Source organism: Scyliorhinus torazame, chromosome 5 (assembly GCF_047496885.1).
Source record: "Scyliorhinus torazame isolate Kashiwa2021f chromosome 5, sScyTor2.1, whole genome shotgun sequence".
In the NCBI taxonomy this organism is placed as follows: Eukaryota; Metazoa; Chordata; class Chondrichthyes; order Carcharhiniformes; family Scyliorhinidae; genus Scyliorhinus; species Scyliorhinus torazame.
In genome coordinates, this window is record NC_092711.1 from 191,456,928 (window position 1) to 191,562,292 (window position 105,365).

Genomic DNA, 105,365 nt, shown 5'->3' on the forward strand with positions numbered 1-105,365 from the left:
TTCAATTGCAATACAGAGCCTCTTTAAAGTTTGTTTTGTCCAAACAAATACAGATTCCTGAGTTGAATTCAATACAAATCAAAGCTCTAATGGTTCTTCTAATTGAATACAGAATGCAGAAAGTTGAAAATAAAATCAAAATAGCTGTTCAAAGCGACAGGGCGGAGAAGTAGCTTTAGAGATTAAAGTAAGTGATTCTAGAATGAATTATTCAAACCGGCACATAAACTTAAAAGGTGACTACTGTCATTAATGTCTCTCCCCTTTCTAGCTGTGATTGGGTTTTTTCAAAGTTAATTCAATTCGATATCTATTTGTCCAACAAATTTTTAACGTGAGGTAATTTGCAATATGCCTTTCTTATGAATCTTATCGGTTGACTTCCGGGTGCGGCTATGCAGAGCTAGGTCGCATATTCGGCAGCTCCCGCTTGGAACGGTCTTTTGGGCTCTTTTACAGGGCCCCCACGGCATTTGTTTGACATTTCCCGGTGTGGGAAGAAGACTGCAGCATACCCCTGACGGTGTCCCCCAGGAATGTTGTGTCTTTTGGCTGCCAGACCCGGCAGAAACAGTGAAGGATTTGGCTTGGTCTGCAGCAATAGGCAGAGGCCTCTTCCAGCATGCAGGCGGGGGAAGGGCAAGCTTAAAGCTGCAATCTGACTTGATTCTATCAAAGGTGAATTCTAGCAGCAGAGGGAACAACTGTGAAAGGATCTACCAAGGCCATTGAAGAGGCGGGGACGAGGCCTCTGGTGGCGGCCATGGAGGAGTAGGTCGCGCATTCGGCAGCTCCCGCCTGGAACCGACTCTCAGACCTTTTTCAGGAGTTTCCGTAGACTTTTTGGGGCAGACTGGTGAAGCAAACACTGCCAACTTCTATGAAACGGACCAGAAGTGTAACGGCCAAAGGAGCGGCACTGGAGCAACGGGAGAAGCGAGGGAAAGAAAACAAAATGGCAGCGGCCAGGGACAAAGGGGAGCTGCAGGAGTTCATCAAGCGCTGCTTCGAGGAGCAGCGCGAGGAGATGCGCAAAGAGATGTTGGCGCCTATGCTTTCGGCAATTGAAGGACTTGGGATCACGCAGAAGGCCCACGAAGCTAAGATCCAGGAGGTACAGACAAGATTCAGTCAGAACGAGGATGAGCTCGTGGGCCTGGCAGTGAGAGTGGAGCAGAACGAGGCGCTACACAAGAGGTGGGCGGGAAGACTTGAAGACCTGGAGAACAGGTCGAGGAGAAAGAATCTGCGAATTCTGGGTCTCCCTGAGGGAGTGGAGGGGGCTGATGCCGGGGCATACGCGAGCACGATGCTCGAGACGATGATGGGCACGAAGGCCCCTTCGAGGCTGCTGGAGTTGGACGGGGCACATCGGGTGCTGGCGAAGAAGGTCCTAAGTTCTTTTGACATGTTACACCAATCTGATACCAATTGTGTGTTTTTTTTGAATCCTTTGCCGCACCAACTTCTGTGGAATCGATCCATCATCTGTTGAGGGACTAGATGTCCCCATGATTGGATCTGTTGTGCCAGGAATGGCATCAGTGCCTGTGGTGCCACTGGTTTATCAGTCTGAACTTATCTCCAGATATCATCATCATACTCCTCAATACCTGAATCTAGCCATGACATTTTTTCTTGTGTAGAGTTATGTTGCATTTCACGTTGTTCTTGTAATAACTTGGTCACTCCTAATTTGTAGATGTGTCTTGGTGGTGCTGAAGGATGCCACTTAGAGGCAGCTTTCTTTGCTGCTTAGTCTGCAAAGGTATTGCCGTTAGCTTCCATAGCATCTTCTTGAGTATGAGCCTTACATTTGAGAATTGATAGTTCTTTTGGTAAAGCCATTGCTTCCAGAAGGTCTTGTACTTCTTTCCCATTTCGTATCGGTGTCCCTGCTGTGGTAAGGAATCCAATTTTCTTCCATAAATGACCAAAATCGTGGGCTACTCCAAAACCGTATCTGGATTCCGTGTAGATGTTTCGAGCATTGAACAGAACAGGCCCTTCGGCCCTCAATGTTGTGCCGAGCATTGTCCGAAACCAAGATCAAGCTATCCCACTGCCTGTCATTCTGGTGTGCTCCATGTGCCTATCCAATAACCGCTTGAAAGTTCCTAAAGTGCCTGACTCTACTATCACAGCAGGCAGTCCATTCCACACCCTAACCACTCTCTGAGTAAAGAACCTACCTCGGACATCCCTCCTATACCTCCCACCCTGAACCTTATAGTTATGCCCCCTTGTAACAGCTACATCTATCCGAGAAAATAGTCTCTGAACGCCCACTCTATCTATCCCCCTCATCATCTTATAAACCTCTATTAAGTCGCCTCTCATCCTCCTCCGCTCCAAAGAGAAAAGCCCTAGCTCTCTCAACCTTTCCTCATAAGACCTATCCTGCAAACCCGGCAGCATCCTGGTAAATGTACTTTGCACCCTTTCCAATGCTTCCATATCCTTCCTATTGTGAGGTGACCAGAACTGCACACAATACTCCAAATGTGGTCTCACCAGGGTCATGTATAGTTGCAGCATAACCCCGTGGCTCTTAAACTCAAGCCCCTGTTAATAAACGCTAACACACTTTAGGCCTTCTTCACGGCTCTATCCACTTGAGTGGCAACCTTCAGTGATCTGTGGACATGAGCCCCAAGATCTCTCAGTTCCTCCACATTCCTCAGAACCCTGCCATTGACCCTGTAATCCGCATTCAAATTTTTTCTACCAAAATGAATCACCTCGCACTTATCAGGGTTAAACTCCATCTGCCATTTTTCGGCCCAGCTCTGCATCCTATCAATGTCTCTTTGCAGCCTACAACAGCCCTCCACCTCATCCACTACTCCACCAATCTTAGTGTCATCAGCAAATTTACTGACCCACCATTCAGCCCCCTCCTCCAAGTCATTGATAACAATCACAAATAGCAGAGGACCCAGCACTGATCCCTGTGGTACACCGCTGGTAGCTGGTCTCCAGTCTGAAAATTTTCCATCCACCACCACCCTCTGTCTTCTATGTGATAGCCGGTTACTTATTTAATTGGCCAAATTTCCCTCTATCCCACACCCCCTTACTTTCTTCATAAGCCGACCAGGGGAACCTTATCAAACACCTTACTAAAATCCATATATACGACATCAACTGCTCTACCTTCACCTGCACACTTAGTTACCTCCTCAAAAAATTCAATCAAATTTGTGAGGCAAGACTTACCCTTCACGAATCCGTGTTGACTATCCTGGATTAAGTTGCATCTTTCCAAATGGTCATAAATCCTATCCTTCAGGACCTTTTCCATTAACTTACCGACCGCCGAAGTAAGACTAACCGACCTATAATTACCAGGGTCATTACTATTCCCTTTCTTGAACAGAGGAAAAACATTCACCACTCTCCAGTCCTCTGGCACTATCCCCGTGGACAGTGAGGACCCAAAGATCAAAGCCAAAGGCTCTGCAATCTCATCCTTTGCCTCCCAAAGAATCCTTGGACATATCCCATCTGGCCCAGGGGACTTGTCGACCCTAATGTTTTTCAAAATTGCTAATACATCCTTCCTCAGAACATCTACCTCCTCCAGCCTACCCGCCTCTATCACACTCTCATCCTCAAAAACATGGCCCCTCTGCTTGGTGAACACTGAAGAAAAGTATTCATTCAACGCCTCTCCTATTTCTTCTGACTCCATGCACAAGTTCCCACTACTGTCCTTGACCGGCCCTAACCTCACCCTGGTCATTCTTTTATTTCTCATATAAGAGTAAAAAGCCTTGGGGTTTTCTTTGATCCGACCCACCAGGGACTTCTCATGCCCCCTGCTAGCTCTCCTGAGCCCTTTTTTTTAGCTCATTCCTTGCTACCTTGTAACCCTCAAGCGACCCAACTGAACCTTGTTTTCTCATCCTTACGTATTCTTCCTTTTTCCTCTTGACAAGACATTCAACCTCTTTTGTGAACCATGGTTCCCTCACACGGCCATTTCCTCCCTGCCTGACAGGGACATACCTAGCAAGGACACAGTATTTGTTCCTTGAACAAGCTCCACTTTTCATTTGTGCCTTTCCCTGACAGTTTCTGTTCCCATCTTATGCTCCCAAATTCTTGCCTAATCGCATCATAATTACCCTTCCCCCAATTATAAACCTTGCCCTGCCGTATGGTTCTATCCCTCTCCATTGCAATAGTGAAAGATGCTGAATTGTGGTCACTTATCTCCAAAGTGCTCTCCCACAAACAAATCTAACACTTGGCCCGGTTCATTACCCAGTACCAAATCCAATGTGGTTCCCCCTCTTGTCGGCCTATCCACATATAGTGTCAGGAAACCTTCCTGCACACACTGTACAAAAACTGCCCCATCCGAACTGTTCGACCTATAAAGGTTCTAATCAATATTTGGAAAGTTAAAGTCACCCATGACAACTACCCTGAGACCTCCACACCTATCCATAATCTGTTTTGCAATTTCTTCCTCCACATCTCTATTACTGTTTGGGGGCCTATAGAAAACTCCTAACAACGTGACCGCTCCTTTCCTATTTCTAACTTCGGCCCATATTACCTCCATAGGCAGATCCCCTTCGAACTGCCTTTCTGCAGCCGTAAAACTATCCTTGATTAACAATGCTACTCCTCCATCGCTTTTACCACCTTCCCTACTCTTACTGAAACATCTATACCCCGGAACTTCCAACAACCATTCCTGTCCCTGTTCGAAACATGTCTCCGTAATGCCCACAACATCATAGTCCCAAGTACCAATCCACGCTCCAAGTTCACCTACCTTATTCCGGATGCTCCTTGCATTGAAGTAGACACACTTCAACCCACCTTTCTGTCTGCCGGTACACTCCTGCGACCTTGATAACCTCTTCAGTACCTCACTACTCTCAACAGTGCCTCACTACTCTCAACACTGGCTTCTGGACTACAGCTCATTTTCCCATCCCCCTGACAAATTAGTTTAAACCGCCCCGAAGAGCCGTAGCAAGTTTCCCTCCCAGGATATTGGTGCTCCTCTGGTTCAGGTGCAAACTGTCCTGCCTGTACAGGTCCTACCTTCCCCAGAATGTGCTCCAATTATCCACGTAACTGAAACCCTCCTACTCCATCCCTGCAGCCACGTGTTTATCTGCACTCTCTCCCTGTTCCTCACCTCGCTAGCTCGTGGCACCGGCAACAAACCAGAGATGACAACATGGTTTGTCCCGGCTCTCAGCTTCCACCCTAGCTCCCTAAATTCCTGTTTTAAATCCCCGTCCCTTCTCTTACCTATGTCGTTGGTACCGATGTGTACCACGAATTGTGACTGTTCCCCCTCCCCCTTAAAGATTCTGAAAATGCGGTCCGAGACGTCACGGACCCTGGCACCCGGGAGGCAACAAACCATCCGTGAGTCTCTTTCGTTGCCACAGAATTACTGATTGATCTTTTGCGACATGACATGCTTCTTTTAGAGCCTTCAGTTCGGCTTTTGAACTGATGTTCCTTGGGGCAAACTTCCTTCCGCCATTACTTCACAGAGGCTGGTGACTGCCCATCCAACTTTTCTGACACCTTTATCAATAAAGGAGGACCGTCTGTAAATAGAATCAAAGCTGGGTTCTGTAGTGGTTCTTCTACCAGGCGTCCTCTTCCATTTCTTTTGTTACTTCCACACAGTCATGTCCTTCGTCCTCTCCCCCCCTTTTGCACTTCAGGAAGTGGGAGCAAAGTTGACGGATTGACTGGACTTGCTCAGTGGAAGTAAAGATTAGCTGCTTCCAACACAGCTGTCCATCTGGTCTATCTTGCTGATGTGACTTGTGATACTCTGTTTGTGGAAAGTAGGGAATGGACTGCAAGGGGACATTTAATAGTCAACTGCTGGTCTAAGACAAGGCCTGCTGTAGTCATTACAGCTCGACAGGTTGCTTCCATGGCTCTGAGGCAGCTGCCTCATGCCAGTGCTACTGTGGTGGTATGTATTAGGGGTAATACGGTACACCACGTGTCGACAGGCTATTGGTGGAGGGATGCCAGGTCCTGATAGGATCTGCCACCTACTGGACTCCACCCAGAAATGCCGGTATAAGAACCCAGCTTTTCCCTCCATTTCCCTCAGCAGCTGCATTCTGTAACCACGCTGCTGGGGATAAAGTTCTGCTTAATAAAGCCTTCAATTGACATTATCTCAACCTGCCTCGCGTCATATTGACGGTGCTACAATTTATTAAGCAGAATTTAAATTGAAGAAAACGACGTGGGAACATGGAGCTCCGAATCACCCCGGAGTGCCTGCGCATCGCACCCCAAGCAGCTAACCCGGCCTCAAAGATGCAGGTCCTCTATTCCAGGGTGAGTCCTGACGTCTACTCCCTTATCGAGGACGAGGACGGTTTCACCGGTGCCATCACCGCGCTGAAGGATATCTACATCCGGCCCGCCAACCAGGTTTTTGCTCGCTACCAGCTCGCCACACGACGGCAATTTCCGGGGGAATCGCTGGACGAGTTTTATAACGCCCTGCAGATCCTGGGTCGAAGCTGCAACTGTCCGGCGGTAACAGCGAATGAACACACAGAGCTCCTGGTCCGCGATGCGTATGTGGCAGGTTTGGCCTCTTCCCAGATCCACCAGAGGCTTCTGGAGAAAGAATCTCTGGGACTTACAGAAGCTCGGGCCCTGGCGGCATCCCTCGATGTGGCCTTGCGTAACGCCCGCGCCTACGCCCACGACCTCACTACAGCCCCTTGGGCTCCGTGGACCCCCGCTGTGGTCGACTCTCCGACACCACCCCCCACCCCCGCAAACTTGCGCGGCCAAAACACCAGACCAACCGGGGGGGGGGGGCCCCACTGCTATTTTTGCGGCCAGCCGAAACACCCTCGGCATTGCTGCCCGGCCCGCGCGGCTACCTGCAAAAGCTGCAGGAAGAAGGGCCACTACGCGATGGTGTGAAAGTCCCGCGGGGTCGCCGCTATCTCCGGGGAAGAAACGGGACCACAGACCCAGCACACCCCCCAGCGATCCACGTGTGACCAACGGACGCCGCCATTTTGGACCCTGGACGCCACGAGGGAGAGATGGGCGCCGCCATTTTGTCCACCCCCGACCCCGCTCGATCCGTGGACGCCGCCATCTTGGCTGAAGGACCCCGACACAGACGGCCACATACTGCCTGATTACGATGCTCAACTTCAACAACCACTTCTGGCTTCGACGACCCTCGACCAGTCGCGACCCCGGACGCTCCAGACTGCAACCACTACAGTCCTAGTGAGTGGCTACGAGACGCCGTGTCTTATCGACTCTGGGAGCACAGAGAGCTTCATTCATCCGGACACGGTAAGGCGCTGTTCCCTCGTAATTCGGCCAAGCACCCAGAAAATTTTCCTGGCGGCGGGATCCCACTCCGTTCAGATCATGGGGTTCTGCATCACTAACCTAACGGTGCAGGGGAGGGAGTTCCGAAATTACCGGCTGTATGTCCTCCCCCATCTCTGTGCGCCCACACTCCTAGGGTTGGACTTCCAATGCAACCTCCAGAGTTTAACATTTAAATTTGGCGGCCCTATACCCCCACTGACTGTCTGCGGCCTCGCGACCTTCAAGGTTGAACCGCCTTCCTTGTTTGCGAACCTCACCCCGGATTGCAAACCCGTCGCCACAAGGAGCAGACGGTACAGCGCCCAGGACCGAGCATTTATCCAGTCCTACGTCCAGAGGCTGCTGAAGGAAGCCATCATCCAGGCTAGCAACAGTCCCTGGAGAGCCCAGGTGGTAGTCGTTAAGACAGGGGAGAAACAGAGGATGGTCATCGACTATAGTCAGACCATCAACAGGTACACTCAGCTAGATACGTACCCTCTCCCCCGCATATCCAACATGGTTGGTCAATCGGATTGCACAGTACAAGGTCTTTTCCACCGTGGACCTCTAGTCCGCCTACCAGCAGCTCCCCATCCGTCCCAGTGACCGCAACTATACTGCCTTCGAAGCAGACGGGCGGTTATACCACTTTTTAAGGGTTCCATTCGGCGTCACGAACGGAGTCTCGGTCTTCCAACGAGAGATGGACCGAATGGTTGACCAGAACGGTTTACGGGCCACGTTCCCGTATCTCGACAATGTCACCATCTGCGGCCACGACCAGCAGGACCACGACGCCAACCTCCAAAAATTCCTCCAGACCGCTCACGCCCTGAACCTCACTTACAACAAAGAAAAATGCGTGTTCCGCACCGATCGTCTAGCCATCCTGGGCTACGTAGTGCGTAATGGAGTGATATGCCCCGACCCTGAACGCATGCGCCACCTCATGGAGTTCCCTCTCCCCCACTGTGCCAAATCCCTGAAACGTTGCCTGGGCTTTTCTTATTACGCCCAGTGGGTTCCACAATATGCCGACAAGGCCCGTGCACTAATCCAATCCACTACTTTTCCCCTGTCGACAGAGGCATGCCAGGCCTTTAGCCGCATCAAAGCGGATATCGCAAAGGCCACGATGCGCGCCATCGACGAGTCCCTCCCCTTCCAGGTCGAGAGCGACGCATCGGATGTAGCTCTGGCGGCCACCCTCAACCAAGCAGGCAGACCCGTGGCCTTCTTCTCCCGAACCCTCCACGCTTCAGAAATCCGCCACTCCTCAGTGGGAAAGGAGGCACAAGCAATAGTGGAAGCTGTGCGACACTGGAGGCATTACCTGGCCGGTAGGAGATTTACTCTCCTCACTGACCAACGGTCGGTTGCCTTCATGTTCGATAATGCACAGCGGAGCAAGATCAAGAACGACAAGATCTTGCGGTGGAGGATCGAACTCTCCACCTTCAATTATGAGATCTTGTACCGTCCCGGAAAGCTGAACGAGCCATCCGATGCCCTATCTCGCGGCACATGTGCCAATGTACAAGTGGACCGTCTACAAGCCCTCCACGAGGACCTCTGCCACCCGGGGGTCACTCGTTTCTACCACTTCCTTAAGGCCCGCAACCTCCCTTACTCCGCCGAGGACGTCCGAACAGTCACCAGAAACTGCCAGATCTGCGCTGAGTGCAAACCGCACATTTTCAGGCCAGATAGAGCGCACCTGGTTAAGGCCTCTCGACACTTTGAACGCCTCAGTTTGGATTTCAAAGGCCCCCTTCCCTCCACCGATCGCAACGCGTACTTCCTGAACGTCATTTTTTTAAAAAAATTAAATATTTTATTGAAAATATTTGGTCAACCAACACAGTACATTGTGCATCCTTTACACAATATTATAACAACACAAATAACAATGACCTATTTTATAAACAAAAATGAATAAATAATAAATAACAAAAATGAAAACTAGCCCTAATTGGCAACTGCCTTGTCACAAGTAACACTCTCCAAAAATATAATTTAACAGTCCAATATATAATTATCTGTAGCAACGACCTATACATACTATACAGTATATATTAACACCCCTGAGAGTCCTTCTGGTTCTCTCTCCCCCCCCCCCCCCCCCCCCCCCCCCCCCCCCCCCCCCCCCCGATCCTGGGCTGCTGCTGCTGCCATCTTTTTCCCATTCCGTCTATCTTTCTGCGAGGTATTCGACGAACGGTTGCCACCGCCTGGTGAACCCTTGAGCCGACCCCCTTAGGACGAACTTAATCCGCTCTAGCTTTATAAACCCCGCCATGTCATTTATCCAGGTCTCCACCCCCGGGGGCTTGGCTTCTTTCCACATTAGCAATATCCTGCTCCGGGCTACTAGGGACGCAAAGGCCAAAACATCGGCCTCTCTCGCCTCCTGCACTCCCGGCTCTTGTGCAACCCCAAATATAGCCAACCCCCAGCTTGGTTCGACCCGGACTCCTACTACTTTTGAAAGCACCTTTGTCACCCCCATCCAAAACCCCTGTAGTGCCGGGCATGACCAAAACATATGGGTATGATTCGCTGGGCTTCTCGAGCACCTCGCACACCTATCCTCCACCCCAAAACATTTACTGAGCCGTGCTCCAGTCATATGTGCCCTGTGTAATACCTTAAACTGAATCAGGCTTAGCCTGGCACACGAGGACGACGAGTTTACCCTGCTTAGGGCATCTGCCCACAGCCCCTCCTCGATCTCCTCCCCCAGCTCTTCTTCCCATTTCCCTTTTAGTTCATCTACCATAGTCTCCCCTTCGTCCCTCATTTCCCTATATATATCTGACACCTTACCATCCCCCACCCATGTCTTTGAGATCACTCTGTCCTGCACCTCTTGTGTCGGGAGCTGCGGGAATTCCCTCACCTGTTGCCTCGCAAAAGCCCTCAGTTGCATATACCTGAATGCATTCCCTTGGGGCAACCCATATTTCTCGGTCAGCGCTCCCAGACTCGCAAACTTCCCATCCACAAACAGATCTTTCAGTTGCGTTATTCCTGCTCTTTGCCACATTCCATATCCCCCATCCATTCCCCCCGGGGCAAACCTATGGTTGTTTCTTATCGGGGACCCCCCCAAGGCTCCAGTCTTTCCCCTATGCCGTCTCCACTGTCCCCAAATCTTCAGTGAAGCCACCACCACCGGGCTTGTGGTGTAGTTCCTCGGTGAGAACGGCAATGGGCTGTCACCATAGCCTGTAGGCTAGTCCCCCTACAGGACACCCTCTCTAATCTCTTCCACGCCGCTCCCTCCTCCTCTCCCATCCACTTACTCACCATTGAAATATTAGCGGCCCAATAATACTCACTTAGGCTCGGTAGTGCCAGCCCCCCCCTATCCCTGCTACGCTGTAAGAATCCCTTCCTCACTCTCGGGGTCTTCCCGGCCCACACAAAACCCATGATGCTCTTTTCAATCCTTTCAAAAAAAGCCTTCGTGATCACCACCGGGAGGCACTGAAACACAAAGAGGAATCTCGGGAGGACCACCATCTTAACCGCCTGCACCCTCCCTGCCATTAACAGGGATACCATATCCCATCTCTTGAAATCCTCCTCCATCTGTTCCACCAACCGCGTTAAATTTAACCTATGCAATGTGCCCCAATTCCTCGCTATCTGGATCCCCAGGTAACGAAAGTCCCTTGTTACCTTCCTCAACGGTAGGTCCTCTATTTCTCTACTCTGCTCCCCTGGATGCACCACAAACAACTCACTTTTCCCCATGTTCAATTTATACCCTGAAAAATCCCCAAACTCCCCAAGTATCCGCATTATTTCTGGCATCCCCTCCGCCGGGTCCGCCACGTATAGTAGCAAATCGTCCGCATACAAAGATACCCGGTGCTCTTCTCCTCCCCTAAGTACTCCCCTCCACTTCTTGGAACCCCTCGACGCTATCGCCAGGGGCTCAATCGCCAGTGCAAACAATAATGGGGACAGAGGGCATCCCTGCCTTGTCCCTCTATGGAGCCGAAAATATGCAGATCCCCGTCCATTCGTGACCACGCTCGCCACTGGGGCCCTATACAACAGCTGCACCCATCTAACATACCCCTCTCCAAAACCAAATCTCCTCAGCACCTCCCACAAATAATCCCACTCCACTCTATCAAATGCTTTCTCGGCATCCATCGCCACTACTATCTCCGTTTCTCCCTCTGGTGGGGCCATCATCATTACCCCTAACAACCTCCGTATATTCGTGTTCAGCTGTCTCCCCTTCACAAACCCAGTTTGGTCCTCGTGGACCACCCCCGGGACACATTCCTCTATTCTCATTGCCATTACCTTGGCCAGGACCTTGGCATCTACATTTAGGAGGGAAATAGGTCTATAGGACCCGCATTGTAGCGGGTCCTTTTCCTTCTTTAAGAGAAGCGATATCGTTGCTTCAGACATAGTCGGGGGCAGTTGTCCCCTTTCCTTTGCCTCATTAAAGGTCCTCGTCAGTACCGGGGCGAGCAAGTCCACATATTTTCTATAGAATTCGACTGGGAATCCATCCGGTCCCGGGGCCTTTCCCGCCTGCATGCTCCTAATTCCTTTCACCACTTCTTCTACCTCGATCTGTGCTCCCAGTCCCACCCTTTCCTGCTCTTCCACCTTGGGAAATTCCAGCCGATCCAAGAAGCCCATCATTCTCTCCCTCCCATCCGGGGGTTGAGCTTCATATAATTTTTTATAAAATGTCTTGAACACTCCATTCACTCTCTCCGCTCCCCGCTCCATCTCTCCTTCCTCATCCCTCACTCCCCCTATTTCCCTCGCTGCTCCCCTTTTCCTCAATTGGTGTGCCAGCAACCTGCTCGCCTTCTCCCCATATTCGTACTTTTCACCCTGTGCCTTCCTCCATTGTGCCTCTGCAGTGCCTGTAGTCAGCAAGTCAAATTCTACATGTAGCCTTTGCCTTTCCCTGTACAGTCCCTCCTCCGGTGCTTCCGCATATTGTCTGTCCACCCTCAAAAGTTCTTGCAGCAACCGCTCCCGTTCCTTACTCTCCTGCTTCCCTTTATGTGCCCTTATTGATATCAGCTCCCCTCTAACCACCGCCTTCAACGCCTCCCAGACCACTCCCACCTGGACCTCCCCATTATCATTGAGTTCCAAGTACTTTTCAATGCACCCCCTCACCCTTAGACACACACCCTCATCTGCCATTAGTCCCATGTCCATTCTCCAGGGTGGGCGCCCTCCTGTTTCCTCCCCTATCTCCAAGTCCACCCAGTGTGGAGCGTGATCCGATATGGCTATAGCCGTATACTCCGTTCCCCTCACCTTCGGGATCAATGCCCTACCCAGCACAAAAAAGTCTATTCGCGAGTAGACTTTATGGACATAGGAGAAAAACGAGAACTCCTTACTCCTAGGTCTGCTAAATCTCCACGGGTCTACACCTCCCATCTGCTCAATAAAATCTTTAAGTACCTTGGCTGCTGCCGGCCTCCTTCCAGTCCTGGACTTCGACCTATCCAGCCCTGGTTCCAACACCGTATTAAAATCTCCCCCCATTATCAGCTTTCCCATCTCTAGGTCCGGAATGCGTCCTAGCAACCGCCTCATAAAATTGGCATCATCCCAGTTCGGGGCATATACGTTTACCAAAACCACCGTCTCCCCCTGTAGTTTGCCACTCACCATCACGTATCTGCCCCCGTTATCCGCCACTATAGTCTTTGCCTCGAACATTACCCGCTTCCCCACTAATATAGCCACCCCCCTGTTTTTCGCATCTAGCCCCGAATGGAACACCTGCCCCACCCATCCTTTGCGTAGCCTAACCTGGTCTATCAGTTTCAGGTGCGTTTCCTGTAACATAACCACATCTGCCTTAAGTTTCTTAAGGTGTGCGAGTACCCGTGCCCTCTTTATCGGCCCGTTCAGCCCTCTCACGTTCCACGTGATCAGCCGAGTTGGGGGGCTTCCTACCCCCCCCCCTTGTCGATTAACCATCACCTTTTTCCAGCTCCTCACCCGGTTCCCACGCAGCTGTATCTCCCCCAGGCGGTGCCCCCCCCGCCCATCCTCTCCCATACCAGCTCCCCCCTCTCCCCAGCAGCAGCAACCCAGTAATTCCCCCCTCCCACCCCCCCCGCTAGATCCCCCGCTAGCGTAATTACTCCCCCCATGTTGCTCCCAGAAGTCAGCAAACTCTGGCTGACCTCGGCTTCCCCCCGTGACCTCGGCTCGCACCGTGCGACGCCCCCTCCTTCCTGCTTCTCTATTCCCGCCATGATTATCATAGCGCGGGAACCAAGCCCGCGCTTCTCCCTTGGCCCCGCCCCCAATGGCCAACGCCCCATCTCCTCCACCTCCCCTCCTCCCCCCATCACCACCTGTGGGAGAGAGAAAAGTTACCACATCGCAGGATTAGTACATAAAACCCCTCTTTGCCCCCCACATTCGCCCCACCACTTTGTTCGAACGTTCTTTTTAATAACCCGCTCATTCCAGTTTTTCTTCCACAATAAAAGTCCACGCTTCATCCGCCGTCTCAAAGTAGTGGTGCCTCCCTTGATATGTGACCCACAGTCTTGCCGGTTGCAGCATTCCAAATTTTATCTTCTTTTTATGAAGCACCGCCTTGGCCCGATTAAAGCTCACCCTCCTTCTCGCCACCTCCGCACTCCAGTCTTGATAAACGCGGATCACCGCGTTCTCCCATTTACTGCTCCGAGTTTTCTTCGCCCATCTAAGGACCATTTCTCTATCCTTAAAACGGAGGAATCTCACCACTATGGCTCTGGGAATTTCTCCTGCTCTCGGTCCTCGCGCCATCACTCGGTATGCTCCCTCCACCTCCAACGGACCCGCCGGGGCCTCCGCTCCCATTAACGAGTGCAGCATCGTGCTCACATATGCCCCGACGTCCGCTCCCTCCACACCTTCAGGAAGACCAAGAATCCTCAGGTTGTTCCTCCTTGCGTTGTTTTCCAGTGCCTCCAACCTTTCCACACCTCGTTTCTGATGTGCCTCCTGCGTCTCCGTCTTCACCACCAGGCCCTGTATATCGTCCTCATTCTCGGCTGCCTTTGCCTTCACGACCCGAAGCTCCCGCTCCTGGGTCTTTTGTTCCTCCTTTAGCCCTTCGATCGCCTGTAGTATCGGGGCCAACAGCTCTTTCTTCATTTCCTTTTTGATCTCTTCCACACAGCATTTCAAGAACTCTTGTTGTTCAGGGCCCCATGTTAAACTGCCACCTTCCGACGCCATCTTGGTTTTTGCTTGCCTTCCTTGCCGCTGTTCTAAAGGATCCACTGCAATCTGGCCACTCTCTCCTCCTTTTTCCATCCGTATCCAGGGGGGATTCCCTTCTGGTTTACCGCACAGTGTTTTTAGCCGTCAAAATTGCCGTTGGGGCTCCTATCAAGAGCCCAAAAGTCCGTTTCACAGGGAGCTGCCGAAACGTGCGACTCAGCTGGTCATCGCCGCACCCGGAACTTCCTGAACGTCATTGACGAATACTCCCGTTTCCCTTTCGCCATCCCCTGCCCCGACATGACAGTGTCCACGGTCATTAAAGCCCTCGGTACCATTTTTACACTGTTCGATTTCCCCGACTATATCCATAGCGACAGGGGGTCCTCCTTTATGAGTGACGAACTGCGTCAATTCCTGCTCAGCAAGGGCATAGCCTCGAGCAGAACGACCAGTTACAACCCCCGGGGGAACGGGCAGGTAGAAAGGGAGAATGGAACGGTCTGGAAGGCCGTCCTGCTGGCCCTCCGGTCTAGGAGTCTCCCAATTTCCCGCTGGCAGGAAGTCCTCCCGGATGCCCTTCACTCTATCCGGTCCCTGCTGTGCACCACCACGAATCAAACGCCTCACGAGCACCTCCTCCTCTTTCCTAGGAAGTCCTCCTCTGGAACGCCACTTCCGACCTGGCTAGCAGCTCCGGGACCCATTCTGCTCCGGAAACATGTGCGGGCGTACAAGTCAGATCCGTTGGTGGAACGGGTGTATCTCCTTCACGCCAACCCGCAATACGCCTATGTGGAGTACCCCGATGGCCGACAGGACACGGTCTCCCTGCGAGACCTGGCGCCCGCCGGAGCTACCCACACCCCCCCAACGCCAATCGCCACTTCCTCACTTCCGCCGGTTCATCCCGCAGCCACCCACTTCCCAGGGGGGTTTGGTTCTCCTCCCAGACCCGCCCAGGAGTAAGGACACAGGGGACAGCGCTACGCTCCCAGAGTCGACGGGATTCGAGTCAGCGCCATCACCACCACGCCCGAGACGATCGGAAGGACGACCAGGGCGCCCTTCCGGCTCATCGAATCACTTTAACTCTCAATGTTTTCAGTTATTGTGTCTTGTTATAGTTATGGCATCATGCCGACCCTGTTTGGCCCGTTGGCCCAGTTTTCAGTTATTGTGTCTTGTTATAGTTATGGCATCATGCTGACCATGTTTGGCCCGTTGGCCCAGTTGAAGCGATAATCTTGTGTTTTGTTCAAAGTTACAGCACAGTACCGACTCTGTAAACCCCGACCACCATGCGAACCACCATCCCGCCGGGTTCTTTTTCAACAAGGGGTGAATGTGGTGGTATGTATTAGGGGTAATACGGTACACCATGTGTCGACAGGCTATTGGTGGAGGGATGCCAGGTCCTGATAGGATATGCCACCTACTGGACTCCACCCAGAAATGCCGGTATAAGAATCCAGCTTTTCCCTCCATTTCCCTCAGCAGTTGCATTCTGTAACCACGCTGCTGGGGATAAAGATTTGCTTAATAAAGCCTTCAATTGACATTACCTCAACCTGCCTCGTGTCATATTGACGGTGCTACAGCTACATTGTCGAGTTTGCCAGAATAATATCCTAACTTAACTGGTCACCATGTTCTTGGGCTAGTACTGCTGTCATGTAGCCATCTTTCTCATGAACAAACATAGTGAAAGGCCTTCCATTGTGTGGAATGCCAAGTGCAGGTGCTGTGCACAAAGCACATTTCAGGTTCAAGAATGACTCTTTCTGTTCCAATATGAGTTTAACTGAGTCTTTTGGTTTCAGGTTGCCTTTTAGATCATTTCATGGTTGAGCCAGCTGAGTAAAGGAATAAATCCAATTTCTATTAAAATTGCAAAGTCCCAAAAATGACCTCACCTCCTGGACAGTTGTAGGTTCTTTGGCGTCTCTTATTGCTGCTGTCCTGTCGTGGGTAAGCTTTATTTTACCTTTGGAGATTGTCTGACCAAAGTAAATAACTTCATTTTGGGAAATTTGTGCTTTGGCAAGGCTTGCTTTGTGTCCATTGTGACAAAGGTGGTCTAAGAGGGAAGATAAGTCTTTTTCATGCTCATCCTCATTAATGGAGGCTAGCAGAACATCATCCACATATTGGATAATGGTGGAGGGCATATCAGATAGTTCCCTCAGGTGGTCCTGTAAAGCCATGTGAAAAACAGTAGGGCTATTGTGAAATCCTTGTGGAAGTCTGGTCCATGTGTACTGTCGTTGGTTAACTGTGAAAGCAAACCATGGTTGCCCTTCCTTAGCCAGTGGGACTGACCAAAAGCCATTTGCCATGTCTGTAACTGAAAACCATTTAAGGTCTGGTGTTAAGGCATTACAGATTGTAGAAGGATCGGCTACCAATGGAGCTTTTCTGTCAATGCACTCATTGGCTTTCCGATAATCAACAATCAGGCACCATGTGCCATTAGCCTTTTTGACAGGTCACACTGGACTGTTTGATGAACTGTGAATTTTAATTAAAATTCCTCTTTCTTCCAATTGCTGTACTACAGGCAGAATTCCCTCAATTGAGGAGGCATTAATGGGATATTGTAAGGTACATGGTGGTGGCACTCCAGTGAAGGATGCTGGTGCCATTTTCAAGAGGCCACAGTCATTTTTGTACACCAGCTCGCATCCAGATTTTGCAAATCATCCCCCAGGGCTCTGAGGACGTTTGTGGAGAGCCGTTGGCTATCTCTGGCACAAACCATTACTGACAAAATCTGAACACCATCCATGGGGTGCACGCTGAAAATGCCTTTTAACCGGTCTATCTCATTCCACATGGCTAAGCCCGTCTTCGTTGGATGTGGGAGGGCTTTAGACCATCTGTCCACCTTATTAGAGTCAGCTGAAGTATGTACCCAGCGTCCTGTGTATCGAGATCTGTAGGTAGACACATTATCAGCATCTCGCGTTTCCGATGTTTCCACTTTAACCCTTTTAGTTCGTAAAGGTGCTAGTTTAGGGATGTGCTGTGTCATAGCAGAGCTGGCTTCAGGAATGTCATTTCCATGGCAACCAGAAGATTAAGGGTCATTCTCAGCACTGTCCTCATCAGAGCTGAAAGGCTCCCTTTGTTCTTGACCACGTGGCGTGAAAGCAAGCTTTGGGACGTGAATAGATTGCTCGCAATGTATTTGTATTGCAGCTGCTTTTAATTTTTAAAGGTGTTTGATTGTTTGTCAATGACCTGTAAATGATTTCCAGGTGGGAGATAGAACATAGAACATAGAAAATACAGCACAAAACAGGCCCTTCGGCCCACGATGTTGTGCCGAACCTTTGTCCTAGATTAATCATAGATTATCATTGAATTTACAGTGCCGAAGGAGGCCATTCGGCCCATTGAGTCTGCACCGGCTCTTGGAAAGAGCACCCTACCCAAAGTCAACACCTCCACCCAACACCAAGGGCAATTTTGGACACTAAGGGCAATTTATCAGGGCCAATCCACCGAACCTGCACATCTTTGGACTGTGGGAGGAAACCGGAGCACCCGGAGGAAACCCACGCAGACACGGGGAGGATGTGCAGACTCCGCACAGACAGTGACCCAAGCCGGAATCCAACGTGGGACCCTGGAGCTGTGAAGCAATTGTGCGATCCACAATGCTACCGTGCTGCCCTTAAGATCAAATAAATCTACACTATATCATTTTACCATAATCCATGTACCTATCCAATAGCTGCTTGAAGGTCCCTAATGTTTCCGACTCAACTACTTCCACAGGCAGTGCATTCCATGCCCCCACTACTCTCTGGGTAAAGAACCTACCTCTGACATCCCCCCTATATCTTCCACCATTCACCTTAAATTTATGTCCCCTTGTAATGGTTTGTTCCACCCGGGGAAAACGTCTCTGACTGTCTACTCTATCTATTCCCCTGATCATCTTATAAACCTCTATCAAGTCGCCCCTCATTCTTCTCCGTTCTAATGAGAAAAGGCCTAGCACCCTCAACCTTTCCTCGTAAGACCTACTCTCCATTCCAGGCAACATCCTGGTAAATCTCCTTTGCACCTTTTCCAAAGCTTCCACATCCTTCCTAAAATGAGGCGACCAGAACTGTACACAGTACTCCAAATGTGGCCTTACCAAAGTTTTGTACAGCTGCATCATCACCTCACGGCTCTTAAATTCAATCCCTCTGTTAATGAACGCTAGCACACCATAGGCCTTCTTCACAGCTCTATCCACTTGAGTGGCAACTTTCAAAGATGTATGAACATAGACCCCAAGATCTCTCTGCTCCTCCACATTGCCAAGAACTCTACCGTTAACCCTGTATTCCGCATTCATATTTGTCCTTCCAAAATGGACAACCTCACACTTTTCAGGGTTAAACTCTATCTGCCACTTCTCAGCCCAGCTCTGCATCCTATCTATGTCTCTTTGCAGCCGACAACAGCCCTCCTCACTATCCACAACTCCACCAATCTTCGTATCGTCTGCAAATTTACTGACCCACCCTTCAACTCCCTCATCCAAGTCATTAATGAAAATCACAAACAGCAGAGGACCCAGAACTGATCCCTGCGGTACGTCACTGGTAACTGGGATCCAGGCTGAATATTTGCCATCCACCACCACTCTCTGACTTCTATCGGTTAGCCAGTTCGTTATCCAACTGGCCAAATTTCCCACTATCCCATGCCTCCTTACTTTCTGCAGAAGCCTACCATGGGGAACCTGATCAAATGCCTTACGAAAATCCATGTACCCACTACATCCACTGCTTTACCTTCATCCACATGCTTGGTCACCTCCTCAAAGAATTCAATAAGACTTGTAAAGCAAGACCTACCCCTCACAAATCCGTGCTGACTATCCCTAATCAAGCAGTGTCTTTCCAGTTGCTTAGAAATCCTATCCTTCAGTACCCTTTCCATGACTTTGCCTACCACCGAAGTAAGACTAACTGGCCTGTAATTCCCAGGGTTATCCCTAGTCCCTTTTTTGAACAGGGGCACGACATTCGCCACTCTCCAATCCCCTGGTACCACCCCTGTTGACAGTGAGGACGAAAAGATCATTGCCAACGGCTCTGCAATTTCATCTCTTGCTTCCCATAGAATCCTTGGATATATCCCGTCAGGCCCGGGGGACTTGTCTATCCTCAAGTTTTTCAAAATGCCCAACACATCTTCCTTCCTAACAAGTATTTCCTCGAGCTTACCAGTCTGTTTTGCACTGTCCTCTCCAACAATATGGCCCCTCTCATTTGTAAATACAGAAGAAAAGTACTCGTTCAAGACCTCTCCTATCTCTTCAGACTCAATACATGATCTCCCGCTACTGTCCTCGATCTAGTCTTGATCTACTACCCTCGCTCTAGTCATTCTCATATTTATCACCTATGTGTAAAAGGCCTTGGGGTTTTCCTTGATCCTACCCGCCAAAGATTGTTCATGCCCTCTCTTAGCTCTCCTAATCCCTTTCTTCAGTTCCCTCCTGGCTATCTTGTATCCCTCCAACGCCCTGTCTGAACCTTGTTTCCTCAGCCTTACATAAGTCTCCTTTTTCCTCTTAACAAGACATTCAACCTCTCATGTCAGCCATGGTTGCCTCACTCGACCATCTCTTCCCTGCCTGACAGGGACACACATATCAAGGACACGTAGTACCTGTTCCTTGAACAAGTTCCACATTTCAATTGTGTCCTTCCCTGATAGCCTATGTTCCCAACTTATGCACTTCAATTCTTGTCTGACAACATCGTATTTACTCTTCCCCCAATTGTAAACCTTGCCCTGTTGCATGCACCTATCCCTCTCCATTACTAGAGTGAAAGTCACAGAATTGTGGTCACTATCTCCAAAATGCTCCCCACTAACAAATCTATCACTTGCCCTGGTTCATTACCAAGTACTAAATCCAATATTGCCCCTCCTCTGGTCGGACAATCTACATACTGTGTGGGAAAAGCTTCCTGGACACACTGCACAAACACCATCCCATCCAAACTATTTGATCTAAAGAGTTTCCACTCAATGTTTGGAAAGTTAAAGTCACCCATGACTACTATCCTGTGACTTCTGCACCTTTCCAAAATCTGTTTCCCAATCTGTTCCTCCACATCTCTGCTACTATTGGGGGGCCTATAGAAAACTCCTAACAAGGTGACTGCTCCTTTCCTATTTCTGACTTCAACCCATACTACCTCAGTAGGCTGATACTCCTCAAACTGCTGTTATACTATCTCTAATTAACAATGCCACCCCCCCACCCCACCTCTTTTACCACCCTCCCTAATCTTATTGAAACATCTATAACCAGGGACCTCCAACAACCATTTCTGCCCTCTTCTATCCAAGTTTCCGTGATGGCCACCACATCATAGTCCCAAGTACCGATCCATGCCTTAAGTTCACCCACCTTATTCCTGATGCTTCTTGCGTTGAAGTATACACACTTCAACCCATCTCCATGCCTGCAAGTACTCTCCTTTGTCAGTGTTCCCTTCCCCACTGCCTCATTACACGCTTTGGCGTCCTGAATATCTGCTACCTTAGTTGCTGGACTACAAATCCGGTTCCCATTCCCCTGCCAAATTAGTTTACACCCTCCCGAAGAGTACTAGAAAACCTCCCTTCCAGGAAATTGGTGCCCCTCTGGTTCAGATGCAACCCGTCCTGCGTGTACAGGTCCCACCTTCCCCAGAGTGCGCTCCAATTATCCAAATACCTGAAGCCCTCCCTCCTACACCATTCCCTGCAGCCACGTGTTCAGCTGCACTCTCTCCCTATTCCTAGCCTCGCTATCACGTGGTATGTTCCAAGTTAGAAATTCTAGTGTCCAGAATGCCCTTATCTTTTAAGAGTTGTGCATTTTGTGTTTGGAGGCTGCTATTTTTGGAGAGCAGCTCATTGTTTTGTACTGTTAAAAGTTGGACTGTGGACTTTGAATCAGAAAATAACTTTTGAATTTCAGTGATTTCGAATTTTAAGTTTGAATTTTTCCTTCTCTGCATTGGAATTAATGTTTAGAAGCGCTTGGTTGTCACTGTTAATGTCCTCAAGCTGTTTATTTTGAGTCTGAATCTCAGCATTAATGGTTTGGAGGTCAGACACTACTTTGCAGTACCGCATTAGTGACCTGAAGGTCGTTATTTTTCTGTTTGAGGTTCGCAAGTTGTTTTTGGAGCTCACAGTTTTGATGGTGCAGATAAGATCGGTAGTGATCTGGACACTGGAGTTTATAATTTGAGTCTTGTAAAAGCGTAGAAGCTGTTTGAAGCTAATTTTTAACGGCCGTAACAGTGTCCTCATGGGTCCTTAGTTCAGCTGCGGACCTAATCTTACGCAATTCTCGCCAAACGACAAGTGACCATCTGATACAATTAGTTTTCCTTAAACTGGCGATCTTTGGCCTAATGGTTTTAACATCTTCAAAGGACCATTGACCTTGAGTAATGTTGCATTTCAACTCAATTTCCGGAATTGCCTATGGCAAATTAAAATGCTTATCTATCTATCTATCTATTTATCAATCTATCTATGTATCTATCTATCTATCTATCTATCTATCTATCTATCTATATATGAATTTCGGCGGGAGCGGAGTGCAGGGGCCTGTCGGGAGGTGAGTATTTGCTTTAAAAACACTTACCTTGCAGGAGCAGCACCTACAATTTCGGCGGGAGCGGAGTGCAGGGGCCTGTCGGGAGGTGAGTATTTGCTTTAAAAACACTTACCTTGCAGGAACAGCCCTTAGAATTTCTGCGGGAGCGGCGTGCAGGGGCCTGTCGGGAGGTGAGTACTTGCTTTAAAAACACTTACCTTGCAGGAGCAGCCCTTAGAATTTCGGCGGGAGCGGAGTGCAGGGGCCTGTCGGGAGGTGAGTATTTGCTTTAAAAACACTTACCTTGCAGGAGCAGCACTTAGAATTCGGCGGGAGCGGAGGCTCCTTCCTTCCGCAAGATCCGTCCCCCATCTTCTTGGGGGGCGGACCTAGAGAGGACGACAACCCGCGCATGCGCAGATGACGCCCGTTATGCGGCGCCGGCCGCGTCATCTATGCGGCGCCGCTTTTACGCGGGCGACAAGGCCTGGCGCGTGTAGATGACGCGGCCCCGATCCTGGCCCATTGTCAGGGCCTGAATCGGCGGGACCGGGGCCGTTCCGCGCCGTCGTGAACCTCGACGGCGTTCATGCCACTTCGGCGTGGGAGTGGAGAATCCCGCCCCCTGTTTTCTGAACAGCAAAGATCCCAGCACTGATCCCTGCGGAACACCACTAGTCACAGCCCTCCAATCAAAAAAGCACCCTTCTATTGCTACTCTCTGCCATCTATGACCTAGCCAGTTCTGTATCCATCTTGCCTGCTCACCTCTGATCCCATGTGACTTCACCTTTTGTGCCAGTCTGCCATGAGGGACCTTGTCAAAATCCTTACTGACGTACATATAGACAACATCCACTGCCCCATCTGCATCAATCATCTTTGTGACCTCCTCGAAAAACTCTATCAAGTTAGTGAGACATGTTCTCTCCTTCACAAAACCATGCTGCCTCTCGCTAATACGATCACTTGCTTCCAAATGGGAGTAGATCCTGTCTCGAAGAGTTCTCTCCAGTAGTTTCCCTACCAGTGACGTAAGGTTCACCGGCCTGTAGTTCCCTGGATTACCCTTGCCCCAAAGATGTGCAGGCTAGGTAGATTGGCCACGCTAAATTGCCCCTTAATTGGAAAAAATGAATTGGGTACTCTAAATCTTTTTTTTTTTTAAATGTTTTAAATGGGTTTGGGCAGGGGGAAATGTTGAGGTATATGCAGGTCCGGAATTTCGCTAAGAAGGAGATACAGAGATTTCCAGTGGCGCTGGCCCCGTACTGTTGGAAGAGGTTGACGACAGGGGGAGTGGAGAGGGGGTGGTGTCTGCGATTAATGGGGCGATTCTGGGAAAAGAGAAGATTAAGAGCAAGTGGGAGGAGGTATTTGAAGAGAGCATGGAGGAGGGGTTGTGGTGAGAGGTGCTCCAGAGGGTTAATGCCTCAACTTTGTGCACAAGATTGGGGCTGATACAACTGAAGGTGATGTATAGGGCGCACCTCACAAAGGCAAGGATGATCCGACTCGTTGAGGGGGTAGAGGATGTTTGTGAGCGTTGTGGCGGGGTTGGGGGTCGTGGTGGGGGGGGGGCATGCAAACCACATTCATATGTTTTGGTCCTGTCCAAAGCTGGAAGGGTATTGGAGGGAGGTTTCAGGGTAATTTCGAAGGTGGTACATGTGAGACTTTACCCGGGCCCTCTGGAGGCCATATTTGGGGTATCAGATCGGCCGGGGTTGAAAGCGGGTGTGGAGGCAGATTTTGTAGCCTTTGACTCGCTGATCGCCTGAAGGAGGTCCTGTTGGGGTGGAGGTCAGTCTGTCCACCCTGTGCCCAGCGTGGCGGGGGGACCTGTTGGAGCTTTTAACACTCGAGTAGGTGAAGTTTGAGTTCATGGAACGGATGGAAGGGTTCTACAATTCATGGGATTTGTTCATTATGCATTTTCAAGAATAGGATGACATCGAACATTTGGGGGTGGGGGGAGGGGGGGGGTGGTGTTTGGACTGTGTATTGCTGCCTTCTTTACTTTGGGGTGAACCACCAGCTGTTTCTTATACCGACCAAATGACCACAGAACCAATATGTTAGCTCAAAAACACAGTTTATTAATAACACAAGACTTGTATCTCTATGCAATAACACTCGCGGCTCCGTACTAAACTACACCTAACAACTAAGATGACCTTTACGTAACTTCGAGTGACCGGCACTGTGTGAGATAAGGCTTTCAAGTTGTTGGGTTCGTCTCAGCTGGGCTCGTACTTCAGGAATGGTCACGGGTCCTTGAACTTGGTTGTTCTGCTGCAGTTGGTCGCACACAGGCCGGTCCCAAAAGAGGCAGATCTCTAGTGCGCCGGGCTTTTTATCCTTCGTCACTTTCGGGCGGTTCTTACTCCAGGTCCAATGGATCGATAGGGTTCTCGATCACCCTCATCGATCTCAGCCAATTAGGGGGTGGATACCTCGATAGCTGCGTGGGTCTTAGCTATCATTGTCCCAGGCACGTAGGCCTTTCCAAATAAGGGAGGGTGACGCCGGTTAGTCTGCTACTGTAGTAACTCCTTGATTCAAACTCTATTGTCCTGGGGGAAATGGTGATCTTAATGGATACAAGTTTCAGCCAAGTCTGGTTTCTTTGCGCACCTGCCTGTGTCCCAAATTGACCACAATTCCCATGGTCCTTTGCAGGTGGCCATTTTACATGGCTACATTCCGTTCTCTTGATCCTAAACGTGAAGCGTGGTGGATCACAGTCTTGATCCTTATCAAGCCTCTTATCAAACCGGCACTGGTCAGTCAGTTCAGGTCCTACTCTACTCTGTCCTAAATTCATTGTACAATTTTACCTAATTAATGAATATTACATACATTCATTAAAACAATTCACTACTAATAGCTATTTCATTCTTAAAATTGGATCCATATGAAACATTTTAACTTAAATTAACATATAAAACAGTTGGTTTCTAACTAAACTTTCTAAACTACACTCATGCTGCTAGTTTTACCTAAAGAACTTATCCATAACACAAAATCTACAAAACTTAAACAGCAGCACCGCATTCTTTCGTCTTATCACATTTCATTGGTACAGAGGTATAAAGCGTCAATTTAGCAGCGGTTATCACAGTTTTTGGAAATTATACATTCTTAGTAGAGTTCTATTGGATTCCTAAGAGGGGGGTTCGAACTGTGTATATATAGGGGGCCAGGAGGCTTTTGCCTTCCATTTATGGAGTTTGAACGTGAGGACTGCACTATAGATTCCTGCAATCAGGAGGAGGGTCTCTACTGTGTATAAGAGTGGGTTCCATTTTGCAATGCCTTCCCACCAGGTGGGGGTTTCGGTCTCTATCTCTAACAGTTGTGTGGTATCCTGACTGGAGGTGATATGTGGGGTGGAGTCGCTCGGGGCTGGCTTAGGTCCTACTCTAATTGTGTGTATTGCCAAGTTACCTTTAGCGGGTGTCCCGCGGCAATTTTGTCAGATTCTTATTGTGTTCCCTGCAATTTTATTTACACATCCAATTTCGGGGCACCCTTCATTTGTAAGTTCCTACCAATCTTCGGTTCCGGTTGTGCTAATGTAATATTCTGATGTGGACCCATTGGGCTTTCTGTAAATTGTCCGTTGGTTATTGCACCCAAATGTGATGCTTCTGTTCTTACACAGCTATATGGTGCCACTCTCACATTCCCTGCATTTGGGGGATGGCACCACAGACCGTCGGGCTGTGGAAAGTCTTGGGTATCTTGTGCTTGGAGTCCGTTAAGTGCGGCAATTGTCCAGGCGGAGATTATGGGGGCTGGGTTCATCCTGCGGTGTCTGGTTTCCGTGTAATCCGAGGGAATCAAGCATAATATGTCAGTATCGTTGGTTAATGTCTGTGTGTTAGTCTCTCTCTCTTAGTTCCAATTTCCCTTTTTGATTGTCACCATGTGTGACTCTCCCATTCTGTTTTTAAAAAAAATTTGGAGAGGTACTAATCCAAGTGTCTCTATTCAAGTGTCTCACAGCTTGTGTGGTCGATGCTCGGTGTGGGCAGATGCTTTCTTCGACTATTCTCCCTCTTTACTAGCAACCAAGGAGGTTGAGGCTGTGCTTAACCAGCCGAATTTCAGGGCGGCCAGTTTTATAGAGTTTCGTCCCAGGGGCTCAAAGGTAGCAACAGTGACCAGTAGCCATTGTGTTTTTAAATGTAAATAGCATTTGGAGGTGACCCGAAGGGGTCTGAAAGAACAGTGGAACAAAGAAGGGTTTAGAGTTGGAGCGTAAAGGGAGGTTCAAGACCTGCCCAAAGCAGTAAAGGGTGTAGTAAACCATTCCAGAGAGCATGATGCGAAACATGGGGTGCGTCTGGGCCGCTGCGGGAGAAGAATGGGTGGGATCCCTGGGTAGGGCAGTGGTTAGTGCCGCTATTGCACTACCCGAGCGTGATTGACTGGTTAATTTTGGGGCCCTCAGGTAGGGCGGGGATTAGTGCCGTGACTCTCTACCTGGGTGACCGGGATGACCAGGAAGAATTTGTAGTCATATTGTGGTGCCTTCAACTGCCATTGGTCAGTAGACTGTGTCTGGCGGTTGAATCAAAGGCGTAATTAGGAATGCATAGCCGTGTGTCGGGCCGACATAGATTAAAACCATGTGTTGGAGTGAAGAGGAGGTTAAAAAAACAAGAAGAAATTTGGACACCTTAATTCTTAGACCGTGTCCGTCATGTCTTACCAACCTGTAGGAAGACATGCTTAACCACTTCCTTACCTTGCAGGTCAGCTGTTCGGGAGAGAGAGGGAGCCGGGACCTTGGAAACAGCGCGGGAGTTTCAAAAAGCGCGGGAGCTGCGAGGCAGAGGGGACAGTTTAAAAGGTCGCGCCGTGGGTGAGGTAAGTACTGCTTAACCACTTCCTTACCTTGCAGGTCAGCTGTTCGGGAGAGAGAGGGAGCCGGGACCTTGGAAACAGCGCGGGAGTTTCAAAAAGCGCGAGAGCTGCGAGGCAGAGGGGACAGTTTAAAAGGTCGCGCCGTGGGTGAGGTAAGTACTGCTTAACCACTTCCTTACCTTGCAGGTCAGCTGTTCGGGAGAGAGAGGGAGCCGGGACCTTGGAAACAGCGCGGGAGTTTCAAAAAGCGCGGGAGCTGCGAGGCAGAGGGGACAGTTTAAAAGGTCGCGCCGTGGGTGAGGTAAGTACTGCTTAACCACTTCCTTACCTTGCAGGTCAGCTGTTCGGGAGAGAGAGGGAGCCGGGACCTTGGAAACAGCGCGGGAGTTTCAAAAAGCGCGGGAGCTGCGAGGCAGAGGGGACAGTTTAAAAGGTCGCGCCGTGGGTGAGGTAAGTACTGCTTAACCACTTCCTTACCTTGCAGGTCAGCTGTTCGGGAGAGAGAGGGAGCCGGGACCTTGGAAACAGCGCGGGAGTTTCAAAACGCGCGAGAGCTGCGAGGCAGAGGGGACAGTTTAAAAGGTCGCGCCGTGGGTGAGGTAAGTACTGCTTAACCACTTCCTTACCTTGCAGGTCAGCTGTTCGGGAGAGAGAGGGAGCCGGGACCTTGGAAACAGCGCGGGAGTTTCAAAAAGCGCGGGAGCTGCGAGGCAGAGGGGACAGTTTAAAAGGTCGTGCCGTGGGTGAGGTAAGTACTGCTTAACCACTTCCTTACCTTGCAGGTCAGCTGTTCGGGAGAGAGAGGGAGCCGGGACCTTGGAAACAGCGCGGGAGTTTCAAAAAGCGCGGGAGCTGCGAGGCAGTGGGGACAGTTTAAAAGGTCGCGCCGTGGGTGAGGTAAGTACTGCTTAACCACTTCCTTACCTTGCAGGTCAGCTGTTCGGGAGAGAGAGGGAGCCGGGACCTTGGAAACAGCGCGGGAGTTTCAAAAAGCGCGGGAGCTGCGAGGCAGAGGGGACAGTTTAAAAGGCCGCGCCGTGGGTGAGGTAAGTACTGCTTAACCACTTCCTTACCTTGCAGGTCAGCTGTTCGGGAGAGAGAGGGAGCCGGGACCTTGGAAACAGCGCGGGAGTTTCAAAAAGCGCGAGAGCTGCGAGGCAGAGGGGACAGTTTAAAAGGTCGCGCCGTGGGTGAGGTAAGTACTGCTTAACCACTTCCTTACCTTGCAGGTCAGCTGTTCGGGAGAGAGAGGGAGCCGGGACCTTGGAAACAGCGCGGGAGTTTCAAAAAGCACGGGAGCTGCGAGGCAGAGGGGACAGTTTAAAAGGTCGTGCCGTGGGTGAGGTAAGTACTGCTTAACCACTTCCTTACCTTGCAGGTCAGCTGTTCGGGAGAGAGAGGGAGCCGGGACCTTGGAAACAGCGCGGGAGTTTCAAAAAGCGCGGGAGCTGCGAGGCAGAGGGGACAGTTTAAAAGGTCGCGCCGTGGGTGAGGTAAGTACTGCTTAACCACTTCCTTACCTTGCAGGTCAGCTGTTCGGGAGAGAGATCAGTTTTGGGAGCAGGCCTATTGGCTGACTGTAAATCAGGAAGGATACAAAGGGTGTGGCTGAAGTGCCTATAGAAACGGAGTGCTGGAAGCAAACAGAGTGTATCTGAGTTTGGGTAAGGCTGAGTGCAGGAAGCAAACAGAGTGTATCTGAGTTTGGGTAAGGCTGAGTGCTGGAAGCAAACAGAGTGTATCTGAGTTTGGGTAAGGCTGAGTTCGGGTAAGAGGGGAGTGACAAGAAAAAAAAAAAATCAAATTAATTAAGTAAATTAATTAACTAGTTAAGGGAATTTGGTGCTCACCTGAAGGAGGTGCAGAGAAGCAGACCTGTGAGGGAGTCTCTGGAGCAATTACATCACAGCCAGCAGGTAAGTGATTGGCTTGTAACTGGTAAGTGATTTCTCTCTCTTTGACTTTCTCTTAGCTGTGTAGTGTAGTTCAAATTTAACTTCAGGTTTAAGTCATGGCAGGAGAGCTCAGACCCGTGTCATGCTCCTCTTGTGAGATGTGGCAAGTCAGGGACCCTTCTGGTGTCCCTGACTCCTTCATCTGCAAGAAGTGTGTCCAACTGCAGCTCCTGTTAGATCGCTTGACGGCTCTGGAGCTGCGTATCGACTCACTTTGGAGCATCCGCGATGCTGAGGAAGTTGTGGATAGCACATTCAGTGAGTTGGTCACACCGCAGATTAAAATTACTGAGGTAGAAAGGGAAAGGGTGACCAACAGACAGTGGAAGAGTAGGAAGGCAGTGCAGGGATCCCCTGCGGTCATCTCCCTCCAAAACAGATTTACCGCTTTGGAAACTGTTGGGGGAGATGGCTCACCAGGGGAAGGTGGCAGCAGCCAGGTTCATGGCACCGTGGCTGGCTCTGCTGCACAGAAGGGCGGGAAAAAGAGTGGCAGAGCTATAGTGATAGGGGATTCAATTGTAAGGGGAATAGACAGGCGTTTCTGCGGACGCAAACGAGAATCCAGGTTGGTATGTTGCCTCCCTGGTGCAAGGGTCAAGGATGTCTCGGAGCGGCTGCAGGGCATTCTGGAGGGGGAGGGTGAACAGCCAGCTGTCGTGGTGCATATAGGCACCAACGATATAGGTAAAAAACGGGATGAGGTCCTACAAGCTGAATTTAGGGAGTTAGGAGTTAAACTAAAAAGTAGGACCTCAAAGGTAGTAATCTCAGGATTGCTACCAGTGCCACGTGATAGTCAGAGTAGGAATGACAGGATAGCTAGGATGAATACGTGGCTTGAGAGATGGTGCAAGAGGGAGGGTTTTAAATTCCTGGGACATTGGGACCGATTCTGGGGGAGGTGGGACCTGTACAAATCGGACGGTCTGCATCTGGGTGGGACCGGAACCAATGTTCTCGGGGGGGTGTTTGCTAGTGCAGTTGGGGAGGGTTTAAACTAATGTGCCAGGGGGATGGGAACCGATGTAGGAAGTCAGAGGGGACAGAAACAAAAGGCAGGAAGGGAGAGTGTGAAAAGCATGACCAGAGAAAGCAGGGCAGAGAGCAAGGAAGGTCTACATTAAACTGCATTTATTTCAATGCAAGGGGCCTGACGGGCAAAGCGGATGAACTCAGGGCATGGACGGGCACATGGGACTGGGATATTATAGCTATGACTGAAACATGGCTAAGGGAGGGGCAGGACTGGCAGCTCAATGTTCCGGGGTACAGATGCTATAGAAAGGATAGAACAGGAGGTAAGAGAGGAGGGGGAGTGGCGTTTTTGATTAGGGAGAACATCACGGCAGTACTTAGAGGGGATATATCCGAGGGTTCGCCCACTGAGTCTATATGGGTGGAACTGAAAAATAAGAAGGGAGAGATCACCTGGGTAGGACTGTACTACAGGCCCCCAAATAGTCAGCGGGAAATTGAGGAGCAAATATGTAAGGAGATTACAGATAGCTGCAAGAATAATAGGGTGGTAGTAGTAGGAGACTTTAACTTTCCCAACATTGACTGGGACAGCCATAGCATTAGGGGCTTGGATGGAGGGAAATTTGTTGAGTGTATTCAGGAGGAATTTCTCATTCAGTATGTGGATGGACCGACTAGAGAGGGGGCAAAACTTGACCTCGTCTTGGGAAATAAGGAAGGGCAAGTGACAGAAGTGCTAGTGAGGGATCACTTTGGGACAAGTGACCATAATTCCATTAGTTTTAAGATAGCTATGGAGAATGATAGGTCTGGCCCAAGAGTTAAAATTCTTAATTGGGGCAAGGCCAATTTTGATGGTATCAGACAGGAACTTGCAGAGGTAGATTGGGGGAGACTATTGGCAGGCAAAGGGACGGCTGGTAAATGGGAGGCTTTTAAAAATGTGTTAACCAGGGTGCAGGGTAAGCACATTCCCTTTAGAGTGAAGGGCAAGGCTGGTAGAAGTAGGGAACCCTGGATGACTCGAGATATTGAGACTGGTCAAAAAGAAGAAGGAGGCATATGACGTACATAAGCAACTGGGATCAAGTAGATCCCTTGAAGAGTATAGAGATTGTCGAAATAGAGTTAAGAGGGAAATCAGGAGGGCAAAAAGGGGACATGAAATTGCTTTGGCAAATAATGCAAGGGAGAATCCAAAGAGATTCTACAGATACATAAAGGGGAAAAGAGTAACTCGGGACAGAGTCGGGCCTCTTAAGGATCAACAAGGACATCTATGTGCAGAGCCACAAGAGTTGGGTGAGTTCCTGAATGAATATTTCTCATCGGTATTCACGGTGGAGAAAGGCATGGATGTTAGGAAACTAAGGGAAATAAATAGTGATGTCTTGAGAAGTGTGCATATTACAGAGGAGGAGGTGCTGGAAGTCTTAAAGCGCATCAAGGTAGATAAATCCCCGGGACCTGATGAAATGTATCCCAGGATGTTGTGGGAGGCTAGGGAGGAAATTGCGGGTCCCCTAACCGAGATATTTGAATCATCGGCAGCCACAGGTGAGGTGCCTGAAGATTGGAGAGTGGCGAATGTTGTGCCCTTGTTTAAGAAGGGCAGCAGGGAAAAGCCTGGGAACTACAGACCGGTGAGCCTAACGTCTGTAGTAGGTAAGTTGCTGGAAGGTATTCTGAGAGACAGGATCTACAAGCATTTAGAGAGGCAAGGACTGATTCGAGGCAGTCAGCATGGCTTTGTGCGTGGATAATCATGTCTCACAAATTTGATTGAGTTTTTTGAGGGAGTGACCAAGAAGGTAGATGAGGGCAGTGCAGTAGACGTTGTCTACATGGACTTTAGCAAAGCCTTTGACAAGGTACCGCATGGTAGGTTGTTGCAGAAGGTTAAAGCTCACGGGATCCAGGGTGAGGTTGCCAATTGGATTCAAAATTGGCTGGACGACAGAAGGCAGAGGGTGGTTGTAGAGGGTTGTTTTTCAAACTGGAGGCCTGTGACCAGTGGTGTGCCTCAGGGATCGGTGCTGGGTCCACTGTTATTTGTGATTTATATTAATGATTTGGATGAGAATTTAGGAGGCATGGTTAGTAAGTTTGCAGATGACACCAAGATTGGTGGCACAGTGGATAGTGAAGAAGGTTATCTAGGATTGCAACGGGATCTTGATCAATTAGGCCAGTGGGCCGACGAATGGCAGATGGAGTTTAATTTAGATAAATGTGAGGTGATGCATTTTGGCAGATCGAATCAGGCCAGGACCTACTCAGTTAATGGTATGGCGTTGGGGAGAGTTATAGAACAAAGAGATCTAGGAGTACAGGTTCATAGCTCCTTGAAGGTGGAGTCGCAGGTGGACAGGGTGGTGAAGAAGGCATTCGGCATGCTTGGTTTCATTGGTGAGAACATTGAATACAGGAGTTGGGACGTCTTGTTGAAGTTGTACAAGACATTGGTACGGCCACACTTGGAATACTGTGTGCAGTTCTGGTCACCCTATTATAGAAAGGATATTATTAAACTAGAAAGAGTGCAGAAAAGATTTACTAGGATGTTGCCGGGACTTGATGGTTCGAGTTATAAGGAGAGGCTGGATAGACTGGGACTTTTTTCCCTGGAGCATAGGAGGCTTAGGGGTGATCTTATAGAGGTCTATAAAATAATGAGGGGCATAGATAAGGTAGATAGTCAACATCTTTTCCCAAAGGTAGGGGAGTCTAAAACTAGAGGGCATAGGTTTAAGGTGAGAGGGGAGAGATTCAGAAGGGCCCAGAGGGGCAATTTCTTCACTCAGAGGGTAGTGAGTGTCTGGAATGGGCTGCCAGAGGTAGTAGTAGAGGCGGGTACAATTGTGTCTTTTAAAAAGCATTTAGATAGTTACATGGGTAAGATGGGTATAGAGGGTGATGGGCCAAGTGCGGGCAACTGGGACTAGCTTAATGGTAAAAACTGGGCGGCATGGACTGGTTGGGCCGAAGGGCCTGTTTCCATGCTGTAAACTTCTATGATTCTATGAATTGTCACGGTGCCAAAATGGAGTATCGGGGTTGTCGTGTGGCGCTATGTAGTCGGGAACTGGTGTACTGGAAGTGGAAGCAACGTTGTCGGGAGCGGGCGTAGGAAGAGTCGTTGGGTGGAGACGGTCGTACAAGGGGTTGAGAAAATCCAAGGCGTTGTTCCGGGGGGCTAGGGTTTTGCAGCTTTAAATTTATTTTTGTTCATTTTTGTGCATTTCCCTTTTAAGTGGGCGTCGTCCTGCTCCTCTGATGTCATGACGCTCGTGACGTCATGCGTAGGACTCGATCGCCCATGCGCACTCCGAGTTTCCTGTATTGTGCACTCTTTTCCGAGTGTCCTGCACTGTGCGCTCTTTTTGCAACTGCGCATGTGCGGCTCCTTTCTCAAGCTGGCTGCCGCTCAGAATTTCCTTCAATCCTGCCTCTGCCTCGTGGTAAGTTTTGGCGCCGTTTTTTCCGATTTTCTTTTCTAGACACTGATTCTGTGTTTGTAAAGACTGACAGTATTGATTTTGCTTTTGTTCATAAGCAAGGCATTTTTGTATAGCAGTTTCTAGAGTTAGATGCTTATTTTGTGATAGTTCTTCCCTCAAATTATTATCAGATAGTCCAGAAATTAATTGATGCATTATCACAGTGTCTCTGAAATCAGCATAATCACAGACATGTGGTATTAACTTGAGATTTGTAATAAAATCAGAGATGGGCCCTCCGTTTCTCTGACAAGAGTTAAATCTTTCCAGCATCTCACTGGACTGACTGTTACAGCGTTTAGCAAATTGTTTGAGTATACCGTCTACTTTGGTGCTGTCTTCACCTTCTAAGTAATTAAAGCAATTATACATTTCTCTAGCTTCATACCCTCCTGTTGAGAGTAGTAGGGCTATTTTTGTTGCTTCAGAGACAGTGCTTAAAATCATTAGCTGTGATAAATATTTGGAACAGCTGTTCAAATATTTTCCAGTTATAACTTAAATTACCGGTTGTTTCCAGCTGCCATGGAGTTCCAACAAGTTCCATCGAATCAGTTAGTCTTCGAGGATCCATTTGCTGCGAAGTGTTCCACAGACGAATATCCGGTTTAAGTTTTTCTTGTCTTGCTGGTGTCTAGCTAGCTTTCTGAAATCACTCGTGGTACCATATGTTATTCTCTAAGTCTGAATAAATATTGTAGACTTCCAGTTAACACAAATACTTTATTCAATGGGTTTGTTCTGTTTCCAGAGCTTAACTAGATATAATACAGTCAACAGGTATGACCAGTGAAGCTACGGTAAACTGCCTATGCTCAGCTGTCTCTGTGCTCCTGCTCACTAGCTCTGTGCTTCTGAAAGAGGCGGGTCCTACCTTGGGCTGGACCCTTTATTCCCGTCTCTGATGCCCTCTGGTGATGCTGTGGCTGTTACATCTGCCTGCAGTCCCTGGTGTATGTGCAGATGTATGTACAGATGTACAGATCACTGCAGGTCTCTATCCCTCACACTCCCTCTCTCTCTCTCTCTCGGTCTCTGTCCCTCGTGCTCTCTCTCTCTCTCTATCGGTCTCTGTCCCTCACGCTCCCTCATTCTCTTTCGGTCTCTGTCCCTCACGCTCCCTCCCTCCCTCTCTCTCGCTTTCAGTCTCTATCCCTCGTACTCTCTCTCTCTCTCTCTCTCTCTTCGCCCTCGGTCTTTGTCCCTTGCGCTCCATCTCTCTCTCTCGGTCTCTGCCTCGCGCTCCCTCTCTCTCTCTCTCTCTATCTCTCGGTCTCTGGCCCTCGTGCTCCCCCCTCTCTCTCTCTCCCCCTCTCTCTCACTCTCACACTGTCACTGTCCCTCACGCTCTCTCTTTCTCTGTCTCTCTCTGTCTCTGTCCCTCTCTCTCTCTTGATCTCTGTCCCTCGCGCTCCCTCACCCTCTCTCTCTCTCTCTCTCTCTCTCAGTCTCTGTCCCTCGCTCTCCCTCTCTCTCTCTCTCCCTCTCTTGGTCTCTGTCCCGCAAGCTGCCTCACTCTCTCGATCGCTGTCCCTCGTTCTCTCTCTCTCTCTCTCTCTCTCTCTCTCTCTCTCTCTCTATCTCCCTCTCTTCTCCCCCCCCCCCCCTCTCTCTCTCTCTCTCTCTCTCTCTCTCTCTCTCTCTCTCTCTCTCTCTCTCTCTCTCCCTCTCTCTCTCCCTCTCTCTCTCTCTCTCTCCCTATCTCGGTCTTGGTCCCTTGCGCTCCCTCACTCTCTCTCTCACCTGATCTCTCCATTGAGCTCCCACTCTCACTCTCTCTTCTTTCACTTTCGCTTTCTCTCTCGCTCTGTCCTTCGTGCACCCTCACTCTCTCTCTCACCTGATCTCACCATCGAGCTCCCTCTCTCTCTTTCACTCTCTCTCGGTCTCTGTCATTCGTGCTCCCCTCTCTCTCTCTCGGTCTCTGTCCACCTCACTCTCTCTCTCTCTCCCTCAATCTCTGTCCCTCTCACTCTCTCTCGGTCTCTGTCCATCGCGCTCTCTCTTTTCTCTCTCGGTCTCTGTCCCTCGCGCTCCCTCTCACCCTCTCTCTCTCGGTCAAGTTCAAATTCCCATCAGCCTGCCTGGAGCTGATTGCGGTTTGGTTTAAAATGTCCAATTCTTAATTTAAAGTATCCAATTCTATCGGGCCTAAAATCCAGGCAATTGTCCATGTTACCACAGTCCCTCGTCTAGATCCAATGAGCGTCAGCATACCGGATCACAAAACTCTAACCAAGCCACTGGATGGCCAAGTATCAGAATCTTGGGTTAACAATCCTACCCCCTAACCCAACATACATCTCCCACAGAAATCACAAATACAATACAAAATGTTTAAAAGTACAATGTTGAAAATAAACAAAGGACAATGGTCAAAAGCAACATCAAAGCAACAAAACAAAAAAAGGTAATACATACACCAAACCACATAGCAGCATGGTAGCGCAGCGGTTAGCACTGAGGACCCAGGTTTGACTCCATGCAGAGTTTGCACATTCTCCCATATATGCGTGGGTCTCACCCTCACAAGCCAAAAAGATGTGCAGAGTAGGTGGATTGGCCATTCTAAATTGTCCCATAATTGGAAAAAAAAGAATTGGGTATTCTAAATATATTTAAAAAAAATAAAATTTCAAAAAACAAATTGTCAATACAAAATCAAACTTTTCATATAAACCAAATACAATGGCTGATAATACAAAATAAATAGCCTTAATACATCCCTTCATCACACTGGATTGTTGTTTCTGCAGCCAGGCGCTGCATAGTTTCTTTCGTCGTCAATTGAAAGTAGATCAGGGCTCTTGCGATAATTCCAGGGCGATAAATGCCACATAGTACACAGTGAGTAGGTAGTTAATTCTCCAATTTCATCAAGGTAGCACCTGTTATTATTCATCAATACCTAATGCCATTTTCCCTTCTTCCCCACCAGACGGTGGCACATGCTCTTACCGCTCTCATTTTTGAATATCATCCCAGAATCTGAGGTGGCCAGCTCGCATTTAATTTTGCGCCTTATGAGGATGCTGAGTTTTATTTGTGGGTTTAATCTGGGTTTAAGCAACCATGTTGATTGGGGTCGATGGGTTGAGTGGTGAGAGTCTCGCAGCTAAAATGACATGTTGAAGACGAGTTCAGTGGTGAGAGTCACACAACTAGAAGCTGTATATATTATGGTACAGCGTATGTGTACGATGAAGAACTATACATTCTGCATACGATGAGAAGAGCAGAGTCCCTTTAGACAGGAATCCAAGTGGGTGAGGTCTGGTTACACTGGCTCCCGGTTGGAGCACCGCACTTGGTGTTAATAATAATAATCTTTATTATTGTCATAAGTAGGCTGACATTAACACTGCAATGAAGTTACTGTGAAAATCCGCTAGTCGCCACACTCCGACGCCTGTTCGGGTACACTGAGGGAGAATTCAGAATGTCCAATTCATCGAACAGCACGTCTTTTGGGACGTGTGGGAGGAAACCCAAGCAGACATGGGGAGAACGTGCAGACACTGCACAGACAGTGACCCAAGCCCGAAATCGAACCCGGGACCCTGGCACTATGAAGCAACAATGCAAACTACTGTGCTACCGCGCCGCCCCCACTGTGCTACCGTGTCGCCAGGGGTTACCAGCGGTTCTGATGGCGGGAGATTTAAAAAGCGCAGGAGCTGCGAGTCAGAGCGGAGATTTTAAAAGATCGCGGCCTAGTTTCGGGAGCCGTTCGGAGGAGGAGGAGCAGTCTCTGTCAGGGAGAGAACCTGAGAACATCTAAGACACTCAGAAGGTAAGAAGGTAAGTAAGTGATTTTTACTCATTTTTACTTTTATACCTTTTTCAAATTGTGTGTGTCGGGGGGAAACTGAAGTGACATCACAGAAAAGCTGTGACCCGAGTGGCTGGTTGGGAATCTACACTAAATTAAAAAAATTAAGCATTGGTAACTAATTAAACATAATTACCTAATTATAATTCAGAGGCGTATCTAAGCCAGAGATCGGAGAGTACTATATTTAGCTTTCGCATTTATATTAGAAATCTACTGCTAGGAAACAGATAGTTAACAGTAACTTTAAATAAAAAATTTTTTTTTTTTTAAAGATTAAAACATTTTTTTAAACTTTTAATTTTAATTAATTGACGCAGTGTCAGTTAGAAGGGTGCAGTGCTCCGACTGTGAGATGTGGCAGGTCCGGGAGGCTTCCAGCGTCCCGGATGGCTTCATCTGCAGAAAGTGCACCCAACTGGAGCTCCTCACAGACCGCATGGTTCGGTTGGAGCAGCAATTGGATGCAGGTGGCGGAAAGCGTCATAGATCGCAGTTATATAAATGTGGTCACACCCAAGGTGCAGGCAGAGAAATGGGTGACCACCAGAAAGGGCAGGCAGTCAGAGCAGGAATCCCCTGTGGTTGTCCCCCTCTCGAACAGGTATACCCCTTAGGCTATCCCCCCCGACAGTATCCAATCAGGGGAAAACAGCAGCAGCCAGAGCAGTGGCTCCACGGCTGGCTCTGATGTTCAGAAGGGTGGGTCAAAGCGCAGAAGAGCAATAGTAATAGGGGACTCTATAGTCAGGGGCACAGATAGGCGCTTCTGTGGACGTGAAAGAGACTCCAGGATGATATGTTGCCTCCCTGGTGCCAGGGTCCAGGATGTCTCCGAACGGGTAGAGGGCATCCTGAAGGGGGAGGGCAAACAGGCAGAGGTTGTTGTACATATTGGTACTAACGACATAGGCAGGAAGGGGCATGAGGTCCTGCAGCAGGAGTTCAGGGAGCTAGGCAGAAAGTTAAAAGATAGGACCTCTAGGGTTGTAATCTCGGGATTACTCCCTGTGCCACGTGCCAGTGAGGCTAGAAATAGGAAGATAGAGCAGCCAAACACGTGGCTAAACGGCTGGTGTAGGAGGGAGGGTTTCCGTTATCTGGACCACTGGGAGCTCTTCCGGGGCAGGTGTGACCTATATAAGAAGGACGGGTTGCATCTAAACTGGAGAGGCATAAATATCCTGGCTGCGAGGTTTGCTAGTGTCTCACGGAAGTGTTTAAACTAGTATGGCAGGGGGGTGGGCACGGGAGCAATAGGTCAGAAGGTGAGAGCATTGAGGGAGAACTAGGGAATAGGGACAGTGGGCCTCTGAGGCAGAGCAGACGGGGAGAAGTTGCTGAACACAGCGGGTCTGGTGGCCTGAAGTGCATATGTTTTAATGCAAGAAGTATTACGGGTAAGGCAGATGAACTTAGAGCTTGGTTTAGTACTTGGAACTATGATGTTGTTGCCATTACAGAGACCTGGTTGAGGGAAGGGCAGGATTGGCAGCTAAACGTTCCAGGATTTAGATGCTTCAGGCGGGATAGAGGGGGATGTAAAAGGGGTGGCGGAGTTGCACTACTGGTTAGGGAGAATATCACAGCTGTACTGCGGGAGGACACCTCAGAGGGCAGTAAGGCTATATGGGTAGAGATCAGGAATAAGAAGTGTGCAGTCACAATGTTGGGGGTTTACTACAGGCCTCCCAACAGCCAGCGGGAGATAGAGGAGCAGATAGGTAGACAGATTTTGGAAAAGAGTAAAAACAACAGGGTTGTGGTGATGGGAGACATCTTCCCCAATATTGACTGGGACTCACTTAGTGCCAGGGGCTTAGACGGGGCGGAGTTTGTAAGGAGCATCCAGGAGGGCTTCTTAAAACAATATGTGGACAGTCCAACTAGGGAAGGGGCGGTACTGGACCTGGTATTGGGGAATGAGCCCGGCCAGGTGGTAGATGTTTCAGTAGGGGAGCATTTTGGGAACAGTGACCACAATTCAGTAAGTTTTAAAGTGCTGGTGGACAAGGATAAGAGTGGTCCTAGGATGAATGTGCTAAATTGGGGGAAGGCCAATTGTAACAATATTAGGCGGGAACTGAAGAACATAGATTGGGGGTGGATGTTTGAGGGCAAATCAACATCTGACATGTGGGAGGCTTTCAAGTGTCAGTTGAAAGGAATTCTGGACCGGCATGTTCCTGTGAGGAAGAAGGATAAATACGGCAATTTTCCGGAACCTTGGATAACGAGAGATATTGTAGGCCTCGTGAAAAAGAGAAAGGAGGCATTTGTCAGGGCTAAAAGGCTGGGAACAGATGAAGCCTGTGTGGAATATAAGGAAAGTAGGAAGGAACTTAAGCAAGGAGTCAAGAGGGCTAGAAGGGGTCACGAAAAGTCATTGGCAAATAGGGTTAAGGAAAATCCCAAGGATTTTTACACGTACACAAGAGGGTAGCCAGGGAAAGGGTTGGCCCACTGAAGGATCGGCAAGGGAATCTATGTGTGGAGCCAGAGGAAATGGGCAAGGTACTAAATGAATACTTTGCATCAGTATTCACCAAAGAGAAGAAATTGGTAGATGTTGAGTCTGGAGAAGGGTGTGTAGATAGCCTGGGTCACATTGAGATCCAAAAAGACGAGGTGTTGGGTGTCTTAAAAAATATTAAGGTAGATAAGTCCCCAGGGCCTGATGTGATCTACCCCAGAATACTGAAGGAGGCTGGAGAGGAAATTGCTGAGGCCTTGACAGAAATCTTTGGATCCTCACTGTCTTCAGGTGATGTCCCGGAGGACTGGAGAATAGCCAATGTTGTTCCTCTGTTTAAGAAGGGTAGCAAGGATAATCCAGGGAACTGCAGGCCGGTGAGCCTTACTTCAGTGGTAGGGAAATTACTGGAGAGAATTCTTCGAGACAGGATCTACCCCCATTTGGAAGCAAATGGACGTATTAGTGAGAGGCAGCATGGTTTTGTGAAGGGGAGGTCGTGTCTCACTGACTTGATAGAGTTTTTCGAGGAGGTCACTAAGATGATTGATGCAGGTAGGGTAGTGGATGTTGTCTATATGGACTTCAGTAAGGCCTTTGACAAGGTCCCTCATGGTAGACTAGTACAAAAGGTGAAGTCACACAGGATCAGGGGTGAGCTGGCAAGGTGGATACAGAACTGGCTAGGTCATAGAAGGCAGAGAGCAGCAATGGAAGGATGCTTTTCTAATTGGAGGGCTGTGACCAGTGGTGTTCCACAGGGATCAGTGCTGGGACCTTTGCTGTTTGTAGTATATATAAATGATTTGGAGGAAAATGTAACTGGTCTGATTAGTAAGTTTGCAGACGACACAATGGTTGGTGGAATTGCAGATAGCGATGAGGACTGTCAGAGGATACAGCAGGATTTAGATTGTTTGGAGACTTGGGCGGAGAGATGGCAGATGGAGTTTAATCCGGACAAATGTGAGGTAATGCATTTTGGAAGGTCTAATGCAGGTCGGGAATATACAGTGAATGGTAGAACCCTCAAGAGTGTTGAAAGTCAAAGAGATCTAGGAGTACAGGTCCACAGGTCACTGAAAGGGGCAACACAGGTGGAGAAGGTAGTCAAGAAGGCATACGGCATACTTGCCTTCATTGGCCGGGGCATTGAGTATAAGAATTGGCAAGTCATGTTGCAGCTGTATAGAACCTTAGTCAGGCCACACTTGGAGTATAGTGTTCAATTCTGGTCGCCACACTACCAGAAGGATGTGGAGGCTTTAGAGAGGGTGCAGAAGAGATTTACCAGAATGTTACCTGGTATGGAGGGCATTAGCTATGAGGAGCGGTTGAATAAACTCGGTTTGTTCTCACTGGAACGAAGGAGGTTGAGGGGCGACCTGATAGACGTCTACAAAATTATGAGGGGCATAGACAGAGTGGATAGTCAGAGGCTTTTCCCCAGGGTACAAGGGTCAATTACTAGGGGGCATACGTTTAAGGTGAGAGGGGCAAGGTTTAGAGTAGATGTACGAGGAAAGTTTTTTACGCAGAGGGTGGTGGGTGCCTGGAACTCGCTACCGGAGGAGGTGGTGGAAGCAGGGACGATAGTGACATTTAAGGGGCATCTTGACAAATACATGAATAGGATGGGAATAGAGGGATACGGACCCAGGAAGTGTAGAAGATTGTAGTTTAGTCGGGCAGTATGGTCGACACGGGCTTGGAGGGCCAAAGGGCCTGTTCCTGTGCTGTACATTTCTTTTTTCTTTGTTAGGTGCCTTCAAGTGCATATGGTTCAAATATGACTTGTTTCTTTTTGAGTGCGTAAGGATGGATTTGTGTGATTGGGATCAAGAGATTGGGGTCTGGGTTCTGGTGGAGGGGCATTCGTGTCTGTAGGGTGGAAGTTGCTTTGGGAGTCAAGTGCCTTCACTTGGTTCACATGGTACCATCTGCTTTCCCTGGATCCACCAGTACACAGGAAATGGAGGGGCTGACTTTATATAGCACCAGGTAGGGTGCTGCATATTTGGAGGATAGGAAGATGCCGGGCTGAAAGACTTGGAGCATTATTTTATGCCCGACCTCCTATTCAATGGGGTTATAGAATCATAGAATTTCCAGTGCAGAAGGAGGCCATTAAGCCCACCGAGTCTGCACCGGCCCTAATTAAGCTCACACCTCCACCCTATCTCCATAACCCAGTAACCCCACCTAACCTTTTTTTGGACACTAAGGGTAATGTATCATGGCAAATCCACCAAACCTGCACATATTTGGACTTTGGAGGAAACCGGAGCACCCGGAGGAAACCCACGCAGACACGGGGAGAACGTGCAGACTCCGCTCAGACAGTGACCCAAGCCGCGAATCGAACCTCGGCCCCTGGAGCTGTGAAGCAACTGTGCTAACCACTATGCTACCATGCTACTCTTCTGTCACCTGACTGTCAAAGTAGGCCTTACTTACTTTGCTGTTCTCTCCTTCTCAATTGCTGCTGCTAGTTGTGGAGCTCGGACATTTTCCAACAGTGTTTTAACTGTGTTTTCATGACCAAGGATTGCGAGCTCAGGTTTGGTGAAGTCCAGCCCGAGTTGGGGTTCAATTCCTCTCATTGGTCGCCGTTCATGGGTATGTGGGGGGTTGAACCCGTTGGAGCTGGAAACAGAGTTCTGCATTATCAGTAGAACATAGGGCAGGACTTTGTTCCAGGTGTGGTTGTTTTGTTGGACGGTTTTGCGGATCATATCTTACTGGATTGAGGATGATATGCAATGTGGAATTTTTGTTCTATTCCAAACAACCTCATTACCTGGACAGTGAAGTGAGTGCCGTCGTCCGAATCTAAACTGCGAGGGAGACCCCACCTCGTGAAGATTTGCTGCACTAGGATTGGTCCAGGTGGAAAGGCTTTGATCCACTTACTAAAGGTGTCTATCACTACATCATGTTCTCGGCACCTCCCGTGCCAGGTGGTAAGAGATTAATGCAATCAATTTGCAAATTAGTCCAGAGGCCTTCTATGGAAAGAATTGGGGGTGGAGGTGGTGGGTGTCTCAGTTCTCTCTGATGAGCATATTTGTCGGGATTGTTTTGGGTACAAACTATATAATTATCAATGTAATGTCGTACGTCATGGTTCATGTCTGGCCACCAATACAATCCCTTGATGTGCTCGCCCGTAGGTCCTGCCCCTTGGTGAACTCGGACATCGTGATTTTGATATATAATTTGGTTTTGTTGGGCGGCACGGTGGCGTAGTGGTTAGCACTGCTCCCTACAGCGCTGAGGACCCGGGTTTGATCCGGGCCCCGGTCACTCTTTGTGTGGAGTTTGCGCGCTCTCCACATGTCTGCGTGGATTTCACCCCCACAAGCAAAGATGTGCGGATTAGCCGCACTAAATTGCCCCTTAATTGGAAAAACAATAATTGGGTACTCTTATTTATTTTGAAAATAAATAAATAATTTGATTTGTTCTCTAGCCGTGACCACATAAAGGCCGTCTTTAAGGACTAGCTCATCCTGTACAGTGAATGAGTCCCACCATTTGTCAAATGAGGTGGAATGTGCACCTCCCTGAATCTGTTTCGGATCCTGGTCATTGATTTGAGCCTGTTTAAAGTTCTTCGACCTTAGTCTAGCTGACGGTCATGGCATTGACCCAGTCAGTACCAGGGATTTGCCATGGTTATCCTTCCTGGGTGCCCTGCTTGGCCAATTGATCCACCCTTATGTTCCCAATTGGGGCAGTCCGATGGTGGGATTTAGTTTGGAAAATTAATTTTCTATAAAGGTGCAGATGGTAACGGTTTCCGTCTGCCGAGATGAAGCCCCTCGCTTCCCATAATGGCAGGAAGTCTGTTAAACTTGTTGCAGACATACATACATGTGAGCTTGTGTGGGGAACTGGTCAGGGTCGCTGACCATGTTAGCTATGGCTGCTAGCTCTGCAGCCTGGGAGGCTTTAAGGCTATTTCCTACAGGAACTTGTCTTCCTGCTCTTCCACGTAAATTTATTTTCTTCTTTGTTCTTGGGATGTAGGTGTTGCTGGCTGGACCAGCATTTGATCTCAATCCCTAATTGCCCTTGAACTGAGTGGCTTGCTGGGCAATTTCATTGGGGGGCAGTTAAGAGTCAACCACATTGCTGTATGGGTCTGGAGTCACATGTAGGCAAGTCCAGGTAAGGACGGCAGATTTCCTTCCCTGAATCAGATGGGTTTTTACGACAATCGATAATGCTCTTTCGTGGTCATCATTAGACTTTTCATTCCAGATTTTTTTATTGAATTCAGATTTCACCATCTGCCATGGTGGGATCCAAACCTGGTACCCAAGACCATAACCTGGGTCTCTGGATTATTACTCCAGTGGCAATACCACTGCGCCACCGCCTCCCCGCACCCTGTTTTCCTCCTCCACCATAGAGAATCCATCAACATATATTTTTAGGGCCTGATTATTTGTTCCCCTGTGTCCTCACCCCTTTTATTTTGGCACGAAAGGCCCCTTGGGGTCATTTATTGCTGTGACCTGACACCCATAATGTTCCTCTTCATAGTTGAAATTGTCTGCTTGGAAGGTGGGGGTTCGTGTACACTTTACCACAATGTCGCAGCCATGGAGCTTTAGGGTCCAGTGCGTTTACAGTTCTGACTAACCGTCCCGTCTTTAACAGTTGCTGTATGGGCATGTACTCGGTGAGGATGATTAATGGGTTAAGGCCAAATATATAATTGAAATGTTGTAGAGCACGGACAACCGCTGGAAGCTGCTGTTCGCAAACTGAGAAACCCTGTTCGACTGGAGTTAGGAGTTGAGAAGCATAGGCTACTGGCCCAAGTCTCCTGTGGCGCTCTTTTAGAAGTACGGCTGCAAGTGTGTTGTCCATGGCCGCTACTTCTAGTGCATAGGGGAGGTCTTGGTAAGTGTACTTGTAGTGTTGGGGCCGTATCAGCTCCGAGACAACTGGTGTTTCTGGTGCTCAGTCCATTCCCACTGGGCATTCTTTTTTAAAACGTCTGAAAGTCGGGCAACTTTGGTGGTGAAACCCTCGGTGAGATTTCGACAGTACCCCATCAAGCCTGGAAAGGAACACAGTGAGTTCATGCTCTTTGGTAGGGGGAGGCATGTTACCAACTCAATCTACTTCCTTTTTATTTCATACTTCCCCTCGGTCACTACTGTCCCCGAGGATGAGACTTCTGATCTCATAATCTGGGCTTTCTTAGGGTTTACTATTAGGCCTAATGTAGTGAGGAGGTTCAGTAGTTCCTTTAGCAGTTTGAAGTGTTCTCCCCTGGTCGCGGTCTGGAGGAGCAGATCGTCCACATGCTGAAAGAAACATTCGGTTTTGAAAATCCTCCCAGGCCCTTTGCAAATATTTGGTGGAATATGGAGGGTGAGTTATGGAAACTCTGCAGCAGGCATGTTCAAGTATAGTGTTGCCCCTGAAATGTGAAAGGAAACTTGGAATGGCAATCCCAACAACTAATTCATTGTTTGAGGACCATTCACGACCGCCGTACTTATCATGTGGCCATTGATGCTCGATCCAGTAGCGAGATTGAATGACAATTGAAGGCTTTATTGGACTAGATGTTTCCCCCAGCAGCGCAGGTACAGAATGCTAGGGAGACACAGACTCTTATACTCCACCTTACTGGGCAGAACCAGCAGGCAGGCTTCACCACTGATCTTCCTGTCTCAGGTACCTCCCACATCAGGCTGACCTTACAGCCTCAAGCTAGGTACCGTAATACCCCTATTACAGACCACCACATTCACCCCCTGTTAAAAAAAGAGTCCGACGGGAGTGGTGGTCTCGCGTCATACAGTGGTAAAGGTTATGGTGATACCCGTCGGCGGTACAGTGTTTTGCCTTATTACATGTCACAACTATTTACAGTAATCATTTTACATGTACATATCAGAATGAAGCAATTAGTCGATCGGGGGTCCTGGTCGTCCTCTGTGATCGTCGCAGTTTCGGCGGTGATGCAGGTGCCGGCTCGGGCATCCGTGACTCCGGGGGCGTGACTTTGGCTTCTTCGGTAGGTTCATCACCCCTGGGTGGGACCAGTGGAAGAACCGATCCACCTGGAAAGGGGGCAGCCATGGGGTGCGCCAGTGGGAGGGAGGGTGGGGTTGGTGGGGGGGGGTGTGTGGATGGGATCCAGCGAGCGTCAGGTCCCGCAGGGAGACCGTATCCTGCCGGCCGTCGGGGAATGCCACATAGGCGTACTGAGGGTTAGCGTGAAGAGGTGGACCCTCTCTACCAATGGGTCCGACTTGTGCGCCCGAACGTGTTTGCGGAGCAGAATGGGTCCAGGAGCTGCCAGCCAGGTTGGGAGCGAGGTCCCGGAGGAGGACTTCCTAGGGAAGACAAGGAGATGTTCATGAGGTGTTTTGTTTGTCGTGGTACACAGCAGTGATCGGATGGAGTGGAGTGCATCGGGAAGGACCTCCTGCCATCGGGAGACTGGGAGATTCCTGGACCGTACGGTCAGTAGGACGGTCTTCCAGACCATTCCGTTCTCCCTTTCTACCTGCCCGTTTCCCCGGGGGTTATAACTGGTCGTCCTGCTCGCGGCGATGCCCTTGCTGAGCAGGAATTGACGCAGTTCGTCACTCATGAAGTAGGACACCCTATCGCTTTGTATGTAGGTGGGGAAACCGAACAGGGTAAAGATACTGTGGAGGGCTTTTATGATGGTGGCTGCGGTCATGTCGGGGCAGGGGATGGCGAATATGAACCGGGAGTACTCGTCAATCACGTTCAGGAAGTACCTGCTGCGGTCGGTGGAGGAGAGAGGCTCTTTGAAGTCCATACTGAAGCGTTCAAAGGGACGGGAAGCCTTTATCAGGTGCGCTTTCTCTGGCCTGTAGAAGTGCGGCTTGCACTCCGCGCAGATTTGGCAGTTCCTGGTGGCGGTCCTGACCTCCTCGAGGGAGAAGGGCAGGTTGCGGGTCTTGATAAAATGGAAGAATCGAGTGACCCCCGGGTGACAGAGGTCCTCATGGAGGGCCCGGAGTCGGTCCACTTGTGCGTTGGCACATGTGCATCAGGGCATCAGGAGGCTCGTTTAGCTTCCCGGGACGATACAAGATCTCATAGTTGTAGGTGGAGAGCTCGATCCTCCACCGTAAGATCTTATCGTTCTTTATCTTGCCCCGCTGTGCATTATCGAACATGAAAGCTACCGACCGTTGGTCAGTGAGGAGCGTGAATCTCCAGCTGGCCAGGTAATGTCTCCAATGCCGCACAGCTTCTACTATGGCCTGGGCCTCCTTTTCAATGGAGGAATGACGGATTTCTGAAGCATGGCGGGTGCATGAGAAGAAGGCCACGGGTCTGCCCGCTTGGTTGAGGGTGGCCGCCAGAGCTATGTCGGACGCGTCACTCTCGACTCGGAAGGGAAGGGATTAATCGATTGCGTGCATCATGGCCTTTGCAATGTCTGCCTTTATGTGGCTGAAGGCCTGGCGGGCCTCTGCCGACAGAGGAAAACTGAGGATTGGATTAGTGGGCGGGCCTTGTCCGCATAATTGGGACCCACTGGGCATAATATGAAAAAAGTCTCATGGCCTTGGAGCAGTGGGGGAGCGGAAACTCCATGAGGGGGCGCATGCCTTCGGGATCTGGGCCTATGACTCCATCATGCACTACGTAGCCGAGGATGGCTAGACGGTCAGTGCTGAACACGCATTTGTCCTTGTTGTAGGTTAGATTAAGGACTTTTGCGGTATGGAGGAATTTTTGGAGGTTGGTGTCGTGGCCGCAGGTGGTGACGTTGTCGAGGTACGGAAACGTGGCCCGCAAACCGTACCGGTCAACCATTCAGCCCATCTCCCGTTGGAAGACCGAGACTCCATTTGTGACACCGAAGGGAACCCTTAGGAAGTGATAGAGCCGCCCATCTGCTTCGAATGTAGTGTACTTGCGGTCATCCAGGCGAATGGGGAGCTGGTGGTAGGCGGATTTGAGGTCCACCGTGGAAAAGACCTTGTATTGTGCAATCTGATTGACCAAATCAGATGTACGGGGGAGTGGGTAAGCGTCGAGCTGCATATACCTGTTGATGGTCTGACTGTAATCGATGACCATCCTGAGTTTCTCCACGGTCTTTACAACCACTACTTGAGCTCTCCAGGGCCTGCTGCTAGCCTCGATAACACCTTCCTTCAGTAGCCACTGGACTTCCGACCTAATGAAGGTCAGGTCCTGGGCACTGTACCGTTTGCTCCTGGTGGTGACGGGTTTGCAATCCGGGATAAGGTTCGCAAAAAGGGAAGGCGGGTCGACCTTGAGGGAAGCGAGGGTGCAGACAGTGAGGGGGGGTATAGGGCCGCCGAATTGAAAAGTTAAACTCTGGAGGTTACATTGGAAATCTAACCCTAGGAGCGTGGCAGCGCGGAGGTGAGGGAGGACATAGAGGCAGAAATGTTTTAATTTCCTTCCCTGGACTGTGAGGTTCGCTATGCAGAACGCCTTGATCTTTACAGAGTGAGACCCGGAGGCCAGGGAGATTTTTTGGTTAACTGGGAGGAGAACAGCACCTTCCCATGTTGGGGTGTATGAAGCTCTTTGTGCTCCCGGAGTCGACCAGGCAGGATGTTTTGCGCCCGTTGATGAGCACGGTCGCCATCGCGGTTGAGAGCGTTCGGGACCGACCCTGGTCCAGGGTCACCGAGGCGAGTCGTGGTAAAAGTTGAAGATTTTCCTTGGCCGGTGTGTGGTCATCCGAATCGGGGTCCTCAGACTCCAGCCAAGTTGGCGGTGCCCACGGGTCGCACATGGCTGGGGGTGGGCAAGATGGTGGCGCCCATACATCGCACGCGGTCCCTGGGGAACAAGATGGCGACGCCCGGGGCCTGCACATGGCTGGCGAAAATTAAGATGGCGGCGCCCGCAGCCCGCGCATGGCCCGTGGAGAGAGTTGTGATGGCGGCCCCGGTTCGCCCCCGGAGACAGCGGCGACCACCTGGGCCTGGCATACCGCCACGAAATGGCCCTTTGCGCCACAACCTTTGCAAGTGGAGGAGCGGGCCGGGCAGCGCTGCCGGGGGTGCTTGGCTTGCCCGCAAAAATAACAGCAGGCCCCCCCAGGGTTGCCTGGTAGCCGCTCGGCACAAGCTTGTGGGGGATGCATCAGGGTCGGCCGCAGGTGGGTTCCACGCTACCCAAGGGGCTGCCGCGCGGTCGGGGACATAGGCGCGGGCATTTCGGGAGGCTACATCCAGGGAGCTAGCAAGGGCCCATGCCTCCTTGAGGCCTAGTGTCTCTCCAGCAGCCGCTGACGGATTTGGGAGGACAGCATACCTGCAATGAATGCGTCCCGGATTAAAAGTTCTGTGTGGTCGTTGGCTGAAACTTGTGAGCAGTCACAGTTCCTACCCAGTACCAAGAGCACGCGGTAGAATTCATCCAGCGATTCCCCCAGGATTTGTCACCTTGTCGCTAGCAATGTCGAGCGTAAACCTGGTTTACTGGGCGAATGTAGTGTCCTTTCAACAGGGCCATCGCGGCCTCGAAATCGTCCGCACCCTCGATGAGGGTGTAGATCTCTGGGCTCACCCTCGAGTGGAAAACTTGCAGTTTCTGGTCCTTCTTGGGTGCAGTGGTGGCCATCCTGAGGTAGCCTTTGAAGCACGCCAGCCAGTGTTTGAAGGTTGCCGCTGAGTTTGCCGCGTGGGGGCTGAATTGCAAACACTCCAGCTTGATTCAAAGAACAAAGAAAATTACAGCAAAGGAACAGGCCCTTCAGCCCTCCCAGCCTGCGCCGATTCAGATCCTTTATCTAAACCTGTCGCCTATTTTCCAAGGATCTACTTCCCTCTGTTCCCCGCCCGTTCATATATCTGTCTAGATGCATCTTGAATGATGCTATCATGCCAGCCTCTACCACCTCCGCTGGCAAAGCATTCCAGGCACCCACCACCCTCTGCGTAAAAAACTTTCCACGCATATCTCCCTTAAACTTTCCCCCTCTCACCTTGAAATCGTGACCCCTTGTAATTGACTCCCCCACTCTTGGAAAAAGCTTGTTGCTATCCACCCTCTCCAGACCTCTCATAATTTTGTAGACCTCAATCAGGTCTCCCCTCAACCTCCGTCTTTCCAACGAAAACAGTCCTAATCTACTCAACCTTTCTTCATAGCTAGCACCCTCCATACCAGGCAACATCCTGGTGAACCTCCTCTTCACCCTCTCTAAAGCATCCACATCCTTCTGGTAATGTGGCGACCAGAACTGCACGCAGTATTCCAAATGTGGCCTAACCAAAGTCCTATACAACTGTAACATGACCTGCCGACTCTTGTACTCAATACCCCATCCGATGAAGGCAAGCATGCTGTATGCCTTCTTGACCACTCATATCGACCTGCATTGCCACCTTCAGGGTACAATGGACCTGAACTCCCAGAGCTCTCTGTACATCAATTTTCCCCAGGGCTCTTCCATTGACTGTATAGTCCGCTCTTGAATTAGATCTTCCAAAATGCATCACCTCGCATTTGCCTGGATTGAACTCCATCTGCCATTTCTCTGCCCAACTCTCCAATCTATCTATATGTTGCTGTATTCTTTGACTGTCCTCTTCACTATCTGCAATTCCACCAATCTTAGTATCATCTGCAAACTTGCTAATCAGACCACCTATACCTTCGTCCAGATCATTTATGTATATCACAAACAACAGTGGTCCGAGCACAGATCCCTGTAGAACACCACTAGTCACCTTTCTCCATTTTGAGACACTCCCTTCCACCACTACTCTCTGTCTCCTGTTGCCCAGCCAGTTCTTTATCCATCTAGCTAGTACACCCTGAACCCCATACGACTTCACTTTTTCCATCAATCTGCCATGGGAAACTTTATCAAACGCCTTACTGAAGTCCATGTATATGAGATCTACAGCCCTTCCCTCATCAATTAATTTTGTCACTTCCTCAAAGAATTCTATTAGGTTTGTAAGACATGACCCTCCCTGCAGAAAACCATGCTGCCTATCACTGATAAGTATTTTCTTCCAAATGTGAATAGATCCTATCCCTCAGTATCATCTCCAACAGTTTGCCTACCACTGACGTCAAGCTCACATGTCTCTAATTCCCTGGATTATCCCTGCTCCCCTTCTTAAATAAAGGGACAACATTAGCAATTCTCCAGTCCTCCGGGACCTCACCCGTGCTCAAGGATGCTGCAAAGATATCTGTTAAGGCCCCAGCTACTTCGTCCCTCGCTTCCCTCAGTAACCTGGGATAGATCCCATCCAGACCTGGGGACTTGTCCACCTTAATGCCTTTTAGAATACCCAAAGCTTCCCCCTTCCTTATGCCAACTTGACCTAGAGTATTTAAACATCCATCCCTAGCCTCAACATCCATCATGTTCCTCTCCTTGGTGAATACCGATGCAAAGTACTCATTAAGAATCTCACCCATTTCCTCTGACTACACGCATAAATTCCCTCTTTTGTCTTTGAGTGGGCCAATCCTTTCTCTAGTTACCCTCTTGCTCTTTATATACGAATAAAAGGCTTTGGGATTTTCCTTAACCCTGTTAGCCAAAAATATTTCATGACCCCTTTTAGATCTCTTTATTGCGCGTTTGAGATTTGTCCTACTTTCGCGATATACCTCCAAAGTATCATCAGTTTTAAGTCGCCTAGATCTTATGTATGCTTCCTTTTTCATCTTAGCTCGTCTCACAATTCAACCCGTCATCCATGGTTCCCTAATCTTGCCATTTCTATCCCTCATTTTCACAGGGACATGTCAGTCCTACACTCTAATCAACCTTTCCTTAAAAGACTCCCACATTTCAAATGTGGATTTACCCTTAAACAGCTGCTCCCAATCCACATTCCCTAGCTGCTGCCGAATTTTGTTATACTTGGCCTTTCCCCAATTTAGCACTCTTCGGAGCTCCATTCTTTAAAATCTAGTCCATTAAATTGATGCTCAATCAATAACTCCAGAAGCGAGATTGGGTGACAATTGAAGGCTTTATTGGACTAGATGTTTCCCCCAGCAGCGCAGGTACAGAATGCAGCTACTAGGGAGATACAGACTCTTATACTCTGCCTTACTGGGCGGAACCAGTGTGGCGCACAAAGACTCCATGAGACAAATAGAGTGAAGTCGATGAGGCTTTATTAAGCGTGTCTGTTCCCCAGCAGCCCGATAGTAAACTGGCATGCGGGGGAAGGCACCGGCTTCTTATACTTCGCCTTCAGGGCGGAGTATGAGGTCAACGGCCAACCAGGACCCGGGATCTGTCAGCCAATGACATTAGGGCTTCCAGTCCCACATGACCCCCAATACATACTACCACATTCACCCCTTGTCAAAAATGAACCCAGCGGGGTGATGCTTCGTATGGTGGTAAGGGTTTACAGTACTGGTCCTGGGAGGAGAGAACAGTTACATGGTAGTACCGTATTGGACAGTATCGTCCTGTTACAACTATTTACAGAGGATATAGGAAAAACAAAATGTTCATTGGACAGTCCATCTTTGTTTTACATCGACGCCACGAGTCGGTCGGGCGGTCTGGTCGTCCGTGTCGATCGCCTCGGCCCCGGCGGTGGTGGTAGTGCTTGTACCAGCGTTGTCGCCTCCGGGAGCCGCACGGTTTCAGCTGTCGGTGCAAAGGGGAGGGGGACTGATCCTCCTGGGAAGGGGGCGGTCGCGGGGTGCGGCAGTGGCAGGAAGGGGGGCGGTTGGGTTGATGGTGCCGGGGGGGTGTGCGTGGTGCCGGCGGGCGCCAGATCCCGCAGGGAGACCGTGTCCTGTCGGCCGTCGGGGTACTCCACGTAGGCGTACTGGGGGTTTGCGTGGAGGAGGTGAACCCTTTCGACCAACGGGTCCGCCTTATGTGCCCGCACGTGCTTTCGGAGCAGGATGGGTCCTGGGGCCGCCAGCCAGGTTGGCAGCGACGTTCCAGAGGAGGACCTCCTAGGGAAGACAAGGAGACGCTCGTGAGGCGTTTGATTAGTGCTCGTACATAATAACGACCGGATGGAATGGAGAGCGTCCGGGAGGACCTCCTGCCACCGTGAAACTGGGAGATCCGTGGACCGTAGGGCCAGTAGGACGGCCTTCCAGACCGTGCCGTTCTCCCTTTCTACTTGCCCGTTCCCCCGGGGGTTGTAGCTGGTCGTCCTGCTTGAAGCTATACCCTTGCTGAGCAGGAACTGGCGCAGCTCGTCACTCATGAAAGAGGACCCCCTGTCGCTGTGGACGTATGCGGGGTAACCGAACAGTGTGAATATGCTGTTCAGGGCTTTAATGACTGTGGCCGCGGTCATGTCGGAGCAGGGAATGGCAAAAGGGAAGCGGGAGTATTCGTCCACTACATTAAGGAAATACGCGTTGCGGTCGGTGGAGGGGAGGGGCCCTTTGAAATCGAGACTGAGGCGTTCAAAGGGACGGGAAGCCTTAATCAGGTGCGCTCCATCTGGCCTGAAAAAATGCGGTTTGCATTCTGCGCAGATGTGGCAGTCTCTTGTGACTGTACGGACCTCCTCTAAGGAGTATGGGAGATTGCGGGACTTGATGAAGTGGCAAAACCGAGTGACCCCCGGGTGGCAGAGGTCCTCGTGGAGGGCTTGGAGGCGGTCAATTTGTGCGTTGGCACATGTCCCGCGGGATAGGGCATCAGACGGCTCGTTCAGCTTTCCGGGCCGGTACAAGATCTCATAGTTGAAGGTGGAGAGTTCGATCCTCCACCGCAAGATCTTGTCGTTCTTGATCTTGCCCCGCTGTGCATTATCGAACATGAAGGCTACCGACCGTTGGTCAGTGAGGAGAGTGAATCTCCTGCCGGCCAGGTAATGCCTCCAATGTCGCACAGCCTCCACTATGGCTTGGGCTTCCTTTTCCACTGAGGAGTGGCGGATTTCTGAGGCGTGGAGGGTTCGGGAGAAGAAGGCCACGGGTCTGCCCGCTTGGTTAAAGGTAGCCGCGAGAGCTACGTCAGAGGCGTCGCTCTCGACCTGGAAGGGGAGGGACTCGTCGATGGCACGCATCGTGGCCTTTGCGATGTCCGCTTTGATGCGGCTGAAAGCCTGGCAAGCCTCTGTCGACAGCGGGAAAGTCGTGGTCTGTATTAGGGGGCGGGCCTTGTCTGCGTACTGGGGGACCCACTGGGCGTAGTATGAAAAGAACCCCAGGCAGCGTTTCAGGGCTTTTGGGCAGTGCGGGAGGGGAAATTCCATGAGTGCGCGCATACGTTCGGGGTCGGGGCCTATTATCCCATTGCGCACTATGTAGCCCAGAATGGCTAGCCGATCGGTGCTAAAAACGCCCTTGTCCTCGTTGTACGTGAGGTTCAAGGCTTTGGCAGTCTGGAGGAATTTTTGGAGGTTGACGTCGTGGTCCTGCTGATCGTGGCCGCAGATGGTTACATTGTCGAGGTACGGGAACGTGGCCCGTAACCCATGTTGATCAACCATTCGGTCCATTTCCCGTTGGAAGACCGAGATGCCGTTTGTGACGCCAAAAGGGACCCTTAGGAAGTGGTATAATCGCCCGTCTGCCTCGAAGGCTGTGTACTTGCGGTCACTTGGGCGGATGGGGAGCTGATGGTAGGCGGACTTGAGGTCCACGGTGGAGAAGACTTTATACTGGGCAATCCGATTGACCATGTCGGATATGCGGGGGAGAGGGTACGCGTCTAGTTGTGTGTACCTGTTGATGGTCTGGCTATAGTCAATGACCATCCTTTGTTTCTCCCCTGTCTTCACTACTACCACCTGCGCTCTCCAGGGACTATTGCTGGCCTGGATTATGCCCTCCTTTAGTAGCCGCTGGACTTCGGAGCGAATGAAGGTCCGGTCCTGGGCGCTGTACCGTCTGCTCCTAGTGGCGACGGGTTTGCAATCCGGGGTGAGGTTCGCAAACAAGGACGGGGGTTGCACCTTGAGGGTGGCGAGGCCGCAGATAGTGAGTGGGGGTATGGGGCCGCCGAATTTAAACGTAAGGCTCTGTAGGTTACATTGAAAATCTAAGCCCAGCAAGGTGGGGGCACAGAGTTGGGGAAGGACGTTAAGTTTGTAGTTTTTGAATTCCCTCCCCTGTACCGTTAGGGTAACTATGCAGAATCCCTGGATCTGTACGGAGTGGGATCCTGCAGCTAGGCAAATCTTTTGTGCGCTGGGGTAGGTAGTTAAGGAACAGCGTCTTACCGTGTCGGGATGTATAAAACTTTCCGTGCTCCCGGAGTCGACTAGGCATGGCGTCTCGTGGCCGTTAATTAGGACCGTTGTCGTCGTCGTCTGGAGAGTCCGGGGCCGAGCCTGATCGAGTGTAACCGAAGCGAGCCGTGGTTGTAGTAGTGGGGTGGGGTCCGTTGTTGCCGTCCCAGATGGCGTCGGGGATGGATAAAATGGCCACCCCCATACCTCGCCCGTAGCTGAGGGGTCACAAGATGGCGTCGGGGGTGGACAAAATGGCCGCCCCCATGCGTCGTACAGGTCGGGGGCGGTCCAAGATGGCGGGGCCCCTCCTCCCCTCGTGGTGGTCGGGACCCAAAATGGCGGCCTCTGCGGGTCGCACATTGAGTGCTGGGGGGTCTGGGGGGCGCTAGGACCGCGCGGAGTTCCTGCAACGCGAGCGCCCGGGCCGCGGGCGCTAGGACCGCGCGGAGTTCCTTGGCTGCGAGCGCCAGGGCCGCGGGCGCTAGGACCGCGCGGAGCTCCCTCGCTGGGGACCGCGGTGTTCGGGGCCAAGGCCGGCGGGTCAGTACTGCGAGCGCTGGGACCGTGAGGAGGTCCCTCGCCGGGGACGGAGATCGGGGTCCAGGTAAGCTGTATTGCCGGCGGGTCAGGCGTGGGGCGTGGGACGGGGGTGAGGGCACAGGTCGGCGGCGCTGGCGGGTCAGGCGTGGGGCGCGGGACGGGGGCGAGGGCCCAGGTCGGCGGGTCAGGCGTGGGGCGCGGGACGGGGGTGAGGGCCCAGGTCGGCGGCTCCGGCGGGTCAGGCGTGTGGCGCGGGACGGGGGCGAGGGCCCAGGTCGGCGGGTCAGGCGTGGGGCGCGGGACGGGGGCGAGGGCCCAGGTCGGCGGGTCAGTCGTGGGGCCGCGAGCGCTGGCACCGCGCGCAGCTCCCTCGCCGGGGACAGCGGTGGTCGGGGTCAAGGTAGGTGGCGCCGGCGGGTCAGGCGTGGGGCGCGGGACGGGGGTGAGGGTGGCGTTCGGGACGCGAAAAACCCCTTCCTCTCCGTGGAGAGTGTTGGCCGGCACCCAAATCGGGAGTGCCGGCGGCGGGTCGTACATGGGCTGCGGGGAGGGGGGTTGGGGGGCGTAGGCGGCATGCAGGGCTCCCAGTTCTCCCGGGGCCGCGTGGTCGGGACCCAAAATGGCGGCGCCTGGGGGTCGCACATGGCGTGCTGGGGGGGGTTGGGAGGCATAGACTGCCTGTAGGGCTCCCTGTTCTCCCGGGACGGCGGCGACCACGCGGGACCGACACACCACCGCATAGTGGCCCTTTTTCCCGCAGCTTTTGCAGATGGCTGCGCGGGCCGGACAGCGTTGTCGGGGGTGCTTCGCCTGGCCGCAGAAATAACAGCGGGCGCCCCCGGTGCGACTCGGCGTTTGGACTGCGCAAGCCTGTGGGGTGTCCGGGGGGGGGGTAGGGGGTTTGCCGCGGCGGGTACGTACGGGGCCCAATGGCCTGCCGCGCGGTCGGGGCCGTAGGCGCGGGTATTACGCGCAGCTACGTCCAGCGAGGCTGCCAGGGCCCGTGCCTCTGAGAGTCCTAGTGACTCTTTTTCTAGAAGTCTTTGGCGGATTTGGGAGGATTGTATACCTGCAACAAAAGCATCGCGCATTAACATGTCCGTGTGTTCGTTTGCGTTCACCGACGGGCAGCTGCAGGCTCGTCCCAAAATCAGCAGCGCGGCGTAGAACTCGTCCATCGATTCTCCGGGAGCTTGCCGTCTCGTCGCGAGCTGGTAGCGAGCGTAGATTTGGTTAACTGGGCGAACGTAGAGACTTCTCAGTGCTGTGAAGGCCGTCTGGAAATCGCGGGTGTCTTCAATGAGGGTGAAAATCTCCGTGCTCACCCTCGAGTGCAGGACCTGCAGTTTTTGTTCATCTGAGACTCTGCCTGTGGTCGATGTGATGTAGGCCTCAAAGCAAGTCTGCCAGTGTTTGAAGGCTGCTGCCGCATTCACTGCGTGGGGGCTGATCCTCAGGCATTCTGGAATGATCCTGAGCTCCATAGTCCTTTTTAGGCACGCTTAATAAATTGTGGCGCACAAAGACTCCATGAGACAAATAGAGTGAAGTCGATGAGGCTTTATTAAGCGTGTCTGTTCCCCAGCAGCCCGATAGTAAACTGGCATGCGGGGGAAGGCACCGGCTTCTTATACTTCGCCTTCAGGGCGGAGTATGAGGTCAACGGCCAACCAGGACCCGGGATCTGTCAGCCAATGACATTAGGGCTTCCAGTCCCACATGACCCCCAATACATACTACCACAACCAGCAGGCAGGCTTCTCCAATGATATTGCTGTCTCAGGTACCTCCCACACCAATGGTCTTACAGCATCAACCTGGGTACCGTAATACCCCTAATACAGACTACCACAGCCATGTCCCTGCCTTCCCAGGGTTTCCCTTTGTCCAGGGGGCTTCCAAGATGGCCACCATCACCATTTACTCCATGTGGATGTGCCCCTGTCCTCTGGGGTTTCCCTTTTTGTGGGGGGTCCGCCAAGGTGGTCATTCTTGGCGTTGTTGTTTTTGCTGCTGCCTTGTGCAACCTGTTGTAGCCAGCCTTCTACCCGCCGATTCCCTCTCTTGGGTCTGTCTGCTCCTTTTGTCACCCACTCTGTGCCACTGTGGGCTCCCTTTTTATCAAAGAAACTTATTTGTGGTGAATGTGGTCTGGCGTGAAAATTAAAATAGAAAAAGCAGTATGGAGAAGGTAAATTGCAAAACACGCTGTATCCTTTTGGTTTACTGGTTAGTGTTTAACACTTTCACTGCTGTTTTGATTCCAGGTCAGGAAATTACGACGGGAGGTTGAGGGGCGACCTGATAGAGGTCTACAAAAGTATGAGGGGCATAGACAGAGTGGATAGTCAGAGGCTTTTTCCCAGAGTAGAGGGGTCAATTACTAGGGGGCATAGGTTTAAGGTGCGAGGGGCAAGGTTTAGAGGAGATGTACGAGGCAAGTTTTTACATGGAGGGTAGTGGGTGCCTGGAACTCGCTACCGGAGGAGGTGGTGGAAGCAGGGACGATAGTGACATTTAAGGGGCATCTTGACAAATACATGAATAGGATGGGAAGAGAGGAATACGGACCCAGGAAGTGTAAAAGATTTTAGTTTAGACGGGCAACATGTTCGGCACAAGCTTGGAGGGCCGAAGGGCCTGTTGCTGTGCTGTACTTTTCTTTGTTCTTTGATTGCTCTCGTCCAAACCGGGAAAATGGATATGTTATTTCCTGACAGAACACTGAAAACAGAGATCATAGAGACCGGAATTGTTCTCTTTAGAGCACAGAAAGTTATATTCTCTGAGTGAAGATATCTGACCTCATCTCAGTCTTAACTTATGCCTGTATCTAATTCTGAGATTATACATCCTGTTTTAGACTCACCAGCCAAGGGAAACATCATAGAACATAGAACAATACAGCGCAGTACAGGCCCTTTGGCCCACGATGTTGCACCGAAACAAACGCCTTCTAACCTACACTATACCATTATCATCCATATGTTTATCCAATAAACTTTTAAATGCCCTCAATGTTGGCGAGTTCACTACTGTAGCAGGTAGGGCATTCCACGGCCTCACTACTCTTTGCGTAAAGAACCTACCTCTGACCTCTGTCCTATATCTATTACCCCTCAGTTTAAAGCTATGTCCCCTCGTGCCAGCCATTTCCATCCGCGGTAGAAGGCTCTCACTGTCCACCCTATCCAACCCCCTGATCATTTTGTATGCCTCTATTAAGTCTCCTCTTAACCTTCTTTTCTCCAACGAAAACAACCTCAAGTCCATCAGCCTTTCCTCATAAGATTTTCCCTCCATACCAGGCAACATCCTGGTAAATCTCCTCTGCACCCGCTCCAAAGCCTCCACGTCCTTCCTATAATGCGGTGACCAGAACTGTACGCAATACTCCAAATGCGGCCGTACCAGAGTTCTGTACAGCTGCAACATGACCTCCTGACTCCGGAACTCAATCCCTCTACCAATAAAGGCTAACACTCCATAGGCCTTCTTCACCTCCCTATCAACCTGGGTGGCAACTTTCAGGGATCTATGTACATGGACACCTAGATCTCTCTGCTCATCCACACTTTCAAGAACTTTTCCATTAGCCAAATATTCCACATTCCTGTTATTCCTTCCAAAGTGAATCACCTCACACTTCTCTACATTAAACTCCATTTTCCATCTCTCAGCCCAGCTCTGCAGCTTATCTATATCCCTCTGTAACCTGCTACTTCCTTCCACACTATCGACAACACCACCGACTTTAGTATCGTCTGCAAATTTACTCACCCACCCTTCTGCGCCTTCCTCTAGGTCATTGATAAAAATGACAAACAGCAACGGCCCCAGAACAGATCCTTGTGGTACTCCACTTGTAACTGAACTCCATTCTGAACATTTCCCATCAACCACCACCCTCTGTCTTCTTTCAGCTAGCCAATTTCTGATCCACATCTCTAAATCACCCTCAATCCCCAGCCTCCGTATTTTCTGCAATAGCCTACCGTGGGGAACCTTATCAAACCTTATCAAACGCTTTGCTGAAATCCATATACACCACATCAACTGCTCTACCCTCGTCTACCTGTTCAGTCACTTGTCTATCCTGTCATACCCTATTAGAGCTTTGTAAATTGATTATAAGTTTCAACTAGGTCACCGCTCATTCTTCGAAACTAGGAAATTGTCTCACTCTCTCCTGAGACAACACCACTATCCAAGGAATAAGTGAAACTCCAATGCACTCCCTCTATGTTAAGTATATCCCTCCTTACAGAAGGAGACCAAAACTGTACACAATACCCCAGGCGTGGTCTCGTAAAGGCTCGATACAACTGCAAGACATCTAATGTTAACACAGATATTTGCAGTTCTTTCCTTATTTCAGATGACCAAGGTCTGCAGTAATTTGCTTATATTGTGTTGTGAATGTGGAAGCTATGCCCCCTAGTAATTGACCCCTCTACCCTGGGGAAAAGTCTCTGACTATCCACTCTGTCTATGCACCTCATAATTTTGTAGACCTCTATCAGGTCTCCCTTCAACCTCCTTCGTTCCAGTGAGAACAAACCGAGTTTATTCAACCGCTCCTCATAGCTAATGCCCTCCATACCAGGCAACATTCTGGTAAATCTCTTCTGCACCCTCTCTAAAGCCTCCACATCCTTCTGGTAGTGTGGCGACAAGAATTGAACACTATACTCCAAGTGTGGCCTAACTAAGGTTCTATGGAGCTGCAACATGACTTGCCAATTCTTATACTCAATGCCCCGGCCAATGAAGGCAAGCATGCCGTATGCCTTCTTGACTACCTTCTCCACCTGTGTTGCCCCTTTCAATGACCTGTGGACCTGTATTCCTAGATCTCTTTGACTTTCAATACTCTTGAGGGTTCTATCATTCACTGTATATTCCCTACCTGCATTAGACCTTCCAAAATGCATTACCTCATATTTGTCCGGATTAAACTCCATCTGCCATCTCTCCGCCCAAGTCTCCAAACAATCTAAATCCTGCTGTATCCTCTGACAGTCCTCATCGCTATCCGCAATTCCACCAACCTTTGTGTCGTCTGCAAAGTCTCCCATCAACACAACCCTGTTGTTTTTACTCTTTTCCAAAATCTGTCTACCTATCTGTTCCTCTATCTCCTGCTGGCTGTTGGGAGGCCTGTAGTAAACCCCCAACATTGTGACTGCACCCTTCTTATTCCTGATCTCTGCCCATATAGCCTCACTGCCCTCTGAGGTGTCCTCCCGTAGTACAGCTGTGATATCCTCCCTAACCAGTAGTGCAACTCCGCCACCCCTTTTACATCCCCCTCTATCCCGCCTGAAACATCTAAATCCTGGAACGTTTAGCTGCCAATCCTGCCCTTCCCTCAACCAGGTCTCTGTAATGGCAACATCATAGTTCCAAGTACTAATCCAAGCTCTAAGTCCATCTGCCTTACCCATAATACTTCTTGCATTAAAACATATGCACTTCAGGCCACCAGACCCGCTGTGTTCAGCAACACCTCCCTGTCTGCTCTGCCTCAGAGCCACACTGTCCCTATTCCCTAGTTCTCCCTCAATGCTCTCACCTTCTGACCTATTGCTCCCGTGCCCACCCCCCTGCCATACTAGTTTAAACCCTCCCATGTGACACTAGCAAACCTCGCGGCCAGGATATTTATGCCTCTCCAGTTTAGATGCAACCCGTCCTTCTTATGTAGGTCACACCTGCCCCGGAAGAGCTCCCAGTTGTCCAGATAACGGAAACCCTCCCTCCTACACCAGCTGTTTAGCCACGTGTTTAGCTGCTCTATCTTCCTATTTCTAGCCTCACTGGCACGTGGCACAGGGAGTAATCCCTAGATTACAACCCGAGAGGTCCTGTCTTTTAACTTTCTGCCTAGCTCCCTGAACTCCTGCTGCAGGACCTCATGCCCCTTCCTGCCTATGCCGTTAGTACCAATATGTACAACGACAGTCGGGGAAGGTGGCAGGGCCAGATGGGTTTCCGGTGGAATATTATAAAAAATTTAAGGATAGGTTGGCACCCCTGATGGTGGGGATGTTTGAAGAGGAGATAGGGAAGGGGGTGTTATCGCAAACCTTGGGGCAGGCATCGATTTCACTGTTGCTAAAAAAAGATAAGGATCCGACGGAGTGTGGGTCGTATTGGCCAATATCACTTCTAAATGTGGACGTAAAAGTGTTGGCGAAGGTACTGGCGGGTAGGCTGGAGGAGTGCCTCCCGAAGGTGATAGGGGAGGATCAGACGGGGTTAGTGAAAGGGAGGCAGCTGTTTTCGAACATTAGGAGGGTTTTGAACGTCATTCTGGCACCGGCGGAAGGGAAGGAAACAGAGGTGGTTGTGGCATTGGACGCCAAGAAGGCGTTTGATCGGGTAGAATGGGGGTACCTGTTGGCAGTGCTGGAGCGGTTTGGGATTGGACCAAGATTTATGAACTGGGTAAAGCTATTATATAAGGAGCCTAAGGCGAGTGTCCGCACAAACAATATCAATTCGAGATACCTTTCTCTCCACCGTGGGACGAGACAGGGTTGTCCTATGTTCCCCCCTGCTGTTTGCACTTGTGATTGAGCCGTTGGCCATCACATTCAGACGTTCGGGAGCATGGAAAGGAATAGTGCGGGGGGGGGGGGGGGGATAGAGCATAGGGTGTCCTTATATGCCGACGACTTGCTGCTGTAAATATCGGATCCGAGTGCGTCGATAGGAGGAATATGGGTCTTTCTCGGGGTACAAGCTGAAACTGGACAAGAGTGAGTATTTTGTGGTGTCTCGGCCGGGGGTAGGGGCAGGGGTGGGGGGGCTGCCATTCCGTAGGGCAGGGACTCAATTTATGTATCTGGGGGTGCAGGTTGCCCGGGAGTGGGGGAGACTTCACAGGTACTACATCACAAGTTTGGTGGGGGGAGTGAAAGCCGATCTGGCAAGATGGGATGGCCTTCCTCTGTCACTGGCGGGTCAGGTACAGGTAGTTAAAATGAATGTGTTGCCGCGATTTCTGTTTATTTTTCAATGCCTACCGATGTTCCTGCCAAAGTCTTTTTTCAGGGAGATTGAGGGAAGGATTACCTCATTCATATGGGGAGGGAAGGTTGCCAGAGTGAGAAAGGTGCTGCTACAGAGGGGAAGGCAGGCAGGGGGTTTGGGTCTCCCGAACCTGTTGTACTACTACTGGGCGGCGAATGTGGAGAAGGTGTGGAGCTGGGCACGGGAGCAATAGGTCAGAAGGTGAGAGCATTGAGGGAGAACTAGGGAATAGGGACAGTGGGGCTCTGAGGCAGAGCAGACAGGGAGAAGTTGCTGAACACAACGGGTCTGGTGGCCTGAAGTGCGTATGTTTTAATGCAAGAAGTATTATGGGTAAGGCAGATGAACTTAGAGCTTGGATTAGTACTTGGAACTATGATGTTGTTGCCATTACAGAGACCTGGTTGAGGGAAGGGCAGGATTGGCAGCTAAACGTTCCAGGATTTAGATGTTTCAGGCGGGATAGAGGGGGATGTAAAAGGGGAGGCGGAGTTGCGCTACTGGTTCGGGAGAATATCACAGCTGTACTGCGGGAGGACACCTCAGAGGGCAGTGAGGCTATATGGGTAGAGATCAGGAATAAGAAGGGTGCAGTCACAATGTTGGAGGTTTACTACAGGCCTCCCAACAGCCAGCAGGAGATAGAGGAGCAGATAGGTAGACAGATTTTGGAAAAGAGTAAAAACAACAGGGTTGTGGTGATTGGAGACTTCAACTTCCCCAATATTGACTGGGACTCACTTAGTGCCAAGGGCTTAGACGGGGCGGAGTTGGTAAAGAGCATCCAGGAGGGCTTCTTAAAACAATATGTAGACAGTCCAACTAGGGAAGGGGTGGTACTGGACCTGGTATTGGGGAATGAGCCCGGCCAGGTGGTAGATGTTTCAGTAGGGGAGCATTTCGGGAACAGTGACCACAGTTCAGTAAGTTTTAAAGTACTGGTGGACAAGGATAAGAGTGGTCCTAGGATGAATGTGCTAAATTGGGGGAAGGCTAATTATAACAATATTAGGCGGGAACTGAAGAACATAGATTGGGGACAGATGTTTGAGGGCAAATCAACATCTGACATGTGGGAGGCGTTCAAGAATCAGTTGAAAGAAATTCAGGACTGGCATGTTCCTGTGAGCAAGAAGGATAAATACGGCAATTTTCGGGAACCTTGGATAACGAGAGATATTGTAGACCTCGTCAAAAAGAAAAAGGAGGCATTTGTCAGGGCTACAAGGCTGGGAACAGACAAAGCCTGTGTGGAATATAAGGAAAGTAGGAAGGAACTTAAGCAAGGAGTCAGGTGGGCTAGAAGGGGTCACGAAAATTCATCGGCAAATAGGGTTAAGGAAAATCCCAAGGCTTTTTACACGTACATGAAAAGCAAGAGGGTAGCCAGGGAAAGGGTTGGCCCACTGAAGGATAGGCAAGGGAATCTATGTGTGGAGCCAGAGGAAATGGGCAAGGTACTAAATGAATACTTTGCATCAGTATTCACCAAAGAGAAGAAATTGGTAGATGGTCTGGAGAAGGGTGCGTAGATAGCCGGGGTCACATTGAGATCCAAAAAGACGAGGTGTTGGGCGTCTTAAAAAATATTAAGGTAGATAAGTCTCCAGGGCCTGATGGGATCTACCCCAGAATACTGAAGGAGGCTGGAGAGGAAATTGCTGAGGCCTTGACAGATGTCTTTGGATCCTCACTGTCTTCAGGTGATGTCCTGGAGGACTGGAGAATAGCCAATGTTGTTCCTCTGTTTAAGAAGGGTAGCAAGGATAATCCAGGGAACTACAGGCCGGTGAGCCTTACTTCAGTGGTAGGGAAATTACTGAAGAGAATTCTTCGAGACAGGATCTACTCCCATTTGGAAGCAAATGGATGTACTAGTGAGAGGCAGCATGGTTTTGTGAAGGGGAGGTCGTGTCTCACTAACTTGATAGAGTTTTTCGAGGAGGTCACAAAGATGATTGATGCAGGTAGGGCAGTGGATGTTGTCTATATGGACTTCAGTAAGGCCTTTGACAAGGTCCCTCATGGTAGACTAGTACAAAAGGTGAAGTCACACGGGATCAGGGGTGAGCTGGCAAGGTGGATACAGAACTGGCTAGGTCATAGAAGGCAGAGAGTAGCAATGGAAGGATGCTTTTCTAATTGGAGGGCTGTGACCAGTGGTGTTTCGCAGGGATCAGTGCTGGGACCTTTGCTGTTTGGAGTATATATAAATGATTTGGAGGAAAATATATCTGGTCTGATTAGTAAGTTTGCAGACGACACAAAGGTTGGTGGAATTGCGGATAGCGATGATGACTGTCAGAGCATACAGCAGGATTTAGATTGTTTGGAGACTTGGGCGGAGAGATGGCAGATGGAGTTTAATCCAGACAAATGTGAGGTAATGCATTTTGGAAGGTCTAATGCAGGTAGGGAATATACAGTGAATGGTAGACCCCTCAAGAGTATTGAAAGTCAGAGAGATCACAGGTCACTGAAAGGGGCAACACAGGTGGAGAAGGTAGTCAAGAAGGCATACGGCATGCTTGCCTTCATTGGCCGGGGCATTGAGTCTAAGAATTGGCAAGTCATGTTGCAGCTGTATAGAACCTTAGTTAGGCCACAATTGGAGTATAGTGTTCAATTCTGGTCGCCACACTACCAGAAGGATGTGGAAGCTTTAGAGAAGGTGCAGAAGAGATTTACCAGAATGTTGCCTGGTATGGAGGGCATTAGCTATGAGGAGCGGTTGAATAAACTTGGTTTGTTCTCACTGGAACGACGGAGGTTGAGGGGTGACATGTAGAGGTCTACAAAATTATGAGGGGCATAGACAGAGTGGATAGTCAGAGGCTTTTCCCCAGGGTAGAGGGGTCAATTACTAGGGGGCATAGGTTTAAGGTGAGAGGGGCAAGGTTTAGAGTAGATGTACGAGGCAGGTTTTTTACGCAGAGGGTAGTGGGTGCCTGGAACTCGCTACCGGAGGAGGTGGTGGAAGCAGGGACGATAGTGACATTTAAGGGGCATCTTGACAAATACATGAATAGGATGGGAATAGAGGGATACGGACCCAGGAAGTGGAGAAGATTGTAGTTTAGTCGGGCAGCATGGTCGGCACGGGCTTGAAGGGCCGAAGGGCCTGTTCCTGTGCTGTACATTTCTTTGTTGTTCTTTGACTGCATCCTCCCAATCGCATCCTTTATCTCCTGCTCCGCTATTGCTCCTTCTACTGTAGCCCTGTCCCCCTCCCCTAGCCTCAGGTACTCCAACCCATCTAGAAATTCCTGCATCTCACGGTCTCCCCCAGGTGGCTCTGACTTGTACAAGCTCTCAAGAAACTCCGCAAAAATCTTGTTAATCGGCACTGGTGCCACCACTTGTCCCTGCCCTATCCTGTCATAATATGCACCAGTATATCATGGTGCAGCCACACACACACACACACTGATGGACATGCAGTGGGACCAATCAGCATACACAACACCGCAGCCAATCACCAGTGAGAGCACACGCACTATAAAGACAGGGAACGGGAGAGTTCCCGCTTTTTTTAGTATCAGCCAGCTCGGAGCACAGAGCTCACAGCCTGCAACACAGACATTCACCATGTGCTGAGTGCATCACCTGGTTAGGACTAGGCAAGGGTCAACAGTTAAAGCTGGTGACTTCCGGTTGCGGTGATGCCTAGCTAGCCGCACGCTTCGGCGGCTCCAGCTCCGACGGACCTTCGGGCTCTTTTAAGAGCCCCAACGGGGAATTTTTCGACGACGCAACCCGGTGTGGGGCGTGTGAGAAGGGAGTCCCCCCCAAACGAAGGAGGAAAAAACCGGCGGCTGCAGCGCGAGGAATCGTCGACCAAAGGGTCAGAAAGAGAGAAGTACAAGATGGCGGCGGAGAAAGCGCAGGCGACATGGGGGCCTGAGCATGAAATTGTGAGACGGTGCGTGGAGCTGCTGAAGAGGGAGGTGCTGACCCCGTTGCTACAGGCAATTGAGGGGCTCAAGGAGACATTAAAGACCCAGGAGACAGAGCTCCGTGTGGTGGAGCAGAAGGTGACAGATATTGAGGACGAGATCCTGGGCCTGGCGGTTAAGACACAGACGCACGAGGCACTTCATAAAAAGTGTACTGAAAGGATCGAAGCCCTAGAAAATGGAGCGCGAAGGAAGAACCTTCGGATACTGGGTCTCCCTGAGGGTGTGGAAGGAGTGGACTGTGGAGCGTACGCAAGTACGATGCTGAGCTCACTGATGGGTGCTGAGGCCCCTACGGGCCCCTTGGAGGTGGAGTGGGCAAATCGGATTCCGGCGAGAAGACCAAAAGCGGGAGAACCACCCAGGGCGATAATCGTGCGATTTTACCGCCTTAAGGATAGAGAAGAGGTCCTGAGATGGGCTAAAAAGGTGCGGAGTAGCAGATGGGAGAATGCAGTGGTACGGGTATACCAGGATTGGAGTGCGGAGGTGGCGAGAAGGAGGGCGAGCTTCAACCGAGCCAAAGAGGTGTTGCATAAAAGGAAGGTGAAGTTCGGGATGCTGCAGCCGGCAAGACTATGGGTCACGTATCAGGAGAGACACCATTATTTCGAGACGGCGGAGGAAGCATGGACCTTCATCAAAGAAGAGAAATTGGATCGGAACTGAGGGACTGATGCTGCAGGAAATGTTATTGTTAATGTTACGGTGGAAGTTAATTGAGAAGTAAACAGGGAAGGGGGGAGACATTGGGGAAATGTGGGCGCCGGTGAGGGGGGAAAGACGGGACATAGTTGGAGAAAGGGGAGGGGGAGGGGAAAGGGAGCTGCGCCATAAGAGGCGGGTCAGGTAAAGGGATGTTCCCGCACCAGAAAGAATAAGGCGGGAAGACAGGCGCAAGGCGGATGGGAGTTCCCCACATGGGGGGGGTCGAGGAGAGAGCAGGAGTAGCCGGGGTCAGTTGAAGTCAGCTGACTTACGGAAGTAATATGGGGGGAGCAATCATGCTAGAAAGAGATCTAGTGGGGAGGGGGGGAGGGGGGGGGAACAACTGGGTTGCTGCTGCGGAAATCCAAAAGGAAATGGCTAAAGAGTGGGTGGGCGGGGATGGTGTGCGACGCTGGGGGAGCGAGCGGGAGCGCGGAGGCGGGATATGGGACTGGCCTAGAGAAGGTAATGGCTAGTCGACACGGGAGGGGGGCAGGTAGCCCCCTAGTGAGGCTGATCACGTGGAATGTGAGAGGCCTGAACGGACCGATAAAAAGGGCCAGAGTGCTCGCGCATTTGAAAGGACTAAGGGCAGACGTGGTTATGCTCCAAGAGACGCACCTAAAGGTGGCGGACCAAGTTAGGCTAAGGAAAGGATGGGTGGGACAGGTGTTCCACTCAGGACTGGACGCAAAGAATAGAGGGGTGGCCATTTTGGTGGGGAAACAGGTCGCATTTGAAGCAAAGAACATCGTAGCAGATAGCGGAGGTAGATATGTAATGGTGAGTGGCAGGCTGGAGGGAATGGAGGTCGTGTTGGTTAACGTGTATGCCCCAAACTGGGACGATGCGGGATTTATGAGACGGATGCTGGGGCGTATACCGGACCTGGAGGTAGGAAACTTGATTTTAGGAGGGGACTTTAATACGGTGCTGGACCCGGGGCTAGATAGATCCAGCTCAAGGACCGGAAGAAGGCCGGCAGCGGCCAAGGTACTTAAGGGGTTTATGGACCAAATGGGGGGAGTGGATCCATGGCGATTTCTTAGACCTAGGGCTAGGGAGTTTTCCTTCTTCTCCCATGTCCATAGAGTGTACTCCCGGATAGATTTTTTTGTTTTGGGAAGGTCGTTGATCTCTAGGGTGGAAGAAGCTGAGTACTCAGCCATAGCAGTTTCGGATCATGCCCCACATTGGGTGGACCTGGAATTAGGAGAGGAAAGGGAGCAGAGAACACTCTGGCGATTAGATGTGGGACTGATGGCGGATGAGGGAGTGTGTGCAAGAGTGCGGGGGTGTATTGAGAGATATCTGGAGGTCAATGACGACGGCGAGGTCCCTGTGGGAGTGGTATGGGAAGCACTAAAAGCGGTGGTCAGAGGAGAGCTGATCTCCATTGGGGCCCACAAAAGGAAAACAGAGGCCAAGGAAAGGGAAAGATTACTGGGGGAGATTTTAAGGGTGGATAGGGAATTTGCAGAGACCCCGGAGGAGGAATTGTACAGGGAGAGGAGACGACTCCAGACGGAATTTGACCTTCTGACCACCAGAAAGGCGGAGGTACTGTGGAGGAAGGCACAGGGGAGGAGGTATGAATATGGGGAAAAGGCGAGTCGCCTGTTGGCTCATCAATTGCGAAAGAGGGCAGCAGCGAGGGAGATAGGAGGAATTAGAGACGAAAGGGGAGACACGGTGCGAAGGGCAGGAAAGATAAATGAGGTGTTCAAGACCTTCTATGAGGAACTGTATAGGTCTCAACCCCCAGAGGGAGAGGAGGGGATGCGGCAGTTCCTGGACCAATTGAGGTTCCCGAAAGTGGAGGAGCGGGGGGTGGTAGGCCTGGGGGCACCGATTGGGGTGGATGAGGTTATTAAGGGACTGGGAAGCATGCAAGCAGGGAAGGCCCCAGGACCAGACGGGTTCCCGGTGGAGTATTACAGAAAATATGTGAACTTGTTGGCCCTGTTGATGGTGAGGACGTTCAATGAGGCCAGGAAAGGGGGGACTCTACCCCCGACGATGTCGGAGGCGACGATATCGTTAATTTTGAAGAGGGATAAAGATCCGTTGCAGTGCGGGTCCTATAGACCCATTTCATTGTTGAACGTGGACGCCAAATTGTTGGCAAAGGTACTGGCATCGAGGATAGAGGACTGTGTCCCGGGGGTGGTGCACGAAGACCAGACAGGGTTCGTAAAAGGGAGACAACTGAATGTTAACGTGCGACGACTATTAGGGGTGATAATGATGCCCCCAGTGGAGAGGGAGGCAGAGATAGTGGCGGCAATGGACGCAGAGAAGGCATTTGATAGGGTGGAGTGGGAGTATTTATGGGAAGTGTTAAGGAGGTTTGGGTTTGGGAACGGGTTTATTAGCTGGGTTAGACTTCTTTATGGGGCTCCAACGGCAAGCGTAGTTACAGGTCGACATAGATCGGAGTATTTCCGACTATATAGGGGAACAAGACAGGGATGCCCGCTGTCTCCATTGTTGTTCGCGTTGGCAATTGAACCTCTGGCCATGGCGTTGAGAGACTCCAGGAAATGGAGAGGAGTGATTAGAGGGGGAGAAGAACACCGAGTCTCGTTATATGCGGATGACCTATTGTTATACGTGTCGGACCCAGCGGGGGGAATGATAGAGGTTATGCGAATTTTGAGGGGGTTCGGGGATTTCTCGGGGTATAGGCTAAACATGGGGAAGAGTGAATTATTTGTGATACATCCAGGGGACCAGAGTAGAGAGATAGAAGGCTTGCCTCTAAGGAAAGTGGAAAGAAACTTCCGATACCTGGGGATTCAGATCGCTAGGAGCTGGGGAACCTTGCACAGACTTAATCTGACACGGTTGGTAGAACAAATGGAGGAGGACTTCAAGAGGTGGGACATGCAGCCTCTATCGCTGGCGGGCAGGGTGCAAGCAATTAAGATGATGGTCCTCCCGAGGTTCTTATTTGTATTTCAATGTCTCCCTATACTAATCACTAAGACCTTTTTTAATAAAATAGACAGGATCATCACGAGCTTCGTGTGGGCAGGGAAAGTTCCGAGAGTAAGGAGGGGGTTCCTTCAGCGTAGTAGGGACAGAGGAGGATTGGCACTACCGAACTTGGGCGATTACTATTGGGCCGCCAATGTGGCAATGATACGTAAATGGATGATGGAGGGTGAGGGAGCGGCGTGGAAAAGACTGGAGAGAAAGTCCTGTAAAGGGACGAGTTTAGAGGCGCTGGTGACGGCGCCGCTACCGATCTCACCTAAAAAGTTTACCACGAACCCGGTGGTGGCAGCAACATTGAATATCTGGGGACAGTGGAGGCGACAGAGAGTGGTGGGGTCCCCAATCAGGAACAACCATAGGTTCGTCCCAGGAAGAATGGATGGAGGATTTCAGAGCTGGTTCCAGTTGGGAATTAGGAGGGTGGGAGATTTATTTATAGATGGGACTTTTGCGAGCTTGGGAGCATTGGAGGAAAAGTATAAGTTGCCCCGGGGAAATTTCTTGAGATATATGCAGGTGAGGGCATTTACTAGACAACAGGTGAGGGAATTTCTGTTGCTCCCGACACAGGGGATACAGGACAGGGTGCTTTCTGGGGTGTGGGTCGGAGAGGGCAAGGTGTCAGAGATTTACCGAGAGATGAGGGAAGAGGGGGAGGAGTCGGTGGGCGAACTAAAAGGAAAGTGGGAAGAAGAACTAGGGGAGGAGATAGAGGAGGGTATGTGGGCTGATGCCCTAAGCAGGGTAAATTCCTCTTCCTCATGCGCCAGGCTTAGCCTGATTCAATTTAAGGTGCTACATAGAGCACACATAACGGGAGCAAGATTGAGCAGGTTCTTTGGAGTGGAGGACAAATGTGGGAGGTGTGGCGGGAGCCCGGCAAACCACGCACATATGTTTTGGGCATGCCCGGCACTGGAAGGGTATTGGAAGGGAGTGACGGGAGTGATTTCGCGGGTGGTGAAGGCCCGGGTCAAACCAGGCTGGGGGTTAGCTCTATTTGTGGTTGCGGAAGAGCCGGGAGTGCAGGAGGCGAAAGAGGCCGACGTTGTGGCCTTTGCGTCCCTAGTAGCCCGGCGCAGGATCCTACTCATGTGGAAGGAGGCGAAACCCCCCGGACTGGAGGCCTGGGTAAATGATATGGCGGGGTTCATTAAACTGGAGCAGATAAAGTTTGCCCTGAGAGGATCGGCTCAAGGGTTCACCAGGCGGTGGCAGCCATTTCTCGACTACCTAGGGGAACGTTAGAGGGAAGACAGATGACCAGCAGCAGCAACCCAGGGGGAGGGGGGGGGGGGTTTAGTTTAGGTCAAAGATAAAGGGGTTTTGTTACTTGTGTATTGTTTAAAATTTCTGTATTGTTGTTGCGTTTGCTTTGTAAGAGGGGAAAAATTGTTGTTTGGGAAAAAAATTTCAATAAAACATTTATTAAAAAAAAAAACAGTTAAAGCTGGTATTGCATTTACCCACAGTTCAAGTATGTTAATATAGTTAACCTTATAATAAAATAGAGTTGCACCACTTCCAGTGTTGGTGACCTGTTTGTGATCCAGAACATCCAACACATCATATCCCTCATCTGAAGAATTTTCCTTGCCGCTGCCTCCCTCCGGAGCTGACCTACTAACATATCTCCATGTTCATAACCTGCACCCCTGCTCCTCTCAGTTGGCGCACCGCCTTCCTGGTGGACAGTCGGTCGAAGCTCGCCTGTAGTTCCTTCCTCTTTTCCAGCTTCGCTGGGTCCGCATCTTCTACATACCTCCTATCTACCTCCAACATCTCATCTATTACCCTCTGCCGCTCCAAGCTCTCCTCTTTGTCCACCCTGGTCTTAAACAAAATTACCTCACCCCTCACCACTGCCTTTCGAGCCTTCCAGACGACTGCCTTCGACACCTCACCCGTACAATTGAAACCTACATATTCCTTAATTACCTTATTAATTTTCTCACAGAACACTTGGTTCCCCAAAGGCCCCACATCCAGTTTCTACCCCGGTCTCTGCGCTACCCCCTCCTCCAGCACCATATCCACCCAATGTGGAGCGTGATCTGACACAGCAATTGCAGAGTATTCCGACCCATTGACTCCAGCCCGCAAAGCCTATCCAACCACAAAAAAGTTGATCCGCGAGTATACCGTGGGGCAGCACGGTAGCCTTGTGGATAGCACAATTGTTTCACAGCTCCAGGGTCCCAGGTTCGATTCTGGCTTGGGTCACTGTCTGTGCGGAGTCTGCACATCCTCCCCGTGTGTGCGTGGGTTTCCTCCGGGTGCTCCGGTTTCCTCCCACAGTCCAAAGATGTGCGGGTTAGGTGGATTGGCCATGATAAATTGCCCTTAGTGTCCAAAATTGCCCTTAGTGTTGGGTGGGGTTACTGGGTTATGGGGATAGGGTGGCGGTGTTGACCTTGGGTAGGGTGCTCTTTCCAAGAGCCGGTGCAGACTCGATGGGCCGAATGGCCTCCTTCTGCACTGTAAATTCTATACCTTATGGACCGCTGAGAAAAACGAATACTCCCGTTCCCTTGGGCGCAGGAACCTCCAAGGGTCCACCCCTCCCATTTCCACCATTAGCCCAGCCAGCGCCTTCGCCCCCCCCGATGGGACCAGCGAGCGCGGCCGTGATCTGTCCAACCTTGACTCCTGCACCAAGTTCCAGTCTCCCCCCCCCCCCCCCCCCCCCCCCCCCACAATCAGCTCATGCGAGTCCAAGTCAGGAATGGCCCCAAGCACCTTCCTCGCGAATCCCACATCGTCCCAATTGGGACCGTATACACTTAACAGCACCACTAATTTCCCCTCCAGTGCCCCTGCCACAATCACATATCTACCCCCCCTGATCTTCCACCACCTTCTCCATCTGAAAGCGTACCCTTTTGCTGACCAACACCGCTACCCCTCGAGCCCTTCCATCAAATCCGGAGTGAAACACTTGGCTAACCCAGCCCTTTTTAAGTCTCACCTGGTCCTTCACCCTCAAGTGAGTCTCCTGCAGCATTGCAACATCGGCTTTCAAACTTTTAAGATGCGCAAGCACCCTTGACCTCTTGACCGGACCTCCTAGCCCTCTCACGTTCCACGTGACTATCCTTACTGGGGGTCTCTCACCCCCCCCCCCCCACCTTTCTTACCCACCATCACCATACCGCCGGGCCCTGCCCCATAAGCCTGACCCGCCCCTGTCCATTGCTAACATCGAACCACTTCCCCCCCCCTCCCAAGAACCCCCCTTACAAAAACATCCCCTAACATCCATCCCTTCCCCCCCCCCCTCTCGCTCGCCTCATAGGCCCATTGAAGCCTGCTATCCAGGCTCCAACGTCCGCAGCCCTTCTCTCACCTCACCCCCGTTCACTGGCTGACTTTAGTTAGCTAGCGCGGGTGGCTCCCCCCGCCAAGACATCTCGCCCCTTCCATCCAGTCCCAGAGAAAGAAACACCAAAACAAACCCAACAATCCAATCCCTACAATTCACTAACATAACATTTAACCGTCGCAACACAGAACGCCAATCAACCCACCATTAACTTGAACTCTGTAACAATGCAAAGAGAAGTAAATTGCAATACAAATCAGTAAAAAGAAAGTTGTAACATTTATACATTTTCCAGCTGCTCAAACACAGTCCACAGTCTCTCTTCCAGTTCCTCTCTTCACGTCTGTCCCAAACATTCTGCCCTCACGAACGCCTCAGCCGCCTCCGCTGTCTCAAAATAAAAGTCTTTGGCGTTATATGTTACTCTCAACTTCGCCGGGTACACCACACCAAATTGCACCCCCTTCTTGTACAAAGCCTCCTTCACTCGCCCAAACGCCGCTCGTCTTTTTGCCAACTTCACCGTCAAGTCCTGGTAGATCCGAATCGCAGTACCATCCCACAGCACCTCACGCTTCTGCTTCGCCCAGCTTAATAAAAACCGCTTGAGCGGTTTTCCAAGTCTTCCAGCTTTGCTCGGAGTCCTCTGTTAACCTCCACCACCCTCCACAGCTCGTTCCCCATCGAGGTGACCTGGTCGCTGTGTCGTGACACGGCCTCCTCCACTTCCTTCATCTTCTCGCCCTGCTCTCTCACCTTGGCCGATGCCTTTGCCACCGCCACCCTCACCAGGCCGATTGCCTCCTCCACCAATGACTTCAACGCGACTGCCGTCTCCTTCCTCAAGGCCTTCATGCAAAACTTATGGAAGCAGATAATTACTGCCCTTGGCGGCTCCTTCACTTTGGGCTTCGGCCTTAATGACCGATGAGCTCGGTCTAGCTCGTACAGGGTGGGGCTCTCACTCTCCGCCATCAGCTCCGCCAACTTCTTAGCGAAGTATTGCGTTGGCCTAGGACCCTCTGTCCCTTCGGGCAAGCCCACAATTCTCAAATTGTGCCGCTTGAGCGGTTTTCCAAGTCTTCCAGCTTTGCTCGGAGTCCTCTGTTAACCTCCACCACCCTCCGCAGCTCGTTCCCCATCGAGGTGACCTGGTCGCTGTGTCGTGACACGGCCTCCTCCACTTCCTTCATCTTCTCGCCCTGCTCTCTCACCTCGGCCGATGCCTTTGCCACCGCCACCCTCACCAGGCCGATTGCCTCCTCCACCAATGACTTCAACGCGACTGCCGTCTCCTTCCTCAAGGCCTCCATGTGCCTCACAAACTGTTTTTCCAGCTCCACCGCCATCACCTTGGTCATCTTCTCCACCGTAAGTAGTGCGGCCCTGCCTTGCAGTTTGGCTTCCGCCATCCTGGCAACACTTTTGTTCGTCTTCTCCTTTAGCGGCGAACCCGCGTTTCCTCCTTGCTTCGACGCTGCTCTTCGCATCCTTTAGCGGCTTATTGTTTTTTATCTTCTTTCTTTTCTCCTCTCTCCCCCTTCACCCTCCTGTCCTTCATCAATCTGACTTATTCTTTCTTTGAAAAAAAAAGTGGGAGAGAAAAAAAAACTTTTACCAAACTTCCTTAAACCTTCTTTCTTTCTCTTCTGCATTCACCCAGAGCTCCCGTGGGACCAGGCTTCAGCCTTTTTTCTTCCTCCTAGGTGGGAGCCATCCGACGTGGAGCACCCTCCCTACAAAGTGCTCGGGCCTGCCGCCTCTGCCTCCTCGTAGCTCTCTGACCTCGACGCCGCGCTGGGCCCAGCGCCTCAGTCCCCGCCGCCCGACACCCGCGCGGGGTTCTTCGCCGGTTTTTAAGCTGGCTGCTCATGACGGCCCCAAAGGCTGACGATAGTCGGGGGGGTGCGTGAAGACTCGGGGATTTACCCGAAATTGCAGCGAATCACGGCCACCGGCGGGAGCTCTTGTTGATGCGGCCGCCCTACTCGCCCACGCCACCGGAAGTCTGTGTACAGTTTTTAATCATGGTTAATCCACCTACTGGAGCATCCAGAGGAAATCCACACACACAAAGGGAGAATGTACAAACTCCACACAGTTACCCAAGGCCGGAATTGAATCCGCGTCCCTGGCACTGTGAAGCAGCAGTACTAACTTTAGGGAGTTAGGAGATAAGTTAAAAGTAGGACCTCAAAGGTAGTAATCTCAGGATTGCTACCAGTGCCACGAGACAGTCAGAGTAGAAATTCAAGAATAGTCAGAATGAATACGTGGCTTGAGAGATGGTGCAGGAGGGAGGGGTTCAGATTTGTGGGACATTGGAACCGGTTCTGGGGGCAGTGGGACCATTACAAATTGGATGGTCTACACCTGGGCAGGACTGGAACCAATGTCCTAGGGCGTGCTTTTGCTAACACTGTTGCGGAGGTTTTAAACTAATGTGGCAGGGGGGTGGGAACCAGATTAGGAAGTTAGAGGTCAGTAAAGAGGCAGCAACTAAAGCCAGTAAGGTACTAGATAATAAACTCAATGTGACTAAGGGGAAGGGTAGACAGGGAAGAGATGATGAACGCAAAGGGACAGGTGGTTTGAGGTGCATTTGTTTGAATGCGAGAAGTGTAGCAGGTAAGGCAGATGAACTTAGGGCTTGGATTAGTACCTGGGAATATAATGTTATTGGTATTACTGAGACTTGGTTGAGGGAAGGGCAAGACTGGCAACTAAATATCTCAGGGTATAGATGCTTCAGGAGGGATAGAGAGGGAGGTAAAAGGAGTGGAGGAGTTGCATTACTGGTCAGAGATGAGATCACAGCTGTGATTAAGGAGGGCACGGAGGATTTGAGCACTGAGGCAATATGGGTAGAGCTAAGAAATAGGAAGGGTGCAGTAACATTGTTGGGACTTTACTACAGGCCTCCCAAAAGCGAGAGTGAAGTAGAGGTACAAATATGTAGACAGATTATAGAAAAATGTAGGAGCAATAGGGTGGTCGTGATGGGTGATTTTAACTTCCCCAACATTGAATGGGACTCATGTAGTGTTGGAGGCGTAGATGGAGCAGAATTTGTAAGGAGCATCCAGGAGAGCTTTTTCAAGCAGTATGTAAATTGACCAACTTGGGCAGGGGCCATACTGGACCTGGTGTTGGGGAATGATCACGGCCAGGTGGTTGAAGTTTCAGTCGGTGATTACTTTGGGAATAGCGATCACAATTCCGTAAGTTTTAGAATACTCAGGGACAAAGACGGGAGTGGTTCGAAAGGAAGAGTGCTAAATTGGGGAAAGGCCAAGTATATCAAAATTCGGCAGGAGCTAAGGAATGTGGATTGGGAGCAGATGTTTAAGGGTAAATTCACATTTGAAATGTGGGAGTCTTTTAAGGAAAGGTTGATTAGGGTGCAGGACAGACATGTCTCTGGGAAAATGAGGGATAGAAATGGCAAGATGAGGGAACCATGGATGACGGGTGGAATTGTGAGACTAGCTAAGATGAAAAAGGAAGCATACATAAGATGTAGGCGACTTAAAACTGATGAAGCTTTGGAGGAATTTCGGAAAAGTAGGACAAATCTCAAACGCGCAATAATGAGGGCTAAAAGGGGTCATGAAATATCTTCGGCAACAGTTAAGGAAAATCCCAAAGCCTTTTATTCGTATATAAAGAGCAAGAGGGTAACTAGAGAAAGGATTGGCCCAGTCAAAGACAAAAGAGGGAATTTATGCTTGGAGTCAGAGGAAATGTGAGAGATTCTTAATGAGTACTTTGCAACGGTATTCACCAAGGAGAGGGACATGACGGATGTTGAGGCTAGGGATGGATGTTTAAATACTCTAGGTCAAGTCGGCATAAGGAAGGGAGAAGTTTTAGGTATTCTAAAAGGCATTAAGGTGGACAAGTCCCCAGGTCCGGATGAGATCTATCCCAGGTTACAGAGGGAAGCGAGGGACGAAATAGCTGGGGCCTTAACAGATATCTTTGCAGCATCCTTGAGCACGGGTGAGGTCCCGGAGGACTGGAGAATTGCTAATGTTGTCCCTTTGTTTAAGAAGGGTAGCAGAGATAATCCAGGGAATTATAGATCTGTGAGCTTGACGTCAGTGGTAGGCAAACTGTTGGAGAAGATACTGAGGGATAGGATCTATTCACATTTGGAAGAAAAAAGACTTATCAATGATAGGCAGCATGGTTTTGTGCAGGGAAGTCATGTCTTACAAACCTAATAGAATTCTTTGAGGAAGTGACAAAGTTAATTGATGAGGGAAGGGCTGTAGATGTCAAATACATGGACTTCAGTAAGGCGGTTGATAAAGTTTCCTACGGCAGGTTAATGGAAAAAGTGAAGTCGTATGGGGTTCAGGGTGTACTAGCTAGATGGATAAAGAACTGGCTGGGCAACAGGAGACAGAGAGTAGTGGTGGAAGGGAGTGTCTCAAAATGGAGAAAAGTCACTAGTGGTGTTCCACGGGATCCGTGATCGGACCACTGTTGTTTGTGACATTAATGATCTGGACGAAGGTATAGGTGGTCTGATTAGCAAGTTTGCAGATGATACTAAGATTGGTGGAGTTGCAGATAGCGAGGAGGACTGTCAGAGAATACAGCAAAATATAGATAGATTGGAGAGTTGGGCAGAGAAATGGCAGATGGAGTTCAATCCAGGCAAATGCGAGGTGGTGCATTTTGGAAGATCTAATTCAAGAGCGGTCTATACGGTCAATGGAATAGTCCAGGGGAAAATTGATGTACAGAGAGATCTGGGAGTTCAGGTCCATTGTACTTTGAAGGTGGCAACGCAGGTCGATAGAGTGGTCAAGAAGGCTTACAACATGCTTGCCTTCATCGGACGGGGTATTGAGTACAAGAGTCGGCAGGTCATGTTACAGTTGTCTTGGACTTTGGTTAGGCCACATTTGGAATACTGCGTGCAGTTCTGGTCACCACATTACCAGAAGGATGTGGATGCTTTAGAGAGGGTGCAGAGGAGGTTCACCAGGATGTTGCCTGGTATGGAGGCTGTGAAGAAAGTTTGTGTAGATTAGGATTGTTTTCATTGGAAAGACGGAGGTTGAGGGGGACCTGATTGAGGTCTACAAGATTATGAGCGGTATGGACAGGGTGGATAGCAACAAGCTTTTTCCAAGAGTGGGGGTGTCAATTACAAGCGGTCACGATTTCAAAGTGAGAGGGGAAAAGTTTAAGAGAGATGTGGGTGGAAAGATTTTTACGCAGAAGGTGGTGGGTGTGTCTGGAATGCTTTGCCGGCAGAGGTGGTAGAGGCGGGCATGATAGCATCATTTAAGATGCATCTAGACAGATATATGAACGGGTGGGGAACAGAGGGAAGTAGATCCTTGGAAAATAGGCAACAGGTTTAGATAAAGGATCTGGATCGGCGCAGGCTGGGAGGGCCGAAGGGCCTGTTCCTGTGCTGTAATTTTCTTTGTTTTTGTTCTCACCACTGTGCCAGCGTACTTTTTATAATTTTATATCTTGGTCCTATGACTCTTATGGTAATTGAATCACAAATCATAATTTTTTATTCAACATCATCTTTCAATGGTGGATGTCCCAGCCAGCATTTGCAGCCAATCAGAATGTGTCCTTTCCTCACAGCAGGAGCCTCTTGCGCAGGCGCAGTGCTGGATTCTGAAATGGAGCAAGCGCACTCCCTGCTCCAATTAACGCATGCGCACTGAGTGCCGCAGCTGCAGAAAGGGGTGCCTTTTGGCTCCGAAACCCGAATGAAACGGCCGATCGTGAGAGGGTAATCGGGGCGGGGGAATGGCAGGGGGGACTTTCTAAACACCCAGTGGAGGACTCAAAACCCGAACAAGAAGCGATTGGTACCGCGTTCACAACAAACGGGGTCGCGGCGGCGGGCAGCTGCCTGAATTGGAGGCCCGGGTTAACGGACGCGTGCAACAGGGCGCATGCGCAGTCATCTTGCTCCAGCTCGCTGGGGGAATGTTGTGAATCTCTAGCCTGATTGATACTCGGATTTTGGAAACTCCTTTTCCAGGGATTAGAAGAGGATATACACACAGAAAATTCAAACAAAAAGAAATGTTTGGCACATCTCAATTCCTCTCTTAGACTGGCAGTGTTGGACTTTGTATAGTTGCAGACTCTTGGAAGTGGAAGATTTACAGACAGGGAACTCAAATCAAACATCACGTCAAAACCTGACAGTCAATTCATCAGGATCTGACTGTTATCTGCCTTTGTGGAAGGTAAACAGTTTGTTCTGTCTGTGAAATTTCAGATATGAATATGAAACATGAATTGCAGGTTAAGAATAAACCTGACCCGTTTAAATTGTAACCAAAGGTTGGGAGTAGGAACTGTTACTGAAAAATGGAATTTGTTTAAAGAAAAAATGTTCAGATACAGTAGAAAGATATTCTTACAAAAAGGAAAAGATAGGGAAATAATTCCAGAGCTTCCTTGCTTAAGATAAGAAGGAAAAATGTGCGTATTACAATGTCAGATGGGTAATACAAACGAGAGTCGGGCAGAATATAGAACGTTCAGAGGGGAATTTTAAAAAAGGAAGGAAGGGAACAAAGAACAAAGAAATGTACAGCACAGGAACAGGCCCTTCGGCCCTCCAAGCCCGTGCCGACCATGCTGCCCGACTAAACTACAATCTTCTACACTTCCTGGGTCCGTATCCCTCTATTCCCATCCTATTCATGTATTTGTCAAGATGCCCCTTAAATGTCACTATCGTCCCTGCTTCCACCACCTCCTCCGGTAGCGAGTTCCAGGCACCCACTACCCTCTGCGTAAAAAACTTGCCTCGTACATCTACTCTAAACCTTGCCCCTCTCACCTTAAACCTATGCCCCCTAGTAATTGACCCCTCTACCCTGGGGAAAAGCCTCTGACTATCCACTCTGTCTATGCCCCTCATAATTTTGTATACCTCTAGCAGGTCTCCCCTCAACCTCCTTCGTTCCAGTGAGAACAAACCGAGTTTATTCAACCGCTCCTCATAGCTAATGCCCTCCATACCAGGCAACATTCTGGTAAATCTCTTCTGCACCCTCTCTAAAGCCTCCACATCCTTCTGGTAGTGTGGCGACCAGAATTGAACACTATACTCCAAGTGTGGCCTAACTAAGGTTCTATACAGCTGCAACATGACTTGCCAATTCTTGTACTCAATGCCCCGGCCAGTGAAGGCAAGCATGCCGTATGCCTTCTTGACTACCTTCTCCACCTGTGTTGCCCCTTTCAGTGACCTGTGGACCTGTACTCCTAGATCTCTTTGACTTTCAATACTCTTGAGGGTTCTACCATTCACCGTATATTCCCTACCTGCATTAGACCTTCCAAAATGCATTACCTCACATTTGTCCGGATTAAACTCCATCTGCCATCTCTCCGCCCAAGTCTCCAAACAATCTAAATCCTGCTGTATCCTCCGACAGTCCTCATCGCTATCCGCAATTCCACCAACCTTTGTGTCGTCTGCAAACTTACTAATCAGATCAGCTACATTTTCCTCCAAATCATTTATATATACTACAAAGAGCAAAGGCCCCAGCACTGATCCCTGTGGAACACCACTGGTCACAGCCCTCCAATTAGAAAAGCATCCTTCCATTGCTACTCTCTGCTTTCTATGGCCTAGCCAGTTCTGTATCCACCTTGCCAGCTCACCCCTGATCCCGTGTGACTTCACCTTTTGTACTAGTCTACCATGAGGGACCTTGTCAAAGGCCTTACTGAAGTCCATATAGACAACATCCACTGCCCTACCTGCATCAATCATCTTAGTGACCTCCTCGAAAAACTCTATCAAGTTAGTGAGACACGACCTCCCCTTCACAAAACCATGCTGCCTCTCACTAATACGTCCATTTGCTTCCAAATGGGAGTAGATCCTGTCTCGAAGAATTCTCTCCAGTAATTTCCCTACCACTGAAATAAGGCTCACCGGCCTGTAGTTCCCGGGATTATCCTTGCTGCCCTTCTTAAACAGAGGAACAACATTGGCTATTCTCCAGTCCTCCAGGACATCACCCGAAGACAGCGAGGATCCAAAGATTTCCGTCAAGGCCTCAGCAATTTCCTCTCCAGCCTCCTTCAGTATTCTGGGGTAGATCCCATCAGGCCCTGGGGACTTATCTACCTTAATATTTTTTAAGACACCTAACACCTCTTCTTTTTGGATCTCAATGTGACCCAGGCTATCTACACACCCTTCTCCAGACTCAACATCTACCAATTCCTTCTCTTTGGTGAATACTGATGCAAAGTATTCATTTAGTACCTCGCCCATTTCCTCTAGCTCCACACATAGATTCCCTTGCCTATCCTTCAGTGGGCCAACCCTTTCCCTGGCTACCCTTTTGCTTTTTATGTACGTGTAAAAAGCCTTGGGATTTTCCTTAACCCTATTTGCCAATGACTTTTCGTGACCCCTTCTAGCCCTCCTGACTCCTTGCTTAAGTTCCTTCCTACTTTCCTTATATTCCACGCAGGCTTCGTCTGTTCCCAGCCTTTTAGCCCTGATAAATGCCTCCTTTTTCTTTAGATGAGGCCTACAATATCTCTCGTCATCCAAGGTTCCCGAAAATTGCCGTATTTATCCTTCTTCCTCACCGGAACATGCCGGTCCTGAATCCCTTTCAACTGCCACTTGAAAGCATCCCACATGTCAGATGTTGATTTGCCCTCAAACATCCGCCCCCAATCTATGTTCTTCAGTTCCCGCCTAATATTGTTATAATTAGCCTTCCCCCAATTTAGCACATTCATCCTAGGACCACTCTTATCCTTGTCCACCAGTACTTTAAAACTTACTGAATTGTGGTCACTGTTACCGAAATGCTCCCCTACTGAAACATTTACCACCTGGCCGGGCTCATTCTCCAATACCAGGTCCAGTACCGCCCCTTCCCTAGTTGGACTGTCTACATATTGTTTTAAGAAGCCCTCCTGGATGCTCCTTACAAACTCCGCCCCGTCTAAGCCCCTGGCACTAAGTGAGTCCCAGTCAATATTGGGGAAGTTGAAGTCTCCCATCACCACAACCCTGTTGTTTTTACTCTTTTCCAAAATCTGTCTACCTATCTGCTCCTCTATCTCCCGCTGGCTGTTGGGAGGCCTGTAGTAAACCCCCAACATTGTGACTGCACCCTTCTTATTCCTGATCTCTACCCATGTAGCCTCACTGCCCTCTGAGGTGTCCTCTCGCAGTACAGCTGTGATATTCTCCCGAACCAGTAGCGCAACTCCGCCTCCCCTTTTACATCCCCCTCTATCCCGCCTGAAACATCTAAATCCTGGAACGTTTAGCTGCCAATCCTGCCCTTCCCTCAACCAGGTCTCTGTAATGGCAACAATATCATAGTTCCAAGTACTAATCCAAGATCTAAGTTCATCTGCCTTACCCGTAATACTTCTTGCATTAAAACATACGCACTTCAGGCCACCAGACCCGCTGTGTTCAGCAACTTCTCCCTGTCTGCTCTGCCTCAGAGCCACACTGTCCCTATTCCCTAGTTCTCCCTCAATGCTCTCACCTTCTGACCTATTGCTCCCATACCCACCCCCCTGCCATACTAGTTTAAACCCTCCCGTGTGACACTGGCAAACTTCGCGGCCAGGATATTTATGCCTCTCCGGTTTAGATGCAACCCGTCCTTCTTATACAGGTCACACCTGCCCCGGAAGAGCTCCCAGTGGTCCAGATAATGGAAACCCTCCCTCCTACACCAGCTGTTTAGCCACGTGTTTAGCTGCTCTATCTTCCTATTTCTAGCCTCACTGGCACGTGGCACAGGGAGTAATCCCGAGATTACAACCCTCGAGGTGCTGTCTTTTAACTTTCTGCCTAGCTCCCTGAACTCCTGCTGCAGGACCTCGTGCCCCTTCCTGCCTATGTCGTTAGTACCAATATGTACAACGACCTCTGCCTGTTTGCCCTCCCCCTTCAGGATGCCCTCTACCCGTTCGGAGACATCCTGGACCCTGGCACCAGGGAGGCAACATACCATCCTGGAGTCTCTTTCACGTCCACAGAAGCGCCTATCTGTGCCCCTGACTATAGATTCCCCTATTACTATTACTCTTCTGCGCTTTGACCCTCCCTTCTGAACATCAGAGCCAGCCGTGGTGCCACTGCTCTGGCTGCTGCTGTTTTCCCCTGATAGGCTATCCCCCCCGACAGTATCCAAAGGGGTATACCTGTTCGAGAGGGGGACAACCACAGGGGATTCCTGCACTGACTGCCTGCCCTTTCTGGTGGTCACCCATTTCTCTGCCTGCACCTTGGGTGTGACCACATCTACATAACTGCGATCTATGACGCTTTCCGCCACCTGCATGCTCCTAAGTGCATCCAATTGCCGCTCCAACCGAACCATGCGGTCTGTGAAGAGCTCCAGTTGGGTGCACTTTCTGCAGATGAAGCCATCCGGGACGCTGGAAGCCTCCCGGACCTGCTACATCTCACAGTCAGAGCACAGCACCCCTCTAACTGACATTGCGTCAATTAATTAAAATTAAAATTAAAAACATTTTTTTTTTTGAATTTTTTTTTTTGAAATTTCGATGTTACTGTTGACTCTCTGTTTCCTAGCACTAGATTTCTAATAGAAATGCGAAAGCTAAATATAGTACTCTCCGATCTCTGGCTTAGATATCCCTCTAAATTATAATTAAGTAATTATGTTTAATTAGTTACCAATGCTCAGTTTTTTTAATTTAGTGTAGATTCCCAACCAGCCACTCAGGCCACAGCTTTTCTGTGATTTCACTTCAGTTTCCCCCCCGACACACACACACTTTGAAAAAGGTACAAAAGTAAAAATGCGTAAAAATCACTTACTTACCTTCTTCGTGTTAATAATAAAATATGGTACTTACGTCACACCAATGGGTTTTATTATTAGGTTAGAGGAGGAGGGCGGGTGGGAGACACTACACGTGTAGTGTCTCGGGCTTCCTCTCCACCAGAATTTATTGGTGAGGGTCTTCCCAGAGGTCCGCGGGTCGAACTTCCTGTTCCCGCCTTAAATACTAAAATATAAAAAAAAACAGAAAAGAGGGACCGAAAACGGGACCAGATAAGTGTTTTTAAAGCACAGACTTACATCCCAGCAATCACTTCCGCACTGCCCCCGCTGAAATTGACAAACCAGCTGTTCTCCCGCCGAAATCGACTGGCCTGCCCCTGCAAAGACAAGTGTTTTTAAAGCACAGACTTACCTCCCAGCAATCACTTCCGCACTGCCCCCGCTGAAATTGACAAACCAGCTGTTCTCCCGCCAAAATCGACTGGCCTGCCCCTGCAAAGACAAGTGTTTTTAAAGCACAGACTTACCTCCCAGCAATCACTTCCGCACTGCCCCCGCTGAAATTGACAAACCAGCTGTTCTCCCGCCGAAATCGACTCGGAAGCAAAGAGAAAGTATGAGCAATGAGCAGCCAACATAGAAGGAGATCAAAATGGCTGGTATGATTTTGTAAATGCTAATAGGGTGGTAAAAAGAGGATTATGGGTGGAAAAGATTGGTTTCACAGGTCGGCACAACATCGAGGGCCGGAGGGCCTGTACTGCGCTGTAATGTTCTATGTAATGTGTGGAAGCAGGGGGCATGGATGAAGAATTAAAGGAATAATTTACATGTCTTTTCTATGGAAGATGCTGCTGCGTAGATCATGGGGAAAGATAAATTTCAGACACTTCGGGGATTTAAAGTTGATAAGGATAGGCTGTCCGAGAAAGCTTTGAAGGCACCAGGACTGGATAAGATGGATCCAAGGATACTAAGGGAATACAGAATGGAAACTGGTCATCATTTTCCAATCTCCCTTTGACTTATGGGTGGTGACATAGGACTGGAGAATTGCAAATATTGCATCTTTGTTCAAAAAAGGGAATAAAGATCAATTCAGCAACTACAGGACAGCCAATTTAACCTCTGTGGTGGAGAAGCTTCCAGAAATTATAATTTTGGAACACATTAACAGTAATTTGAGCAAGTGTGTTTCAATTGAGGTTAGTCAGTACAGGTTCGTTAAGGGAAAATCATTTTTAACTAATAATGTTGGAGAGGCTTTTAATACGATGTATATGGACTACTAAATGGCATTGGATCAAGTTCTGTGCAACAGACTTGTGATGAAACCGACAGCTCATGGAATAAAGGAGACACTAGCCACGTGAATTTTAAATTGGCTGACTGACAGGAAACAGAGAGTAGTGTTTTTCGGACTGGTTGACGGTTTATAATTGAGTTTCTAAGAGCAGCTGATAGGACCGCAGCTCTTCCTAATGTATATAAAAGATTTGGACCTTGATGCTCAAGTACAATTTTGAAATTTGTGGACAGAGTCACAGACTGCACTACTCATCTAGCATAGTTTCAGACCGGGGGCAGGTTCCCTTCCTCGAAGGATATGAGTGACCAGGTCGGATTTTAGGAGCTTTTCTCTCATGCCGGCCCTAAAAATGACAGATTCATTCAGCTTAATTTCACAATCTGCCTTTGTATTTTTGTGGATTCTCTCTCACTCCTTTTTTTCTGTTTTAAATCAATTTCACAGGGTTTTGGCAGGGGAGAATTTGCAGTCAGGAAACTGAAACCAAACATCACATCAGGATCTGACCGAGTCGCTCAATTTATCCTAACCTGAATATCATTAGATTTTGAACATGGAAGGAAAAAGCACTGTTTACAGTGTGGTGAGTCCGTATACGTATTCTGTGTGTGGACGAGGCTTCAGCCAATCATCTGGCCTGTCACAATGTGAATGCAGTCACAATGGGGAGAAACTATGCAAATATGGGGACTGTAAAAAAAAATTCAGATCCCAGTCTGAGTTGGCAAGATATCAGTGCAGTCACACTGGGGACAGACCGTTCACTTGCTCCCAGTGTGGGACGGGATTCAATTGTTTATCGTATCTGCAGAGACACCAGCGGGTTCATACTGGGGAACGACCCTTTAAATGCCCAGACTGTGGGAATTGCTATAAAAGTTCCTGGGAACTGATGTCCCATCAACGTGTTCACAGTGGTGAAAGACCATTCTGCTGCTCTCAATGTGGGAGTGGCTTCAGACGATCATCACATCTCACTGTACACCAACGAATTCATACTGGGGAGAAGCCGTTTACCTGCTCCGAGTGTGGGAAGGGATTCAGTCAGTCATCCAATCTGCAAACACACCAGCGAGTTCACACCGGGGAGAGGCCATTCATCTGCTCTGAGTGTGGGAAGGGATTTACTGATTCATCACATCTACTGACACATCAGCAAGTTCACACTGACGAGAGACCTTTTCCGTGCCCAGACTGCGGGAAGTGCTATAAAAGCTCCCAGGACGTGATATCACATCAAAGGGTTCACAGTGATGAAAGACCATTCATGTGCTCTCACTGTGGAGCTGGGTTCAAGCGATTACCTAACCTAATTACACATCAGCGCACTCACACTGGGGAAAGACCTTTCATCTGCTCTGATTGTGGGAAGCGATTCACTCAGTCTTACAACCTGCTGAAACACCAGCGAGTTCACACTGGGGAGAGGCCATTCATCTGCTCCAAATGTGGGAAGAGATTCATTCAGTCTTCCAACCTGCTGAGACACCAGAAAGTTCATGAGGAGCTACAGTGATTCACCTTTGCATCCAAGACTGGATAAGGTTCATGGGATCTGTCTCTGTTGATGTGAATAACTGCAGCTCAGTTATAGGTGTTTATATTCTAGATTAAATTAAAATAAATCAGCTTTGTGTTACATAGCGTCGGTCTTTTTTAATATATCAAACACAAGTTAATTCCTTCTCAAGGGCTCTCCATCTCCCATCCCCTTCATCCTCACAAGTGTGAGCAGTTCTTGGGAGCTTCTTTGACACTAAAGATCGAGACAATCTGATCAGCTGCCTCTGCTGCTACCCTCCTTTCCACTAGACACCCAGGACAATCTGCCTCTAACTGTCTGAGCCCCCCTCAGTTTCTCTCCCATCTCCCCTCATATCATACCCTATTTCTAAGAACCTGCTGATCACCCAATGTCCCCAAGTTCAGATATTGTTCACGGTTCTCTCTCTCTTCAGGTAATGTCCTTCCCACCTTCAAATCTGCCATATCGTCGTCCCCTCAGTAAACCAATATCTTTCCCCGATTATCCAATCAAACTCATGCTCCAACTCCATCCTCCTTTTCCTTTCTAAAGTCCTGGTAACCTTCAAATCCATGTCCATTTTTACAGGAACTCCACGTTTGAATGCTCCAGTCATAGTTCTGTCACTGTCACAGTATGGAACCAGTTCTTCTCAAAGTCACAAATTTAACCCAATGTGAATGTGACTCAGGTAAGCTCTCCCTCATTGTCCATCTCCCTCGGTCCACTTTCTGTAACATAATTGACCAAACCATCCTCCTCCCATGCTTCTCCACTGTTGGCCTGCTGGGTGGGAACATGATGAAAACATAGGCAAACAATTCAAGAGCTGATTGACTTCAAGGAAATAACTGGGCAGGCCGGGGAATGTTCCCATTAGAACAAGGAGAGTGCCTGGTTTAAATAAATGAACCGGCAGAAGGGTTAGGACAGGTTAGGGAGAAGGTCCATACTGTCAGCATTCAGAACAACACAGATTATAAAACCACTGATCTCAGTTGCTGTATAGAATCATAGAATTTACAGTGCAGAAGGTGGCCATTCGGCCCATCGAGTCTGCACTGGCTCTTGGAAAGAGCACCCTACCCAAGGTCCACACCTCCACCCTACCCCCATAACCCAACCCAACACTAAGGGCAATTTTGGACACTATGGGCAATTTTGCATAGCCAATCCACCTAACCTGCCATCTTTGGACTGTGGGAGGAAACCGGAGCACCCGGAGGGAACCCACGCACACACGGGGAGAACGTGCAGACTTGGCACAGACAGTGACCCAAGCCGGGAATCGAACCTGGGACCCTGGAGCTGTGAAGCAATTGTTCTAACCACAATGCTACCGTGCTGCATGTATGGAGGGGGGTGTTGAATCTGGTTTAAAGGGATTAAATTATATATTTTTCCAATCTTGGACAATCATGTTAAAATCTGGAACTCAGATTGGAATGTGAATTGGTGTTCAGTAGGAAAATGTAGATGTCTCAGGCTCCTGAGAATCAGAGAGACAGTATTTCAGTACTGATTCTCCTGGTAGCCGCAATCCTATTGCTTTCTGAAGACAAGTGGAAGTATTTTACATGGAGACTATAGGTGTGTTGGAGGACAATGTACGCAAGGAATTTTTGAACTATCTGAGGATAATACTGAGGGGAAAGTAGGAATCTGGGAAGCAGCAGGCAGTCCATGCTGTTCAGGAGAAGTGAAGTCTGGTTGTGTAGATGTCAGAATTTTACACAGCACATGATCAGCCTGTGGCTTCACCCTGGATGAAGAATCTCCAATTCTTTCCATTAACTCGGTGGGATTCCCAGCAGCCCCATTGTCTCTTAGGAGGGAGGAACGTTTATGTTACAACTCGGAGAAGCAGCAGACACAGAAATTCAAACAAACAAACTCACACAGGCATCCTCCCCACACATTTGCAGACACCACACACAAACAGGCACACAAGGGAGAAATCCCTGTTCTATCGGATGGTCAGCAGAAACCAAACTCACTTGACACTGGAGATAAAGTCTTGGTGCCGACAATAATTACAATGTTTGAGAAATTCTAGTAAACGTTACCCTTCAGGGACTGTGAGCAGTTTTGATTATCCAATTTCACACCTTTCTCTGAAATCTAAATTGAACAACATCTGGGACAGGCAACAACGGAAAGTTAACATTGAGTGGCCTATTGCCTCCTGGGTGATCAGCCCCAGTGGGAGGTAGTGTAAATTTCAGAACAATATCCCTGGATAATTCCAGCCTGCACTTTACTCTTGGAATTATTGAAGGTGTTAATTCCCCTCATATTGATGGTCTGGTTGATAAGAGAATTCTAAGACAGGTTGCATGCGGAAAGAATATAAGGTTTACTCCGTATACAATATTCCCCAAACTTTATTAATTGCTGCTCCAATATCCGAGGATATGTATTGCACCAGACTGAGCAGATACTGTACATAATGTTCACCTTCATAATGTATAACACTATTTTTGATGTTCATGTGCTGTCTCAACTCCTTTCCCATTAATTTAATTTGCTAATATGCCAGTAATGGACTTACCTCGATCTTGATCTCGAACAAAACTTTTCACCATTAAGGCTCTGCTGTGGTTTGATAGTCTTCATGACATCATTACACGGGACTGGATGACATCATCAGAGTCCATTGTTTGCTAATGATCCAATCAATAACAACAGGAAATATTAATCAACCTGAGCACATTATCTAAGCTAACACTCCAGTCTGACATTGAGGGACTGCTGCACTGGGAGACACATCATCCTTCAGATGGAACTGGTGGAGACTGGCCACAACTTTCCAATACTCCTTATATGGTTCCAAAGGACTGACAGATGGTAAATGTTACCCCCTCTGTTCAAAAACACAGCAACTATAGGACCTTCAGATTAACTTCAGTGGTGAGGAAAGGTTGAAACCGTTAATCCAGGACATCAATTGACACTTGGAAAAATCTGCATTATTATTTCCAGCATTTTGTGTTTGAAATACCAATACGTTCCCTGGAGAAATCAAGGACTCGACAGACTGTGTGAAACAAAGCTGATTTGTTGAACAGACATCAAGACCTTAAACTCTAGCACAGTTACAGGGATTATTAACAGAAAGAAACCCCAGCTGTCAGAATGAACATGGTTCAGTTCTGGGTGTGATTAACAGTGACAGTCTGTTTATAGTATTAAAATCACTAGTTTTAGGGTGATATCATTTTGGAGGTTGAATTAATATGTTCTTAAGCTTTTTCTGCTAAAATTGATGGAAGACATTTTATTAAAAACTAAACCTGTATTATTGGAAACCAGCTGAGTTAGTTAAATAGACAGCCTTAATGTAAGACAATTAAAGAAAAAGTAATTGAAAGGCTGGAAATGTAATTTGAAACACAAGTTTATATTTTGTTTATAATTACAAACATGTTATTAACATTTGACAGAATCCTAAAGTGCTGTGGAAATAAGAATATTGTGTACTTTGCAGGCCACAAAATAAAAAGAAATAACATGACTCGTTAAACTTGACTAGGAGGACTTAACAGGCCCTTGTTTAAGGTGTTTTAACTTTGCATGTCAGACAGCTTTGTTAGCCAGTTATTGGTCGGCACTCAGCTTACCTCAAGATAAACGATCTTGTTTGAGGAGAAGCATTGTCTTAAAGCTGAGATAACATGCATAATTCGCAAAAAAACAATGGACTAATTCTTATTTCATCACAGACCAGTTATAGACCAATTAGCTATTTTACAATTGGCTACGGTGGGCTTTCTATTTGTAAGGTATAAAATGTCTAGAAACCATGTTGGGCGAAGAGAGATGGGCGAGAACAGAGAGGTGGTGTAGTGGTATTGTCGCTGGACCCGGGTTCGAATCCCACCATGGCAGGTGGTGGAATTTAAACTCAATAAAATATCTGGAAATAAAAATCTAATGATGACCATGGAACCATTGTTGATTGTCTTAAAAACCCATCTGGTTTGCTAATGTCCTTTAGGGAAGGAAATCTTACCATCCTTACCTGGTCTGGCCTACATGTGACTCCAGACCCACAGCAATGCGGTTGACTCTTAAATGCCCTCTGAAATGGCCTAGCAATCACTCAGTTGTATTCAATCGCTAGGAAAGTACAAAAAAAAAAGAATGAGACCAGATGGACCACCCGGCATCAACAATGGCAAATCCAGCTATGTTGACCTTGCAAAGTCCTCCTTACTAACATCTGAGGGCTTGTGCCCAAGTTGGGAGAGTTGTCTCACAGACCAGCCAAGCAACAGCCTGACATAGTCATACACACAGAATCATACCGTACAGACAATGTCCCAGACACCACAATGTCCCATATCTCACCGGCAGGATAGACCCAGCAAGGTGGCGGCACACTCATATACTGTCAGGAGGGAGCTGCCCTGGGAGTCCTCAACATCTGTATTCAGGACCCCATGAAGTCTCAATGCTTCAGGTTAAATATGGGCAAGGAAACCTTGCTGATTATCACGTACCAGCCACCATCAGCTGATAAATCAGTATTCCTCCATGTTGAGAAGCACGGAGAGTGGCAAGGGTGCAGAACATGCCCTGGGTGGGGGACTTCAATGTCCATCACCAAGAGTGGCTCGGTAGTACCACTATAGATTGAGCTGGCTGAGTCTTAAAGGATACGGCTGCTAGATTGGGACTACAGCAAGTGGTGAGGGAACCAACAAGTGGGAAAAACATACTTGACCCCATCCTCACCAATCTGCCTGCTGCAGGTGCATGACAGTATCGGTAGAAGTGAGCACCGCACAGTCCTTGTGGAGACAAAGTCCCGTCTTCACATTGAGGGTGCCCTCCATAATGTTTTGTGGCACTACCACCGTGCTAAATAGGATAGACTTAGATCAGATCTAGCAATTCAAGATTGGGCATCCATGAAGCGCTGTGGGTCATCAACAGCAGAATTTATTCAACCACAATCTGCTAACTCATGGCCATCATATCCACTCTACCATTACCACCAAGTCAGGGGATCAATCTGGGTTCATGTCAGGAGCAACACCAACCATAAGCGATTCCACAACAAATGGAAGAGATCTAAGCTCTGTAGTCCTGCCACATCCAGCCATGAATGGTTTGGACAATTAAACAACTCACTGGAGGAGGAGGCTCCACAAATATCACCATCCTCAATGATGGAGGAGCCCAGCACTTATGTACAAAAGACGAGGCATTTGCAACAATTGGCCAGAAGTGCCAAGTGGATGATCCATCTCTGTCTCTTCCAGAGGTCCCCAGCATCACAGATGTCAGTCTTTAGCCAGTACAATTCACTTCACATGGTATCAAGAAGCGGCTGAAGGCACTGGACTGCAAAGACGATGGGCCCTGACAATATTCCGGTAAAGCCATCTAAAATGGCCACCTGCAAAGGACCATGGGAATTGTGGTCAGCTTGGACACAGACAGGGTACACAGCCTCTGTGTATTGTGCAAAGAAGCCAGACCTGACAAACTTGTATCCATTAAGAGTCAATCATCATTTCCCCCAGGACAATAGAGTTTGAATCAAGGAGTTACAACACAAGCAGACTAACCGGCGCCACTTCTCCTTATTTGGAAAGGCCTACGTGCCTAGAACAATGGAGCTAGGGCCCGCCCAGCCACCGAGGTATCTGCCCCCTAATTGGCCAGGATCAATGAGGGTGATTGAAACCCTATCGATCTATTGGATCCAGAGATAGAACCACCCAAAAGGGCGCGAAAGAGAAGCCCTGCACACTAGGGATTGGCCACTTTTGGACCGGCCTGTGTGCGACCAACTGTAGAATATCAACTAGCCAAGTTCCAGGATCCGCGATCGCTACCTGAAGGACGAGCCCAGTTGAGACGAACCTGAAGACTTCCAACCGACCCACGTGGACACAGATAAAGGCTTATCTCGCACAGAGCCGGTCACCTCGAAGTTAAGTAAAGGTCATCTTAGTTATTAGGTCTAGTTTAGTGCGTAGACGTGTGTATGATTGCATATAGTAATAAGTCTTGTGTTATCAATACACTGTCTTTGAACTAATAACTAGTTGTGTGGTCATTTGGTCAATAAAAGAAACAGCTTGTGGTTCACATCAAAATATAGAAGTCAACACCGGCAATAGTACTGAAGACTTGTGCTCCAGAACGTGCCCAACGCTAGACAAGCTGTTTCAGTACAGCTACAGCACTGGCATCTTCCCGGCAATGTGGAAATTGCCCAGGTGTGTCCTGTACACAACGGACAAATCAAACCCAGTCAATCAAATCTGTCAATCAATTTACTCTCAATCATCATCATCGGGATGTAAGGAGTTATCAATAGTGCTGTCAAGCGGCACTTACTCAACAATAACAATAACGAATGTTCAGTTTGGGTTCTGACGGGGTCACTCAGCTCCTGACCTCATTACAGTCTTGGTTCAAACGTGGATAAAAGAGCTGAATTCCAGAGGGGAGGGGCGAATGACTGAATATGGCTTCAAGGAGCCCTAGCTAAAATGGAGTCAATGGGAATCGGGGAAAACAAACTGCTGGTTGGAGTCATACCTGGCACAAAGGAAGATGATTGTGGTGGTTGGATGTCAATCATCTCAGTTGCAGGACATCACTGCAAGAGTTCCTCAGGATAGTGTCCTAGGCCCAACCATCTTCAGCTGCTTCATCTATAACCTCCCTTCCATCAGAAGCGCAGATTTTCGCAGATGACTGCACAATGTTCAGCATCATTCGCGACTCCTCGGATAATGAAGAAGTTTTCAAATGCAGCAAGGCCTGGACAATATCCGGGCTTGGGCTGACAAGTGGCAAGTTACATTTGTGCCAACCATGTGCCAGGCAATGACCATCTCCTACAATAGAGGATGTAACCTTCACCGCTTGAGATTAAATGGCATGACCATCGCTGAATCCTGCACAATTAACATCCTGGGGCTTACCATTGACCCGAAACTGAACTGGACTAGCCATATTAATACTGTGGCTACCAGAGCAGGTATGGCTGGGAGTCCTACAGGGAGTAACACCTCTTGACCCCCAAAGCCTGTCCACCATCCACAAGGCACAAGTCAGGAGTGTAATGGAATACTCTCTACTTATCTGGAGGAGTGCAGCTCCAACAACTCTCAAGAAGCTCAATACCATCCAAGGCAAAGCAGCTTGCTTGACTGTAACCCCTTTGCACAAACATTCAAACCCTGCATCAGTGATGAACATTAGCAGCCGCGTGTACCATTGACAAGGTGCAGTGGAGTAACTCACCAAGGTTCCTTAGCCAGCACCTTTTCAAACCCACGGCCACTTCCATCAAGAAGGACAAGAGCAACAGTAACCTGAGAACCCCACCACCTTGACTTAATCCTGGAACTCCCACCCGAATAGCACAGCAGGTCTTCCTGCACCATATGGATGTAGCGGTTCAAGAAGGCAGATCACCAACATCTTCTGAAGGGCAACTGGGGGTGGGCAATAAATGCTGGCCTAACCAGTAATGACTACATTCCATAAATTAATTTTAAAAAGACAGCGAGAAAGAGCAAGAAAAACAGAGAGAAAGAGGACAGAGAGAGAAAGATGTGGGTAGCAAGGGATGGGGAAGGAGACAGGGAGAGATGTTTATGGGGAGGAGTTGAGAGCTATTATCAATATTATTCAGAGTCATCACTTTACGACTTGGCCTGAGAAGGATGGTGAGAAGTCTGTTCAATTGTTAAAAGTTTAGCTTTCTTCTGTTACTGTCATTAACAGCTCATTGCTGTTACATAGGGACATAGCAATTCAGCCCTTCGTGCCTACGCCACCATTCAATCAGATCATGACTGATCTCTTCCTGATCTCAAAGCCACCTCTGTGACTGTTCCCCATATCCCTTTAACCGTTTTTGTTATCAGAAATATATCTATCTCTCTCTTGAAATCATTTAATGATTCGGACTCCACCGCACTATGGGGCAGTGAGTTCCACAAATTCACCACCCTGTGCGAGAAGTTATGCCTCCTCATCTCAGTTTCAAATCTACCAACTCTCAAACTATATCTGTGACCTCTTGTTCAAGATTGCCCCACAAGGAGGAACATTTGGTTTACATTTACTTCACCAATCCCTTTTAGTATTTTATATTCCTTGATCAGATCCCCTCTCATCCTTCTAAACTCCAGCGAGTATGAGGCCAAACTGTTTAATCTCTCCTCATATGTCAACCCCTTTATCCCCGGAATCAATCTGATGAACCTCCTCTGAACTGCTTCCAATGCCACCACATCCTTCCTCAATAAGGAGACCAAAACTGGACACAATACTCCAGATGTGGTCTCACCAACTCCCGATACAATTGCAACAATACTTGTCCACTTGTAAAATCCAGTCCTTTTACAATAAATGCTAACATTCCATTTGCCTTTCTTATTACATTCTGTACCTGCACACAGACTTTCTGTGATTCATGAACAAAGACACCCAGATCCCTCTGCCCAGAGGCATCTTGAATCTACTTTCCATTTAGATACTAATTTGCCTGACTATATTTTTGGCCAAAATGTATAACCTCACACTTATCTACATTAAACTCCATCTACCAGATTTTGGCCCAGTCTCCTCAAAATCTGCATCTCCTCTTCACTGTCTGCTTCCCCACCTATGTTAGTATCATCCTCAAATTTTGCTATGTTACACTCTGTCCCTGCTTGCAGATCATTTATATAGATTGTAAACAGTTGAGGCCCAAATTATAAAGTGTTCATAGTGCAGCAATCAGTCGATCGGGTGGCCTGGTCATCCATCTGGAGCGTCTGGGCCTCAGCGGTGATTCTGATGGGAGTCCCGGCGGTTGCGACTCCGGGAGCGTGATGTCGTCCTCCCTGGCAGCTTCGTCACCCCTAGGTGGTGCTGTTGAGGCAAAAGGTGGACAGGGGGGGAAAGCGCCTGTAGGGGGCGTCAGTGTGTGGTCGGGCCTATGCAGTTGCGGCGGGAGTACTGACCCTCCAGTCAGGTGCTGTGGGGAGGGTGTGGGTGGAGGCAATGGTTCGGGTGCGCGTGGGGCTCCAGCGGGCGCCAGGCCCCGAAGGGAGACTGTGTCCTGGCGGCCGTCAGGGAAAGCTACGTAGGCGTACTGGGGGTTGGCGTGCAGCAGGTGGACCCTCTCCACGGGTCCGACTTGTACATGTTTCCGAAGCTGGATGGGTCCGGGTGCCGCTAGCCAGGTTGGGAGCGAGGTCCCGGAGGAGGACTTCCTGGGGAAAACAAGGAGACGTTCATGAGGTGTCTGATTTGTGATTGTCCAGAGCAGTGACCGGATGGAGTGGAGGGCCACCGGGAGGACTTCCTGCCAGCGGGAGACTGGGAGATTCCTGGACCGTAGGGCCAGCAGGACGGTCTTCCAGACCGTTCCGTTCTCCCTCTCTACCTGCCCGTTTCCCCGGGGGTTGTAACTTGTCGTCCTGCTCGAGGCGATGCCCTTGCTGAGCAGGAATTGACGCAGTTCGTCGCTCATAAAGGAGGACCCCTATCACTGTGAATGTATGCGGTGAAACCGAAAAGTGTAAAGATACCCTGGAGGGCCTTGATGATGGTGGTTGTGGTCATGTCTGAGCAGGGGATGGCGAATGGGAACCGGGAGTACTCGTCAATCACATTAAGGAAGTACGTGTTGCGGTCGGTGGAGGGGTGGGGGCCTTTGAATGCTGAGGCGTTCAAAGGGACAGGGAGCCTTTATCAGGTGCACCCTCTCTGGCTGGTAGAAGTGTGGTTTGCACTCCGCGCAGATTTGGCAGTCCCTGGTGACTATCCTGACCTCCTCGATGGAGTAGGGCAAGTTGCGGGTCTTGATAAAATGAAAAAAACGAGTGACCCCCGGGTGGCAGAGGTCCTCGTGGAGGGATCAGAGGCGGTCCACTTCTGCGGTGGCACAAGTGTCGCGGGACAGGGCATCAGGAGGCTCGTTCAGCTTCCCCGGACGGTACAAGATCTCGTAATTGTAGGTGGAGAGTTCTATCCTCCACCGCAAGATCTTGTCGTTCTTAATCTTGCCCCGCTGTGCATTATCGAACATGAAGGCAACCAACCGTTGGTCCGTGAGGAGAGTGAATCTCCTGCCGGCCAGGTAATGCCTCCAGTGTCGCACAGCTTCTACTATGGCCTGGGCCTCCTTTTCGAACGAGGAGTGGCGAATTTTGGAAGCATGGAGAGTACGGGAGAAGAAAGCCACAGGCCTGCCCGCTTGGTTGAGGGTGGCCGCCAGAGCTACGTCGGACGCCTCGCTCTCGACCTGGAAGGGGAGGGACCCGTCGATGGCGTGCATCGTGGCTTTTGCAATGTCTGCTTTGATGCGGCTGAAGGCCTGGCGGCCTTCCGTCGACAGGGGGAAGGTTGTGGACTGGATCAGGGGTCGAGCCTTGTCTGCGTAATTGGGGACCCACTATGCAGAATAGCTGAAGAACCCGAGGCAGCGCTTTCGGGCCTTGGGGCAGTGAGGGAGGGGGAACTCCCTGAGGGGGCGCAGCGCTCAGGGTCGGGGCCTATGACTCCACTTCGCACTACGTAGCCTAGAATGGCTAGACGGTCGGTGCTAAACACGCATTTATCCTTATTGTATGTCAGATTAAGGATTTTTGCGGTCTGGAGAAATTTGTGGAGGTTGGTGTCGTGGTCCTGCTGGTCATGGCCGCAGATGGTCACGTTATCCAGATACGGGAATGTTGCGCGTAAGCTGTACCGGTCAACCATTCGGTCCATCTCTCGCTGGAAGACCGAGACCCCGTTCGTGACACCGAAGGGAACTCTTTTTTTAAAAAAATATATTTTATTGAAATTTTTCATTCACAATTTTTTCCCCTTACACATCAAACATAAAGAAAATTTAACAGTACATTTAACATGATAACTACAATCTAATAAAGAGTAACTAACTAACATGGTAAACTAACCAATTAACATAAAATTAAATTTCCCCCCCCCCGCCCCCTCACCCCTGGGTTGCTGCTGCTGGTCATCTATCTTCTCTCTAACATTCCGCTAGGCAGTCGAGGAATGGTTGCCACCTTCTGGTGAACCCTTGAGCCGATCCTCTCAGTGCAAACTTAATCTGCTCCAGTTTTATGAACCCCGCCATATTGTTTATCCAGGCCTCCAGTCCGGGGGGTTTCGCTTCCTTCCACATGAGTAAAATCCTACGCCGGGCTACTAGGGATGCAAAGGCCACGACATCGGCCTCTTTCGCCTTCTGCACATCCAGCTCATCCGCAACTCCAAATATAGCTAACCCCCAGCCTGGCTTGACCCGGACCTTCACCACCTTCGAGATCACTCCCGTCACTCCCCTCCAATACCCCTCCAGTGCCGGGCACAACCAAAACATATGTGTGTGGTTTGCCGGGCTTCCGCCGCACCTCCCACACTTGTCCTCCACTCCGAAGAAACTGCTCAACCTTGCTCCTGTTATGTGTGCTCTATGCAGCACCTTAAATTGGATCAGGCTCAGCCTGGCACACGAGGAAGAGGAATTTACCCTACTTAGGGCATCAGACGACAAACCCTCCTCAATCTCCTCCCCGAGCTCTTCTTCCCACTTTTCTTTCAGTTCGCCCACCAGCTCCTCCCCCTCTTCTCTCATCTCTCGGTATATCTCTGACACCTTGCCCTCCCCGACCCACACCCCCGAAAGCATTCTATCCTGGATCCCCTGTGTCGGGAGCAATGGAAATTCCCTCACCTGTTGTCTTGTGAACGCCCTCACCTGCATATACCTAAAGAAATTTCCCCGGGGCAGCTTATACTTTTCCTCCAACGCTCCCAAGCTCGCAAACGTCCCGTCTATAAATAAATCTCCCACCCTCCTAATTCCCAACTGGTGCCAGCTCTGGAATCCTCCATCCATCCTCCCTGGGGCAAACCTATGGTTGTTCCTAATTGGGGACCCCACCAGGGCTCCCAGCACACCTCTCTGTCGCCTCCATTGCCCCCAGATATTTAATGTTGCCGCCACCACTGGGTTCGTGGTAAATGTTTTTGGTGAGAACGGTAGTGGCGCCGTCACCAGCTCCTCTAGACTCGTCCCTTGACAGGACTTTCTCTCCAGTCTTTTCCATGCCGCTCCCTCTCCTTTTATCATCCATTTACGGATCATCGCCACATTGGCGGCCCAATAGTAGTCGCCTAAATTTGGCAGCGCCAGTCCCCCTCTGTCTCTGCTACGTTGTAAGAACCCCCTCCTTACCCTCGGAACTTTCCCTGCCCACACGAAGCTCGTGATGCTCCTGTCTATTTTTTAAAAGAAGGCCTTAGTGATCAGTATAGGGAGACATTGGAATACAAATAGGAACCTCGGGAGGACCATCATCTTAATTGCCTGCACTCTGCCTGCCAGTGACAGCGGCTGCAAGTCCCACCTCTTGAAGTCCTCTTCCATTTGTCCCACCAGTCGTGTCAGATTAAGTCTGTGCAAGGTTCCCCAGCTCCTGGCTACCTGAATCCCCAGGTATCGAAAGTTTCTTTCCACTTTCCGTAAAGGCAGGCCATCTATCCCTCTACTCTGGTCCCCAGGGTGTATCACGAAAAGTTCACTCTTCCCCATGTTAAGCCTATATCCCGAGAAATCTCCGAACACCCTCAATATCTGCATGACCTCTGTCATCCCCCCCACTGGGTCCGTCACATACAACAGTAGGTCATCCGCATAGAGTGACACTCGGTGTTCTTCTCCCCCTCTAATCACCCCTCTCCATTTTCTGGAGTCTCTCAGCGCCATGGCCAGTGGTTCAATTGCCAACGCGAACAGTAATGGAGATAGCGGGCATCCCTGTCTTGTTCCCCTGTATAGTCGGAAATACTCCGATCTTTGCCGACCCGTGACCACACTTGTCGTTGGGGCCCCATAGAGGAGTTTAACCCAGCTAACAAACCCGTCTCCGAACCCGAAACTCCTCAGCACCTCCCATAGATACTCCTACTCCACCCTTTCAAATGCCTTCTCTGCACCCCCGGGACACAGTCCTCTATCCTCGATGCCAGCACCTTTGCTAGCAATTTGGCGTCCACATTTAGTAGTGAAATAGGCCTATAGGACCCGCACTGCAGTGGATCTTTATCCCGCTTCAAAATTAGCGATATCGTCGCCTCTGACATTGTCGGGGGTAGAGTCCCCCACCGAAGGGAACTCTTAAAAAGTGATAGAGCCGCCCATCTGCTTCGAAGGCAGTGTACTTGCGGTCACCATTACGGAGGGGTAGCTGGTGGTAGGCAGACTTGAGATCCACCGTGGAGAACACCTTGTATTATGCGATCCTGTTTACCAGGTCGGCTATACAGGGGAGAGGGTACGCGTCCAGCTGCGTAAACCTGTTGATGGTCTGACTGTAGTCAATGACCATCCCAAGTTTCTCCCTGGTCTTTACCACCACTACTTGAGCTCACCAGGGGCTGTTGCTCGCTTCGATGACCCCTTCCCTCAGCAGCCTTTGGACCTCCAACCTGATAAAGGTCCGGTCCTGGGCACTGTACCGTCTGCTCCTGGTGGCGATGGGTTTGCAATCCAGGGTGAGGTTCGCAAACAGGGAAGGCGGGTCGACCTTAAGGGTCGCGAGGCCACAGACAGTAAGGGGGGGCCGCCGAATTTAAGGTCAGGCTTTGCAGATGGCACTGGAAGTCCAGCCCAAAGAGGGTGGCTCTGCAGAGGTACGGCAGGACGTACAGGCAAAAATTGTTGAATTTCCTGCCTTGGACAGTGAGGTTCGCTAGGCAGAACCCCTTTATCTCCATCGAGTGTGACCCGGAGGCCAGGGAGATCCTTTGATTTACGGGATGGGTGACAAGAGAACAGCGCCTTACGTGTCGGGGTGAACAAAGCTTTCTGTGCTCCCAGAGTCAATCAAGCAAGATGTCTCATGGCCGTTGATGGAGATCGTTGTTGTAGCTGTTGCAAGTGTCCGGGGCCGACTCTGGTCCAGAGTCACCGAGGCCAGCTGAAGTAATTGAGGGTACTGGTCGGGCAACGTGTCGCCGGCTGTGCTGGGGGCCTGGGGCCCCATCCAAGATGGCGTCACCCATGGGTCGCACATGTTGTCCGGGGATGGAGAAGATGGTGGCGGTGAGGGACAAAATGGCGGCGCCCACCCGTCCAGCATGGTGTCTGGGGTGCAAAATGGCCGCGCCCGCAGGTCGCACGTGGCCTTAGGATAGGGGGGTGGCGGTGAGCGCTGGGCAGTCAGGGCCTGAAGGGGGGGTTGCCGATAGTCGCTGGAGACTGCGGCCACGGCGCGGGCCTGGCACCTTTTGCAGGCGGTGGTGCGGGCTGGGCAGCGCAGGCGGGGATGATTCGCCTGCCCGCAGAAGAAACAGCGGGGCCCGGCGGCGTTAGCGGGCCGTGTCGCCGCGCAGGCTTGCGGGGTCAGGGGGAAAGCCTGTGGGGCTGCCGCTGCGGGGTGCCACGCAGCCCAGGGGGCCATCGCGCATTTGGGCGCAAGGGACAGCGCATTTTTATAGGCAACATCCATGGACCCTGCCAGGGCCCATGCCTCAGTATGTCCCAGAGTGTCCCTTTCTAGGAGTCTTCGGCGGATATCTGGGGAGCTTATACCCGCCACGAAAGCATCCCTGATCAAAAGTTCCGTGTGCTCGCAGCCACAGTTTCGGCCCAGCACCAGCAGCGCCCGGTAGAAGTCTTCCAACATTTCCTCGGGGCTTTGCCTCCTAGTCGCCAGCAGGTGACGAGCGTAGACCTCGTTCACAGGGCGGATATAATGTCCTTCCAACAGTTCGATCACAGCAGCATAATTCTCCGCCTCCTCGATAAGAGGATAGATCCCAGGGCTGACCCGTGAGCGTAGGAGATGCATCTTTTGTCCTTCCGTGGCGGTGTCGGTGGCCGTGTCGAGGTAGCCCTTAAAGCACGCCAGCCAATGTTTAAAAATAGCAGCAGAGTTGTCCGCGTGGGGGCTGAGCTGAAGGCATTCCGGTTTGATACGGAGATCCATCCTTCCAACTGAAGGTGTAGCAGATTAAATTGATGCGCAATCAATTACTCTCAAGACGAAGTGATTCATAACTGAAGGCTTTAATCTGCTAGAACTCTTCCCCAGCAGCTTCGATACAGAAAGTGAAGGCGGCTGGGATGGCACCGGTTCTTATACTCCGCCTCTCAGGGCAGAGCTATGTACAACAGCCAATGATAGACTCCTGGGTCTAACCAATGGACATCCACCTCTTAGGTACCGCAATATCTAGTACTACCACAGAGGGCATTAGCTATGAGGAGCGGTTGAATAAACTCGGTTTGTTCTCACTGGAACGATGGAGATTGAGGGGCGACCTGATAGAGGTCTACAGAATTATGAGGGGCATAGACAGAGTGGATAGTCAGAGGCTTTTTCCCAGGGTAGAAGGGTCAATTACTAGGGGGCATAGGTTTAAGGTGCGAGGGGCAAGGTTGAGAGAAGATGTACAAGGCAAGTTTTTTACACAGAGGGTAGTGGGTGCCTGGAACTGGCTGGTGGAGGAGGTGGTGGAAGCAGGGACGATAGTGACGTTTCAGGAGCACCTTGACAAATTCGTGAATAGGATGGGAATAGAGGGATATGGACCCCGGAAGTGTAGAAGATTATAGTTTAGACGGGCAGCATGGTCGGCACAGGCTTGGAGGGCCGAAGGGCCTGTTGCTGTGCTGTACTTTTCTCTGTTCTTTGTTCCACCCTCTGGAAGCTTGAAACTATCCAGCGTTTGCTGCTGTTTCTATCTTCGTGGCAAGTCCAGTTCCCCTATTGCCACTGTGCTCCCTGATGTGTTTTGGCGCTTGATTTTAAAATCCTCATCTTGTTTTCAAATACCTCTATGGCCTCATCCTCTACATTTCTGCAATCTCCTCCAACCCTAACACCCTCTGAGATATTGTACTTTGGCTTTGCGGAGGAGGCGGTCGAATTTGTCAGAGACAATGGACTGGCAGAAGGTGGATTTTTAACTTTGGTGGGGATGCCGTGCTGTTGCGGTCAACTTATGTTTTGGGCCATTTCTTTCTTTTTCGGCTTCAGGTTTCTTCTTTGTACTTTGTTGAGGGATGGGAGGTTGGTCTCTTTGTTTGGGCTTGGGGAAGGGTTGTTTTTGGTTTGTTTGCACTAATGTTCGAGCAGGAGGGAGGGGAATCAGTGGGGGGGGTATGATGCTATGTGCCATGGGCGGAGGCTGCCAGGCTAGCTGGGCAGGCTAGTTCACGGAAGTGCAATGGGAGGTGAGTGGAAGGTCAGTGGGGGATGGGGACAGAGGTTGTTGCTGAGGGCTTGGTGGGGGGGGGGGGGTGGTAAGTACTGCTGACAGGGGAAGGGTATTTAAAGTATAAGGGGAAGAGGATCGCTGATGGTGGGCGCCCGAGGGCGGGCCTGGGAAGGTGTGGGACACGGGCCGGAGGCTGGCCCAAGAGAGGCTATGGTTGATCGGCGGGCAGGGTGCCCCCCCGACCAGGCTGGTCACATGGAACGTGCGAGGATTGAATGGGCCAGTCAAGAGGGCCTGTGTGCCCAAGGCTGAGGGGTTTCCGGCAGGATTTTTTTGACGTCATGTCAGAGATCTTAAAAGTGCGAGTGGTGCCAAGTCCAGAGGTGACGATCTTCAATGTGTCGGAAGACCCAGGAGCCCAGGGGGTGAGAGAGGCCAACGTCCTGGCCTTTACCTCCATGGTGGCCCGGAGACAGATCTTACTCGGGTGGAGGGACTCAGAGCCCCCGAAGTCGGGGGTGTGGGTTAGTGACATGGTGGGGCTTCTCACTCGAAAAAAATTGAATTCACCTTGAGGGGTTCGTTGCAGTGGTTTGCACGGAGGTGGCAGCCGTTCATCGACTTCTTCGAGGAAAATTAAGCTGTCAGCAGGGGCGGGGATGACGGGGGAAGAGAAATGGGAGGCATGGGAGAGATGAGTAAGGATAGGAGAATCAACGGAGGAGTGGTTGAGGAAGGTGGCATTGTTTGTGTAAGCCATGTTGGCTGGGGTTTGTGCCCAAGGGGTTTGTTGGTTATATTGTTGTGTTTTTGTTTTTATTAAAATTTGATGTTTCAAATTGTTAAAATTATAAATGCCTCAATAAAATATTTTCTAAAAAAAAAATCTGCTCCCTCTTATTTTGAGGCTATGCCCCTTAGTTCTAGTTTCACCCACCAGTGGAAACAACCTCTCTGCTTCTATCTTAACTATTACCTTCATAATTTTATATGTTTCTACCGGATGCGGGAGCTGCAGCTTCAAATTGGGATTTAGGGCCTCCAGCAGCAGATTCTGAATCCTCCCTGCCCATTTCCCAAGGTTTCCCTCCTGCCCAGAGATCATAGTAATCATTGATTTGAAACCAAAGTGGGATCTCTTTTTTTCTAGTTCCCCGTTCTCCAGCTGGATGAACAAGAGGGGGCGGGGCTGAACGACCGAGACTGGTGGCTGGCCCTCTAACCAATCAGACTGAATGGGGGGTGGCGCTTATCCCGGCTCTCCCTGATTGGCTCCCTGGTGCAGGCCCTATCGCACATTGCCGCAGTCTGCCTTCTATAAAGATGATGTGGAGATGCCAGCGTTGGACTGGGGTGAGCACTGTAAGAAGTCTTATAACACCAGGTTATAAAGTCCAACAGGTTTGTTTCGAATCACTAGCTTTCGGAGCACTGCCCCTTCCTCAGGTGAATGACCTGTTGGACTTTAACCTGGTGTTGTAAGACTTCTTACTGTTCTATAAGAATGCTGGCTGTTAACCTGGGTCTCTGATCGGGAAAAGACCCACAACTGGGGCCCTGTGCTCCGTATTCGGGGTTTGGGGCCTTTTCACCTGCCGATTGCATCCATTGTTCCGTTTCCGACACAAATAAACTTAGCGGCTGCAGAGAGCAACAAACAAGCGGCTCGGCATGGCCATCATCACTGCGCATGCTTCAAATATTGGGCGGAGCTGCGCATCTGCCAATCATGAAGAGGAGCGAAAAGAAACTGCGCTTGCGCACTTATCCCTTCGATGTGGACAGGCACACCCTCCACTGATAGGAATGCTGGGTACAAGAACAGCAGGTTCTGTAGTTGCTGTTCATTTTCATTTGCAACATTCAGGGCAGACAGCAGGGGTTATTGGAGGGTATAAACACTAGTGAGAAAGGAAATTGAGCATTCGGTTTT

At 49.9% G+C, this 105,365-nt stretch overlaps 1 protein-coding gene across 7 annotated transcripts; it reads left to right on the forward strand.

Moving 5' to 3' along the window:
* The first annotated feature begins 32,877 nt into the window (after positions 1-32,877).
* Positions 32,878-87,340, forward strand: LOC140420849 (uncharacterized). Of its 7 annotated transcripts, none has more exons than XR_011946615.1 (2): positions 32,878-37,305; positions 86,146-87,340. XR_011946615.1 is itself a non-coding variant. In XM_072504932.1 (2 exons), the coding sequence occupies exon 2, from the start codon at positions 86,255-86,257 to the stop codon at positions 87,215-87,217; it is 963 nt and encodes a 320-aa protein (XP_072361033.1). In that variant the 5' UTR covers positions 36,168-37,313; positions 86,146-86,254; the 3' UTR covers positions 87,218-87,340. The 7 variants fall into 7 exon arrangements, 6 of the variants coding, with proteins under 6 accessions (XP_072361033.1, XP_072361034.1, XP_072361035.1 ...); XM_072504932.1 differs by having other exon boundaries at positions 36,168-37,313; XM_072504933.1 differs by having other exon boundaries at positions 36,168-37,305.
* The last annotated feature ends 18,025 nt before the right edge of the window (positions 87,341-105,365 follow it).

Excerpts from the sequence above, each read along its gene's own strand:
- LOC140420849 (XM_072504932.1), top strand. The coding sequence starts at position 86,255 with ATGGAAGGAAAAAGCACTGTTTACAGTGTGGTGAGTCCGTATACGTAT.